Source organism: Hemiscyllium ocellatum, chromosome 31 (genome assembly GCF_020745735.1).
Source record: "Hemiscyllium ocellatum isolate sHemOce1 chromosome 31, sHemOce1.pat.X.cur, whole genome shotgun sequence".
NCBI classification, from domain to species: Eukaryota; Metazoa; Chordata; class Chondrichthyes; order Orectolobiformes; family Hemiscylliidae; genus Hemiscyllium; species Hemiscyllium ocellatum.
Window position 1 is genome coordinate 18,906,333 of NC_083431.1, and position 144,179 is coordinate 19,050,511.

The window sequence follows — 144,179 nt, forward strand, 5'->3', positions numbered from 1 at the left end:
AGTGCAATATAGTTTTGTTGGAGTTCGAGCGGAATTTATTACCGTTTGAAACGAGAATTTAATTCCAGATAACCGTGTGCTTCTCATTGGCAGACCTGGTAGGTAGCAGCCAGAACTGCAGCCAACACAAAGCTGTAATCCGATACAGTATTTCCTTCTGATATCAAAGATGGGATTGATTTTGATGCACTAGAGTTAAATTTGCACTAAACTGTCTGTGTATTGTACTAAGTCCCGCTGAATTTGCAGTTAACTTTGCACGTACCATTCAGCTTTGAGAGTGGATGTGGGAGCGGGCAGATAGTCAGGCGGGTGCTGGATTTCCAGCTTAGCCTGGACATGTAGTTTCAGCGTAGTGCAAACTGGTGTCAGTGCCAGTGTGATTCTCAAATGACCAAGTGAGTCTTCCTTCTCCTTGATGTTCCTCTATTTTACCCGCCATTATTCCTTCATACCTCTTTTTGGCTCTAGAATCCTAGAGATGTACAGCAACAGACCCTTTGGTGCAATTCGTCCGTGCGGACCATATATCCTAAAATAATCTAGTCCAATTTGTCAGCATTTGGCCCATATCCCTCTAAACTCTTCCTATTCAGATACCCATCCAGATGCCTTTTACTGTTGTAATTGTACCAGCCTCCACCACTTCCTCTGGCAGCTTATTCTGGACAGCACCACTCTCTGTGTGAAAAAGTTGCACCTTAGGTCCCTTCTAAATCTTTCCCCTCTCACCCTAAACCTATGCCCTCTAGTTTTGGACTCCCCCACCCCAGGGAAAAGACCTTGTTGCTATCCATCCCCCTCATGATTTTATTAATCTCTACAAGGTCACCCCCCCTCAGCCTCCACCAGGGAAAACAGCCCCAGCCTGTTCAGCCTATCCCCATAGCTCAAATCCTCCAACCCTTTAAAGTTGCTCCTTGCACATTCTGTACTCCAGTAAGACTTCTGCTGTTTTGAGATTTTGGTACTTTCTCCTTATTCAGTTCGGTGAATCATTTCATATCGAAGGATTTGGTTGGTCCCACCCTTTGTCTTTATTGGAGCATGTTGCTTGCATGTGGGCGGCACGGTGGCACAGTGGTTAGCACTGCTGCCTCACAGCGCCTGTAGACCCGGGTTCAATTCCCGACTCAGGCGACTGACTGTGTGGAGTTTGCACGTTCTCCCCGTGTCTGCGTGGGTTTCCTCCGGGTGCTCCGGTTTCCTCCCACAGTCACAAAGATGTGCGGGTCAGGTGAATTGGCCATGCTAAATTGCCCATAGTGTTAGGTAAGGGGTAAATGTAGGGGTATGGGTGGGTTGCCCTTCGGCGGGTCGGTGTGGACTTGTTGGGCCGAAGGGCCTGTTTCCACACTGTAAGTCTAATCTACCTACTCTCCTTCCTTAGCCAAGGGTACATCCCCTACAACATGACTGCTCCTTTCTGTCTTTTACCTTCTAGCTGTATGGCTTCACTTGAGGAGCCTTCTAAGATGTCATCCCTTTTTACTCATGTAATTGATGCCCTATTCAATATTGTGATAACTCCCGTACTCTTTTACCTGCTTCCATGTCTCACCTGAATACCCAATATCCCGGAATATTGAGCTGCCAATCCCCCACCATCCCCACTCTCCACTATCTCTCAGTGATAACAATGTGGTCATTTTAATTTGTGCCCTCAACTCATCTGCCTTGTTTGTCAGACTCCTTGCATTAAAATAAATACCTTCCAACATTAATCAACTCCCTTTGCCCTAACTGGCTGATAATTTCTATGCCTTCTTGACTTCTTTGCCGTCTCTTACAATTTGGGGTATTCCTGTCCCCTGCTGAACCTTCTCCCTAGATCCCATCTGTCAAAGGCATTTCCAATATCTTGAGAGGAAAGAAGCAATAAATGCAACGCTTGATAAATTGGAAATCCAATTGCATATTTTAAAGTTCAAAGTTTAGGATTTCTACAGTTCTACCTCTCCATGTCAGTACACTCTAAAGAAATTATTGGGAAGTGCTTTGGAGCTCTGACAAGCTACATTGAGGGAAGTGTCTTACTGCTACCATATTGGGGAAGCTCCCTCAGTTGCGTTATGACACAGCCATCGAATAGGATCCTGAGTGAAAATGTATCTGTGAGATAAAAGGGCTACATTGTAATTAGAGTCGTCAATGCAGTTTGAATTCATGCCTGAAATTAATATAGAAACTACTGGAGAAACTCAGCATCTGTGGATAGAGAAACAGAGTTAATGTTTCGAGTCCAGTATGGCTCTTCTTCAGAACAGTACCTGATATGTCACCTCAGCCAAGTGGAGTGGGTCTCTGGGGTGGGGGGAATACAATGACACTTTTTTTCAGGCTTGTTCGTTAAACAATATCAATTACAGTGTCAGTTCAAAGTGCTTCTCACTTTCTCCATGCTTTTTGTTTGACTGCACTGCAACGTTTCTCTTCACGGACATTTCCTGAGCTTTGGTAGAATGCCATGCTTTTTGAAGGGCAGGTCGTACCTCACAAACCTTATTGAGTTCTTTGAAAAGGTAACCAAGGAAGTGGACGAGGGTAAAGCAGTAGATGTGGTGTATATGGATTTTAGCCAAGGCGTTCGATAAGGTACCCCATGGTAGGCTAATGAAAAAACTATGGAGATATGGCATTGAAGGTGCATTAGAGGTTTGGATTAGGAATTGGCTGGCTGGAAGAAGACAGAGGGTAGTAGTTGATGGTATAGGTTCATCTTGGAGTGCAGTTACTAGCGGTGTTCCACAAGGATCTGTTTTGGGACCATTGCTGTTTGTCATTTTTATAAATGACCTAGAGTAGGGGCTTGAAAGCTGGGTGAGCAAGTTTGCGGATGACACGAAAGTCGGTGGAGTTGTGGACAGCGAAGAAAGATGTGGCAGGTTACAGCGGGATATAGATAAGTTGCAGAGCTGGGCAGAAAGGTGGCAAATGGAGTTCAATGTAGCTAAGTGTGAAGTGATTCACTTTGGTAGGAGTAACAAGAAGATGGATTACTGGGCTAATGGTAGGCTACTTGGTAGTGTGGATGAGCAGAGGGATCTTGGTGTCCATGTACACAGATCTCTGAAAGTTGCCACCCAGATAAATAGTGCTGTGAAGAAGGCATATGGTGTACTGGGCTTTATTGGTAGAAGAATTGAGTTCCGGAGTCCTGAGGTCATGTTGCAGTTGTATAAGATTCTGGTGCGGCCTCATCTGGAGTATTGTGTGCAGTTTTGGTCGCCATACTGTAGGAAGGACGTGGAGGCATTGGAACGAGTGCAGAGGAGGTTTACCAGGATGTTGCCTGGCATGGTAGGAAGATCGTATGAGGAAAGGCTGAGGCACTTGGGGCTGTTCTCATTGGAGAAAAGAAGGTTTAGGGGAGATTTGATAGAGGTGTACAAGATGATTAGGGGTTTAGATAGGGTTGACAGTGAGAACTTTTTTCCGCTAATGGAGTCAGCTGTTACTAGGGGACACAGCTTTAAATTAAGGGGTGGTAGGTATAGGACAGATGTTAGGGGTAGATTCTTTACTCAGCGCGTTGTGAGTTCATGGAATGCCCTGCCAGTAGCAGTGGTGAACTCTCCCTCTTTATGGTCATTTAAGCGGGCATTGGATAAGCATATGGAGGTTATTGGGCTAGTGTAGGTTAGGTAGGCTTTGGTTGGCGCAACATTGAGGGCCGAAGGGCCTGTACTGCGTTGTATTTTTCTATGTTCTATGTTCTATGAAACCAATCTAAGGCAGGAAAGGTATACCGGTGACATTTGAAAGTAGTTCCTCTTTCTCAAATCACTTGTGTTACTCCTCATCTTTAATCAACCACCTCTAAGTGACTTGTGCTTCCAATTAATCAATTTACCCATAGAGCCTGATATGTGCAATGTATTGACACTAAAAATGTTAATATTGAAAGCAGTTCACTCATGTTTATCTCCATTATCCACATGTGGCTTCTACTGACTTATTACCAAGTTTGAATAGATTAAGGCACTGAAACACAGTCAACTGATGAAGTCGCTCAAAGTATTCAGTCTTGTTAGGGTATAGCCCTTTCTTGTCCTGTGTGTTGATTTGCTGTGAGAATCTGAGGTAAAGGTCATCGTTTTTTGTTGCCATAAAAATCAGTTTTAATGAAGTAGATAACTCAAATTTGGATGCTAAAAATGTAGAGGCAGTCTGAAGACTATTCAACAGTTAGAATAGGATTGTGACAAAATACTGTGGATGCTGAAGATTTGAAGCAAACAAATCAGGAGTGTGAGAGAATATTCATAACTTGTCTGGATGGGTGGATCTCCAACAACACACAAGAAGCTTGACAATATCCAAGACAAAGCAGCCCACTTGATTAGCACTACTTCCAGAAACATCCATTCCCTCTGCCACCGATGCTGAGCAGTAGTAGTGTGTACAATCCATAAGGTGCACTGCAGAAATTCACCATGACTCCTTGGAGTGTATCTACCAAACTCATGACCACTATAACCTAGAAGGACAAGAGATTAGATAGATGGGGGCACCACCACCCTTCCAAGCCACTCACCATCCTGGACTTGGAAATATGCTGCTATACGTTAGGTAGTGTTGGGTTGAAATCCTGGAATCTCTCCCTAATAACATTGTGGGTCAACCTACAGCAAATGGACTGCAACACTTCAAGAAGGCAGCTCACCACCACCGTCTCAAGGACAGTTAGGGTGTGTGCTAAATGTTGGCCCAGCCAGCAAAGGCCAAATCCCATGGTTGAATTTTAAAAGAAGAGCTATCTTCATATGGCACACATTTGCCATGGAGGTCAATTCTTGACACGTATGGTCTGCAACAAGTGCTGTTTATTAAACGAGTATTTCTTATTCTCTCTTGGGCTGTGGACATTGTCGACAAGACCAATATTTCTTGTCCACCCCTACTTGATCTTTGAACTGAGTAGCTTGGCCATTTCAGAGGGCAGATAACAGTCAACGGACGTTGTTGCCGGTCTGGAGTCACATACGAACTAGGTCAGGTAAGGAGGCCAATTTCCTCCCTTGAAGGACATTTCTTATAAAGGCCATTAGCATTGGTTGTTATCATGGGCTTTTCTTTTGGTGTTGGTCAAGTTTTTGCAGCAACTGTTCATCCTGGTGCTACACAGCATTTGCTGCCATCAGTTCGTGACTCCCAGGTTCAGTAAAGGACGTTTGACACCTTCATGTCACAGTTATGAACACCTTTGACATGGAGCTTTGGGTATCCCATTGAAGAGCTGTTGCCCCACAGAAGGAGCTTTTGGGAGTGGGCAGCCTGTGCACCTGAATAGGAAGTAATGATTTGTACTAAAACTCAATAAATAGCCTTGGCTATCCAGGGTGGTGCGAATGCAATCTTGTGTTGACTTCATTGCTTTGGGTAAATTCCAAGGATAGGAACTCTGACTGAATTTTGTTTCTCCCCATTGCTCTTTTAAGAGTGTTATGAGTGAATTTAACTGTTGAGAGAGTGTATTGTTCCTGTCTGTGCTATACAAATATTTGCATTTAACCCAGGAAGAACTCTTGATACATACATATTAATATTTATACACAAGGCATTTTCTTGACTAGGAGGGTGGCAGTTGGATTCTGGCAATATATTCTGGCTGCTGCACAACTGTGAAAACTTAAGCAGATGCTTAGTTCAATAACAACTGCCAGGCATGGATCTTGGTGATTGTTTAAGCTTCAGTTGATAGGGAGCAAACAGGCTAGATTGACATCCAACAAGTAACATATTTCCCATAGTCTAACCCTCATTCCCACAACCCATAGCTCAACAAATAATAGTGTAGTTAACAACCAAAAATGTTCAGAGTTTTGACAGGCATCCAAGAAGCAACAACGGGAAACTGTTCTGCAGTGGGAGGAATGCTGTATAAAGCTTCCTACCAATATTCCAAGGAAAATTCAGACCGAACATTTGAGGTGTTCCTGCTGTATCCTTGAGAAAAATGCCAAGTAGTGTTTTAAACACTAGAATTGTTTCTGCCACAGGAAAATCTTGTCACACTTGCTTTAGTGTGGGATGTAAATTGTTCAGGTTCACATAGAACTGTCGAACAATCGATCAGACGAAGATGCCTTTACTGACTCTGAGTGCAAATCCAGCTAACCCCCTTATAGCTCTGAAATTTTCTCCCTTCAAATAGCTTTCCTGTTCTCTTTTCAATGTTACTACCAAATTTTCTTCCAGTGCCCTTTCCTGCACTTATGAGCTTATATTTCCATTTAACTATTAGTAGGTATAAAATCTTTATAGATTGTGTTCATTTTCTGTAGATTCTTACATATTTCGCTTTTTTGTAAACTCGTATTTTCAAAATTCTGATCTTTTTATTGGTGTTGAATGCATTGCTTTTAATTTGTAATGGCATCCACATACTGTCTTATTATTACAAGCTAATTAAAGCAGAGATACAAATTATCCTCCTGGCTCCTCACTAATAAACATGACAACACAACTCGTGTTTTTGAATTATTTCATTGAACCCACATCTTTTACTCATGTAACCTTGTAGAGACTGTCTCTGCTATTTTAAGGTAAAGAGTCCAAGTTACTTTGTGATCCAGAACAACAGCTGAGCACAAACTTTCCTGCTGTCGCCATCTGTGTCCTTGGAAGGGTTTTAAAATGGGCACCCAGCCCGTTTATCTGAATGAAGACACTCTCCTCAGTTGTAAAATCCTGCAGCGAGTATTTGAACCTAGAGCTGTTGGTTCAGAAACAGGGTTCGGTACCCAGTGCACTAGGAGACAGCCGAGGACACAGCTCCCACAACCCAAAAATACAGAGACCCTGCGTTTCCCAATCAGCTCGATTCTCCTGGTGGCCAAATTTACCGTAGCTTTATTTTTAAACCATAAAATTCCAATATCTTCCAGAATTAACTCTGAAATGGGAATGCTCATTGCAGATACACGGTTTATAAATCTCAACTTCCCTAGAGCCATGCTGCACCATTCTTTTTACCAGACTGCATATGTTTGTTATTGGTCAAGATTTGCATACACGTGCCTTGGATGGAGTTGATCATAAATTGTATATGAAGCGTGTACCTGCTTTGTTTTATTTAGGGGCGGCGGGAGCGGAACTAGGGTAAAGCCCGACCTGAACTGTTGGGGAAGGCGAAAGAGTGAATTTCAGAATTAATTGTATCTCTTTCATCACAGATTTCTCAAATCTAGGGTGGAGATCACCTGTTAGCCTGAATGGACCTGGTTTAGTAGACATGGATCACAGAGGATAAATCGGTACTTTATGAAGGATTTTTTCCCCCAGACCTGTATGTTATTAGCGCTTTACTCAATCTCCGGGATTGAGATAAACCACCCCCTGTCCAAATTTCACTGAGAAAATAGTCACTTCAGAAAAAGTGAAAAGTTTGCCCCGCAGACATCACTTATACAAAATTGCTGCTAAATCAGCTTTCTTGTTTGATTAAGCTTTTGGTATTATTGGTTAATTTCCCGCCTTTTGCACCATCAAAATTCAGTTGGATTTATCTTCCAATTCTAACTGGGAATCTTCCCGATTGTTTCACATTTAGCTGGAGTGGTTTGCTGCTGTAGTGCATGGTTCATATTCAACCTCAAAACGTTAACGACACAGGCCGTCGTTAGAACAGTGGAAATAAGGTTCTGTGTGTTTGAACTGGTGAAGGGTTGAGTTACTGTAGAGTCATACAGCAGAGAAACAGGCCTTTCAGCGCAACATTCCCACATCGGCCAACAAACACCAGAGTTCTGAGGCAAGGTCACTGGACCCGAAACGTTAAATCTCTCCTTCTCTCACCAATCTTGGAAAGGTGGGCACCCAGCCCGTTTATCTTAATGAAGACACCTTCACAGATGCTGCCAGACCTGCTGAGCTTTTCCAGCAATTTCTCTTTGTGTTTCTGATTCACAGCATCCACAGTTCTTTCGGTTTTATACATCTACTCTGATCCCATTTAACCTGCACTTGGACCACAGCCTCTTCATTATAATTTAAGTCACGGGATTTTTTTCAAAAAATGATTTGTGGCAAAAAGAACAGTTTCTGAAAGACAATCACATTCGCTCAATTTGCTTCGGCCCTTAAATTCTCTGCACGTTGACCGAGCCAGCTGCAAGAAGCTGAACTTTACAAAAGCCTGAGAGATGTTCTGAGAGGGCATTGTGCAAATACCAGTGGTTCCCAACCCGGCCATTAAAAAAAATGAAAATAGCATTGATTTTTTTTTTAAAAGTAAAATATTGGAACCCATTACCTTAGGGTTAAACTGTCCAGAGAATGCAAAAGGACCGCAACTTCCTATTCTTTATCATTACTCACAGTTTGAATACATTTAGTTAAAAATCACACTCCTAAAGCTAGTGCTTCCAATTAAACCTGTTGGACTCTAACCTGGTGTTGTGTGTTTTTTAACTTTGTACACCCCAGTCCCACACCGGTACCTCCAAATTTTGAATATTTTATACTGGTATTATTAAATATTCCAATACCCACATTTACTGAAGAGTAGTTATTATATACAGTAGTCCAAATAATATAACCCATTTATATTTGACAAATTCTCGCTTTATCTAATCAGTTCTGGTTTGACAGTGTATTAAACCTTTTTATCTGATTATCTGAAACATAGATTTCTCCTTCAGTGCAATTAGCAACAGCCTATTTGACCATTACTCCAACCCTTCCTAACTCCTTTGAACTCTGTTCATTGACGGTAGAAGACACCAATAAATCACAGTGAGGCGCCCCCGAGCCACGGAAGGTAGTGGACAGCACTTCAAAGGTTAGAAAAACTCGCCAGCCAAACAAAAAATTACAATTAGCACCTGCGATAGCTGTTGACTTGAGCCGTCACTCTTGAATTACATTGAGGGGTTGTCCCTTGTCTTTAAACGGAACCGTTCATCCAAATTAATAGATCAGGAACGCGGGAAAATAAAAGACAAGTTTGAGGTGATTTACTGTAATGTGGATTCCTGGGAAAAGGTACCACTTATCTATTTATGAGCTATCATTTTGTTTTTGACGCTGGCAATTTTTCTCTGTTTCAGATTTTGTTCTCTCTTCCACTGTATGTATAATTTACACAGTGATTATCTACAACTGAGCAGCAAGACTGCAGGTTCAGTTAACTCTTTGTAGAAACCCTGGCAACAGTCTACTGTTGTAAAACAAGGCAAGTGTGCACAGAGGTAATCAGCCAGGCACGGAGAGTGAACCAAACTGACACTTCATATGAAGAATGTCTACCAATGCTTTGGTGATTGAGATTTCTTGCCCTAGATTTACTGACTGATGGTATTCTAGCATGAACAGACAGGGAATAGATAAATGTGCAGGCAGATGGAGTGAGTTTAGAATGGCACCGTGGTGAATGTATACATGGTGGGGAGAAGGGCCTGTTCCTGTATTGTGCAGTTCTATGTTCTATCAAATCACACTTTTCCTTAAATAGAAGCAAAAACAGCTGCTACCCACATTATAGAAACATGGCTTAAAAATTATTGTAATTGCTAAAAGGAAATAAAAGGGGGAAAAGTACTCCAAACAGATACCAATGAAATTATCCAGAATTTTTAACATCAGGCAAGCAATAAGTTCTAGTGACTTCCAGTAAAGCATTTAACTATTGCTCACAAGACAATGAAGGACAGTTAATTGGGCACATAATTGCAGGTAGCTCTTCTAATTGAAAACAAGTTTTCTACACTCTTTCTTGGTGCACAGTTTAGTACCTATATTTGAGTCTTGTCCTACACCACCACCCCCCCCCCACCCCCCCAAGGTCAAACAGCTTGAAGAGATGTGAAAAGGAAGGGAGTTAAGGCATCTGATTTCTATTTTACTTATTTCTGTGCTGGACCAATACCGTCAAAAGTGTTTAAAGACTAATTCTTGAAGAATAAGAACATGTCAGTATCTATACACCTTTCCTGCAGTTCTGCCAAGGAGGAACGCTGCCTTTACCAATACTTCACATTTTTGTGGGAAGGAAGCGAGATCTGACAATTCCATGTACTCACATCCTCCCTGTCATTTTGTGGGTTAGTTCTTTGCTCCTCGTCTATGACTAATCATACATGTAAGGGAAATGGAAAAGATGTTTATCAAATAGAAGCATCAATATAAAAACACGTCTTGTGCTGAGTTAGCTAACTTAAAAAAATACTCAGGGGGTGTGGCTGTTGCTGGCTGGCTCATAGAGATGTACAGCATGGAAACAGACCCTTCAGTCCAACCCATCCAGATTTCCCAACCCAATCTAGTTCCACCTGCCAGCACCCAATCCATATCCCTCCAAACCCTTCCTATTCATATACCCATCCAGATGTCTTTTCAATATTGAAATTATACTAGCCTCCACCACTTAATAGGCCATTTGGCCTTCTGAAAAGTAAATCCCCCAGACCCATTTCCCTCTGACTAATGCATCTAACACTATTGGCAATTTAGCATGGCCAATTCACCTAACCAGCACATCTTTGGACTGTGGGAGGAAACTGGAGCATCCGGAAGAAACCCATACAGACACGGGGAGAATGTGCAAACTCCACGCAGACAGTCACCTGGGGCTGGAATCAAGCCCGGGTCCCTGGCACTGTGAGGCAGCAGTGCTAACCACTAACCCACCATACCATCCATGTTTAATACCTGTCCCTAGTTGTCCTTATAAAGGTGGTGGTGAGCTGCCTTCTTGAACTGCTGCAGTCCACTTGCTGTGGGTTGACCCACAATGCTGTTAGGAAGGGAGTTCCAGGATGTTGATGTAGCAAGAATGGAGGAATGGTGATATATTTCCAAGTCAGGATGATGAGTGACTTAGAGCGGATTTTGCTGGGGGAGGGTTTTTTCCACTTATCTACTGCCCACATCCTATGAGATGGAACTGGTCCTCGGTTTGGAAGGTGCTGTCTCTGGTTATTTGATGAATTTTGTTAGTGCATCTTGTAGATTGTACATGGTGCTGTTACTGAGCATCAGTTGTGAAGGGAATGGATATTTGTGGATGTGGTGCCAATTAAACAGGTTGCTGTGTCCTGGACAGTGTCAAGTTTCTTGAATGTTGTTGAAGCTGTATTCCAGCTTACCTGAGCTGGGCCTTCTGGATGGTGGGCAGGCTTTGGGAGTCAGGAAGTCAGTATTCACTGTATTATTCCTAGCCTCTGATTTGCTTTTGTAACCACTGTGTTTATATGATGAATCCACTTGAGTTTCTAGCCAGTGGTAACTCTAAGTGTGGGATTCAGTGATGGTAACAGTTATGAGGTTGAAGGTGTGTACTGTACCTTTAAGAGAGAGTGATTGCTGTTCTACACTGAGAGCTTACCAGAGCAGTCTCAAAGTGTACGGGAAAATTGAAAATATGTAACATTTGGCTGTGAAATGGATTCCTGAGTTGGTTGCTGTTATGACAACAAATCAAATTTAACCAGTTAGTTTAAACTATGCCCCAGGATACTAAAACCCAATTGAGTTTGAATTTATTGTTTTGCCAACATGGAACCAAAGAGACAATCCAATGCTGAGGATATTAAAAAATGCAGGCATTTTGAAAATCAGGCAGAGCCATCGACCCAGAGAGACCCAAGACATTGAAACACTCTCTATCAAAGGTACCTTTTCATATGAAACATCTTCACAGTAAAAAGAAATAAGATGACCTTGGGAGACCTTTAGCTGGAAGAAGAAAGACACAGAAGATGACAGCCACTGTATGGTTTTAAAATTAAGTTGATATGATTTTAGTAAGCATTTCATTGGAATAGAGTCGGAGGCAGGTAATAAGCAGTTAAGAGAAAGTGGGGCTTAGAGTTGTGATCATTGTTGTTTAATGTTCACTTTTAGAGATAAAGAATAAATTGATATTATTTTCCTTAAATAGTGGAATTTAGGGAGTTCCCTGTGTCACCCATATTTTAACAGATTACGAGGTGAGGTGAGCTTTTCTGGGTGCTTGGTTTAATTAATAGAGGGGTTCACTGCCATGTCATAACAGCAACACCATGGAATGTCAAGGTGGTTAGATTGTCTCTTGATGGAAATGGTCATTGCCTGGCAAATGTGTCACAAATATTGTTTACCACTTGTCAGACCAAGCCTAGATATTGTCCAAGTCTTGTTGCTGTTGAACATGGACTGCTTCAGCATCTGAGGAGTCATAAATGGTGCTGAACATTGTGCAATCATTGGTGAAAATCTCGACTTCTGACCTGATCGATGGAAGATCATTGCTGAGGCATCTGAAGATGATTGGGCCTTGAAATTACCACTGAGGAAATTCTGCAGAGACGTCCTGGAGCTAAGATTACTGACCACTAACAACCACAACCATCTTCCTATTTGCCATGTACAACTCCAATTGGCAGAGAGTTTACCCCAATATTCAATGATTCCAGATTTCCTAGGGCTCTTTGATACCACACTCAGTTGATGTGGCCTTGATATCAAGGGCTGTCACTCACACACCATCTCTGGATTCTGATTTGAGGTGGGTTTTGAGGCAGTAGCTCTTAGAATTCCTGGGAGGGGGAAGGAAGTGTTGCCAACTGCTTCTGGATTTGAGTCCCACTTTGTAGCTCCTACTGAAAGGTTTGCCCTTGAATGTCAAAATGTAATGTTTTGAAGAAGGGTCACTGAATATAAAATGCTGACTCTGCTTTCTCTCCACAGATGCTGCCAGACCTGCTGTGTTTTCCAATCGATTTCTGCTTGTGTTTCTGTTTTCTAGTACCCACAGTTATTTGGGTGCTTTTTAATGCAATGTTACAACTGGGTGAGGCGGGGTATCAGCTTACCCAGTTTTCAACTTTCCTGATTAATTGCAACAGAGTTTTATATTAGCACAAAGTTATACTTTTTGCACTGTCATTTCTATTGTGGCAGTCAGTGGCCAATTGCAAGTTTGGTTGAGCCAAAACGAGGGAATATTTTTATTGCAAAAGACAAGAAAAAATAATGAAGACATCATATCAAGCATGCATGCGCACATGAACAAAGTCTAAAAGGGATGGAATCCCTACAGTGCAGATAGCAACCATTCAGCCCATTGAGTCTTTTCTGATCCTCTGAAGAGCATCTCATCCTATCTGTAACCCTGCATTTCCCATGGCCTGCATACTATGGGCAATTTAGCATGACCAATCCACCAAACCTGCACATCTTTGGACTGTGAGACAAAGCCAGAGCATTCAGCAGAAACCCAAACAGATACAGGGGGAAACATACCAACTGCACACAGACAGTCACCCAATCCTGGAATCAAACCTGCATCCTGGTGATTTGAGGCAGAAGTGCTAACCATTGTGCCACTCCACCACCCTGCACGTGAGGACGTCCAGTTCAAAAATAACATGCAATTTAAAGCCCTTTGGCTGTTCTGGGGGCATAAAGCTTCCGCCTGAGACTGAGTTTGTCTATTTGATGTGTTAGACAATCAGCAGTCACAATTATTTCAGTTATTCTTTGAGTTCATGGTGTTTTGATGCTTCTTTCTCATCTACATTATCATGGGGCATTTTTTCTTCTTGAACGACAGAGAGAGAGAATTTTCTAGCTTTATGGTTTTTCATTTCTTCTCCCTCAATGACAAAAGCAGCTTCTTGAAATACAAGCTTGTTTGTGCATTTCTGTGTCTGAGTTCATTGTCTACAAGTTTGATAGTTGCAGGTGTTTTAATTTCCAATGTACAAATATACTTCTGTAAAAATAAGAGATAATGGTCTTTTAATGCACCTAACCTCTCTCTCTCCCCCTGTTAATTAAACCTGTTGGACTATAACCTGGTGTTGTATGATTTTTAACTTTGTACTGGCTGAGATCACTATAAAGGTCCTGCCTTTTCAACCTCTCCCCTTGCCTGAGGCTTGGTGATCCTCAGGTTAAACCACCACCAGTTGTCTCTCTGTAACATGAGAGTAGTACTCTGGGAATATGGCAACTTTATCTTTACTCTGTGGAAAGGAACTCACTTGCTGATTCTCCAAGGGCTTTCAACCATCTACAAGATATAAGTCAAGAGCCTCCTCTTGCCTGGATAAATTCAGCTCCAACAATACCCAGGGTGCATGACACATCTGGGGCAAAGCCACCTGCATGGATGGCACCATATCCACCACTTTAGACATTCATGTCCTGCACTACCAGCAGTTATGGACAGGCAGAATGCTAAATGGAAAGGTAAGTTGCTCTTTCTCCTTACCTCTCATGTCTGAAACAAGATGTATTTTGCAGAGAATGCTTGAAAACTTTGGAGTGTTGTATTTTTCACTAATAAACACAGAGTAGACCTTTGAGTGAGTTTCAATCAAAAAAAGAGGTGATATTTATTTACACAACTTCCCAGAATGTATATACACACACACACACACACACACACACAATGCAGGCTGGAATCTACGCAGCTCATGAATGACACGAGCATTGGCAAGAAAATTATAAAAATAGGGCGAACTCAACAGTAACGAAATTCTGAACATCAAGAGCAAAACATCTCATTTTCCAACCAAGAATCGAACAGCAAGATGAGAGTGTCACTCATGAGCAGTGCACAAACTGCCTGCAAGAACCTTCATTCACCAACATCTCATTGTTACCTAATGTCACTTAATTGATACCTTCCCATCTACCTAATAGAAACTAGACAGTTCCCTCCAGGAAAGTCAAAGTGGGTACCTGGTGAATCCAGCTCACCACTTGCTCCTCTAGCCCTCCACCCTGGATACCAGTCACCAACATCTTACGGTACACTTCATTGACACTGATTGCCCGCAATCCCCATCCAAGGATGTTGGCAACCAACACATACCAACCTCACTTCATCATTATGCATTTGGTCTGTTTGATGTATAGAATCAAACTCCAATGTTTGTTGCTTCTTAAGCTACTGTACAGAACCAAACTACTTCAGGGACTATGTATGTGTATAAAGATATTTTATGAATAAAGTATATTTTTGAAATTAAATAAAAGCATGGCATATCTCTGATTCATTTACAATACAGTTCTGCACTTCAGTACTGCAATTTAGAATTCACCCCTACCTATTACCTAAGGCACACATTGCCTTCCCACTACACACATGGTGAAGGATAACTCCAGGCGGGCAGCATTTGACTGGGTGAAGGGCTGGGTTTTAAACATGGTACTGACATCAGAGATCTTTGAGTATTCCAGAAATGGAAAGTACTTCTGAGAGTGAGGATACAATGATGGAGTATGACAGGGGTATAGGTAATGAAACGAAATTCAGAAAATAAGTTGTGAAATGTCACTCAGCCTCCCAGAGAGAAACCATCCATGAAATTCGCCTAAACTGACACTTAGCCAATGTCTGATAAATTTCAGGCCATCTGAAGGAAATTATGTGTTAAAATTTCAGACTTTTTCAGTACAGGCCTGGATGGGTTCTCTCTCGCTGTCCTTCAGATGAGTGGAAGTTGGAAGCCTCTGATTCTCAAAGTTGTGACCAAATCTTTGTTGAGGCAAAACTTTTCTCTGGAAAGACAAGCTAATTCCTTTCTTTCCCTTTCTCCCATTGTTGGTTACTCAGGTAGGGTTAATTCTTCTTGCTGAAGGAACAAATTTGTGACTGGCTCATACATGGAGTAATGAGGTTTGATTTCTGAAGCCAATTTTGATCATGTGATTACACAATCAGTACTTAGTGTCATAGAGTCATAGAGATGTATAGCACGGAAACAGATCCTTCAGTCCAACCCGCCCATGTGACCAGTTATCCTAACCTAATCTAGTCCCATTTTGCAGCACTTGGCCCATATCCCTCTAAACCCTTCCTATTCATATACCCATCCAGATGCCTTTTAAATGCTGTAATTGTACCAGCCTCCACCACTTCCTCTGGCAGCCCATTCCATACCACCCTCTGCATGAAAACGTTGTCTCTTAGGTCCCTTTTATATCTTTCCCTCTCACCCTAAAACTATGCTCTCTAGTTCTGGACACCCCCACCCCAGGGAAAAGACCTTGTCTATTTAGCCTTTCCATGCCCCTCATGACTTTGTAAACCTCTATAATGTCAACCTCTATAATGTCACTCCTCAGCCTATGATGCTCCAGGGAAAACAGCCCCAGCCTTTTCAGCCTCTCCCTATAGCTCAAATCCTCCAACCCTGGCAAGATTCTTGTAAATCTTTTCTCAACCCTTTTAAGTTTCACAACATCTTTTCAACAAGAAGGAGACCGAAATTGCACACAATATTCCAAAAGTGGCCGAACCAATGTCCTGTGCAGTCACAACATGACCTCCCAACTCTTATGTTCAATGTTCTGGTCAATTAAGGAAAGCGTACAAATGCCGCCTTCACTATCCTGTCTACCTGAGACTCCACTTTCAAGGAAATATGAACCTGCACTCCAAGGTCTCTTTGCTCAGCAATTCTCCCTAGGACTTTGCCATCAAAGATCGTGCACTGATTTGCTTCTCCAAAATGCAGCACCTCATATTCTATTATCTACACAAATGGTTCAAACTGCGAAGTCATTCCTACACAGCGGACGATGAATGGTGACTATTCACACCTGCTTGTGGCAAACTGGTTTCTCTGTACAAAGTTAAAAATCACACAACACCAGGTTATAGTCCAACAGGTTTAATTGGTTTCTCTGTAGATCACCTTGTTAAATGTTCTGCTCCAAAACCAGGTCTCCCAGGAGGCTGCTGATTTTGAGTTCTGGTAAAAAAAAACTATAGTAATTGTAAATGAACATGTGATTTTGCATTTTGAATATACTTTCAAGCAAGAGGGCTTTTACCCTTTTGTATGTTCAGATGTAATTTAACCTTTCATCAGAAGTCACAGATCACCCAGCCTTGGGTCAACTATCTTTGCTGCACATTGTGCACTTTCCAAAGTCAAGTTTTAAGGAGTCCACATTGAATAGAATCTCTATATTGACAGTTCAGAATATGATACCTTTATTGGGCATGACACAACATGCAATGACAGCAGTGTGTATGATCCGCAGGATGTACTGCAGGAATTCACCAAGACAGCAACCTTCCAATCCTGCAGTGTCTAGCACCTATTTCTCCCATCATGACCCAGTTATAGTGCTCTAGATCTGTGAGAGTTGGGGCAGGAATGCCTGAAAACATTGGGGAGGGGCTGTGTATGCAAGGAGGGGTTGGAATGCTAGTGGGAGGAGGGGAAATGGGAATGCTAGTGGGAGGAGGGGAAATGGGAATGCCTGTGAAAATTTGGGAGCTGGGATTCCCTGTGGGAGGAGGGTGCAATGCCTGTAGAACAGCAAAGGCTTTTCATTGAGGAGGTGAGAGACCTGTAACAGCAGTAGGGGAAAGCTGTTTAATTTACTCTGTTTCTACGTGAAAAGTGCCCACCTTCCCAATACTCATGTGGTCAACAGGATTGGACAGTTGGTCCCACCCACTAGTAAAAAAGAACTTCTATTTTAAAAAAGCTGTAATATTTAAAGGGGCCTCGCGGCTGTTAGCATTTCTACGGCAACCGTTGCTCCATCAAGGTTTGTGACTCCAAACCTTTGGTTGGTGACCACAGTGGAGGGTTGTGACTCACTTCTTCCAAAGCCATGACTTAAAAGATCAAGGACAGCAAGTGTCCAGGTACACCACCAGCTATAAGTAATCTCCAACTTATACCCCATTCTGACTTGGAAGCATATTGTCATTCCATGAATCATTGTTGAGTCAAGCTCCTGGAAATCCCTCTTTAACAGTTCTGTGTAACTACTTTAGAACCAAGGACTGTAGATATTCAAGGAGATGGCACAATATCATCTCTTCATGGGTATTTATAGGTTGGCAATACATGTTGGCCTAGTTAGCTTTTCCCAAACCTCATGAGAAAGAAGAAAATATGGATATTGGAGGAAACTGTAACTCCTATTCAATAAGTTGCTTTGCTGATTTGTTCAAGTTTAGCAATTGCAATGGAGAAAATCAACCCAGTCTCTAATTACATGGATCAGATATCCAGTTCAGAAAAAGGAAACCAACATTAATGGTTAAATAGATTTAATGTACTGCAAACTAGTAACATCCTGGAGGTTACCATTGATCAGAAACTGAACTGGATTGCCAATATCAATGCTATGGGTACAACAGCAGGTGAGAGGCTAGGAATCCTGCAGTGAGGAACTCATCTCTTGGCTCCCTAAAACCTGCCCATTAGTTGCAAGGCACAAGTGAGGAGACCAATGGAATACAGCTCACTTGCCTGAATTGGTGCAGCACCAACAACAGTGTGGGTGGGCCCATTATGTTTTTGGGAAGGAAAACCCAGGATTAGTATCCACTGATGCTGAAGAAATTTTGATTTGCTTCCAAATCAATACAGTGCATAGCTTGGCGAGGAACTTGTTGGTGGTAATTCTCCCATGTAGCTGCACTGTTGTCCTTCTAGATGGTGGTGCTTGGAAGATGCTTCCATGGTGAATTTCTGCAGTGCTTTATGTAGATGGTACACAATGCTGCTACTGAGTGTTGGTAGTGAAGGGAGTGATTACTTGTGGAAGAGGTGCTAATCAAGTGTGTTGCTTCATCCTGGATGGTGTCAAACTTCTCAAGCATTGTTGGTGCTGACCTGCTGGCAATCTTAGACCAGGCTGGCAGGGTCTGGTGTTGTGGCCTCATCTAGTGATGCTGGGGAAACAGGATGCCCCTCTAGTCCACCACCCTACTTACAAAGACTTCCAGGTGATTGGCTGCAAAGCCATGTGTGGGGCAAGTGTCAAGAACAATATAGGTAGCTGCAGACTGGCAGTGTTTAACCAGGTACTTTTAAATGGCCTTTTACCGATGACACCATGAACAGTGTGTTCCGGGATATCTAAGCAGCAGTGACTTCTCCTGGCAATGGCACGTGGTAGAATCAAACAAGCATCAGACAAGAGTTACAGAGAAGTAGTAGGTAATTAATGAGGCTGGTGGGGGACAATAACATGAGAAAATTTCCTAGGGCTCATGAAAGAAATATTCCATGAAACTGAAACAAATTTACAAAAAAAAACAAAGCAAAGGTTCAGCCCTAATTGTAATATCCTTTTTCCTTCTGTTTTCCATTTACTCAAAAGATTAATATCGGGGGATTCAAGATGGCGGCGACTCAGCAAGTCTGAGTCTACAGTGCTCCTCCCAAGACTTGGGCAAAGTGAATCACCCACCCCCACCACACTCACCAAATCATCTAAAACAGCGTTTATTTAATATAATTAGTTGTTTGGTAGTGTTAGTATTAAATGTAAATAATCTAATCTCTTAGGAAAAATGACTAAAGGGAGGAGAGCCCACAGCTCTCAGCAAGCAGGAACCCCTCCCCCACCCTCTCCAGCTGCAACTGAGGCGTCCATAGCCGCCCCGGGGGACTTACCGACAATAACAAGCCTTGTGGAGATGATCACAAAGCTGGACGCGAAAATCGACGCATTTATCGAGGAGTCCCGAAATCGCTGGGGATCACTCTTGGCCGAGCTGCAGAAGCACGACCGAGACATCCAGGAACTCGAGCACCAAGTCGGAGGGGCGGAGTTAAAGGCCGCGACCTCCGAAACTGCAGCTCAATCGGCCGCGGATCAGGTCCGGACTCTCGAGCAGCGAGTCCGGACCTTAGAGAATTACATCGACGACCTCGATAATCGAGGTCGCCGAAAAAATATTCGTTTGCTGGGCCTTCCCGAATGGGAAGAGAAAGGCCAGCTCACAGCATTCCTGGAACAGTGGTTGCCACAATTTTTGGATCTGGAGGCTGGATCAGGCCAGGTGTGGCTAGAATGGGCCTACCGGGACGCAATAAGCGGGCCTGGCTCGAACCAGCGCCCACGCCCGGTCATGTTCCAGCTGCAGAGCTATAGGGAGAGGCAAATACTCCTAGATGCCTCTAGAAATCTTGGAAAAGATCCTAAAGCCATGATCTATAAAGGATCCAAGATCATGTTATTTCAGGACTTCTCCCCGGCTCTGGCTCGAAGGAGGTGAAGAAGTGTTTAAGGGACTTAAATATTCAATACTCCTTACGCTACCCAGCGACGCTATGTTTTAACCACGAAGGATCCGGGTATAATTTCAGATCTCCAGAAAAGGCTAAGGAATTTTTGGACTCTCTTAAATAAATCGTAAGAGACAATGTATGTTGGCTTGCCTTTTCCCCACTCCGATTTATATCCCTCCCCCCTTTTTCTTTTCCTTATCTTACTGTTTATTATTATCTTGGGGGGGAGAGGGAATTATTTATTTGCTCTCCATTTAACGATTTTCTTCCCCCCCTTAGGGTTCTTTTATTTTATTATTATATGTATGCATGTATGTATGTATGTACATATATGTGTGTATGCATGTATGTGTATATATGTATATATATAAGCCGGGGGGTTTAGTTAATGTTGGTGGGGAGAGGTGGTTACCTTATTCTATTTTACTTTTGTCTCTAGGAGCGGGGTTATTTTCCCTTGCTATTTTATATTATTATATTTAATTATAATTTGTTGAAGTTGTAATTTTATAGTTATATATGTTTATACATGGTATTAATACCACCAAATATACTCAGGTGTGGGTGGGGGGGGGGTGGGTAGGGTGCTCACTGTTAACTCTAGCTCTGTATTATATCTGAATTCTCCTCATCCTATTAAGGAGTGCCTGGGTCAAGGGTGGGGCACTGGTTGGGAGAGGATATGATGGACCGTTGGAAAAGAAGTGATACCCCCTGGGAACAAGGGGGATAATCTCCATTCAAATATGTTTTTTTTATTATTATTTAGAAATAGTTTCCTTTTTATTATACTATTATGAGTGTGTTAGGGAATCTTTATTTTTGTAAATTCTATATGCTCTATGCTCGAGATGTTTTAGATAGGGTTTCCCCTCCCGAGGGGTCTCGGATTTACCCGGATGATTATGGTTGATCAGTCGGTTAAGTGGTGCACCTGGAATGTCAAATAGGAAGAGATTATTTTCTGTTCTCTCTTTCCATATAAGGAAAAATATTTTGGTAAACTGGGTGGCTGAAGGTTCCCCTGGATTTTTAAATTGGCACAGATTAATTATGGAACGTATTCCCCTTGACTTCCTTATAAATATGGTGCACCGGAAGACAGAATTATTTTATAAAATATGGCAGCCCTTTTACATAGATATTTTGGCTATCCTAACAAGGGCTTCTATTTAATTGAGATTACAAACATGGCTGGTCCGGGGCCCCTTGGGAGAGAAATCCCGCACGAATACGGGTTTTGTTATATATGATATTAACACATTCCGAGCAAGTATTTCAATATCCAACTTCTATGTTAATCGTTGGGTTTTTTTTTTCTCCCCCACTTCTTTTTTTTTCTCTCATTTTCTCTTATTTGAAAGATGTAAGCGACTCAATTATACACTCTGGCTAATTGTAGGTTAGATTAGTAGTTAATTGAGTTTTGTTTTTTCTCTCTCGGTATTTTTCTTTTGTTAAATTTTGATTATTGTATATTTAAGATTTATTTCTATATCAATGTTTGTACTTGAGAGTTTTGTTTATTTTTGTAAATTTGTTAAAATGTTAAATTTCTAATAAAAATATCTATAAAAAAAAGATTAAGGAAAGCTATTATCAATTATTAAGCTAATCATAAAAGTTGAGCGAAAGATAATGAAACTTTTCCAAGGCTACTGGGCCTATCAGTTTTCTGTGATGTTTAACTACCAGCTGCCCAATGAGACTTAGTTTCAACATAAAATGACCTTTATAGTGTTTTCTAGCTAGCATCCTTAATAGAATGTGCCTGAGGACAAACTCTATCCTAGCTAAGCAAGATTGTTGTCAGTCTCCACAACAAAATATAATTTCCACACATGAGGAGAAATTCTTAATGTCGTCTTTCTTTCAATCTAAATTTCTAATGGCAATGCCAATTCGATCAGATACTGATGGAGCTGTGCCCAAGGGTAGTTTTTCTCACTCACCTTCATATCTTTAGAAAGAACATAGTGCCTCTTATGACCTCAGGATATTTCAAACTTTTTTCTTATATAGAATTCCTACAGTGTGGAAACAGGCCATTTGGCCCAAAAAGTCTACACCAACCCTCTGAACAGCATCCCACCCAGATCCATCCCCCTACTCTATCCCTGTAACTCTGCATTTCTCATGGCTAATGCAGCAAACCTGCACATCTCTGGATACTATGGACAATTTAAGCATGGCCAATCCACCTATCTTTGGCCTGTGGGAGGAAACTGGAACACCCAGCAGAAACCCACACAGACATGGGGAGAATGGGCAAACTCCACACAGACAGTCGCCCAAAGGTGAAATCGAACCCAGGTGAATCCATGTAGTACTTTGGAAATGCAGCCACTGCTGTGATACAGGAATCATTGGAAACAATATGTGCACCGACAAGTCCAACAAACAGCAATTTAATAATGGCCAGGTAATCTGCTTGTGGGTGGCATTTGAGGCATACCAGGAGAAGTCCCCTGCTCTACGACAGAATAATGCCCAGGATACTTATTGAGAAGGTAAATTCATCCTTATTTAACATCTCGTTGGAAAGATGGCACTCCCTCAGTTACTTCACTGGAGTGTTTATTGAGATTATGCACTGAAATCTCTGGGCTAGTTTTAACAGCACAATTTCTGGCATATCATTAACTTGATATCTTGTTAACATTTTCCAAAATGGAGCAATGAGAACAATGGAAATATTTTTTGTATTTGGTGTTTGGTTCTGTTTAATGATCTTAAAGGTATACCATTTTGCTCAGAAGATATTTCTCCGGTAAACCATTAGCAGACATGACTTATTATGTAGGCTATTCATTATCTGTTTCCACCTGTCTGTTTTTATATCCTGTGTCCATATATGTCAGTGTTTTTGGCTCTGAGTCACAAGGTTGCAAGTTCAAACCCCATCCAAGATGTCATCTACGGTGTATTATTCCAGTTGCTAAAAGTGCTACACTATTGATGGTGCTATCCATAATTTAAACATTAGTATCGGTCCTGATTATCCTCTCAGCATGGTTTGAAAGATCCCATGGCACTATTCGAAGAAAAACAGTAGAATTCTTTCAATTGTCCTGGCCTTCAATTATCCAGCACCATTAAAAACAGATTATCGGGTCATTTATCTCATTGCAGCATTCAAACAGCTCTGTGTTTCCACATATACAACAGTGACTACACTTCAAAAGTACTTCAGTGATCGTGAAACACTGAGGGATGTCCCAAGGTAATATAAGGTGCAATATAAGGACAAGTGCAGAAATAAGAATTATGCACTGTTGCCTTGAAGGTATCACAGGGCTGTGTGTTTTATTCCCTTTCTCTTATTCATTCACGGAATGTGGGTTTGCGCCAACATTTATTGTTCATCCCTATTTTGCCTTGAGGAGATGGTGGTGAGCTGCCTTCTTGAATCATTGCAGCCTATTTGGTGTGTGTAGTCCCACAATGCAGGTAGTGAGGGAGTTCCAACATTTTGACCCAGCAACATATTTCCAAGTCAGGATGGTCAGTGGCTTGGAGGGAAACTTATGTGTGGGTGGCACCCCCATGTATCTGCTGCCCTTGTCCTTCTAAATGGCAGTGGTTATGAGTTTGAAAGGTGTTATTGAAGGAGTCTTGGTGAATCTCTGAACATATTTATCTAAATCAATTAGGTTTTCAAACGTAGCACTATCTGGACGTAGATGTTCATTATCATTGGAAACCTAATGTAAGGCCATTAAATATGGATCAGAAATACATTTTCAAATAGACTTCCTGATATCTTTGTAGTATTAAAATATACAGAAATTAATGGGAGCGGGAACTTACTAACAGGCTACTCCTGTGTTTTTGTATTGATCACACTCTCTGAAATAGATCTGCCTCTATTTCAACAATCTACATTCTTCATTGTAAGTGAGCAAACTAATTCCTCCAATTGTCGTTAAATCTGAAATATATGAGGGACACAAATTACGTGACAATAGAATGTGATGGGGCAGGGAGCAATCAGCCCAGCAGATCTAGATTGGACCAGTGTCGATAAGCCAGGCAGCAATAATCACAATAATTGCAAGACTTTTTATATGTTTCTTGACCTGCAGCTATATGGCTGATCTTGTTTCCTGAGTAGACTTGTTTTATTTAATTGTATAGTGCATCTTGCACTATAATTAAAGCAGTTAAGTGACTGTGGAATGAAGGGAGTCTAGAGTAATGGAAATATAGAGGTTAGCTTTTTCTCTGGTATTGTGGGTGGGGCATGTGGCTGGAGGTTAGACGTTGATAGTAAAAGAATGTGTCCCTCTCAGTACTTCTACAGGAATATGTCAATTCCAATTTGTCGTGAATTTACCATAATTCAAAATGAGAATGTGTTTATTACAAATGTCTGCCAACATATGTCATTTTACACTGAATACAAATCGCTTTGAATCAGAGATCCTCTTTCTATTTTAGCTACATCTTCACACTATAGTATTAATGTATGCTGTTAACAATTTGTTGTAACAGTGGCTTTGAGTAATTGCTATTATTTGTCGATTGATGAGTCAATGAGATGAAGAGGAATTTCTTTTATCAGGGTAATAAATCTTTGGAATTCATTACTGCAGAGCACTGTGGAGACTGGGTTATTAAATATGTTCAATGCTGAGATAGATTTTTAATCAGTAAAGGAAACGCAGGTTACGGGGCAAAGGCAGAAAAATGGAGTCAACGATTATTGGATCAACCATAATCTCAATGAATGGTGGAGCAGATTCAATGGACTGAATGCTCCACATCTGCTCCTATGTCCTTTGTCTTATGGTACACAAAGATATTGGGCCCCTAACTTCCTTTCTCAAAAAAATGGTTGTGATCATTTATCATAAATAGAGATGTAAATAAGATGACAGTGTGTATTTTGAGAATGTGTGCTCCTGAGATGCAATACAATTTGCAACATTAAAAATTAACTTAATAAAGTAGTTGTCACATTGATACTTTGCAATCAATCCATGAACAATGTAAGTACTACAAACACTGTATTCTTTAATTCACCAATGGAGTGTGGAAACCTTTTGGTGCATGTTCATTTGAAGTTGCCATCTCTTCTACTTCTACAGTGGTGTTAACCTCGAAACCAGCCTGCAATTCTGTTAAACATCACAGAATAGATCAACACGCTGCGTCAAATGAGAAAAGAATTGATTTTGTCCACAATGCTATGTGTGCAATCAGCCTCATAACCATGCTCATTGACATTCCTTGTCAAGCTGGTTTGAAGTACACTAGAGAGAAAGTTGCTCATTTATGACACTGCCAAAAAGGTTCTTCTCAGTGTGAGTGCATTTGTGATCCCTTAGATCAAAGGGGTTGAGGGGGATTTTCTACTCCCAGGGCATGTATCTGGTAAATACATGCTGCCATGTGATGTTTTCTGATCAATTAATTTAGATGGACAGAATGATTGACAATCCACCTGCAAATTGCCAGTGGGTCATGAACATTGTTGCAGGAGGTGGCACATTAAGCCTGTTTTACTATTCACTACAATTGTGACTGATCATCCACTTCAATGCTTTTTGTTTCTCATGGAGTGTCAGAGATTGATGGGGGGACATTATAGAGATTTATAAAATCATGAGGGGCATGGATAGGGTAAATATAAAAGGTCTTTTCCCCAGGGTAGGGGAGTCCAAAACTACAGGGCATAGGTTTAAGATGGGAGGGACAGGATTTAAAAAGGAGCAAACAGGCATTTTTTCATTCAGAGGATGGTGCTGTATGGAATGAGCTGCCAGAAGAGATGGCAGAAGTTGGTGTAATTACAACATTTAAAAGGCATCTGGATGGGAATATGAATAGGAAGGGTTTAGAGGGATATGGGCCAAATGCTGGCAAATGGGACTAGATTAATTTTAGATACCTGGTCAACATGGACAAGTTGGACTGAAGGGTCTGTTTCCATGCACTACAGCTGTATGACTCTATGACTATGACTGAGTGTTCACAGTCCTATTTCTATGCGTAAAAGAAAACCTCTCCTCATTTCAGACCTAACTATCTTCCACCTTATTTTAAAATTGTATCCTCTTGGGGCTAGACTCTCCAACCAAGGAAAATAATTATTAGAAATTACCCTGTTTATCTCCTTCATGCATTTTGTAGGATATAATGCAATCACGTTACAGTATGCTAGAGAATACAGGCCCAGTTTTACTAACCTCCCTTCACAGGACAGTCATGCCATCCAAGTAAAGTGAACCTCCCTTTAGCATAATAATATCAGTCCTAAGGTGGGGGATCAAAATTGTAACACGGTAACCAGGTGTAGTCTAACCAACGTTCTACATAATTGAAGCAAGCCTTCTCTACTCCTGCACTTAAACCCTCTTATGATAATGATCAACAGACCATTAGCCTTCCTAATAGCTTGCAGCACCTGCATGTTAGCTGTTAGTGAGTTATTGACAAGAAACACTCTGTACATCAATTCCTCCCAACAAAGTGAATAACCTCATATTCTTCTACATTATATTCTATCTGCCATGACCATACCCACTCACTGTGTCCATTCATAGAGTCATCGAATCATTGAGATATACAGCATAGAACCAGACCCTTCCCTCCAACTCATCCATGCAAACCTTCTTGAAGCCATTTCCTCACAACATACACTCCCACTTAAGTCAGTATCATCCACAAAATTAGAAATATTACATTTAGTCTCCACATTCAAATCATTGAGATATGTCGTGAACAGTTGGGATACAAGAACTGATCTTTGGCTATCTCACTATTCACAGCCTGTCAATGTGAGAATGATACACTTAACAATTAATTTGTATCCATTTACCTGTGGTTGTGCCTTTAAGTCATTGACCTTGTTGCGAATGTTGTAGCATCCAGGTAGAGAACCCTTAACTTTGTATTTTTTACTATTATTCCACATTTGAAGCTGAGTTGAATATGATCTTCATTTACCTGCCTTCTAATCTGACTTGCCACTTTTCGAATTCATGTTACCACTTTGCTTCCTTCCAGTTTCAGCTACCCCTCCCAGCTGTTGCAAAAGATCACAGAGCTGAAATATAAACTCTGTTTCTTTTTCTGCCCAAATACTACTTGACCAGTAGAGTATTTCCAACCTTTCTGTTTTCATTTCAGATTACCTGCAAATCCAGTGCTCTACTTTCAAACCCTGTTGACAAGCACTACCAGCTGAGGATGGCAGTCATGTTTACCTCATACTGTGCTCCCCCGGAAGGTAGGACAATGTTGTAGTATATCTTACCGCTAGGTAAATAGGGCAATGCCCCCCAACCTCCTCCAATATATTTCCCTACCACTGACTCTGAATATACCAGGAGTTAGGGGGTGGAGGGAAGAGAGAGGGTGGGAGACACATTTATATTACTACATGTCGGCTGGCATGAGGGTAGAAGATGTTATCCTACATTTTGTGGATACTACTAATTTTCTATGACAAATAGCATTAAAAATATGAATAAGTATTAAAGTCTTCTTCCAAGCTTTCAGGTACTGCTCTAATTTCATCACTATTAATCATTTGGATGTAGGTTTGCTTGCAGAGCTGGAGGGTTCGTTTTCAGATGTTTTGTCACCATACAGGTAACATCATCAGTGAGCCTCCGGATAAAGCTTCATCTGGAAGCTCACTCAAGATGTTACCTAGTATGGTGACGAAACATTTGAAAATGAACTTTGCAGCTCAGTGAGCAAACCTACATCCAGAACCTCAGGCTGAGCTATAAGTCTTCTCAAAACTCACTATTAATCTTCATTGGACCAAGGTAGATGGTGCTTAATGCAAAGAGGTAATGCACTTTGGTAGGAAGAACATTGAAAGGCAATACAAAATAAGGGTGTAGTGATTGGAACCATTTGACCATAAGATCCTTACTTGTGTTTTTTTTTAAAACCTAGTGTTTTAATCTGGGCTGACAGATATAAGCAAGGGATTCCAAGACTGACTCCAAGTGGACTGGCCATAGCCATGTACTGTGCAGACATAAATAAAGGGTGACTTGGTGACAGTAAACCAACCTCTGAGCAGTTATTTTGAAGGGCTACAATTATAAAGTGGTTGCAGTAGAGTGTCCTGGGTGTAAATGTGTACAGATTGTTGAAGGTGGCAGGAAAAGTGTAGAGAGCAATTGTAAAAAATACAGTCTTCTCAGCTTTATTAAAAGGGGCTTGGAGTACAAGAGCAAGGAGATGTGTTGAACCTGTATCTGACACATGTCCGAGTCAGCTGGAGTATTGTGTACAGTTCTGGGTGTCACATTATAGGAAAGATGTGGATTCATCGGAGAGATTGCAAAAGGAATTGAAGAGAATAGTTCTAGGAATGAGAAATTTCAGCTATGAGGATAAGTTGACGAAGGTCTCCTTGGAAAGAAGAAAGCTAAGAGGAGATTGATAGTTTTCAAAATCATGATAGAGAAGATAGGCAGTAGCTGTTCCCACTTGTAAAAGGAACAAGAGAGGACAAAGATGTTTCTATTCACTCATGGAATGAAGGCATCCCTGGCTAGGCCAGCATTTATTGCCCATCCCTAATTGCCCAGAGGACAGTTAAGAATCAACCACATTGCTGTGGGTCTGGAGTCACATGCAGGCCATTCCAAGTAAGGATGGCAGTTTCCTTTCCTAAAGGACATTAGTGAACCAGATGGGGTTTCTTTTCCCCCTAACAATCAACGATGGACTCATGGCCATCCTTCAGCCCTTTATTCCAGATTCATTATGGAACTCAAATTCTACCATCTACTTTTGCAGGATTTGAACTGAGGCCCCCCGGAGCATGAGCAGATTTTCTGGATTAACACTTCAGTGATAACACCCCTAGGCCATCGCTTCCCCTGGTGTACAAAAGAAACAAGGGGGGATGTGAGTTAAAAACCTTTTCATTTAGTGAGTAGTCAGGGTATGGAACACACTGCTTGGAAATTTAGTTCAATTGAAGCATTCAAGAGGAGACTGGATAAGTCTTCAGATAGAAATACCGTACTAGGGTATGAGGAGGAAGCAGGAGATTGAAACTAAGAAATGAAGCTCATTCGAAGCTGGAAAATCTCAGCAGGTCTGGCAGTATCTGTAAGGAGAGGAAAGAGCTAATGTTTCAAGTCTAACTGTTCCATTGTTAAAGCTTTGACAAAGGGTCAGTTAGACTCGAAGCATCAGCTCTTTCCTCTCCTTACAGATGCTGCCAGACCTGCTGAGATTTTCCAGCATGTTCTCTTTTGGCTTCAGATTCCAGCATCCGCAGTAATTTGCTTTTATTAAGCTCATTCAAAGAGCTGGTAATGGCATAATCAGCTGAATGGCATCCTTCTGACTCCCAAAGATTCTGTGTTAAAATAATCCTTAACCTTAGCTCCTGTTAAGAATTAACACTCCCATCCCTGCCCTGAGGGAAAAGCATCACATCTCTTCACTGTCTATGTGAAATTCCACTCCTTCCACGCAAGTGAGAGATGACCAATCATGATCAAGAGATGATGCAGTGCTCTTGGGACAGCACTGGTGCTGGCAGGTTGGGGTGCCAGGGCAGAGAGCTCAAAACATCCAAAAAGAGGAGGCCCAGAGGAAAAATCCTGTAAGGATACAATGTAACTTGGAAGTTGGCATTTTTAGGCTTGTACTCTCGAGAATTTGGAAGAATAAGAGGAGGTCTAATTGAGGAATACAAGATGTTAATAGAGCTTTACAAAATAGATGCATGTGGGGCAATCCAGAATGAGAATTCGTAGTTTAAGATCAGGGGTAGCAGGATTAAAACAGGGATGAGGAGGAGTTACTTCTCTCAAAGGATCTGTGGAATTCACTGCCCCAGAGCATGTCCGGACATTGAGTAAGTTTAAGGAGGAGATGGAGAGGTTTTTAATTTGTAATGAGTTAACGGGTTATAGGGAGTGGGCAGGAAAGTGTAGTTGAGGCTGCATTAAGATCGGCCATGATCGTGTTAAATGGGGAAGCAAGCCTGAGGGGCCAAATTGCCTAATCCAAATCCTAGCTCTTACATTCGAAATAATGTTCCAGTCTTACTGAACCTCCGTTTTGAAGTATGCCGGATGAGTAGGTTCCTTGGGGTGGGGGGGGACTGGGGGGATGGGGTGCAGATTAGGGTCAGGGGTGGGGGGATGGGAGTGAAGATTACGAGTCTGGGGTGGGGGACGGGGGTGCAGATTAGGAGTCGGGGGTGGGGATGGGGGTGCAGATTCGGGTCTGGGGTTGGGGGATGAGATACAGATTAGGGTCTGGGATGGGGGGGTAGGAGTAAAGATTAGGAAGCGGGGGTGGGATGGGGGTGCAGATTAGGGTCTGGGGTTGCAGGATGGGGATGCAGATTGGGATCTGGGATGAGGGGGATGGGGGTGCAGATTAGGATCTGGGGTGAGGGGGATGAAGGTGCAGATTAGGGTCTGGGGTGAGGGGATGAGGGTGCAGATTAGGATCTGGGGTGGGGTGATGGGGGTGAAGATTGGGGTGTGAAATGGGGGAATGGGAGTAAAGATTAGGAATCGTGGGGTGGGGATTGGGGTGCAGATTAGTGTGCAGATTAGGGTCTGGGGTGGGGTGATGGGGGTGCAGATTCGGGTCTGGGGTGAGGAGATGGGGATCAGATTAGGATAATTTTGCCCAAACTTGCCCTCTGTCTCAGCCTATCTGCTGCTAGAACTCTGATCGATACCATTATTACCTCTACACTGGACTATTCCAAAGCTCTCCCTCTGATTTACCAGCTTCTATCCTCAATAAACTGGAGCTGATCCAGAGCACTGCTCTGGACCAAATACTAAGACCAAATACTTAGCTACACCAGCAACCATTCCAACACACACAAACAAAGCTGTATCAGAACACTATTCCAATGAGCCACCACACACTGCAGCACAGACAAACTTTGAAAAAAAAGGAGAACCACCTATACAACGTATTCAAGAAGAACGGATACTCAAAAAATGCAGTCTGTAGATTCCTCAGGAACAAACCACGACAAGCAGACCTAACACAGCCAGAAACCCTAACCACCTTACCGTACATCAAAGAAGTTTCAGAAATGACAGCCAGACTACTAAGACCCCTCAGAATCCTAGTAGCACACAAACCCACCAACACTCTCACACAAAAACTAACGAACTTAAAAGACCCAGTACAACCCATGGACAAAACCAACGTCATCTACAAAACTCCATGCAAGGACTGCCACAAACACTACATAGGACAAACAGGAAGAAAGTTAGCCACCAGGATACATGAACACCAGCTAGCCGCAAAAAGACACGACCCTCTCTCCTTCGTAGCCCTACACACAGAGGAAAGAAAACCCACCATTTTGACTGGGACAACACATCTATCCTGGGACAGGCTAAGCAAAGACATGCCAGAGAATTCCTAGAGGCCTGGCACTCCAACCACAATGCCATAAACAAACACATAGATCTAGATACCATCTATCAATCCCTCAGAAAACAAACAGGAAGTGACATCACCACAAACCCCAGGAACCCCTTCCAGGAGAAAGATATAAATAGAAAGCAGGAGACAACAGCTTCCCTTCACTTGGAGGTCACCACTGATGATGTTACCTAGCCAGGTAATGAAACGTCTGAATATCAAACCTACTCCCTAAACCTCAACCTGAGCTACAAACCTTCACAAACCTTGCAGCACTGCTGTCCATATACTTATCCTGTTAACTGTTTCCTCCTTTTCTCAACTAACTATTGTCTCCCAGTCCAGCCATAACCCAGTTGTAAACTTCCCATCTTTGTTTCTGTAACTCTCTATGGCCTCACCTGTCTCTGTGAGCTCCTTGAGTCCGGCAACCCCGTAAAACCTCTGCACACTTCCATTTCTGGCCTCAAGCACATCCCTATTTCAGTCACCTCAGTCATAAACTCTGGAATGTCTTCCCTATAATTTATTTTAAAATGCTCCTTAAAATGTACCTCTTTGGCACATTGTTTCTACGCATCTGTGTGAATATTTCCTTCTGTGACTTGGTGTCAATCTTAGTTTGATTACAATCCTGCAAAGTTCTTTGGGATATTTTAATATGTTAACCGTGTTATGTGAATGCAATGTTGTTCTACTTACCTTCCAACTGTCATTCAGTCCTCTCTAGTCCATTTAATAACTTTGTTTTCGGAACTGAAATGGGTTTTTCAAGGAGAACAGTATAACTGCTAGATCCACATTATGTAAGGGGTTGGTTCCTAATCACAATGGAGCCAACATATCTTTCTAATTACTTTTATAGCCCTTCTTTAAATTCCAGCAAAATTGCAAAAGTTATTTTAAAAATGCTGAGGACAACGATATCTTTTTCATTACACTCAAGAGGTAAGCCTTCATAATTCACAACATTTGATATGAAAATTTAACAGAGAGATATCATGCTCTGTAAACATGTTCCTGTCACTTATATAATCAGGATACAGTCTTTACATTCCTACATTTTGAGTGTGTGACATTGGAAGCAAATGACAAAATGTTAAAGAAGAAGCACAAGATGCTTAATTGGAATGTGAAGCTATCTATTTGTGAGCCTCTTCTGTCAGTAATGATTCAGTTTGTGTAATCCTGCTGTGGGTATATTATTGTGAAAAAGTTGTCACCCAACAACTTATGTTTATGAAAGGGTGAAGGTGATAACAGATTGCACCCAGACCACTGTTATTGATATGAAATAGAATGCAAAATAAATATTGTATTTAGCAAACTATAGCACTGCATTTAGTGTTGAAGCAACTATCCATAGACCATTGGGTGGTATTTCCACTTTGGATAGTCAACACACCGGGCACAAATTGTTCTTGCTGTCAAAAGTGCTGTTGTTTATTTGTGTTTCTGCTCAGGCTCATATCAGATCGATGAACACAAAGCTTTCCAGGAACCAGTGCAATCAGGCAGTGTCTTCAAACAGCCTTTGCTGCATATCCTCAATATATTCAAGAGTAGTTACCAGGCATAGTGTTACTAAAGTAAAAGAAAATAAACATTTTGAAACAGTGTGACCTGCAGTCCACTCTCTTTGATTAATTTCATTTTTAATAACTGAAAATGACATGGAACTATTTTCAATTTTATTGCTGTACTGTTTCTTGGTAAGCATAAGAGCTTTTCCAAGAGACCTAAAGATCTGTTCACCTCCAAAAATATAAAGCCTAATTTTAAAGCCACCTGTGCACTCAATAAAATGAAGCAGACAATTGTGACAATAATCATTTCATCCTGGAAACATGGCTCCGGTTATCAACAGCGCCTGACGTAACGTGAGACTGTCCTTCATGTAATATATAAACTCAGGCTTCAAGTGTAATTAGGGATGGACAATAAAGTCTGACCTTGCCAGAGAGGCTCACATTCTGTGAATGAATTTGAAAAATAAACTGTTAGTTCAATTGAATATTAATTGAGGAGCAATTTTCAGAAGAACTTGGAGTTCCGCACTGTCTGAGCCAACATTTCACCCTAAGCCACGAACGCTAATAGCTAATGAATGGGTCAGCTGTTTATTGCTGTTTGTGGGGCTATGTGTTTACAGAGTGACTATGACATTTACCCACATGGTATTTGTGGTCGCATTTTTTAAACAATGTGATTTATTACACATGAGATTGAGCCAATATCCTGGATTCTTGCAACACAATGAAATGGGTTGGATTTCTGAAGGACTCCAGAGGCCAGGGCAATGCAGAATATGTGACAGTTTCCTTCTACTGTTTGCCGTGTGTGTGCTTCCTTGCATTTTTATGCCTCTAGTCACTTTTACACAGGCTGGGTCAAGGGGTTAGGGGGTGATGATGTGGGAGCAGCAGTGGCAACATAAGGGTTTACTAAGGTGTTCAGTGATGAATCATTGGCACAACGAAGTAAAATGACACTAATTCCTGGACTGAAGAAATAAGCTTTTAGAATCATCGAGTCATAGACATATACAGGAAGGAAAACAGACCCTTCGGTCCAACCTGTCCATGCCTACCAGATATCCCAACCCAATCTAGTCTCACCTGCCAGCACCTGGCCCAAATTCATATACCCATCCAACTGTCTCTTAAATGTTGCATTTGTACCAGCCTCCACCACATCCTCTGGCAGCTCATTCCATACACATACTACCCTCTGCGTGAAAAAATTGCCCCTTAGGTCTCTTTTATATCTTTCCCCTCTCACCCTAAACCTATGCCCTCTAGTTCTGGACTCCCCGACCCTAGGGAAAAGACTTTTTCTATTTATCCTATCCATGCCCCTCATAATTTTGTAAACCTCTGTAAGGTCACCCCTCAGCCTCCGACGCTCCAAGGAAAACAGTCCCTGCCCATTCATCCTCTCCCTATAGCTCAAATCCTCCAACCCTAGCAACACCCTTGGAAATCTTTTCTGAATCCTTTCAAGTTTCACAACATCTTTCAGATAGGAAGGAGACCAAAATTGCACGCAATATTCCAACAGTGGCCTAACCAATGTCCTGTACAGCCGCAACATGACCTCCCAACTCCTGTACTCAATACTCTGACCAATAAAGAAAAGCATACCAAATACCTTCTTCACTATCCTATCCACCTGTGACTCCTTTCTTTTGTTAAATTCAAATCTCACCTTGCTGAGATTCCAACCTAGATCTCCAGGATATTATCGAGGTCTGTGGATTGTCACCAGACTATCATCTTCCCCTAACCTAATTACATCATGGTTGCTGACAGTATACAATGTCAGGAATATGCCCCTTTTAAGAGATTTTTAATTGCATTCAACTCAGCTATGGCATGTCCTAGCATCAGGAAAAGGCATTGGTGGGTCATTGGGAAGTAAATGATTGGTATACCTCTGCCCAACATTTTAATGTCATATTTTAATAAATATTCCGACAGGAGTGTGACCTAAGAACCTTGAAATTGAGTGACTTCAATTCTAATACAAGATTGCACTCACAGGAACATTTATCATTGGGTGTGGGAAGCATCCCAATTAAAGCTAATTATTTTAGAGCTAATCTATATTTTGGTGTATTGAACATTATTTCATTATTTAAATATTTGGGGTAGATTTTAACATTACTGCATTTATGTCTGTTAGATGAATGAATTAGCTTTATTATCACATGTACTAAAATGAGTACAGTGAACGGTTTACAAGTTGCCACTTACAGCACTATATTAGGTATGACATACCTAGATACAGATTCTTCAGTAGAAGTTCTCAGTATAAATGATTCAGTTAAGAGATGCCTTTGATTTGTTTTGAACAGAGTCAACCTCCAATGTTTGTTTGTTTTCTTGGTATGCTATTGTCCAGAACCAAACTGTGTTTGTGACAATAGGGAGATATATATATAAGATAGAAAATTTTTTTTAATGAATAAAGTAACTTTGAAATTTTAAAAAGTTCTTAGGAGACAAAAAAATTAAATAAAAAGAAATTCCAATGTTCAGCACTACAGATCACAGGAATAAATGAGAAAATAGAGAAATAAAATGTTTGGAACAATGGTCCTTCCAATCCAGTCCACGCTGGTACCTAGCCTCCAGTCATCACCAGACCATAGCAGACTTCACCTCAAGGCTGCTAAACTGCTCAGAATCACCTCAAGGCCAGAAGTCCATGTCAATCTTGCAGAACTCTACAACTATATGGAGCTGCCTTTAACAGTAAGTGTATGTTTGTACTCTGGTTTTAGTGTGGGGTGTCACATTTTCTGATGATTTGGTTTAGAAATGAAATAATTTTCAATTTCAGATCTGTTGTACCACTGTTCACTTTCCCAGGTTTGCCAGGCTCAATTATATTTTTGAGTTTGCATGGTCCCGTATCAATTTATCCTTGGCTTTTGGCATAATGTTTGTCCCAAAATTGGTAATCTCATTCCAAGATGCCATACAGATGTGGGAATGAGGTTATATTTATACATAAGAGGCCCAGCAAGAAACATATGCTTTAATCTCCCAGCTTTCTAAACTCAAAGATATTTGCAGCACAGATGTTTACAGCACAGATGATCAGACTGTACTAATTCAATTTTCCAGTTTTTGGAGGCTATAACAATGCAAGATACTGCTTAGATTTCGTGAACGTTTCTGACTCGACCTCCCTTTCAGGCAGTGAGTTCCAGGTTCCGAACATCATCTGGGTGAAAATATTTTCATCAACTTGTATCATTGCTTTCTAAGCACTTACCTTAAATCTACTCTTACTTCTGGTGATTGACTCTGTCACTAATGGAAAATAGTGTCTTCCTAGCCACCCAACAATGCCCGCTGTAAGCTTGTATGTCTCTATCAGGTCCTCTTTGCCACTCGAAGGAAAAAGGTCGCAGCCCATCCACTCTTTCCTGACAGCTCCGACTCTTCAGCTTAAACAGTAAATCATCTCTACATCGTCTATATTGTAATGACAGCCTTCTGTAGTGTTCTGACCAGAATTCCATGCAGTGCTCCAGTGTAGCGTGACCAGCATTTTGTACTGTTCCACCATAACCTCTCTGCGCTTGCATTCTGTGCCTCAGCTAATGAAGACAAATTAGCTTCTTCATGACCTTTATCTACCTGTCTTGCTACCTTCAGGGATCTATGGATATACATGGTAAAATCCCAATGATCTTCAGTATTTTCCAAGGGTCTACCAATCATTGTGTAATACTGTGCATTGTTAGCCCTCCCCACGTGCATTACCTCACATATTTTGAAGTTGAATTCCATTTTCCACTACTGTGTCCACCCTATCAATCAGTTGATACCTTCCTGCAGTTTATACTATTCATCCTCTTCTCGATTTACCACCCTATCAATTTTCATGTCATCTGCAAACTTCCTGATGATACCACGTAGAGTTAAGTTAAATGATTAATGTGCACTACAAATGTCCAGGGCCCCAGCTCTGAGCCCTGAAGAACCCTACTGAAAACAGACTTCTGGTTACAGAAACATCCCTCTATCATCTACTTCCTGCCTCTGAGCCGATTTTAGATCCTATGTATCATTCCCAGTTTGGCGAACATACCCACAGTTACGACATTCTCAAATTAATTAAATTTCTGAAATACAACCTTCCCTTAACAAATCTATGCTGACTACATCTGATTAATTCATGACTTGCCAAGTATAGATGTACTCTGTCCCTCAGAATTTCTTCTAATAACTTGCCCACCACTAACCTTAGACTGACTCGCCTGACATTTTCTGGTCTCTCCCTTGCTCCATTTTTCTCATAATAGAACAATATTAGCAGTCATCCAGTCCCCTGGAACCTCACCTGTGGCCAGAGAGGTTCTGATCTGAAATTTATTGGCACAGCCCCTTATGTCTCTTTCCTTGCCTCCCACACAAACTTGGGATATGTCTCAGCCAGGCCTATAGATTTAAGATTGCTAAATCCATTAATACCTCCACTTCTTCTATGTTAATTTCTTCTAATATTTCATAATTGCCAACCCTGTCCATATCTGCATTATCCTTTTCCATTGAGATGATTATTGCAAAGTATTCATTGAGAACTGTGTCCAAATCTTTCAGGGCCACACACAGATTACCCCTGTGGTTCTTACTGGGCTCTATTCCCAAGTTTCCTTATTCTACCTGCAATGATTTGTCATGGACTCTCTTTGCTTTCCCAATTTTCCTTTTAAGTTCACCCACCCTGTACTATTTACATTCCTGTAGGGTCTCTGCTGAACTCAGTCCCCAGTATCTGCCTAAAGTTTTATATCTAGCCAATATCCCTTTGTCATTCAGTTAAAAATCATACAACACCAGGTTATAGTCCAACAGGTGTATTTGGAAACACTAGCTTTTGAAGCGCTGCTCCATCACCAGGTGGTTTGTCATCCAGAGTTCTGTGGTCTTCTCCTACTCTTTGTTTTTGCTCTGCTATTTGCTCCTTGAATATCTTCCACTGATAAAGATTATTCTGCAAATAATTGCTCCCAATCCAGTTTGGAATGCCTCAGATCATTTCATATCCTTTGAGGTACTTCTGAAATGTAGTTCCTTCTAATGTGGAAAATGTGCAGCCAACTTTCCCACAAATATCAATAAGATAATTACTTCTGTGATTAGAGTCAATAGCATTATTGGAGCAGTATGGAGAAAGCTACACTCGAAAGGTTTGCACAGACCCTTGTGGAGTTAAGGGAGCCTTAGGTTCTGGATAAAAAGCTGGTGTGATCCCTGTGGGATGTCTGTTTGGGAAGCCTTGTCACATCATGTCACGTCTAATTCCTGATGAAAGGCTTTTGCCCAAAACATTGATTTTCCTGCTCCTCAGATACTGCCTGACCTGCTGTGCTTTTCCAGCACCACTCTAATCTTGTCACATCGTGTGCCAATCAAGCACTTGACAGACCAATGGTGAGCCTGCCCCTCGATGGCTTCAATTGAGGAGGGACTCAATCAATGGATGAATGATTGGGAGAGGGGATGTGTGGATATTCAATCAATGAGATTCTGAGAGAGGAGTATGAGCAACAAATCCAAGAGCCCCACTTTCCCAATACCAGATGACTGACCTCCACCTCAGGCGTCTACGTTTGTTTACTTTATTTATTAATATACAGGGCGTGGGCATTGATGACTGGACCAGCTTTTATCATCGTCCCTAGTTGCCCTTGAAGGTGGCAGTGAACTGCTGCAATCCATTTGGTGACCCCCCACCCCAACCCGTACTGAGGGACAGATTTCCAGGATTTTGACAGCAATGTATTTCCAGATGGGGATGATGAATGGATAGCTAAAATGAGGAACAGCAAGCTTTACAAATTGCCTGTGTTCATTGTCTATATGTGTTTACCGATATCGATCTTGGCTCAGTAGGAGCACGTTCATATCTAGTTGAAGTACCTTATCAGAGACATGAGCATGAACTCTGCTGTTTCTTGAGCATATTATTGAGGGACTGTTGTCAAATTGTGTGAGATTGACCTCTCTCTGACGTAGGTACAAAATTTCTCATGGTATTACTCAAAAAAGAGAATGTGCAACCTTCTAGTTTCCATGACAATATTCGTCCCTCAACCACTTTGCTATGGGAAGATTCACCACTGTTTTGCTCTATTGCAATTACTCCATTCTGTTCAATAGAAGTATTTCCTAGGTGTGGCATGTCCTCTCCTGATGTTATATCTTGGGATATCCTGTAGTCACAACCCTTGCAATAGAAAGGCAAATCCTTCATTTACTGCATTGTACTTTTAAAATATATTTTTCCCATCCCTAATTGTTATCTTTAAATTGAGTGCATTGTGAGGCAGTTTCAGAGGACAGCAAATAGGCATTGCTCTGGAATTAAAGTCATATATTGGCCAGCTCAGGGTAAGGATGACAGATTTCTCTCCCTAAAGGCCATTAGGAAACTAGCTCGGTTTTCACAACAATCAAAGATACTCACTAACTCAAACTTTCATTCTATATTTTAATCATTGGAATTAAATTCTATTAGCTGTTGTGGTGGGATTTCAACCTATGCCCATAGACCATTAGCTTGGGATTTTTGGGTTAGTCATCCACTGACATTGCTGCCATATCACCATGTTGCCCACTGAGTTTTCAAGCACTTGAAATGTATTTAAACGGCTTAGTAATAAAGTATAAAAAGACTCAAGGAGTTTGAGAAGCAGTTTTAAATTATTCACCTGTCAATGTTTCTGCCATGAATAGCTTATCATTTATGTCTTCGCATTTAACTTTGTTCAAAGTTTATTTGATGTAAGGAAATAGTTGTGACACAAACAGCTCTTGTTTCCATCTCCTTGACTTGTATTCGGCTTCTAATTGCAGGCCTCACAACAGAATTTACTGGCGTGGGAACATAAATTTGAACACTATCATTTTAAAAATGGTTGCTAACAAAGCTTGAAAATATAACCTCTTTCAGGAAAAAAAACCCGATGTGAGCCTGAGGGAGAGGGTTCTCTTTTATGATGCTGTCAATCAATAAGTGTGAAAATCTGCAACATCCATAATCAGACGTCACCCTGAACAGAAAGCCCTGGAGGTAGAGGCTTGTAAGTGCAGATTGTAACATACTATTAGAGCAGCAGACTTTAATTTTAATAATTGTAATCATTTATCTTCCGCTGTTCATTCCTCTGCTGCATTTTTACAACCACTGTGTAATAAGCATTGTACAACGAGGCAAATTTGAACCACAGTCTTTTGTAAGTATTTTATTGGATTCTTTGCCCATTTGAGAATGGTGTTCTAGTCTGTCTGCAAGGTTTAGTTCTCAATCAGCTACATACACACTGAAATTGTAATCACCTATTGTTTCACTGTAGTAACTTTAATCAACTAGTTCAAACATGGAATATCACATGTCCTGGGCAGAGTGGGACTTGAACCTTGACCTTCTGGGGATACTGATGAAGGGCTTTTGCCTGAAACGTCGATTTTCCTGCTCCTCGGATGCTGCCTGACCTGCTGTGCTTTTCTGATCTAAACACTGGTTTCCAGCATCTGCAGTCCTCATTTTTGCCTTCTGGGGATACTATCACTGTAGTACATGACTGCACAATGTTCTGTCATTTACATTAACTTGTACACTTACCGTATCCATGCCACCTTAATAGGTGAGCGATAATTTCTCAACTGGAATTAAATTTTAAATGTATTTGTTCATTGCTGGCTAGGCCAACTCTTATCGCCCATCTCTGATTGCCCTTACAGTGCCTGTGAGCTGCCTTCTTGAATCATTGCAGTCCATTTGGGGAAGTACATTCATAGTGCCATTAGGAAAGACAAGAGAAGGGATTCACAAAAATAAGGAAAATTGAAAACTTGAATCAATATAACCAATGAGATTGGAGAATCTCCCAAAGGTATTTCTGGTGTTCTAATTGTCCTTAAGTTTGTTACCTTTTAGGCCAGCAACTAGAGGAGCCTGCAGTCTGCTTGAGGCATCATATTGACTGTGAGGCTTCATGTGAGGATGGGGTACAAGTACCTTCCTTGCACTGCAGTGTGATTTGCTGCCTCTTGGCCTTGAAAGTTAAGGCTGACCACAGTGCTAGCCCCTTCTCCCCCAGCCCAGAACTCCCAGGAGAATGAGGAGTGGAGGTTGGATGAATTGGATGAATGCCATCAGACTCAGCTCTGACATGAGTAGTTTGTTTTGCTTGAATCTGATTAAAGCTATCTCCATGGTTTGGGAAAAAGACAAGTGAAAAGAGTGAGGGTCAGGCACGGTGTGGCAAAGTGTATGTACTTTGACAAACAAATTGAGATATCTTGGCTTTGTATGGTTTAAAATGATTAACACTCAGCTTCTTGTTAAACTCAAGGAGAAAGAAAATTTCACACATGGTTACATTTGACAGCAGAGTTCAGATAAAGCTATTGGTAGAAATGTCAAATAATAATGCACAGGGCTGGAGGCAAATTACATTTCGTAAATACTTCATCATCCTGCACTTGCCTGCTTTTGTCTTTCAATCTCTGACTATGTGTCTCACACATCTGTCTCTCTGTGTCTCTTTTCTAGTATCTTATGATGTTGCAAATTACAGGCTTGCAATAGTTCAAGAATTTGCAGTCTCAGAACAGAGGAATATTCTCAATCTTTTTGTTATATCTTTTCAATGTTCCTTGTTGTTAGCTTCTGACAACCAATGATCAAGGAGCTAGTAAAATATGGTTGTGTGAGGCTGTGCTGATCAATTGAGAAGCTGGTAATGATTTTCAGTGGAGGGATTTACTGTAGAAACATGATTTTACACAATGAGCCTGAGCTCCGACTGCCTCTCCTATTGGCTCAGCTGAACATGAAAGATCCTGTGAAATAATGTGAAGATGAGGGGGAGTTTTCTCCTATCTATGCCAACACTCTTCCCTCAATCAACTATACAATTACTTATTCACCCCTTGTGAAATCCACTGTTCACAAAATAACTGCTTTTACAGCAACACCATTTGTATTTTTGTTATTCATTGGGTGTGGATGTCTTTGAATTATGTGATCAGATACAATATCAATTACTTATTTTCTTTTACCCAAAAAATAATTCTTTAGGATGCAAATGTAGTGGATCGTTTTAACCCAGACTGTCTGGTGTAACGCATTGGATGCAGCCGGGGTGGAAATTAATTGAAAGTCAATTTGAGTGTCACGTTTTCTCTATTATTCATAAGACCTGGGTTCAAGTCCCAGCTGCTCCATGGGTGTGTAATAACAATACCAAGTAGGTTTATAAGAAAAGATGTTGATGCTTTGATGAGAACACCTCTCACACATCCTCCTTTCAGGCTCAAATATCCAAGTTTCTCAGGCTCGGAATTATGCAGCATTAGCTAACCTCTGGTGCCTCCAAAGCCTGTCTACCATCTGTAATGTGTGAGTCAGGAATGTGGTGGAACATTCCGTACCACCTGAATGAGTGCATCTCCAACAAAAAGGGTGATATCATCGAGGGGTAAAGCACCCTGCTTGACTTGTACTCCATCCATCATCTTCAACAGTCACCCACTTCCAGTACAAAATTGCAACTTTGAACCTTCTGCAAGATTCACTACAGCAATTCACTAAGTCTCCAACTACTGTAATGTCTGCCTGCAACCTCTGCATGTATAAGGGCAAAAACAGTCAGTGTGTGGTAACACCAGTTCCCCTCCAAGCTCTACACCATCCTGACTCGGAAAAATGTCAGCATTCCTTCACTGCTGGGTCAAAACCTTGGAACTTCCTTCCTAGCAGCTTTGTCGATGTACCTATTGCCCCATGGATTCAGCAATTTAAGACAGCTCACTGCCACTTCCTCCTGTGCAATTAGGGAGGGAAATAAATGCCGGCCAAGTCAATGATGCCCACATTCATGTCATTAAATATCGGTATTGTTCCTTGATGATCAGACATGGACATAATGCAGAATGCATGGGTTGATCTGTGAAGAGTACACTTCTGTTGTGACTTGTTTTACTTTGCTGTTTTGGATTACGAAAAGGAAACTTAATAACAACAGTTACCAAACTGCTGCTGGGTCATCAACACTAAAGGAAAATACAGCAGAATGCAAGTAAAAAAAGAGGATTGATGAGGGCAGAGTGGTGGACGTGATCTACATGGACTTCAGTAAGGCGTCCCATAGGGGACTGGTGAGCAAGGATAGATTTCATGGAATACAGGGAGAACTAGTCATTTGGATACAGAACTGGCTCAAAGATAAAAGACAGAGGGTGGTGGTGAAGGGTTGTTTTTCAGACTGGAGGCCTGTGACCAGTGGAGCACCACAAGGATCAGTGCTGGGTCCACTACTTTTCGTCATTTATATAAATGATTTGGATGTGAATATAGACATTAGGAATTTCACAGATGACACCAAAATTGAAGGTTGTAGTGGACAGCAAAGAAGGTTACTTCAGATTACAACGGGATCTTGATCCGATGGGCCAATGGGCTGAGAAGTGGCAGATGGAGTTTAATTTAGATAAATGTGGAATGCTGTATTTTGGGAAAGCAAATTTTAGCAGGACTTCTACACTTAATGATAAGATCCTAGACAGTGTTGCTGAACAAAGAGACCTTGGAGTGCAGGTCCGCAGCTCCTTGAAAGTGGAGTCGCAGGTAGATAGGATAGTGAAGAAGGTGTTTGGTATGCTTTCCTTTATTGGTCAGAGTATTGAGTACAGGAGTTGGGGAGGTCATGTTGTAGCTGTACAGGATATTGGTTCGGCCACTGATGGAATATTGCATGCAATTCTGGTCTCCTTCCTATCGGAAATATGTTGCGAAACTTGAAAGGGTTAGAAAAGATTTACAAGGATGTTCCCAGGGTTGGAGGATTTGAGCTATAGGGAGGGGTTGAATAGGCTGGGGATGTTTTCTCTGGAGCATCAGAAGCTGAGGGGTGATCTCATAGAGATTTATAAAATCATGAGGGACATGGATACGATAAATAGACAAGGTCTTTTCCCTGGGGTGGGGGAGTCCTGAAGTAGAGGCCATAAGCTTAGGGGGGAAAAATACAAAATAGACTTAACGGGCAACTTTTTCACGCAGAGGGTGGTACGTGTATGGAATGAGCTGCCAGAGGAAGTAGTGGGGGCTGGTACAATTGCAACATTTAAAGGGCATTTGGATGGGTATATGAATAGGAAGGGTTTGGTGGGATATGGGCCTGGTGCTGGCAAGTGGGACTAGATTGGTTAGGATATCTGGTCAGCATGGACAAGTTGGAACGAAGGGTCTGTTTCCATGCTGTACATCCCTATGACTCTATAATACCACAAGAAGACACTGCAGTTACCGTGGCTTAGAGACAAATTAACTGGATAAGACTGAGGAGGTGCATTTTGGTGGGAAAAACAAAACCTGCATATTAGCAACATAAGGAACTCAATGTGGTAAAAGAATGAAAATTTGTGGGAAGACAGGTGAACAAATATTTAACCCTTCATGTTCACTAATGTCTTTCAGGGAAAGAAATCTGCCAACCTGACCTGGTCTGGCCTATGTGACTCCAGACCCACAACAATGTGGTTGACTCTCAACTGCTGCTGAAATGGCTCAGCAAGCCACTCAGTTGTGTTGATCACTACAAAGTCTCAACAAAGAAATGAAACTGGATGGACTAGTTGGCATTGACTTAAGCACCAGAAGCCACAACAGCTGGAACAGCCCTGTCGACTTGCAAAATCCTCCTTACTAACATCTGCAGGCTAATGGCAATTTAGGAGAGCTGTCTCACAGACTAGTCAAGCGACAGCCTGACCAAGTCATATTCATGGAATCATACCTGACGGACAATCTCCCAGACACCACCATCATCATCTGTGGAAATATCCTGGCACACCGGCAAGTCCCAGCAGAGATGGCCGCACAGTGGGATACATTCAGGAGAGAGTTGCCCTGAGAGTCCTCAGCATTGACTTTAGACCTCATGAAGTCTCATGGCTTCAGGTTAAACATGGGCGAGGAAACCTCCTGCTGATTACCACGTACTGTCCTCCCTCAGCTGATGAACCAGTGTTCCTCCACATCGAATAACATTTGGAGAAAGTACTGAGGGTAGCAAGGGAGCAAAAGGTTATCTGGGTGAGGGATTTCAATGTCAGCAACAGTATTATTGATCAAGCTGGTCAGGTTCTAAAGGAGATAGCTGCTAGATTGGGTGAGGGAACCAACATGAGGGAACAACATGCTCGATCTCTTCCTTATTAATGTCCATGACAGTATCAGGAAGAGAGACCACTGTGCAGTCCTTGCGGAGACAAAGTCCCACCTTCACATTGAGAATAACCTGTGTGCACAATCACTGTGCTAAATGGGACAGACTTCAAATAGTTCCAGCAACTCAAAACTGGGCACCCATGAGTTGCTGTGAGACATTAACAGCAGCAGAATTGTACTCCAGCACAACATATCCCCTGCTCAACTATTACCATCAAGCCAGGGGATCAAACAAAAACAGAAACTACTGACAAAGCTCAGCAGGTCTGGTAGCATCTGTGGGAAGAAAGTAGAGTTAACATTTTGAATCCAGTGACTCTTCTTCAGAACTATGGTTCTTTGTTTTATTTAAGTCGGGGAACAACCCTGGTTCAATAGACAATGCAGGAGGATCTGCCAGAAGCAACAACATGCATATACCTTAAATGAGGTGTCAACCTCAAAGGTAGAAGAGAGGGTGGTGGTTGAGGATTGTTTTTCAGACTGGAGGCCTGTGACCAGTGGAGTGCCACAAGGATTGGTGCTGGGCCCTCTACTTTTTGTCATTTACATAAATGATTTGGATGCGAGCATAAGAGGTACAGTTAGTAAGTTTGCAGATGACACCAAAATTGGAGGTGTAGTGGACAGCAAAGAGTGTTACCTCAGATTACAACAGGATCTCGATCAGATGGGCCAATGGGCTGAGAAATGGCAGATGGAGTTTAATTCGGATAAATGGAAGGTGCTGCATTTTGGGAAAGCAAATCTTAGCAGGATTTATACATTAATGGTAAGGTTCTAGGGAGTGTTGCTGAATAAAGAGACCTTGGAGTGCAGGTTCATAGTTCCTTGAAAGTGGAGTCGCAGGTAGATAGGATAGTGAAGAAGGCGTTAGGAATGCTTTCCTTTATTGGTCAGAGTATTGAGTACAGGAGTTGGAGGTCATGTTGTAAATGTACAGGACAGTGGTTAGGTCACTGTTGGGATATTGCATGTAATTCTGGTCTCCTTCCTATCGGAAAGATGTTGTGAAACTTGAAAGGGTTCAGAAAAGATTTACAAAGATGTTGCCAGGGTTGGAGGATCTCAGCTACAGGGAGAGGCTGAACAGGCTGGGGCTGTTTTCCCTGGAGTGTCGGAGGCTGAAGGGTGACCTTATGGAGGTTTACAAAATTATGAGGAGTATGGATAGGATAAATAGACAAAGTCTGTTCCTGGGATCGGGGAGTCCAGAACTAGAGGGCATAGGTTTAGGGTGAGAGGGGAAAGATATAAAAGAGACCTAAGGGACAACTGTTTCACGCAGAGGGTGGTACATGTATGGAATGAGCTGCCAGAGGATGTGGTGGAGGCTGGTACAATTGCAACATTTAAGAGGCATTTGGATGGGTATATCAATAGGAAGGGTTTGGAAGGATATGGGCCGGGTGCTAGCAGGTGGGACTAGATTGGGTTGGGATATCTGGTTGGCATGGACGGGTTGGACCGAAGGGTCTGTTTCCATGCTGTACATCTCTATGACTCTATGACTCTATAACCTGGTGAAGCTACCAAACAGGACTACTTACATGCCAAATGGATAAGCAGCAAGTGATAGACAGGGCCAAGTGATTCCACAGCCAATGGATCAGATCTAAGCTCTGCAGTCCTGCCACATCCAGTTGTGAATGTTGGTGGGCAATTAAACAACTCACTGAAGGAGGAGGTTCTACAAATATGCATCTCACTGATCATTATGAAGAAGTCCATTGATGTCTTCATAATGATCGGTGATGGTTTATTATGTTGGTGGAGAGTGTGTTGAAAGCCTGACCACGGGAGAAAGCAATGGGCTCAGGTTTTGTAGTTTTATACAAAAGAATAATATTCATCATTGGTTCCACTTCGAACCATCTACAGACATTTTTCAGGTTGGGAATGACAAATTAGAGACCTTTATTCAGCCCGGCAACCTCAGCTGTTTGTTTGCAAGGTAAACATTTGAGGCAGAAGAATCCTCGTTGATACAGGCAGAGTATAAGAAATCTTTAATCTTTTCCATTCCAGGATATGACTCCAACCAGTGGCGTTTTTCCCGATCCAAAATAACTTCAGTTTTGCTGGGGTTCCTTAATGTCACACACGATCAAATGCTGCCTAGGTGTCAAAGGATAGTCCCCCTCACTCCCTTTCTGAAATTAAACTCTTTTGTCCATGTTTGAACTGAGACTAGTGAGGTTAGAATTAAAAACTGAAAGAACTGCAGATGTTGTAAATCAGAAACAAAAACATGAATTGCTGGAAAAGCTCAGCAGGTCTGGCAGCATCTTTGAAGAGAATTCAGGGTTAATAATTCAGGTCCCATTCTGAGGATGGGTCACTTGACCCAAAATGTTAACTCTGATTTTTACTCACAGATGCTGCCAGGACCTGCCGAGCTTTTCCAGCAATTTGTGCTTTTGTGTGTGAGGTTAAAATTGATTGGAACCAAGCTGAATGCCAGTGAGGTGGTCATTGTTGAGTAAGTGCAGTTAAATAGCATTGTGCTCCATGCACATTGAAGTGCTGTGGCAGGTGTAGTAGGGAGGGTCTAGGGGACCCTCTTTGCTTCTGTGTCTGAATTTACCTCACTGAAACGTACAGGGGAACACGCTTTTTAATATTCTCACTTCTTGTGAGAGGAAGAACATTCTGATGTGTTGGGTGTCTGAGAACCCCATGGGTCCGTTGGGCTGGCGTAAGTTAATCTTGGAACACATTCCTTTAGACTTTCTTACAAATATGGTGCACCAGAAAATGGACAACTTTTACAAGACGTGGCAGCCCTTTTTGAATTATTTGGAAGCAGATCTGTCCACCATTTTGATGAGGGCTTTTCTCCAGCCATGATGGTTTGGTCTGATAACCCTAAGGCCATGAGAGGAAGAATTTTGAAAAATGTGCGTTTAATAATTGATGCTCTCGAAGTCTAGTCCTTTGCACAGATACACAGTGCTGCCCCGTCATTTAGGGTGGAAATACGCAGTTCCTCCTTCAATGATATATCTAACTGCCTACCACTGTTCATGACTGGATGTGGCAGGACTGTTTAGATCTCATCTGTTATTGGTGGGATCCCTTAATTCTATCTATCACTTGCTGCTTATACTTTTTGGCAAGGTAGGAAAGTCCTGTTTTGTAGTTCTACCAGGTTGGCACCTCATTTTTAGGCATGCCTGGTACTGCTCCTAGCTTCTCTCCCTCATTGAACCAGGGTTGATCCCCTTGCTTAGTGGAAATATTAGAGTATATGCAGACTGAGGTTACAGATTGTGGTGCAGTATAATTCTGCTGCTGCTGATGGCCCACAGTGCCTCATGGATGCCCAGGTTTGAATTGCTCAGTCTGCTTGAAACCTATCCAATTCACCATGTTACTCTTGGTGTTATTCTTAACATGAATCAAGGCCATTCTGCCTGAAGTGAAAAAAGGATATTTTAATTTTACTCAGCTTATGGTCAAACCAAATCACAGATGAATTGCGACAAAAGTGCTGAGCTGGAACTCTGAATAGTGTTTTAGATATTTCCGTTCAGGAGCTATATAATTTCTCATGGTACAAATAAACTTAGAATATTATTCTAAAATACGTCAAGTTAAGTTACAATAGTGAAGAAACTATTTATCTTGGAGAGCTATTTTATTTAATAAAATTTGGAATCTTCTCCAGGAAAGCAGGTAGAGATAATAACAGAAGACTTAGGTAGGAAGTGAGGCTATGTATGAAGAAGGGCTTATGCCCGAAACGTCGAATCTCCTGCTCCTTGGATGCTGCCTGACCTGCTGCGCTTTTCCAGCAACATATTTTCAGCTATGTATGATAAGGATAGGTTTTGATGGATCTTTGATAGTTTTTATGCTATTACAAATTTTAAATGCTTTAAGAACATAATTTCTGCAATTTTTTCCTATAGTATTACAAGAAAAGGCCTTTTGTTTTTTTTAGTAGCAAAGTGGCTTTGGGTGAGATATGTAAGAACTAGGAGCTGGAGTAGGCCGTCTGACCCTTCAAACCTGCTCCACCACTCAATAAGATCATGGCTAATTTTTTCATCAACTCAGCTCCACTTACACGTGTGAAAATGCCGGAATATGGAGATAGCTTAGTAAAAGTACTTGACAATCAAGTAGCATTTTGCATTAAATCATTGGACAGAAGTTCTCTATTAAAAAGGTAATTTGGGGCTGAACATTACATACTTTTGGCAAAGTGCCAGTTGTGTCTTGCTTCTCCCCATTATAATTTGCTCTGTTTCTGATTGGAAAGAGTCTACATTTATCTTCATTAATCTTTTTCTCTTCCCACACCTATTAAAGCTTTTACAATTATTTTATATTTTCCCCCAGGCTTACCCTTATACTTTATTTATTCCCTCTTAATCAATCCCTTTCTCCTTCTTTCCGTGGACAATTTGTATACCCTCTGCTTGGATCTAATACATTCCTAATTTCCCCTGTTAGCCATGGTTGGGCCACATTTCCCATTTTGTTTTTCTGCCAGGCAGATGTGAACAATTGTTTCAGTTGCACCATATATTCGTTAAATGCATGTTATTGCCTATCCACTGTTACTCCTTTCAGTAATGCTCCCAGTTTATCACAGCCAGCTGGCACCTTACGCCATCTTAGCTTCCTCTATTTAGACTCAGGATGCTAGTCTCAGAATCAAGGATGTCACTCTCCATCTTAATGAAGAATTCCATCATATTATGGTCACGCTTCCCCATGGGGCCTTGAACAGCCAGATTGTCAATTATTCCTTCTCGTTACAATTTATTGATCCAGAAAACTATCTTATACACATTCCAGGAATTCCTCCTTGACAGTAAAGTTACTGATTTGATTTGCCCAATCTACATACACATTATGGTCACTCATAATTACAGATGTATCCTTCCTGCTTACTTCTCTAATCTCCTGCATGATGTTTTTCCCAACATTACCACTAAAGTTTGGAGGTCTATTGTTTTCTGTCCCTTGGTATGTCTATGCTCTACCCATACAGATTATATTTCACCAAAGCTAATGTACCTTTCTTATTATTGCATTAATTCTCTTTATCCAGCAATGTTACCTTTCCTCCTTTTCCTCTTGGTCTGTCATTCACAAAAACTGCAAACCCTTAGACATTCAGTTCCTGTCCTTGGTCACCTTGCAGCCACATTGCCAAAAGCCCAACTATGTCCTATCTGTTTATATCTGTTTGTGCAACTTATACATCTGCTTTATTGTGAATGTGTCATGCATTAAGACACAAGGCCATAAATCATATCTGCTTAACCTTTTTAGTTCTGTTCACATTATTTTGCACAATGGGTTTGAATTCTCTGCCTATCACTTTTCTTAAATTCCAATTTTGTATTTTGTTTCATTTTTGTTTCATTCCCTAGATTGTCTCCCTGTGTAAGCTTCCATTCTCCTGCCATCTTAGTTTTAACCCTCCCCAACCGCACTAGCAAATACTTTGCAGGAAATCAGTTCCTGTCCAGCTTGCACTGATCCCACCTGCCACAGAACAGGTACCAATGCATCTGAAGGTCTCCTCCTTACACTATCTCTCCAGTCACATATTCATCTGCTATTTCTACTCTGACAAGTACATGGCATTGGTAGCATTACAGAGAACGCTACATTGAGGTCATACTTTTTAACTTGCATCCTGATTCCTTATATTCTGCTTTTAAGACTTCATCTCTTTTCCCATTGGTACTGTGTACCATGACCACTAGGTGTTCACTCCCCTATTCCAGAATGTCCTATGACTGCTCTGAGACATTCTTGACCTGAGATACAACATAGAACTAGGATTCCCATCTGTCAATCACCTCTGGCCTGGATCCTACATCATTCCAAGGCTCCCAGCAGCTACATTCCAGGCAGTAGCTGCTCCTGATGGTACTGGTGTACACAGGGGAAGGGGGGGGGGGGGGGGGGGCTGTGTTGCCAGCCTCTGGTTGGCTGGCTGGCTGGCAGCCTTTGAGGAGGGATCTCCAGCCCCAGGGTCCATAGCCCAGGAAGTCCTTAAGCTGATCTCATAAATTGCCCAGTATACCCCAAAGTGTTTTACAGATCAATAAAAACTTTTACAATGTAATCACTATCATAATGAAGGAAATGCAGCAGTCAATTTGCAGATATATTTAACTTACATTTCCTTAATGAGAAAAAGTCTAAATAGCCTGTTCCCTGCTCTCCATTAAATAATGTCAAATGATGTTTTAAGTAATCCTGAGAGGGCAGGTTATGGTTTAATGTGTTATCAGAAACATAATAACTGTCAGTTCTGCATTCCATCAGTACTGCATTGCAGTATCGGCTTAGATTTTGTCCTGCAGTCTCTATAATGCAACATGAGCTTGTCCATTTCTGACCCAGAGGTGAGGGAGTTGACAAGATATTGGGTATTTAAATGAATAATTGATTGATTAATTAATCATTCTTAATTTGCTGATGTCAGCACAGAGAATACTGATCAGGGCAATAGGAAATATCCTCGCTCTTCCTTGTGTAATCCGCCTTAATTATACACCTGAACTGTTAGAATAGGCAGATGAGACCCCACCTGAAGGATAGCATCACCTACCTTGCAGTGCTCACTCAACAGCGATCATATGTCAACTAAGATAGTGTTCAAACCAGTTTTTGTCCAGATAGAAAAATGTCTTAATTGATTGAAGCTTAATGTTACATTATTTGCTGGATTAACAATATTACACACACTTCTGTTACTATATTTACAACACAGAAGCAGATCATTCATCTCAAACAATTCAGGCCAGTGTTTATATCTGAAGTGAGTGTACTTCGACCTTTCTTTAAGGACATTTTATTTCTTTCTCCTTCATAGGTGGCACAGTGGTTAGCACTGCTGCCTCACAGCGCCAGAGACCTGGGTTCAATTCCCAACTCAGGCGACTGACTTTATAAATGATCTAGAGGAGGGGTTTGAAAGCTGGGTGAGCAAGTTTGCGGATGACACGAAAGTCAGTGGAGTTGTGGACAGCGAAGAAGGATGTGGCAGGTTACAGCGGGATATAGATAAGTTGCAGAGCTGGCAGAAAGGTGGCAAATGGAGTTCAATGTAGCTAAGTGTGAAGTCATTCACTTTGGTAGGAGTAACAAGAAGATGGATTACTGGGCTAAAGGTAGGCTACTTGGTAGTGTGGATGAGCAGAGGGATCTTGGTGTCCATGTACACAGATCTCTGAAAGTTGCCACCCAGGTAAATAGTGTTGTGAAGAAGGCATATGGTGTACTGGGCTTTATTGGTAGAGGAATTGAGTTCCAGAGTCCTGAGGTCATGTTGCAGTTGTATAAGACTCTGGTGTGGCCTCATCTGGAGTATTGTGTGCAGTTTTGGTCGCCATACTATAGGAAGGATGTGGAGGCATTGGAACGAGTGCAGAGGAGGTTTACCAGGATGTTGCCTGGCATGGTAGGAAGATCGTATGAGGAAAGGCTGAGGCACTTGGGGCTGTTCTGATTGGAGAAAAGAAGGTTTAGGGGAGATTTGATAGAGGTGTACAAGATGATTAGGGGTTTTCTGTTAATGGAGTCAGCTGTTACTAAGGGACACAGCTTTAAATTAAGGGGTGGTAGGTATAGGACAGATGTTAGGGGTAGATTCTTTACTCAGCGGGTTGTGAGTTCATGGAATGTCCTGCCAGTAGCAGTGGTAACTCTCCCTCTTTATGGTCATTTAAGCGGGCATTGGATAAGCATATGGAGGTTATTGGGCTAGTGTAGGTTAGGTAGACTTTGGTCGACGCAACATCGAGGGCCGAAGGGCCTGTACTGCGCTGTATTTTTCTATGTTCTATGTTCTATGTTCTATGACTGTGTGGAGTTTGCACATTCTCCCCGTGTCTGCGTGGGTTTCCTCCGGGTACTCTGTTTTCCTCCCACTGTCCAAAGATGTGCAGGTCAGGTTAATTGGCCATACTAAATTGCCCATAGTGTTAGATAAAGGGTAAATGTAGGGGTATGGGTGGGTTGCGCTTCAGTGGGTCAGTGTGGACTTGTTGGGCCGAAGGGCCTATTTCCACACTGTAAGTAATCTAATCTAAAATAGGTGTACCTAATTTGCTTTTGAATGATTCTATGCTAATCACATCAACAGTTGCTTCTGGTTGTGTGTAACGCATTCTGCCCACTCTCTGGGAAAAGAGATTTCCGCTGAACTATCTACTGGATGTATTAATGGCTCATCTTATATATCTGTCCCTTAGTTCTGGTCACCCTTATAAGTGGAAACTTCTTTTTTATTTCTCCCTTTTTGAACTTATTTTAAACATCTCTGTCATAATCTAATATGTTGACAGAGTCTTTACAGAAGTTTAGGTGACTTGTGATGATGGGTTTGAAACTAAATCACAAGCCCAAATGTTGGGGATGACAGACAAATATGTAATATTACCTTTGATTCTTGCTCCATTCACTATGGCAATGTACAATGGTTTATATAGTATTTTATCCAAATTAAATGTTGTCAAGTTCGACAGTAATTATCCTATGGGTTCCATCCTGCACTGAAGATTTCATAATTAGCACTGGAACGAAAGATCTTGGACATCAGTCAGCCATGACCCTTCATCTCCTACACAAACATGTCAAATTAATATTTGGATCTTAATTAATACTTTGATAAATAACAGAGACAAACCATTGGATGCAAGTCATTCCAATTGTCTAAGAGTATGGATAATAGTGTAGCAGTTTGTTGTCTGAAGTTTGAAGCAGATGTCTTTTCTTGTTCATTTTATGCACTACAAATCAAGTTATCCAATAATTCGAATTAAGCTGCTTAAATAAGTATGGGAATTTCCTGCCAAATGATGGAATACTCAGATTAAGCAATTTTTATTTACGAAAGTTTAATCATATCCAACCATTATTCTCAATCTAATTCTTTCTAATATGTGTATCTGAGAAAGTTAATTAGGTTCTGATGGGAACAATTGAGCTCTCTTTTAAACTGGTATTCTGTGCAATCGCTCGTTTGGTGTTAGCCACATGTGCGGAACACTTTGTTCCCTTCAGTCAGAAGATTGTGCATTCTAGTCCATGGTCTTCAGTGCAAAAAGTTACCATCCAGTCTAGTAGTGATAGAAAGATGAACTGGTAGGAATATTATGTCTCGGATGAGATATTAAACCAAAGTCCAATTTGATCTCCAAATTGGACACTAAATATTCCACGATCAGCACCACCACAACTGGTTATCTGGTCATTATCACATTGCTCTTCATAGGAGCTTGCTGTACCCAAATCATGCACCATTTTGCTATGTTACAATAGCGATGAATCTTATGAAATACTTCAATGATAGTAAAGCACATTGGGTGTTCTAAAACTGTGAAAAATGTTATATACAAAGAGCTTTATTATTTCTTTTCCTCTTTAAAGATGGCTTATTAGTGCCATTCTTAATTAGTAACTCTCCTAAATTGTGTCAAATTGCATGACGAATATCTGAAACGTTTGTGTATTTTGGATAACCATCTGCTTGCTGACTGAGTGAAATGAACTGGAATAGTTTTTTTTGCAGAACAGAAGAATTTCATACATTGACTCCCAATCTTAGGATGGAATTGCAGATTGTGGTGTACCAGGTAGGACCTGCTATTTGTTCCCAGCACATCATTCAGCTCTCTGTCATGCCTAATTCAGTGGGAAAAAATGTGTCAGTTGGTATCAACTATGTTTTTAAAAAACCTTTATATCCTTTTTTTGGGAAATGCAATAATGAGTATACTTAAGGAAACAAGAAGAAAAACAAATGAACTAGAATAAAAGATGATTCTGCACGTGAACCACTGGCAAATCTGCATTTGAGAGAAAAAGAGAAGTTAACACCGTTGACGCATTTGAGTTTGAATGGACGATTCGTACAACAACATTAACCTTCATTCAGGTAACGGATGTCTTTTACTTTAATATGTAAGGAAAATGCCATATTTGTTTTGCTGACAGGGTGAAAGAACATTGTGAGTGGCCAGACGGTAGAAATTTTAGTTTGTTCACAAAGTTTACGTGAGCTCCTGCTTCTTTAGGTTGTTGACATATAGTCATTTTAAAATGTTCTACTTGGACTAAGGTAATTTTCCAAAGTTGATTTAGCCAGCAATTTGTAATGCCAGCTCAGAGTCTTTTGCCAAACCTTCAGCTATGACTATTATTCAATTCTGATTCTGATCGGATATATAAATAAATCACAAGGGTAGGCTTTGGCAGTGCACCTATAATTATTACATTTATAGTTGGCGTGGATACTTCCTTTATTAATTTGCAAAATAGGCTTCCAGTGTTACAGCCATACCACAAACTTGAGTAATGCGGCCCTTGCTCACAGACAGTCTTTACTGAAGTATTTGATTTATGACTGTTTATGACAGATTTATTGCTTCAGAAGGAAATCTAAAAGTGTGTCTTTGGAAGCTCCTGTATACTTCTTTGACAGATAATTCAAAAGTGGTAATTATCAGTCGCCACAAATAAATCAATCGTTTGATTGTGAAACCTTTCTGAAATAATTTTACCAAAACAAAGCTCAGTGGCTACAATATTTTTAAACTTGAAACATTCCCCTTTTTAATAACTAGGTTGCTGGACATTATTAAAGGTCTGTGTAATATTTTATAGGTCCAAGTCTTCCTGGGTGTAGTTAAACTAATAGTTAAGTATCAGTTGCTGATGTGCACCATCACTGAGTGTTGGTATGGTAATGACCAGTCACTACAACATTTTTCTAACTTGCTAAGGGCAAAACCTCAGCTTCAATAGCTGTGCTTTCTTCTCATTCTCTTCTTTCACTCTTGTTTGCATTTCTTAAAATGTTTTAGTTTCAGAACAAGTCTGGGAGAATGTTGCCCTAACAAGTATTTTCCAGTGAGATCTCTTTTAATTGCTTCTGCAGTGTGTAACTACAGTGAGATGCGATGAAGCCTCATCTTGCTGCTTCTAATTTCTCTAGTTTCCTACCTTTACCCTTGAAGAAAATATCTCCTTTTAGGTTATGATTCTTTGGTCACCAGCTGCTGCCCTCCCATATCTTACCAGGTGGCCATTTTCCACCTGAATCTAGAAATGGTGTGGTGTGCCACTAGATAGGCACTACACCATCGCCCTTAATCAACTTCTCCTTTGATCATGACTCAGAGCAGTTACTTTTTCTTGTTAAATGACACAAAATGGGAATTTAGCAGATCAATGATGGAGTTGGTGATCGTGTTCAAGGTATGAAGGGTAAGTGATACTGTCAATATAAAGAGATTATTTCTATTGGTAAGAGTGCAGAATGAGGGTACACAACCTAGATATTAGAACCAAGCCTTTTTCAGGAGTGACATTAAGATACAGCAGTAAAAGGTGGTAGACACTTGGAACACTCTTTTGTAAATGAGAGTCGATGATGGGTCAATTGTTATTTTGACATCTGAGGTCAATAGTTTTCTGTTATATGCATAAAAGAATGTACATAAAACTAGGCACAGATCAGTGGTGATCTTGTTGAATTGAAGAAGAGGTTAAGGTGAAGAGGTTCAATGGCTTCCTACAGCTCCCATGCTGCCATGATCCATTGACCTGAAAACTGTCATAGTCTCCTGGCTGACCCATTAACCCTGGCAAAATCTTTGGATTTCATGATAGGGGCCTACCTGCCTGTCCTTGGCAGTAAACAGTCTAAGTGGAGGCAGTGGCTTTATTGTAATGTCATTAGGCTGGTAATCCAAAGCCCGAGGCTAAGGTGACATCGGTTTGAATCCCACCATGTCAGATGGTGAAATTTGAATACAGTAAAATCAGGAATTTACAAAAAGTCATTCTAATGGTGACCATATTAACCATTGCTAATTGTCATAAAAACCTAACTGGTTCGCTAATATTCTTTAATGAGGGAAATCTGCTGTCCTTACCTGGTCTGGCCTACGAGTGACTTCAGACTCACAAATATGTGATTGATTCTGTAATGACCGAGGAAACCAATCCATTTAAGGTCAATAATGGATGGGTAAGGGTTTTGACCCTGCCGGTATGTAAGAATAAAAAAACCACAAATTTGTTCTATACATCATGCCCACTCGAACAGTTCTGAAGATGATGGAGTGAGAAAGATAAATTTGGAATACTTTGTGGGTGAGCCAGGAAGGTTTGAAGTGTTAATGTATGGCTATACATGCATGGTGGGATATAAAGATGAGAGCTGGGACCTTATACCTAAGAAGATAAGTCAACAATCGCAAGTAGGTAAATAGAAATTAGCACAATAAACCACGAGAGCTTCAGAATTTTAGACAGCTTGGTTTTTATGGAGGTCTGAAAGAACAACATTGGAGTAGTTAATTCTAAAGGTATTTTCCAGACACATTAAATCTTTGGAAAGGCATTATCCTGTACAAAGTAGGGTTTCTGAACATTTTATAGCAAATCTCTAGGTTTAGAGAATTTTTTACTCATGTTAGAATGATGAATTGCAGAATTGGAACTGACAGAAAACAAATTGCTATATATCAAAATTTTACATAATACAGTTTCTTATTATATCCCTCTGGTTGTCCATTTAAATATAATATATTTTCAACTTGACTGGTAATATACATAAGCACTCTAATTTCTTTAAACTTTAGGGATTTAGATGACCCGAGTGGTGCAATAATGGATCTTAAATTTTTCTTGTGGAAAATTATGGGAGATTGGTTGAATTCTAAATGTTGCAGTTGCTGGGGAACCTAGAAAGGAATCTGATTGAAGGTGGGGACTGTTCAGGGTGCAGGGAAATGGGGTGAAGTGGCTGTTGCCAAGTGTTATGCAGAAAAATGAAGAATTGTGTTCAACCATGCTCTCAATGATACCTTCTCTCTGTTGAATGTACGTTCCAGTGGTTGATTGGATGAGTTCAGCCACCTCTACCTGTTGGATGTTGGCCTGTGCATTCCTTTTCCCATTCAGCGAGAATTTCCAACCTTATTCCCATTTCTTCCACCATGACCATTTGAGGCTAGTTTCCAACTCATTCTGACAAGCACTACATTGTATGAGTTTAACATCACAATCTCTGAGAAGGGAATGCAGCCTCCCAATTAGAGGTATGTTCACACTTGAATGAAGCCAGTGGAAGCCCACTATAAAACACATACTGCAACTGGACAAGCTGCCATTACCTACTCAATAGGGCAGGTAGCCCACTGAGCATACATAAATGAGGCTGGTAGTTAGAATGAACCCAATGTTACTCTGATGATAGTAGTGTGTCTCTTACATCACTTTTTGTGGTCTCTCACCGATTTATAGTTGTTTCTCCAACAGAAAATGCAAACAAATAGAGGATACAGTGTCCAGACTTTTCATATTTGTGACTGGGAGTCCCTTTCGCACTGCAAATCCCAGGTCATCTCCTCTGTCCTGAAGCTCTTCAACTATGTCCTGAAACTCTATGCTACTTTCTCCCCACCCCCACCCTCCTCTCATTTATCTCTCCACCCTTCAGGCACTCTGACTGTATCCCTGATGAAAGGCTTTTGCCCGAAATGTCAATTTTCCTGCTCCTTGGCTGCTGCCTGAACTGCTGTGCTTTTCCAGCACCACTAATCCAGAATCTGGTTCCAGCATCTGCAGTCATTGTTTTTACCTATCAATCCAACCTGCAGTACATATACTTCAGTCACCATGCATGAAGGCTCATCTTGTTACAGCATATAGAAAAATTATATACAACTGTGACTGACAAAATGCATCACCACAATGACACAGGGCTTTGAAATTTATTCCTACATTGGCGAAGAATTTTGAAACTGATTTACATTATTTTGTGACTTTATTATAAAGTTACACAGCTTCAGATATTGCAGATTACAGATAAAGTTCAGAACTTAATTGACAAAAAAAAATGTTCAATCTCAATGATAGTTAAATTAAGTAAAAGCACTTCTCCACTTAACAGCTGAGTTATTATCCCTTTATCTGGATAAATGCTTCTGGGCTGTCTGGCATTGATGGAAAGTAAGCTGCAAGTTATTGGAATTAGCACCAGATTTATTAATGTGTGTGTGTGAGTTGAATGAAGACAGAATGATTCAGTGAGGAACATGTCTATACAAATAGTGTTGCAGCTAAGCTATTATACTGATTTCGGTTAGAATTTTTCTTCTAAAATTGCCATAAAAGAAAGGTCATATAATTTCTAGTTATAAGGACTGAATATAGTTTTTTTTTAAAAAACTTAATGTCAGCAAAGGGCACCAGTAAATTGAAACCTTTTAACATAACTGTCATTTACCAGTCTATATTGCCAATGCTGCAAATCTTAAGCTATGCTGCAGTCAACTGTCTCTCATATTGCATGTGAACAGTTGTTGGAGTGCCAAGGCTTGTACTTACTTTGAACGTCATGTCTAACTACTCACCACAAACAAGAGGCCACTTGTACAGATGGTAGCAGCCATTCCTCCACAATATGTGGTCTGACGCCCTGAGATATTGGAAGTAAATGTTTCTAAAGACTTTTATTTCACTGTTCGAGCAAGAGACAAAAGTCACAGTCATCCTGACTTTCCAGTGTTCTGTGAGAGCTGCAGGGTGTTGGCAATCCAGCCACCAGATCGAGGCCAGGATAGTTTGTGGAGCCTAGTTTAAATGCTCCTCTACACACATTCAAGTATATTTTGTCCCACTTCAATCCCATCACATGGTGCACCTTGTTCATCTTTTACTATCAATGCAGCAATAATTTTTAGATTAGATTACCTACAGTGTGGAAACAGGCCCTTCGACCCGACAAGTCCACACCGACCCACCGAAGCGCAACCCACCCATACCCCTACATATACCCCTTACCTAACACTACGGGCAATTTAGCATGGCCAATTCACCTGACCCACACATCTTTGGACTGTGGGAGGAAACCAGAGCACCCAGAGGAAACCCACGCAGACACGGGGAGAACGTGCAAACTCCACACAGTCAGTCGCCTGAGGTGGGAATTGAACCCAGGTCCCTGGTGCTGTGAGGCAGCAGTGCTAACCACTGTGCCACCGTGCAATTTAAAAAACTTATTCAAATATATTTGCCATCTGATTATTTTTCAAACGTAAAATCAGGCCATATAATGATGCAATGCTAATAAGACTATCCTGTTTGAAAATCATGGTTTAAGCTGGAAGTTTGGTCCTAATTGCTGATTACCATAATTTGAATTTGCCGGGGGTATAGACAGGCTTGTGCTGGTTTAGTATTCAGTGCTAGTTCAATGCAACTTTTGAGGAGGAGTAGAGGTGGGCTTCTTGTGGAGTGGGGCTTGCATGCTGACTTTTATTTTATTCATCATTGGATATGAGCATTGTTAACTAAGCCAGCGTTTATTGCCCATCCCTCATTGCTTCCAAAGGGCAGTTCAGAGTCCACTATATTGCTGTCAGGTCTGGAGTCATATATAAGTCAGGTAAGGATGATAGATTTCCTTCTCTAAAGGGCATTAGTAAACAGATGAGTTTTCACAACAATCAACAATGGTTACACCACCAATCACCATTGGGCTAGCTTATTTTTGAAACCAAATTTCACATTCTGCCATGGTGGGATTTGAACCCATGCCCCCAGAACATTAAGCTGGGGTTCTGGATTACTCATCCAGTGAGACAATCACTACGCACCACCTCCTCATATGGGAATATTGCAGAATACCTCAGGGACTGAAGGCAAGGGGGCTTGACTTACCAGATATAGAACTGGAGTCCCTGGTGAAGAGATCCAAAGAAAGAGGAATGCCCTATAGCTCACAATGGGACCTGAGCCCACGTCCCTGTCCAGTTCCCTACCCCTTGTTTCATATGATTGTAACTCCAAATCCAAAACCGGGGTTCTCCTAACCAGAATCCCACAAGCCAGCCCTCTCTCTCTCCTGGTGATTCCAGTTCAGTGTTCAATAAAATCCAGTAGCATGGCGTTTTATTTATCAAAGTCATCAGAGAATTGCCAAAAGAAATATTGCCTGAATGTTGGTGAAGTCTTGATAAAGTGCAGTAAAAAGTGTCCCCAGGTCCAGTCTCGTAAAAATTATTTTAAGAAAAGCATATGTTTTCTTTAAGACAGTTGCTCACTGTTGCAGAGGGTGTTAGTAGAAGTGGTTGCCATCAACAAAAGCCATGTAGTCTCTTTCTCAGATATTAATAGGCATTTTAATTGGTAGTCAGTATTTCAGCTGTGGTCTGACCGCTGCCTTATATAGTTTTAGCAAAAATCTCACTATTTTTATACTATATTCCTTTTGAAATAAGGGCCAACATACCATTTGCCTACCCTATGAAACCAAACTTGGATGTTAGCCTTTTGTGATTCATGCACCAGGACCTCCAAATCCCTCTGAACTCTTGTTTTTTGCAGTCTTTATTCAAATGCTATCCAGCTTTTCTAATCTTCCTGCCAAAGTGCATAATCTCATGCTTTCCCACTTTGTATTACACCTGCCAAGTGTTTGCCCACTCTCTCATCTTATATCTATCTATCTCTCAGTGAGTCTGTGTTATCCTCACTTGCATAACCATCCATTTTCTATGTTATCTGCAAGTTTGGTTTGTAAAATAATATTTACTTCCATCATACAAATCATTTTTATTATTATCAACAACTGGGTCCCTAGCATTGATCCTAATGCACACTATCAATTGATGATTACCATTCTAAAAATGTCCCCTTTATCCCAACTTTCTGTCTTTTACTAGTTAATCAATCCTCTCTCCAAACTAATACGCTACCGCTAATACCAAAGGCTCTTATCTTATTAAGTAGCCTTACATCAGTATCTTATTGAATACCTTTTGGAAATCCAAATATATTACATCAATTGGTTGTCTTTATCTACCCAGCTTGTTAACTTCTAAATCACTTTGTCAGGCATGATTTCCTCTTCATGAATCCATGCTGACTCTGCTTGATTAGATTATGTTTTTGTAAATGACCCTGCTATTACATCCTTTATAATGTACCTCTAACATGTTCCTCATGGCAGATATTAAGCAAACTGGCCGATAGTTACCTGTTATTAGTCTCCCTCCCTCCCTTTCCAACACATAACAATGAGTGGGGAGTTGTTCTGGAACATGGTAAAATGCGGTTTGGAATCCAACATGAGGGAAGTTAAAAGGGTTGGGGAAAGTGCTAAATGAGGCAAGTCTGTTTAGATACAGCAAGTAAACTCTCTCGGCCTCACAGCAAGGTTCCCTCTAAAACAAATTGGTGCAACTTGGATCTAACAAAAAAAAAGCAAGATCCGGCCCAGAGTGATTACACAGGTGCTGGTAGTTTGTGTCCAGGAAATAGCAGTTTTGTCACAGCTCTAGAGATCTTGTTTAGTTAGTGCCGTGAGACAATCATATGTTTTTTTATATAATGAACCTGTTCAGAGACGTGATTGGATACCTCTGGAGTAGGTGAAACTTTAAAGCTAGGCTTCCAGGCTCCGAGTTAAGGACCTTACCATTTTGCCACAAAAACCGTCCCAGTAGTTTTGTGCACTGTGTGATCCCCGGATGGATAAATGGATATTTTGTATACAGGGTATTGTCAGTAATTTGGAAAGGCTTAATTTCTATTCAAAAGTCAAAAGCAAATGAATCAGCATGTGTTTTCAGAGTTGGACTGAGACCAATGTAAATATTGTATTGTTCTTTAATATTCTTGCATCTAATTGATAAAAGTGTTAGCTAATAATGTGACTCAGTTTACTTAAAAGCAACATTTAAGACAATCAATACTTGAACACAGTATATAGAATTACTCCTTTTATTGTTGTTGTTAATCTTTAATAGGATCTGAGTGTCATTAGCAAGGCCATTATTTGTTGAAGATCCCTATTTGCTCTTGATCTGAGTGGTTTGCCAGGCAATTGCACAGGACAGTTAAGAGGCAACCATAATGCTGTGAGTTTAGATTCACAAGTAGGCCAGACAAGGTAAAGATGACAGATTACTTCCCTAAAGGGTGTTAGTGAAGAAGACTCTTTTTTTGCAACAAATGAAGTTTCACGGCATCACCATTAAGGAAACTAGCTTTCAATTCTATATTTTAATAATTGAATTTGAATTGCAACACTGTTGTGGTGACCTTTGGACCCATGTTCCCAGAACTTTGGCCTGAGTCAGCTGGATAATTAGATCAGTGACCTTAAACCTATGTTAGACACATAAAAGTTAAGAAACAACATTTTGAAAACCTTGTTTGAGAATTTTAATCCACTTCTCTTTTAAAGGTTACTCTGGATTCCACCTCCACCACTGTTTCAAGTGGGGCATTCCTTGTCAATCATCCTTTCCATAACAACATATTACTTAACCTCTCCCTTCACTCTTATTATCTGCACCTTAAATGTCTTCCTACAGTTACTGTCTCACTGAAGAGTGAAAACAGTTCTTCAAATTTGCGAGTGAGTGCCTTTCTGCTCCCTGGGACTGTAAGGTGTAACTTGGAGGGTTCAAACGAAAGGGAAATGGTGTGGGGCTCAAGAACGGCTGAGCTCTTAGAGTAAACATCAGAAAATATAATCCTATCATTTTCAATTATTTCAGAATATCTTGAAATGGGAAAAGAAACATCTTACCACGTTAATTTCTGACTCTGGACCAGAATCTTGCTGTCTCTAATCTTACAAAACTGGACTAAGAAAATGTGTAATGGTTTATGGTGGTTCATCGCAGACCAGGTTTTTCAAACAAAGCCCATTTTGAGTGCTAATAAACACAAAATGCATGACTTACTACATCCCAACCTTTTATTATATTGGAATTATCCTATTGTGAGATGTGATTGTTTCATTACTGTATTACTTTGAAGACATGTATTGTTAGCAATAGAATCGGTCTATACTGCCTCATGCTTGGGAAAAAAAAATGAAAGTGCAGAGGTTAACATTTTAAATACAGTATGAGCCTTAAGAATGCATAGATCCCCCTGGTATTTTGCAAAGCTGGAAGCAGGCTTTTAGTTCCTGTCATCTGTATTGATAACAGTTCGATACAATCAAGACAATTAATACAATGAATACAAAGCCAAAACAAGACTGCATTTAGCAAATATCCTTCCTATACGTCTTTGTGGACTTGACTGGAAATACAGGGTATACATTCTATTTAGTATGCACCAATGACTGCAGAATGTTTTGTAATAAAATTAGCCCACTTGCCACAATTGCATTGTTCGACCAAAACACCTTTCTGCCTCCCACTGCTTCAGCTTTCTCTATTCTTCTCCCAAAGACAATAATCTTGAAACATTTCTGTCTCTAACAGTGCTGTTGGGAGGGAGTTCCAGGCTTGTGACTGGTCGACACTGAAGGAACAATGAGCAATACAATTCTATGAGGCTTGGGCGGGAACTCGTTTATGGAACCCTTTTCCTTCCAGGTGGTAGAGGTCATGAATTTGGCAGATGCTGTTAGATAGATTTTGCTGGTTGTTGTAGTGCATTTTGTAATTGGTACGTATCACTGACAGTGTGTCATAGTGGGAGACTGAATGAATTTTTAAGCTACTGGATGAAGTGCTGATCAAGAGTGTTGTTTTTCTTCTGTGTCAAGCTTCTTTAATGTTTAAACTGCACACATCCAGGCAATTCCATCACACTGCTGACTGTCTTGTAGGCTTTGGACAGGCTTTGGGGAGTCAGGAGATCAATTGCTTGCTGCAGAATTCCCAGCCTCTGACCTATTCTTGTGACGATTGTGCTTAAGTAGATAGTCCAATTAGGTGATGGTGATGATACTAAATGTCAGGAGGAGATGATTAGATTATTATTACATGAAGACAACATTGACTGACACTTTATGGTCTAATGTGACTTTTATCCTTATGTCTCAGAGTAAGGAGTTTACGCATTTAAGACAGAGATGAGAAGGATTTCTTTCACTCAGAGACTGGTGAACCTTTGGAGTCACAGAGGCTGTTGAGGCTGAGTCAATAAGTATATTCAAGACTACAATAGACAGATTCCTAATCATTAAGGGAATCAAGGATTATGGTGGTTAAAGCAGGAAAGTGGAGTTGAGGATGATCACATCAGCCACGAACTCATTGAATCGTGGAGTGGAGTCAATGAGTCAAGTGGCTAGATTAGAGTGGTGCTGGAAAAGCACAGCAGGTCAAGCAGCATCCGAGGAGCAGGAAAATCGACATTTCGGGCAAAAGCCGATTTTCCTGCTCCTCGGATGCTGTCTGACCCGCTGTGCTTTTCCAGCACCACTCTAATCTATACTCTGGTTTCCAGCATCTGCAGTCCTTGTTTTTACCTCAATGAGTCAAGTGGCCTATTTCTGCTATAACGTCTTATGGCCTTATATTGATAATATTTATATTATCCACATATACCCACATTGCATTTGTAGTTTCTAGATTTTGTTTTTCCTTGATCTTATCTGAGGATGTCAATGTCATGAGTTGCAATTGAGGAAAGTTGATGTAGCAAAGCTTGAATAGTTGAACCATTGACCACTTGATCATTTGCTCAATTCTATATTGTGTGCATATTAAACAAAAAATATAGAAGGATAACTGCTGTGCATAAAATTGACAAGCCAAGGTTTTGCAATCCTGATTGCAAAATACCGCCATAAATTTACCTAACACTGTGCTCCAAACTTATTTTTGCTTTAAAGTTCACTTTAGAATAACTTAAAGGACAATCATCACAAGATTTCCAGTTGCAAGCATTCCAATTAACTTGTTTCAATCATTCCATCCATTGTATAACAATTACAGAAAGCCCAGAAATAAAAAGGAATTTAAAGTGGCAAATGATTGATCACAGGCTTCGCAAAAATCCAGTCTTACTTAAACATTTTATTCAACAAAATATGTTAAGATAGAGCCTTTCAGACAAGTACAGTTGTCCACTGTATCTTCATGAAATAGAAAATCAGTATTGTTTTATATTAGTATTCTGCAATGTACCAGAAGGACATATTTTTCATAACTGTGCGAGGTTGCGTGCACATCATGGAGAATCATAGCGGCCCCTACAGTGGGGAAGCAAGGCATTTGGCCCATTGAATCCATACGGGCCCTCCAAAGAACATCCCATCCAGACAACCCTAACCCTTCATTTCCCATGGCTAATCCACTGAGCCTGCACAGCCCTAGACATTATGGGCAATTTAGCATGGCCAAGCCACCTAACCTGCACATGTTTGGACTGTGGGAGGAAGCTACAGCAACTAGAGGAAATCCACACAGACATGGGGAGAATGTGCAAAATCTACACAGACCATTGCCCTAGGGTGGAATCGAACCTGGGCTTCTGGCAGTATGAAGTGAGTGCCACTAAGCTACCAGACCATCCTTAAGAGGGGGAGAGAGACTTATGCTCTTAAAACATAACATTTTGAAATAAATTGCCATCATGTTTGGGAACTTAGCAAATTGCCTGGTAATTAGTTGCTGCTGCCTGCTGATCAAAGAATGTTCCTTTCACTTATGCTCTTTGTCCCTAACCTTTAACCAGTTTCTAAGGGCTGCCATAATATTACATTCAAATCCACAAGTCACAATATGAAATATTATACTGTGCAATAAAATTGACTTTCATACATGTGAATGGCTGCATTTGGGACTTGTTTTAAACATTTCAAATCCTAGGGAGGTTTCCTAAAGTAGGATATTATAAATGTATTAATAAAACCCAAAATTGTCTGTGTTGTGACCTCTTCAGTTTGTTCTTGGCCTCAACCTGAATTGCTATGAAAGATTGCAAAAATGAATCTAACAGTTTTCTTTGTAACATCATTGCTTTTTTCCATCGTAAGATAATTGATTTGAATTCGATCACAGCTTTCCTTGCTTTCCAATGCTGTAGTACTTGATGTTGGACATTTGTTTTGTTGTGTCGTTGGAAGAGTAAATTTTGTCCCCATGAAAAACATGGAAAGATGAGGACATCTTTCTAGCAAGAGGGCAGTCACTAGTCCAGCTATATGCTGGAGCTGGACTCAACGTAACGGCCTCTTTGTTCATAAGCAGAACAGCGATAGATTGAAATCACTCAGATTTGACATCAAGTATCATCTTGTGTGTGTGTAAATTTGTGTTCATCTCCCTAATTATCAGTAGAACAACTCCTGATAGTTACACTCTTGCCAGGTTACAACGACAGTAAAAGCCCAATCAGAAAAATCCAAGCACATTGTATAAAAACAAAGGAAATGTGTAACCACTCATTAAAATATGGCAGATCTGTTTGTTTGAGGCTTTGGGTGCGCCTTTAATTCATTGAAATACAAAGCTTCTCCATGTCCTGCAGCCACACTGTTGGAATGTGATTTTATTTTTTGGTTTCCTCCTATACAGCTCAAGGCATGTTCCTTCCGGACACTGTCAGCATTGTAACAAGAGGCAGTGGAAATGGGGACAAGGTTTATGACTGTCTGCAAAAGCTGACATTTATCCCCGTAATGGTGGGTTTCTTTCAACATTCCTCCTTTCAGTTGTTTGAGTATTTTCTTTTTTATGGCAGAATTGTTCACAAGTTATCAAAAAGAGGGAGTGAAAGAAAATCAGATTATTATGCATGCTTTAGTACTTGTGTTTTGGGATTGTGACTTTATAATTAATATTTAAGTTATTTGCCACAAGCAATCTTCAAAACAAATAATGACTTATGATGTTTGGAGCCAAAATATTTATTAATACTGTGCAAGTACATAATGCAAACATATTGTGTATAAGTGTGTATTGTTAATGGAGATATTTTGCAGATGTGTACACTTATAATCAATACATGTTTACACAGTGGACTTCAACAATTTTTTAAAAAAATTGCTGATCCCTTTTGTTTAATCTTAGAGAGGATTTCATCTTGAGATATATTTCTGTATGTGTTAATAATGGCATGGTATTTAAAGGGACCATAATTATGCAGAGCACAGCAAGGTTATTCCTATCTCCATAATTTGGTTTTAGTTATGCATGCATTTGCTTAAATCTTTTATTTAGCAGAAACACTTAAGCCGACAAATTGCTGTTACAACATTAACGTACAAACTCTTAATGAGTTGATGGGGTAATGCATTTGATGCAGTTTACAGGGATTTTAGAAAGACTTCTGAGAAGGTCCCTTAAGGCAGACTGGTCAAGAAAATATGAGCCCATGAAACACAAGGTAAAGTGGCATGTTGGATTCAAAATTGGCTGAAATACAGCAAGCAGACAGACCGTAAGATACAGGAGCAGAATTAGGCCACTCAGCCCATCGAGACTTCTCCACCATTCGATCATGGCTGATATGTTTCACAACCCCATTTTCCTGCCTTCTCCCTGTAGCCCTTGATCCCCTTACTAATCAAGGACAAAACCATCTCTGTCTTAAATAAACCCAATGACTTGGCTTCCGCAGTGTTCTGCAGCAATGAATTACACAGATTTCCCAACCTTGGCTCAAGAAATTCATTCCTGAAGAAGGGCTTATGCCCGAAACGTCGAATCTCCTGTTCCTTGGATGCTGCCTGACCTGCTGCGTTTTTCCAGCAACACATTTTCAGCTCAAGAAATTCATCCTCATCTCAGTTCTAAAGGGTTGTACCTTTGCTGTGAGGCTGTGCCCTTGGGTCCTAGTCTCTCCTACTAGTGGAAACATCTTCTCCATGTCCACATTATCCAGGCTTCTCAACATTCTGTAAGTTTCAATCAGATCCCCCTCAACCTTTTAAAGTTCACTGAATACAGACCCAGAGTCATTAACTGCCCTTCATCCCAGGATCACCCTCCTCAGAATCCCTTCCAGCCAAAAGCTGCTCACAATATTCCAAAGGTAGTCTAATCAGAGTCTTATACAGCATCAGCAGTACATCTCTGCTCTTGTATTCTAGCTGTCTTGAAATGAATCCTAACATTGCATGTGCCCTTCTAACCGTCAGTTGAACCTGCATGTTAACCTTAAGAGCATCCTGAGCTAAGACTCCTAACTCCATTTGTGCTTCAGGTTTCCAAAGCCTTTCCCCATTTAGAAAAGTATTGCCTCTATTGGGCTGAGACGTAGAGTACAGAAACAAAGTGGTTATGTTGGAACTATATACAATACTGGTTAGACCACAACTGGAGCATTGTGTGGAATTCTGTTAACCACACTGTGGAAGAATGTGATTGCATTAGAGAGGGTGCAGAGGAGATTTATCAGGATGCTACCTCGGCTGGTGGGTATGAACTGAGAGGAAAGATTGGATAGTCTGGGGTTGTTTGCACCGGAACACCAAAGGTTAAGAGGGGACTTAGTAGAGTTATATAAGAGCGTAAGGGACATAAAGTATGTGGATAAGAAGACACTTAGTACAGGAGCCAATAACCAGGCAGCATAAATTTGAGGTATAAGGCTAACAGTGGAATTGAAGAGAAACCTTTTCACTCAGAAGATGATGAGAATTTGGTGGGAATCTCTGCCTGAAAAGGTGATTGAATCAGAAACTCTCAAAATATTTGTTGTGGTTCTGTTCGCAGAGCTGGGAATTTGTGTTGCAGACGTTTCGTTCCCTGTCTAGGTGACATCCTCAGTGCTTGGGAGCCTCCTGTGAAGCGCTTCTGTGTTGTTTCCTCTGGCATTTATGGTGGTTTGTCTCTGCCGCTTCCGGTTGTCAGTTCCATTCGTACGTGGCGCTTAGGTGGTTGGCACAGGATTCCCATTTCCTGGCTTGTCTTAGCATCTCTCGCTCGTAGGTGTTCAAAGTTTGTGAGAAGATTTGTAGCTCGGGTGCTCGTTGTTGTAGTTCTGTTCCCTGAGCTGGGAATTTGTGTTTCAGACGTTTCGTCCCCTGTCTAGGTGACAAAAGCCAGGAAATGGGAATCCTGTGCCAACCGCCTAAGGGCCACATACGAATGGAACTGACAACCGGAAGCAGCAGAGACAAACCACTATAAATGCTGGAGAAAATAACACAGAAGCACTTCACAGGAGGCTCCCAACCACGGAGGATGTCACCTAGACAGGGGACAAAACGTCTGCAACACAAATTCACAGCTCGGCGAACAGAATCCCAACAACAAGCACCCGAGCTACAAATCTTCTCACAGACTTTGAATCTCAAAATATTTGTGCAGTATTTAGATATAGATGTTTATTTAATATTATATGATATTTAGATATTCACTTGTATTACCATAGCCTCCAGGGCTATGGGTCAAGAGCTTGAAATTGGGATTAGAGCAGTCAGGTCTTTGTTGACCGTGGACGATATGATGGGCTGAATGATCTCGATCTCTGTTGTAAATGTCTGAGTCTATTAGTTTCTATGGAATTCCTGCATTCACTATTTCAATTTGTGCCTTAAAAGTTTGAGTATAGACAGATTTTTTGAAAGGCAATGGGCATTGTTTGACCGAGCTGTCTTGAGAGGGGAATGATGGGCTTGTCTCCTGAATGTATCCATTTGTTGATGGTGCAGCCAGAATGGTTGCAGGATATTGAGTCAGCGCAGTATAAGATTGGAAAGATGTACCTAAGTCAATATGGTGGGGGAAGTTGGAAATAATGATATTTCTGATAGTGTTGCTCTTGCGTATCAGCGTATTAAGGGTCAGGGGGAAGTGTGAGCACAGTGAGAATATATGTGGTAATGTGTACATATTGCTACCACAGTGCACTAATGGACAGAATGGATGTTGTAATTTGTAATATTGGACCTGAATCTCAATAAAATCAGAGGCATATAAATCATTGAACTGACCAACAGTCACAATGGGCTGGATATTATGTGGCCCCAATGGTATGTTTTCAGTGGGGGTGGCATGTGAAATCAGATGCCTAATCCACCAGATTTCACCTCAGTCACACTGAGGACAGGTAGATTCCAAAACTAGCAGCCCAGCTACCACGAGTAAGTAAATAAATAAGGCTCAACTGAGATTGTTAAAAACCTGATTGACCTCAATATTGTCCTGCCTGTGTTATAATAAGCCTGATACGGGGTGTGTTAACAGTCGTCTTTAAAAACTCTTCCTAAATTGTGGAAAGGAAGGGCCACTATTTTGGGGATGCCCTTTATCTATTGTGGTGCACCTCTCTCAATAAGATATTAGTTCCCTTCCTTATTACCTTGAAGGGTATCCTTCAAAACCCACCACCCACCCATAACCTTTGAGGTGGGAAAACCCTCCTGGCCTGATATTTCATGCTGAAACAAAAGCAGTCATTGCTGGAGAAGCTCAGCAGGTCTGGCAGCATCCATGGAGAAACTGCAGAGCCATCATTTTGGGTCTAGTGACCCTTCTTCAGAATCTCAGGCTAACTCACCTCTCTCTGGGATCCATGTCTGTCTTCCTCATCGGTCTGCCTGCATTACCAGCAGTGACCACCCCAGGCTCTGGCGCTGTTGGGACTGTTGGAGCTGCAGTGAGGGGCAAAGGTCCCACTGCCGACCTGGTATTGCCAACCTACAGCAAGTTATTGCCTCTTCAGGGCAGACTTGTTCTTTGTTGTTTGGTCTCTGACTGTTTAGACAAGGTAATGGAGGGGGGAGAAGCTAGCCCTCCCACTATTACAATTTTCAGCCCAATGATTCTGATATCAATCCAGAAACAGTGACTGCTAGGAAATTTCATTTCATCACTGCAAAGGCAGGATTTTTATCATTGCAACACTCACACACATATATACAACACATGCACCTCTGCTCCTGCCTTCCCTGTCGAACGATATTTTATATTGTCTTTCAATGTTTTTTCCTATCAAACTGCATCATCTCATACTGCTCTGAATTGAAACTGATCTACCACCTTTCCATCAACTTGTCAAAGTCCTTTTGGGGTTCCACACTGTTTGCAATTATTCTTCTGTATCATTTGCAAACTTTGAAATTACCTCCTGAACACCAAGATCTATATCATTGATCTCTGTCAGGAAAAAGCAAGGGTCCCAACAAAAGGTCAAACAGCTGCGTGGAAAATACACATGGGTAACCGCAAATAAACTTGAGAAGGCCTGCTGGTGGGAAGAGCAGATCAGCTGGTGGACAGTGATTCGCCCGTGAATGAGTCACTGGTCTTCACTCTGATTGGTCAGGTAGATTCAATCCCAACACCATCCAGGCATAAAAAGGTTTCAATGTTTGGAATAGATTGATTTATTGCCCAACCCTAATTACCCAGAGGGCAGTTAAGAGTCAATCACATTGCTGTGGGTCTGGAGTCACCTGTAGGCCAGACTAGGTAAGGGTGGCAGTTTTCTTCCCTAAAGAACATTAGTGAACCAGGTGGTTTTTCCCAACAATCAATGATGGATTCTTGGTGATCATTAGACTCTTACTTCCAGCTTTTTTTTCCCCTGGATTCAATCTCCACCATCTGCTATGGCTGGATTTCAGCCCAGGGCCCCAGAACATTACCTAGGTCAATAGAACTGGGCCTCATCTTTCACATTGGGACCCTGCAACCACACAAGATCAGTGTCGATTTCACCAGTTTCCTGATCTCCCCCACTTTATCCCAGATCCAACCCTTCAACTTGGCGCTGCCCTCTTGAAATGTCCTACTTGTCCTTCCCACCAATCCGCTCCACCCTCCACTCTGACTTATCATCATCACACCCCACCTTCATCTACTTATTGCACTCCCAGCCACCTTGCCACAGCCCTACCCCCTCCCATTTATTTCTCAACCCCCGTGGGGCCCATGCCCCCACCCTCCCCCATTCCTGATGAAGAGCTTACGCCCGAAACATCGACTCTCCTGCTCCTTAGATGCTGCCTGATCGACTGCTTTACCAGCACCACACTTTTGCCTCTAGATTAGCAGTCCAGTTATTTTACCACTAGGCTATCACTTCTCTCTCACACACTTTATTACATCGGTTTTGGGTCTACAGTTAGCTGTAGGAGCTATTCAATATGACGGTACTTTAGAGATGTCATGGCTTGGCTGAACTCAAAACCAGGCACAATTGAGCTGACATCAGTCGCTGTGAGGAGAATGGATAACAGATGAAGGTAGCCTATGCTGCAGCAGCTCACTGCCTTTGTTTTTCTCTTCCTATTTCCCCCGCGCCCACCCCCTGGCTGGCTGTGTGTACAGAGAAAAGTGCTTCTTCCCCAGGATTTCGACATTCATCTGCTCGGAGTGTGAACTTGAATTGTGCTTAAATTACCAAAATGCTTTTGTAGCTTTGCCTTGCCTCTAACCAAGTCATTATTTTGGAATCTGATAAATAGATGAGTAATTTTGAGTTTTATTAAGCTCTTCTGAAGGAATATAATGAGTCTTTGTATTTACAAGCTGGTGATATCGTTTAGGGTGGCATTGATGTGGAATTCAATGACTTGTTCAGGTGTGGTCCCAATTGGAGATTGTGCCAGATATTTCTTGCCAAACAACCTGATTGCAAGATCCCAGGTTTAAATCTGCTCTGTGCTGTACTACCGGATTTGTTGACTGGGTAGTGGTGGCACAGTAACTAAAATGATGTTGGTTTGAGGAGGGGTGGAGGTTTGCGGTGGATGCAGGCACTTGGGGGTTGGGTAATTGGGTTTAGTTTCAATCTTGGGTCAGTTGTTGCACTTCCTGGTCAGCTAATTGCAAACTCGCTTCTCACTCCAGAAAATTAAGCACGAAGTCTGGACTGACACTCCTATTGCAGTACTGAGGGAGTGCCATACACTCAGAAGTGCTATCCTTTGGAGGCAAATTTAAATTATCATCCCTCACTGGTGAATTAAAAGGATACTATTCTGAAGAAGAGTAGGGGTGATTCGCTTGATACACTTAGTAATTAATTAGCCGTAAGTAATTAATTAGCCCTAAACCAATTGAACAAAAGTAGATTATCTGGTCACTGTCACATGCTCTTGGTAAGAGCTTGCTTTGTCCAAATTGGCTATTGTTTTCCTACATTATATCAGTGATTAAACTTCAAAAAGTAAATGTTAGCTAAGAAGTGTTTAGGACATCCCAGTGTTGTGAAAGATGTAATTTTGAACTCTTTCATTCATTACTTCTGCTGAGCTTGAACCCTCTGACTAGCTGCTAGAAAGCATGCATGTCACCCTGCGTGGGAACATGATCAGGGCTTAACTCAGTCAAATAATACCCACCCCAATCTCTTTGGACTAGTTATCAGAGAGCACCCAATTCGTGTAGAGTCATACCTCAGTCAAAATTAGTGTCCTTAGAAAAGGTGTGATAAATCAATTGATCGTGGAGAGGTGAAACTAAACTGCAACTTTAACAGCCTGTTCATCCTGGCAAGACCCCACGGTGCTGATGTCTGGGAAAGGCTGCGATGAAGCTCGATGTCTGTGCCTTTCTCATTACAAGTTGTTGGTAGAAGATTCACAGGTACATTCACTGTTCCTATTTGGTGAGACCTCAGATAGAGTTGCAAAGTAATTATGCAACATAACAGACCATTCGTTGGATGCTGCCTGAACTGCTGTGCTCTTCCAGCACCACTGATCCAGAATCTGGTTTCCAGCATCTGCAGTCATTGTTTTTACCTCATACGAGACCATTCAGTCCATTGACTCCATGTTGCGTTTTGTTATGTAATTGTGTGCATCTCTATAGATTTCCCTCCAACGTTTTTTGCTCAAAAGAGAACACCTGCTTATTCAATCTAACCACAACCTCTCAAAGAAAAGACATACTGGACCTGTTATCAAGTATGCTTCTCTCTCCACTGATGCTGCCAAACCTGCGGAGTTTCTACAAATCTTTCTGGTTTTATTTCAAATTCCCAGCATCTGCAGTATTTTGTTACAATGCTGATAAATTCATAGCCACCATAAACAATTCTGTTTCTCAAAATGTAGTTTCATAACCTCTCCTGGTACTGGCAGGAACCAGATTAAAAACTCAACATAGATGTTTGTCAGTTGACTGTATTTCTTTGATCTGATTGAAGTGCTTAAAGTGTAAAACAATTTCCTTGAGAGATACAGAGAAGCAGTTTTGTTTAGGGTAGAAACTAAGAGCTTTGAGGCATAATAAAATTTAAAGCTGAGCTCTCCAGGATCAAAGTAAGGAACCACTTTTCTGTAGAATGGGAGACAGACATCTAGAATGCTGCCCTCTACAGGCTTCGGATGCCCGGACAATGAAAGCTTTCAAGTTTGAGATAGCTGGATAAAGTTAAAAATCACACAACACCAGGTTATAGTTTATTTGGAAGCACTGACTTTCGGAGTGCTGCTCATTAAGCTGGTGTTGTGTGATTTTTAATTTTGTCCATCCCTGTCCAACACCGGCACCTCCGAGAGATAGATGGAAGTTTTGTTCGGGAAAATTATCAAGAGACATAAAGGAAAGGGAGGTAATTGGATTTGAGGCACCGATTAGTCATAGATTAATAGCAGAGTGGGTGAGGACTAAGGTTCTGAATAAATTGTTGTGTTCCTTTGTTCATATCAGGGTTATCAATCATAACAAAACTGTGTTTTTGCAATCATCATACGGGATTTGTACTTTATTAAATGCTCCTCCCAGTGGATTCTTTCCAAATTACATTCACAGCTAAATCAGCCAAATAGTAAGCAGAAAGGACAATGCAATAAACATGCATTTGTACACCAAGAATGATTACAACCTGAGTTGAGGTGTTATCAAGAAAGCAAAACTATTTATCTTTACAATTTCAATGTCATAGAATCATAGAATCCCTACAGTGTGGAAGCAGGCCATTTGGCCCATTGAGTCCATACCAATCCTCCAAAAAGCATCCCTCCCAACCCACTCTAGTACTCTATCCCAGTAACCCTGCATTTCTCAGACTAACCTACATAGCCTGCACTTCCCTGAACCCAATAGGCAATTAGTATGGCCAATCCACCTAACCTGAACATCTTTGGACTGTGGGAGGAAACCAGAGCAGCTGAAGGAAATCTACGCAGACACTGGGAAAATATGCAAGTTCAACACACAGTCACCAACTCTCCGTGTGTGTGTTTGTGTGTGTGTCTGTTTGTGCATATGTGAGCCTGTGTTTATTTCTGTGTGTTTGTGTGCTTCGCTGTATGTGTTTGTGTGCATGTGTGTGTTTGCGAGTGTCTGTGTATGTGTGTCTATGTCTGTACGTGTGTGTGTGCGTGTCTGTGTGCTCCATGTGTGTCTCTCTCTGAGTGTACTTCTGTGTGCGCGTGTGCGTGTTTTTGGGGGTGGGAGCAGGTGGAGAAGGGGTTGCTCACATGTTAACAGCTGAAGCAACCTGATGGGAAGGAACCTCCTGAGAACTCTGGACATGGAGTGGAGACAGTGGGAGAACGGTCCCAGTTTCAGCAGAGTGTTGCACTGACTGGGACCAGCAGCTATGCTCATAACAAACCAGGAGCAGTGGGTCAGTGACTGATGGCAGAATAGGCAGCATGGAGTCCAGCCAGCTGCTGCTTATGAAATGGACCTTTTGTCATGAGGATCAGCAGCTGGCAGGCAGGTTCAACCCAGCATTATTAGCAGATCATAGAGCATTGAGTCAAGAGATATGCAGCATGGAAACACATCCATGCTGATCAGATATCCCAGCCTTAATCTACTCCCATTTGCTAGCACTGGCCCATAGCCCTCTAAACTCTTCCTATTCATATACCCATCCAGATGCCTTTTAAATGTTGTAATTGTACCAGCCTCCACCACTTCCTCTGGCAGCTCATTCCATACATGCACCACCCTCTGCATGAAAATGTTGCCCTTTAGGTCCCTTTTATATCTTTCCCCTATCACCTAAAACTTATGTCCCTAATTTTGGTCTCTCCCACCCCGGGGAGAAGACCTTGCCTATTTGCCCTGTCCATAGCCCTCAAAGACATTTCAGTAAATCATTCTCCTCCTGTCTGAGTGGGTGGCATGGCGCAGTGGTTAGCAGTGCTGCCTCACAGCACCATGGACCCTGGTTCAATTCCAGTCTTGGGTGATTGTCTGCGTGCAGGTTAGGTGAATTGGCCATGCTAAATTGCCCATAGTGTTAGGTGCATTAGTCAAGGGTAAATGTAGGGGAATGGGTCTGGGTGGGTTACTCTTCAGAGGGTTGGTGGGCCAAATGGCCTGTTTCCACACTGTAGGGAATCTAATTTAAAATCCTGGAGCTCCCTTCCATCAGCACTGGCCTGCAGTGATTCAAGAATACGGCCCACCGCCAGCTGCTCAAGGGCAATTAGGAATAAGCAGAAAATGCTGATTGAGCCAGCGAAGACCAATTGCCATAACCATAAATATTCAAAATATTGTTCCCACTGGGGAAGATTCGGAAGCCACTGCTGAAAGCAAGACTCTTCTGATTTCCATTGTGTAGCCAACATGTCTACAGTGCTGTTGATCCAAAATAAGGAATTGAACTCTGAGTGGTCCATTTGGATTCTGGGTGTTGAGTAACAGTTGTCCACTGTAAGAAGTTTGTTTCTTTAGGATCATTTTCTTCCCTGTGTGCGGTTACGTTTGGTGCCAACAAAACAAAGGACCAATAAATTGGAACCTTTTTGTGTCAGTGAGTTTTTTTTTCCCCAGTGTTATACTGAATATTCAAGTAAAAATGCTGATTAGCTACTCTTGGACACAACTCTTCTTTTTTAATCTTGGAATTAAATAGATGGTTTAAAGCATAACTGTTTACAATGTGACATTCTCAACAGCTTCCTGTATTGTCGGAGACATTAACTTCTGTAAATACAAATGCTATTGCCAGTGGTGCAAATGGGAACATCTTATACATTTCTTCCAACTTAGACCTCTCTTTACTCATAAACAGCCCCATCATCCTGTTGTTGGGCAGATTTCAGCACAAGCCCCCTTCATTTTACTCTAAACTAAAGACAGGCCTAAATATAATAGCCTCCACAACCTTCATATTTGTAATAACTGCACTGCTGACTTCATTAACCTGAATAATTTTGATGGTATGAAAAAAAAGACAAGCCTTTTCATGTTACTGGCAACTTGTTTCATGAGACCTCATTTTTCTTACTATTAAAGCCTTGGAGAGTTCACGCGCGTATGCGTCCCATTGTTAATTTTAAGTTTGCACCGATGTCACAAAATCTGGTCATGAGAAATGAAAACAATGATCGAGTTTACAATAGAAAGAGAATGAACGCTTGCAAATTTATATGGCATATTTCACGGCCACCAGATGTCTCGAAGTGCTTTACAGACCGGGACACTTTGAAGCACACTCACTGTTGTAATATAGGAAATGTGGCACTCAGTATATGCACAGCAAAGTGATAATGATCAGATAATCTGGGCGAAGTCATCCTGATTGAGAGATAAATATTAGCCAGGAAACCGGAAGGAGCTTTCCTGGTCATCTTCAAAATAGGGCCGTGGGGATTTTTTTATATTCACCCAAGAGGACTGAAATGACCTTGATTTAACATTTCTCACTGTGCAGTATTTCCTCAGTAGCACATTGTTAGCTTGGAATTTTGTGTTCGTTCTGACTCAAAGGCAAACTATTCCAAAACTTAGGCTTAAGAAGCTGCAGTTGGTCACTGTGCCAGTGAAGCGGTTTGAAAACTCTTACTTGCTGAAGGCATTCAATCCTTGTGGTGTGTTTCCAGGTGTAATAGCTGACCTCAAGTAACTTGTGCAAATGACCATTATTCATGCATTAAATCTTAATGATATATTCTGTCCTTGCCCAACTTCCATACACTACAAGCTGTGATTGCCGCATGGTAACCAGGCAGACAGATTGTGACCAAGCAATCCTTTGCTGGCTCAGTAATTCTGATGTCAATTAGAGAACAGCTAATGAACACAGTTTAGTACTGAGATTGCAGATGTATTAGATCATGGGATTTAGCTGTTGACTAAATAAAAGTTAGTGATTTTTGAGAAGATTTGTACCTTAGGTTAATAAGTCTGTAAGGAGAAAGTGAGGACTGCAGATGCTGGAGATCAGAGCTGAAAATGTGTTGCTGGAAAAGCGCAGCAGGTCAGGCAGCATCCAAGGAGCAGGAGAATCGACGTTTCGGGCATGAGCCCTTCTTCAGGAAGGGCTCATGCCCGAAACGTCGATTCTCCTGCTCCTTGGATGCTGCCTGACCTGCTGTGCTTTTCCAGCAACATATTTTCAGTTCTAAAAAGTCTGTAAGCTAGCTTGTTGAGCTGGAAGGTTTGTTTTCAGACGTTTCATCACCATGATGAAGTAACATCATCAGTGAGATTCTCCGGTATGTCCCACCACTCTCTTTGTAGCTCTTGGTTTCTAAAGGTGAATGATGTCAGTTTCAAGGGAAAGTAGATGGGGTCTAAATTGATGTATTTATTGTCACATTCTGGTTAGAATGCCATGCCTCTAAGAATTCTCGTGCATGTCTTTGTTTCGCCTGTTCTAGGATGTGTGTATTGTCCTAGTCAAAGTAGCGTAATTCTTTGTTTGTATGTATAGAAACTAGTGATATTGGGTCATGTCTTCTGGTGGCTACTTGGTGTTCATGTATCCTAGTGGCATGTTGCCTGCTTATTTGTCCAATGTAGTGTTTTTTTACAGTTCTTGTATGGTATCTTGTAGATGATGTTAGTTTTTCTGGTAGTACCTTATGGACCCTTTAGGTTCATTAGTCGTTGTTGAACTGTGTTGGTAGGTTCGTGGGCTACCATGATGCCAAGGGGTCTGAGTACTCTGGAAAGTCATTTCTAGTTATGTCCTTGATGTAAGGTAATGTGGCTGTCATTTTTGGTTGCGTTGTGTCTGCTTGTTTGGGCTTTTTCTGAAGAATCAGTGAATTGTGTTTATTAGGTACTCGTTTTTCTTGAAACATTGTATAGATACTTTTCTTCTGCTATTTGTAGTTCTTGGGTGCTTTCATGTGATGTACGTCATTGAAGTAATGTCTTGATGCAGTTCTATTTGTGGGCATTGGGATGATTTCCTCTGAAGTTAAGTATTATTTGTTTTTCTGTAGATGCTGGTTTGAAGCTCTTTGTTAACTGTACGTTCAACTGTCACGTCTAGGAATGGGAGTCTGTTGTTGTTTTCCTCCACTTTTGTGAATTTTATGTCTGTCAGGATATTGTTGATAGTGTTGCATGTTTCCTCTAATTTATTCCATTTTGTAATGACGAAGGTGTCATCCATGTAGTGGACCCAAAGTTTGGGTTGGATAGATGGGAGGGCAGCTTGTTCAAGTCTCTGCATTCCTGCTTCCGCTATGAGCCCTGATATTGGTGATCCTATAGGTGTTCCATTGACTTGTTTGTAGGCTTTGTTATTGAATGAGAAGTGTGTGGTGATGCACAGGTCCACTAGCTTGAGAATGGTGTATTTGCTGATGAAGTTGGTGCTGTCTGGTGTTTGTGGTGCTGGGCTTCCTAGTGGTTTCTTTGGCCAGGTGAGCGTTAATTGATGTGAAAAGGGCTGTAACGCCAAAGGAGACCATTCTCTCATCCTCTTCTATCTTAGTTTCTTTGGTGTTCTGGAATTCTTGGGTGGAGTGATTGGATAAAGGTGCTGAGCCACCAAAGTAGCTGACTAAGCAACACAGCATAAAATGCAGAATGCTCTATTGATTTGGCTCAATCATTTTAAAATTTAACATAAAGATAGAAATCCAACTGTGTGCTGGAGGGATACAGCAGAAGGCACAGAAGTGTCTTAAAGTCATGAATTGGTCCTGAAGCACAGATCAGAGGAATAAATTCAAAGTTCCTCAAATGAATCTATGGGGCATCACCGCGATGTGCTTTCCAAGAATGGACCCAGGTTTAATCCTTGCTTCATGGTTGATCTCAGGACAGAGCCCTCCAATTGGTCTCACAGACTTTGAATCAGAAAAAATAAATTACCCAGGGTTCCCGTGCTGTTGGGGATGGCACCAGCACCAACTTTTGCTGCCCACCTCTGGTCAAATAATTTGTTGGTGCTCACTTCCAAAGCATGGTTCTATAAGGTATTGGAGAGAAGTTAATTCTCCTGAAACAGATGAAAACTGGGACTGAGCTGACAAAGAAATTGGAATAACTTGGTGAAGTGAAAAGAAAATAAAGGACAGGCAAAAATGGAATCGATGAAGCCATGTCTTTTAGAGACTAGCCCTCACTGAGCTTAGGTTGCAGTAACACAGAGCTGAATGTGACCAGAAATGGTTTAATTATCAGTTTTGGTGAGATTCATTTCTGTCTGAGCCCTCATAATATTTCTGACAGTATTCTCTGAAACCCTACCACATTAGCTTTGCACCATGCCTCCGGGGTGCCCTGCTCAGCCCACCTTCCTTCTTGCTAGAGGTGGCAGTAATCACCACCGGCAGGACTCCCTGGGATTCACCGTATTGGTGCCAGCTGTGCACCCGCTCAAATGCTGCCAGCCATGGGTTTCCCTTTACTGTGCACTCAGTGGGAGCAGAGCCCAAAGGAATCACTTCTGAGGGCACATTGTTGGCAAGGTTACAAGTGCCCATTCCTAACTGCATTGCTATTTATGATTCCAGCTGCGCAGGTTACCTGTCCCTAGTGTCATCCGTGTTAGAATCCTGTCTAAGGGTTATCTTTCCAACACTGCTTAGTCTACCTTAACAGCTTGTCATTGTTCCATGTGGGACCAACATCTAATGGAAAGCATGGAATTGGTTGAAAACCTTCACTTTGTTCAGCAACAACAAAAGTGAACACACAAAAAAAACAACCATTTGCTTCTGGGAAAAGAAACAACTTTTGAGCAGCAAAATATTTACATCAATGAATGCTCACAGCAGCCAGCTGACATCTGTTGGAACTGAGTGTCAATCAGGTCCTGTCTGGTATTTTCCACCCAGTGCTCTATCATACTGAAGGTGATGTTCCTGTTGTTCAATGTCCTCACGTTCCTCCTCAGAAGACCGCTAATGCTTTCCCAGCTCTCCGCTTCCATCACACCCTCTCTTTGTCTGTTCCAGTTGTACAGGGCACAGCGAAACAGGATTATGTGGCACACACTGGATTAAATTGAAAGGTCCTCCAGACAAGTATCAGAACCTCATTTTCAGAGAACCAATTGTCACTTTCACTATGGCTCCGGTCGCAGAATGGGCTGCATTGTATCTCTGCTCAGCCTCAGTCAGGGGTTTGTGTAATGGAGTCTTCAGTTGCGAAGGGTAGCCCTTGTCACCTAGTAATTGTCCCAGTAAGGCATCTGGCCCATGAAACAATGCAGGAACATGGTAATTCTGAAGGATATAGGTATCACAGCATTCCCAGGGTACCCGGTGCAAAGTTCAAAGATGATCACAGATGACTTGTACATTGGTAGAATGGAAACCTTCTCTGTAGGTGAGGCCTGCTGCTTTAAGATGTAGCCCTCTCACTGTAATTTGTAACGCCCTGCGATAGGGAAACCAGCGATGTTGCCAAAGCAGCTGCAGGCAAATGAAATGAAGTGGTGTGATCTGGCACAAATTGCAAAGGTAGCAGCCTCAACACATTTATGCCCAGTGGATCCCCAGTGGATCCCAGAAAGCAGCCAGAGTTTATCACAGCAGCCACCATGATGACCAGCAGGTTAAGATGGTGACCCACTCCTTCAGCTTGCTGATCCTCCTCCTGCAGTTGGCATTGCTCTTGGGACCTCCTCAGTCTGAGGTGGTAATGCACCCTGCTCACCTGGAGGATGTGACATTGAGACTGATAGACTCCATGCCTCATACCTCCACCACAGTCTCAGGTGTTACAACATGGCAGTGAACCCTTCTGCTAATTAACCAAACACAAAGAAAAGCAAATCTCGCCTTGTAATCTGTTAAAGTAGGAGTGACTGAGAACTCCCTAAATTCCACTATTTAAATTAAAAAAATCTTTATTCTTTAAATCCAAAAGTGAACATTAAGCAACAACTATTTATGACTCTAAGCCTCCTTTGTCTTAAAAATTTGTTAACTACCTCCCTTTCTATGATAATATATTGGTCCAATAAAGCCCCTATTAAATGTACATCAAATCAATTTTAAAAATCAGACAGCAGCTGTCGTCTTCAGGTGTCAATTCTCCTCTGTTTGTAGATCTCCCTGGGTCGTCTTCAGTCTTCTGCTGTAAAGATGTTTCACATGGAAAAGGTACCTTTTCAGAGAGTATTTTGAACAGCAGTCTGTTGATGGCTGACAGTGCTCTTTCTCTGGCTAACTGTCCAAAATGCCAGCTTTTTATATCCCAAAACATGGGATTGTCTCATTGGTTCAATATTGTCAAAACAATACAATTCAAATTCAATTGGGTTTTAGCATCTTGGGGTATAATTTAAACTGGTTAAATTTGAACTGCTGTGAAAGCAACAAGGTATCTAGGTTACCACAATATGTTACATCTTTCAGTTTTTTCAGCACACTCTGTGATTGCTATTAGTCACATGACAGGTGCCTGTATTCACTCTCTCTTAAAGATACAGTACACACTTTCAGCTTCATAACACAGGGAGCGCTCAGCTGTGATGGTGCTGTGGAGGTGTTCAGCAGCTGTTGAAGGTGGCTGCTGATATTGGCCTTGTGGTGCAGTGGTCCTTCTCTATTATAGCTTTGTTGCACCACAGCCAGAGAGGAGAAGGCTCTCGGGCTTGGAGGGCTGAAGGGTCTGTTCCTGGGCTGTAAATTTTATTTGTGCTTTGTATAACCCTCACCGAGGCTGGATCCATTGGTCATGCTCCCAATGAACCTGTGTGGGGGAATATAAGAAACAGAACTGGTCCTTGGTAATGTGAAGTAAATGATGGTTGAGCGCATTCCCTTATACAGTGGAACCAGGAGGAATCCAACAAACATACCTGTAATGGACCTTTGATATAGGGACCTTATTCCAATGCATGCAGCACACAAATACAACAGGAGATTGCGTGTGTCATAAAGCAATATGTCCACCTCCTTAACTGATCACTGCTGACAACCATAAACCAATGAAATGCAGATGCTGGAGATCCGAAACAAACCAAAACAGAACTTACTGGAGAAACTCAGCTGGTCTGGCAGCATCTGTGGACAGAAAACAGAATTCAGATTTCAGGTCCAGTGTCCCTTCTCCATGGCAAACTGACGGGCTTTGTGTCTGCGCTAAAAGACAACTCACAACAGAAGGACCATGAGTCTGTAAGCTCTGGCAAGCTCTGACCATCCTAGTAGAAGTAAAGCAAGTGAATGCCATGAGAGCATGTGAGCAGCTCTGAGACGCAGCCTGGTTCAATCCATGAGCTGGATGCCTGTGTGCAAAGGATCCTGGCAGCAGCATTACAATGAGAGGTGCTGGAACACTCCAAAGTGTAGCATTGAAGCACAGAAATGTACTGTCAGTGGTTTGGAGATATGTCATGAGGATGTGCTCAAGCTGGTACAGTGAGGATGCCAATGAATGTGACCTGGTATGATGGTGCCTGGTGTCCAAGATGGAAGTCTGAAGAGGGAAGCAGTGAGCTGGAGTCACTAGGTGCCAACACTGACTTTTGTGTCAGGAGTTGTCACCATCTGGCAGGTGGGAGAATGGAAACCTGCATATTAATGAGGTGAGATGATGTAATAATGATATGTTAATATATGCTCATGTATGTAACTGCATGTCTCACTACCTGTAGTCCAACACTTGATTGGAAAATGGAACATTTATCTCTCAATGTAAATGCTCCCCTGCTGACCACCTTAGACAATTTTCCCAGCCTTCTTGCCATGGCCCACCTCATTCATGGACTGAGAAGATTATGTCCCCCTCACCCCCACCCCACCCCCACCTCCCCCGTTCCTGATGCTGCCAGACCTGCTGAGTTTCTCCAGCACTTTCAGATTTAATCTCAGATTGCCAGCAACTGCATGACTCTGTGTATGTTTTGCTGAAATATTAAGAGGTGGTCTCCGGCGATCCAAGAGATGAACAAAAAGTCAGGAGGAGGCATTAGAAGATGATTAAAATACAGCAACTAATTTCTGCAGCTCTGGAGATGGTCCCAAATTGTACTCCTAATAAAGATTCAGAGGAATGAACAGTTAATTCAATACAGGCTTTTGTTAGAATTAGGAGCAATGATAATCCCTTTGTCCTTTTGAAATGTCATGCAATTTTTCAAATACTTGCCATTTCAGTTTGTGCTGAGATTTATGTAAGGATCTGTAAATTCTCAATCCAATTATCTCTGTTAGAGTTATTATTAGAATTAACCTGCAGCCCCCCTTTTGAAAGGGCACTTGGCTTAAAGTCTATTCCCCACCCTCAGTATCTCTTCCAGTTCAAAGAGTCTGACATGACAGTGTTTCAAAGTGGCCTGGGCAAGCTTAAACACCACATTATAGTAGGGGAATTTGGAATTCTAATTGAATAAACCATTGCATTTTTAGACTTTTTCAAACAACACAATCTTAAATATGTGCAGCATGTACAGAAAATGAAGTGGTCCAGTTAACTGATCCTCGGTATTGCCTTATCTGATACAGACTAAGGGAGCATGCATGTTGTTACAGAAGAGACATTGTTTCGGTTTTAACTCGAGCAACCGTGCAGAACAAATAGTTAAATGTTATTATTTTAAATATAAAAATGAAGAAAATGATCATACTCTTCAATTCTGTGGAGCAAAATGGAAGGACATTCCAAAATAAAAAGAAATACACTTCCCAACATATATTGCCTTCCCATACATTAACAATAGGAGAAAGCTAGGACTGCAGATGGTAGAGATCAGAGTCAAAAAGTGTGGTGCTGGGAATGCTCAGCAGGTCAGGCAGCATCCAAGGAGCCAGGAGAGATGGCATTTTGGGTATATATCTGATGATGGGCTTATGCCCGAAACTTCAACTCTCCTGCTCCTTGGATGCTGCCTGACCTGCTGTGCTTTTCCAGCGCTATACATTAACACAGTCTGTGTTATCTTATTAATATGATAAAAAGACCAAAGGTGCTTCTGATTGTAATTGGAAACAAGAAATCGGACTCTAATTAAATTAGGATAGGTGACAAAGTTTTTATCAAAACATTCGACAAGAGATTTTCGGAATCATGCTCATTCATAGCCACCAATGATGGGGTGAAAGAAATTGAGGTATGCAAAAAGGCAAAATTGGAGGAGCTGTGGGGCTGCATGAAAATATTGAGATAGGAAAGCCCTTCAGAATTATCCCAAAGCCCCTTTCACACAATAGCAATGAGAGACCAGCAACCATCCCCACCCCCAACCAGGTAAGGGCTCCTTGCCATTTCTGTCTGCAAGGCTCCAGCACCTTACCCAGAATCATAGCACTGTTATGGTGCAGAAGGAAGCCATTCAGCCCAATGTGACCGTACCAGCTCTCCAAGTGTTTTGGCTTAGTGCTGTTCTCTTGTCTTTTCCCTCTAATCTTGTATGTCGTTTCAGTTTAAATAATCGTTTCATGACTTTTTACAACTCACTGTGCGGAAAAGTTTTTTTACACCTTCCATGTGCTTCTTTTGAAAAACATTTTAAGTCTGTATTAAATCTTGGTCTCAATCCTCCTATAAGCAGAAATAGTTTCACCCCAATCATTCTGTCCACGTCCCTCCTAATTTTGAAAACTCTATTAGATCACCATTTAGTTTTCTTTTCTCCAAGGGAAACAATTCCAATCTCTCCAATCTGTCCTCTTAATTGAACTTTTTCATCCATGGAAACATTCTTGCAAATCTCTCCTGAACTCTTTCCAACATGTTCATAACTTTCCAATAGTATGGTGCCCAGACTATACACAATTCCCAAGCCTACGTCTAACTAGTGTGACCTCCCTACTTTTGTACTCCATGCTCCTACTAACACAACATAGAACATTATATGTACTGTCTGCTCTATCTGTCCTGTCACATTTATTAACTTTTGCACTTTACATCCAGGTCTCTCAGCTTTGGCCGCCTTTAGAATAGTACTCTTTAGTCCATGTGGTCTCTCCCTATTTGTCTTCTTAAAATACATCTCCTCACAACTCTCTATATTGAATTTCAATTGCCATCTATCTGCTTACTTCACCATCTCATTGATGTCCCTTAGAGGTTCTACACTGTCCTCCACAAGTTTGGAGCATCAACAAACTTTAGAATTGTCCCCAGCACACCAAAATCTATATGATATTTATTATAGATGTGTTTTTGTCAGGAAATGAAGGGGTCCCAATGTAGACCCCTGGCCAGTGTTGGATCCTCCATACAAGCAAGGCCCCTGGATGGTGGAAGACCTGCCCTCAAGAGTGGTGACTGATATTGGTAATGCTCTGAGGTCTTCATCAGTGATTATTACCGGATCTTTGGAGGTAAGTGAGTGGAGCAGGGTGAGGCACATGTGGGGGGGTGTGGAGGGGAGGGCATGATAATTGGCATGAGGGAAAGGGGTATTGGAGACAACTGTCGATGGATGACCTTCGATGCCCAACCATACTTCACAATGCGAGGCCCACAGATTGAACACTTGATTGAATCCTCAATAGCGCTCTGGAGCCACTGAAGGTCTGTGTCTCACTAAATCCCAGAGTTTAATTAATTAATTTTATGAGGATCATTAATGAGCCTAAATGACATCTTGCTGTCAGTGAGTGGGATTCCCATGTTGGCCCCTACTACCCCTGCACTGAATTAGTAACAGCATTCTCAATGCTGCGAATCTGAATTGAATATTCACACACTACTCTCCCAGCACCCTTGCCCACTCTGACAGGTTTTGTTAAACCTTGCCCGAGTCACCTTAAAATACGGTCACAGCTGCTGCTTGAAAGCCATTTGGCAGCCAGGAAGATGCCATGAATTGTAATGAGGTAGATGCTTCCACTAATTGGTTTAGCTTTTGGTGATAGACAAAGGAAGAATGTCAGTTAACAGGACTCCCTGAACTACTTCAACTAGTTCCATGGGGACCTTGACAAGTTCAAAAGAAAGTTTAGGCTGCCTCCCCACTCCCTGTGCTGGAAATGTTTTGTGACACGCTCAACATTCTGAAGGAATGCATAACATATTAGAAATGTAAAACAAAAAGCAGTAAAGAATGCAGACAATATTACGACAATGTAAATGTGAATGAAGACTCATTGTCACCTGGAAGCTCGGTCTGGCAAAAGGTCTTTTAGCTTATTAGGACAGCCAAAAGGAAAGTCTGTCACAAGTCACCTAGAACGATTTTCCACTTTTCAATTTATTTAATAAATTGACTGGGGAATTGTTCACAAACAACCTTAACAGTTGCAAATTATCATATTCACAATGTGTCTGAATGTTATGTAATTTGTGAATTTGCCAGAAGAGGGCTTAAAATGAAGGAAATTGAAGAAGATAAATGTGCATTTTTCCCCCTTGCACAGGGATATTAAATAAACACGATTAGCCACACTTACTGAAACACTTATAGTTAACAAAATACTCACAAATTGACTAAACCTTTCAAGGCTCTGTTAAAATAGCTCCCATATTCCAGAATTTGTTTGACATACCCTCAGTACTTTTGGAAGAAGTACCAGGAGCTTTCCTACTATTCTGGCTAGACAGTTCCTCAGTCAATGACACCAAAGGAAATCCAGATTCGTAAGTTATTTGTCTTATTACAGAAATAAATGACAGCTGGCTGTTCAGGCCACTGCAATTCAACTACTTTTCACAGTTGCTTGGAAATATGTTGCTGGTACTGATGCAAGTCTTTCTTATTATAATTATTTCTTAGTCTGGCCTCCCAGACTAATTGTTACTATAAGTGTAAACATCAGCTGGAACCTATATACTGAATATTATGAGATGCTTGTTCCTTCAATGACATGTGGTTAATTTCTGGTCTTGATTTATTTTCTATTCATTCTCGAGATATGTGTAACACTGGCTGGGCCAGCACCTATTATCCATCCCAAATTGCCCAGAGAGCAGTTAAGAGTCAATTCCATTGCTGTGGGCCTGGACATAGTTACATGTTAATCAGACCAGATACGAATAACAGGTTTCCTTCCTGAAAGGAGATTAGGGGACTGGATGGGATCTTACTGAGTATCAACAATGGTACATGGTCATCATCAGGCTAACTTTTTTTTCAGGACTAATTTAGTTTTGTTTGTTGCTCCCGTGTGCCAAGGCAATGTTACTTCAAAATTAAAGGTGATGGTGAATGATCAGGCTAGATAATCAACTGTCTTTTCCTTTCTTTAATGCGGCATTACAGATTCCACAAATGTTCTGCTGATAAATTGTGATCCTGGTGATTTAGACAGGCCTTTGGTGGACACTGAAAGAGAAAATAAGGTTTTCATTTATGCAATAAATATGATTGCTAAACACCTCATAACATTTTACAGATAGGGTGAATAGCTAAGGTCTTTTCTCCAGAGTAAGGGAGTCTAAAACTAGAGGGCATAGGTTTATGGTGAGATGGGAAAGTTTTAAAAGGGATCTAAGGGGCAAACTGTTTCATTCATAGGGTGGTGCATTTACTTTAGCTGCCAGAGGTGGTGGTTGAAGCTAGTACAATTTATAACATTTAAAAGACATCTGGATGGGTATATGAATAGGAAGGGTTTAGAGGAATATAAACTAACTGCTGGCAAATGGGACTAGGTTAATTTAGGATATCTGGTTGGCATGAACAAATTGGGCCAAAGTATCTGTTTTCATGTTGTACAATTCTATGACTTTAAATGTCATCACTGCTGTAGTGTGGGAACTGTGGCAGGCAATTTATGCACAAGCAGCAATGAGCAGATAATCTGTTTTGAGGTAGTTTAACTGATGGCTAGATATTGGCCAGGACCAGGATTTAATGTCCTTATTCTCCTTCAAATTACACCTTATGGAATCTTTATCTGAGTGGGCAGATAGGGTCTCAGCTACATCTCATCTGAACATTATCTCAAAATACCTTCTTAAGTGTTATGCCTTCGCTAAAGATCAAGTTATTGTGGAAGTTTAATGACAAAAGTCTACGGAGCATATTTTGCTAAATCCAATTATTTAAATGGCCTGCATTTATGTAGAAATTTTCCACGGAACCAATGCCAAATATTTGATTTCAAACAGGAGGGCAGGATACGTATAGGATGAAATATGCAACAACAATAGGAAGTGTCACTCGATAAACATTTGTTTTTAATAATGTAACAATGCAAACAGAGGAGAAAATCATTCAACTTCACCATTGAAGAAAGTCATGGCCGATCTCTGATATTAGCTGCACCTTCCCAAATGATCCCATTACACCTTGTCTCCCTTCGTATCTAAAAGTAATCGTCTAAAATTACTATCAGGATCACTTAAAAATAATTGAGAAATAATAATGTAAAGGGAACATTGTTTTAAATTACATTCTTAAAAATCAAACATGAAAATTGACTGGAAAATTTCACAACTGGTTGAAGACTGAAAATGAATATTTAATTTGCCATATAGAAACATATTACATGTAATTTTACTAACGTTGAGATGGATATTCTCTTGAATGTACTTCAAAATAAAAAAAATCTTCATGTGCTATTTCACAATTGGAGATTGTAAATTATATACTCAATATATTTAAGAAATAAATGTATAAGTTATTGATTTAAATTTGAGTAGAGGGATAAAATAAGAGGTAGATGGAAGTGTGAGGCATGGACTTGTACAAGGATTTGGTTGACGGGGTTAGTTTGGATGGATAAATGCTCTTTCTTTGTTTTTACTTTCAGTTTTTCTAATAAACTATAGCCAACTTTGTTGTTGGAATTTCACCATGGATCTGAAAGACAGAAGAGTACAGTGTCACGAGCCTTTGTTCATCCTCCAGAATCTGATTAACCTGCCCTGTGTTGTCAGCATTTCACACTTCACATTTCTGATTCCTGGCATTTGTGATTTTCTTTCACCTCTATTGATGGACATGTATATTTAATGGTTTCACGTGCTTGGGCACCAGTCACTTCCCCTTATCTCTGCAGACCATGTGCATCGTGGGAGCGATTGAATAAGCATTGCTTTTCTTGTCACTGGCATTTTACAATGGACATGTTTTGACTGTTTAGTCGAATCAAATAGATGAAAAGACCAGCCATAGAATATGAGGACCTGGTTTCAAGCAAAAGAGTGTAAATGCTGATGTGAGAGAGAGCAATGAGAGGTGCTTCCTAAGTGTGTGTCTATCATTTGTAACATTTGCTTTGGCCTGCACAGTAGACTGGTGAGGACTGCAGCCCTGATTGGCGGCTTGCATTTTCAGGACAGGATTTACGTATTTACACGGCATCATTAACCTGGCTATGATACATGGTGAAGTGGGGAAAAAGTTTTCTGCTCGTTGAGTAGTTGGAGTATAGAATGCACTGCCTGGAAATGTGTTGGAGGCAGGTTCAATGGAGGCATTCAAGAGGGCATTGGGTGGTTATTCGCATAAAAATGAATTGCAAAGGTGTGGAGAAAAGGCAAGAGGTTGGTGGGAGGTAATAAGGCTTGTTTAATGGCCTCCTTCTGTCCCAAAACACTTAACTGATTCTGGGACAGGAGGCACCTGTCTGCTTTAGGGAGACAATGCATCCAAACAGTTTCATCCTGAAATATGCATCACTATGCTTTTCAGATACAGGCCAACACACATACAGTGCGAAAGGATTGAAAACCCCAACAATTGGCAATGACAGGGCCTAGACATTGGAACTTTCAGCACACACAATTTATAGTTGATACAAAAAGCAAAAATTTCTGGAGAAACTCTGGCAGCATTTGTGGAGAAAATGCAGAGCTAACGTTTTGGGTTCCCGTGACCCTTTCGTCAGAACTAGAATTCACTGGACTCAAATGTAACTAGATCTGCCGAGTTTTCCAGCATTCTCTATGTTTATTTCAGATTTCCAGGATCCGCAAGATTTTGATTTTATTCAAGTGGTTTTAATGTTACCAGGAGAAGAATATTTTGTGTATACTCCGATTCAGTGAAATATAGTAACAGGAACTTTCAACAATTTCCATTTTGATCTTAGTATTTTAAGTGAATTGAGATCCTTGAGGTGCATTTGCCTTACAGCTTCAAGCCTATATTAAGAAGCTGTGGGCTAATTCTGTATTCTCCACCCAGTCTGACTTCAGAGTGAAGGTCCCTCTTCCACAGAATTTTATTCTGGGGTTTCTCACTGAAGACAACTCCTGCATAGAGTCAGAGATGTACAGCACAGAAGTAGACCCATCCAAATGCCTTTTCAATGTGCAATTGTACCAGCCTCCACCACTTCCTCTGGCAGCTCATTCCATACATGCACCACCCTCTGAGTGAAAAGGTTGCCCCATAAGTCTCTTTTATATCTTTCCCCTCTCACCCTAAACCTATGCCCTCTAGTTCTGGACTCCCCCACCCCAAGGAAAAGACTTTGTCTATTTATCCTATCCATGCCCCTCATGATTTTATAAGCCTTGAAAAGGTCACCCCTCAGCCTTTGACACTCCAGGGAAAACAGCCCTAGCCTGTTCAACCTCTCCCTACAGCTCAAATCCTCCAACCCTGGCAATATCCTTGTAAATCTTTTCTGAACCCTTTCAAGTTTCACAACATAGGAAGGAGAACAGAATTGCATGCAATATTCCAAATGTGGCCTAACCAATGTCCTGTACAGTGGCAACATGACCTCCCAACTCCTGTACTCAAGACTCTGACCAATAGAGGAAAGAAACCAAAGGCCTTCCTCACTATCCTATCTACCTGCGATTCCACTTTCAAGGTGCTATGAACCTGCACTCCAAGGTCTCTTTGTTCAGCACCACTCTCTAGGACCTTACCATTAAGTGCATAAGTCCTGCTAAGATTTGCTTTCCCGAAATGCAGCACCTCACATTTATCTAAATGAAACTCCATCTGACACTTCTGAGCCCATTGGCCCATCTGATCAAGATCCTGTTGTAATCTGAAGTAACCTTATTCTTTGTCAACTACACCTCCAGTTTTGGTGTCTTCTGTACCTCTTACTAACTGTACCTCTTATGCTCACATCCAAATCATTTATATAAATGATGAAAAGTAGCAGAAACAGCAATGATCCTTGTGGCACTCCACTGGTCACAGGCCTCCAGTCTGAAAAGCAGCCCTCCACAACCATCCTCTGTCTTCTACCTTTGAGCCAGTCCTGTATCCAAATGGCTAGTTCTCCCTGTATTCCATGAGATCTAGCCTTGCTAATCATCTCCCATGGGAAACCTTGTCGAACGCCTTACTGAAGACCAGATAAATCACATCTACCAGTCTGCCCTCATCAATTCTCTTTACTACTTCTGCAAAAAACTCAATCATTTTTGTATGTAATGACTTCCCACACTCAAAGCCATGTTGACTATCCCTAATCAGTCCTTCCCTTTCCAAATATACATACATTCTGTCCCTGAGGACTCCCTCCAACAACTTGTCCACCACTAGACATCAGGCTCACAGGTCTATAGTTCTCTGGCTTATCCTTACCACCTTTCTTAAATAGTGGCACCATGTTAGCCAACCTCCAGTCTTCTGGCACCTCACCTATGACTATCGATTATACAAATATCTCAGCAAGAGGCCCAGCAATCACTTACCTAGAGTTCTAGGGTACACCTGATCAGATTCTGGAGATTTATCCTCTTTTATGCATTTCAAGGCATCCAACACTTCCTCCTCTGTAATATGCAATATTGATGAAATGCAAAACTGTTTCACATTAATACTGCTGTTGCAGTGTAAATACAGAATAAATTATTTTGATTTTTAACTGTGGCTCTGCACCTATCTAAAAGATATAGGCAGAGAAGTCAGACATCAATTAATTTCGCAGCCATTTATTTTGAGAAGTCAATATCGAAAAATAAAGTTTTGAAGATTGGTTTTAAGGTTGTATCCCAGGGATTTTGTTCTGAGTAAGGAAACCAAATCCAGAGTAAAGAATAGCACAGTTTTTTGTTGCACGATTCTAATGAAAAATTCATTCTCTTTCTCACTCTATGGATGCCACCAGACTTGCTGATTGTTTCCAGAACTTTCTAGTTCCAGTGGGGGAATAGGTGGTGAACCAGCAAATAAATTAGGAATAAACATCTTCTCATTGGCAAGGTTAGATTCAGACTCGTGCACAATCTTTCAAATGAATTTCTAATTTAGTTAATTCTGGAGACTGGCTAAATAGGTTTGGGAACTGAGGTGAGCAGACTCCAGATGGCATATTAGTTCCTTGTCACAGTCCCAATTTCTAGCCATTTTCTTGGAGACCCAGTGTGATGTGGAACAGTAACTTTCTCATAAGCAGCAGGTAGCTTCGCAATTGAACTCAGAGGATAATTTAAGGCCATTGATCATTGATTGACAGTAATTATTCAGTTGGCCTGCAGGAGGAGCACTATAGCTATCTAGAAATGGCCCCTCAGCAGCAAACAGGGAACTCAATACTCCAGCAGAGGTTCATTGGAAAAAAGCACAATGACAATCAGTCTCGGCTCTCCCCTTCCTCTTTATGGCCATTTCTATTGCATCTATTTCATTCTGATATATATCGGTACTTGGTGACACATGACAACAGCCCTCAAACATGTTTCTCAATTCAAGTGCAAAAAGTAAGAGACAGACATAATTATCTCATCCGTTGCAAAAATGCGCCGGACAAAAATGTTCACTGCATATCTCTAATGAAAAGAAATGTAAAACTCTTTTTGGATTACTGGGCAGTGTAGCTAATCTAACATTTATGCACCATCCAGGGTCACTGGATACCAATGAGGGCATATAAGCTCGAACACATCTTCTTCCACTTAGCACAAAGGCATGAGGCCAACCTCAGCCTGGAACCTTCTGTTTTATTTCATGGTTCAGTTCCATACCACACAATGTGTTTACCCAACAAGCCAAGAGATTGAGAAAAGTGGTTGGAGGGGTTGGTGAGATGGATGAAACCAGCAGATTTGCTTGAAGGAACTCAAATATTCAAGGGATACTCTTCAAAGGAAATTCTATCCCTTTCCAAAAATTGTACATTTTTCTGTTTTGCTCAAGAATAAAATCCTTTGCCAATGCATTTTCTTATTATTCAGGCAAGCCCAGCAGCCAAAATACACACCAAGAGGTCCCACAAACAGCAGAGAGATTTGAATAACCAATTAGTTGTTTGTGAGTGAAATGTTGGCTAAGTTGCTGAAAAATGCTCTGGGATCTTGAACGTTCAACTAGACCATAGGAAAAGGCAGCCGGGCCTTTGTAAATGTTCCATCTGAAAGGCGGAAGGTGGTTCTGGCAATTTTCAAGTTCAAACATTGTGTTCAGTTTGGTTGATAAGATGCATTTTCCTTTTTGCAATGCTTCTTGGGAAGGTCAACATCACTTTGGCAACTCAGCTTGCATTTAGTAGCTTGGCTAATGTATTTTGCACGGCATTTTTGGCTCTTGCTCACAACAAATATAAATGAGTCATAGTTCTATAGGGACAGATATCTATTTATACCCAATTTCTGTGGGACTGTCTTTAAGGTTACAACATCAATCAAAGAATTCACATTTTCTAAAGCACATTTCTGAGTAAATTGAATATTGCTGAATTTAGAAAAAAAACAAGCTAATTGGAATAAATCCAGACTACTTTTTGTCTCTAAAGCTTGTTTCGAATGGACATTGCTACATCTCAGGCAGAAAGTTCAGGAAGTAAACCATAAGCCAGGATGTGTTGGAACAGCTCAAATTTCAAGTATTATTCCAAGACTAATATGAACGTTAAAGTGGGATTCTTCCCTTAAGTGCTTTTCAATTTTGCTGGAGGTGAAAGTCTATTTGTTCATTCAAAATGGATTTACTACTGCAGCAATCCGTTTTCCACCTGGAAGCCATTTCCGATTTTTCTTTTGCCAGAATTTGCCCAGATGCAGCCACTGATGGATGATAGTCTGTGGTGATCTCTCTTTCCTCTGGTTTCCATGAGGGATTTACTGTTCAATAAAGAATCAGGACTTGAAATATTGAGCAGTAATACATTGCTTTAGATTAGGGAAATACCATGTGGTAAAGAAATATGCAAAGTGAGACAAGACTAATGATGTCTGTTGTCCTTCTTTATAAGATGGAGTGCTGTGTTCCATGTGGTTCCCTAGTTTAACGCCTAAGGAATGTAGGCAATGTCTCAACTGGGAAGGTGATTCTGTTGAGCGGACAGGGATGTGTATAATTTATGATTCCCAGACTCACTCACCAACTCAAATAAAAGAGGAAACTATTCATCTATGATATTTTTCTTAAATTAAATAATCCAATCTTATCCTGTCCTTACCTGAAGTCGAGTAACTCAATTCAATTACCCCTTACCTGCGATTCACTTTAAATTAAATGCTTTCTTCCACAAGGTATAAATTGGAATCATTACTAAGGCTTCAGTGTGTCAATTTGGATTGAATAAATAAATAGTGTTGTCTCCAGCTGTTCAGTAATAAAGCACATGTCCCTCAAACAAATCTATTCCACAAAAATGGGTTCAGTCATTTTACAATGCGAGAGAAATTGAATAAATTTTGATTTTTTTATTTGCATAATTGCTAGTCACACCTATCAGAAAATTTTGCTAAATGTTTATACTGACTGATAGCCATAATTCCAGCATTGGGAGACAGTGAGGTCTGCAGATGCCGGAGATCAGAGTTGAGAGTATGTTGCTGGAAAAGCACAGCATCTGAGGAACAGGAAAATTGATACTTCGGTCTGGAGCACTTCATCAGGATGAAGGGTTCTGGCCCGAAACATCGATTTTTCCTGCTCCTTGAATGCTGCCTGACATGCTGTGCTTTTCCAGCAACACACTCTCAACCATAATTCCAATATTCTCAATCCAGAAAGATAATGTAAGTTGTTTCATTTAAAAGGACACGGGAATTACAGAACAATGCAAGAATCTGACTGAAAGCACTACGGCAATGCACAAACTGAGGTCATCCTGGTACACTACCAATGAAATATTTCTTGAACCTTTGTTTTAGTTAAATGCCAGTGGCATCAGATCAGACAGAGTTTTATTGGCACTGCCAAAACTGGTCTCTTACTCTTGATAACCAGTGCTTCATTTTTAGACTACAATCTGGCTCCATTTGGAACAATTCTAAACTGATAAACCAAACGAGATTAAAAGATTGAGTGCAGAAAGAATACATCCAACTTGGATCGACTCCAAATCCTAAAATGCATTTTGTTCTGATGTTGGCTTCATTCAGGTTTGTGCATCTGGCAGCACGTGACAAGATGATGGAAACAGCGTATGGAACATGAAGAAGTGTACTTTAGAATCTCTTCCAACATCCTACATCAGCTCTGGCCTGTTCAACTATTTAACTGATGATGAATTGTAACAAAGTGTTCATCATTGCACCAAATCATAGCAGCAGGGTCGTGATCTACTGAACTCATGAGGACTGACTGGGAAAAACTTGCTAAAAGTTTAAACTGGCGATGAGTTGGCCATTTCTGTATGCTTTTACTGGTAATATGAAGCTGTGATGCATGGAAGCCATCTCTAATTGTCATGGAAACCAGAGAACCATGTGATGTTGATGTGATATTTTACAAGGATGAAACTTTACAGTTTGATTCTGCTTCATTCCTGACCCGTTTAATTGGAGAGAAATTGATTGGTACTCAAAAAGCATGACCTATCTTTACCTTCTATCCGCTGCTATTTTTAAAAATCCAGCAAACTAGATGGATTTGCTTTAACACACCTACAATGAGAAATCAGCCGAGCCAGGTTCAGATTAGATATGACACATGTCTGGGGCAAGGTGGCCTTGAACCCAAGCCTTCTGACCCAGACATAAGGACACTGTCACTGCCCCACAGGAGCTCTTCAAATTTGGCTTGTGCTGAAGCATCTTGCTAAGAATGCCATTCCACTGTTTATCGAGAAAGATTATATTAGATTCCCTACAGTATGGAAACAGGTCTTTCGGCCCAACAAGTCCACACTGACCCTCCAAAGAGTAACCTACCCCCATTCCCCTACCCTATATTTACTCCTGACACTATGGACAATTTAACACAGCCAATTCACCTGGCCTGCACATCCTTGGATTGTGGGAGGAAACTGGAGCACCCAGAGGAAACCCATGCAGACACTGGGAGAATGTGCAAACTCCACACAGACTGTCACCCGAGGGGTCCCTGGCACTGTGAGGCAGCAGTGCTAACCACTGAGCTACCATGCCACCCTTAGAAAGATATTTTCTAATCAACCTGTTCACACGCACCTTTGGGGCAGGTCGGATTTGAACCTGGAACTCCTGGTCAAAGTGGTAGGGACACGATCACAGTGGCACAACAGTTCAATTATTCAGGTATTTATTCATTTGTTTTTGATTGCCAGCACCAAATTCAATCCCGCATTTATGCTAATTTATTTAATTGACTTCAATCCACTGTTAGGTGTCCCTTAATGATGGAGGATACGGACACTGGAGGAGTGGGACCCAGGGTTCCCATCTGATATTAATGAACAGTAAATCCAATGTAACAGGAAAGTATCTTTCACTTCTGAGCACCATCTGTCAGCCAGATGGCAAAGTGGCAACTAAGAGAAATGTAAAATTCTGCATGTTTTTATAAAATCACTCAGAACAGGCCAATGACACTCTGGTGAGTAATAAGATTTTAAGTAAACCAACATTATACAGTTTAGCAATCAAAATTGTTCCTTACTGCATTTATTATTAACAAATGGAAATACCATAAGAAATTAAAATGCTGTAACCAAACATCATGATTGCTGGGCCTCTTACTGGGATATTTGTATCATTGATAGTCACAGGTGAGGTTGGCTAACGTGGAGCCACTGATTAAGAAGGGTGGTAAGGACAAGCCAGGGAACTATAGACCAGTGAGCCTGACATCAGTGGTGGACAAGTTGTTGGAGGGAATCCTGAGGGAGAGGATGCACATGCATTTGGAAAGGCAAGGGCTGATTAGGGGTTGTCCTCATGACTTTATGTGTGGGAAATTATGTTTCACAAACTTGATTGAATTTTTTGAAGAAGTACCAAAGAGGATTGACGAGGGCAGACCGGGTAGACGTGATCTATATGGACTTCAGTAAGGCATTCGACAAGGTTCTCCATGGGAGACTGGTGAGCAAGGTTAGACCTCTTGGAATACAGGGGGAACTTGCCATTTGGATACAGAACTGGCTCAAAGCTGGAAGACTAGAGGCCTGTAACCAGAGGAGTGCCACAAGGATCAGTGCTGGGTCCAATACTTTTCATCATTTATATAAATGATTTGGATGTGAGCATAAGAGGTGTAGTTAGTAAGTTTGCAGATGACACTAAAATTGGAGGTGTAGTGGAGAGAGAAGAATGTTACCTCAGATTTCAAAGGGATCTTGACCAGATGGGCCAATGGACTGAGAAGTGGCAGATGGAGTTTCATTTAGATAAATGCGAGGTGCTGCATTTTAGGAAAGCAAATCTTAGCAGGACTTATACACTTAATGGTAAGGTCCTAGAGAGTGTTGATGAACAAAGAGACCTTGGAGTGCAGGTTCATAGCTCTTTGAAAGTGGAGTCGCAGGTAGGTAGGATAGTGAAGGAGGCATTTGGTTTCTTTCCTGTATTGGACAGAGTATTGAGTACAGGAGTTGGGAAGTCATGTTGCCACTGTACAGGACATTGGTTAGGCCACTGTTGGAATATTGCATGCAATTCTGGTCTCCTCCCTATCAGAAAGATGTTGTGAAACTTGAAAGGGTTCAGAAAAGATTTCCAAGGATGTTGCTTGGGTTGGATGATTTGAGCTATAGGGAGAGGCTGAACAGGCTGGGGCTGTTTTCCTTGGAGCATCGGAGGCTGAGGAGTGACCTTATAGAGGTTTACAAAATTATGAGGGGCATGGATAGGATAAATAGACAAAGTCTTTTCCCTGGGGTTGGGGAGTCCAGAACGAGAGGGCATAGGTTTAGGGTGAGAGGGGAAAGATATAAAAGAGACCTAAGGGGCAACTTTTTCACGCAGAGGGTGGTATGTGTATGGAATGAGCTGCCAGAGGAAGTGGTGGAGGCTGGTACAATTGCAACATTTAAAAGGCAACTGGATGGGTATCTGAATAGGAAGAGTTTGGAGGGATATGGGCCAGATGTAGGCAGGTGGGACTAGATTGGGTTGGGATATCTGTTCGGCATGGACGAGTTGGACCGAAGGCTCTGTTTCCATGCTGTACATCTCTATGACTCTATGAGTTGGATCACCCCAACCTGGAAAATAGATAACAAATACACAGAGAATGCTGGAGAAACTCAGCAGGTCTAGTAGCATCCGTGGAGAGAGAAGCAGAGTTAACATTTCAGGTCCAATATGATTTTCCTTTGGAACTGGAAGACTTTTTCCATGCCACTCACATTTTTCTGCCATAAAATTGTAAAACCTTTATACGGCTTTAACGTTCAAGAAAATAACTCACAAAGGCAGACACCAAAATGTATTATGGACTTGGTAGTTATCAAAAGGCATTCGGGCATAAATTCCAACTAGTTATGCTAGAGATATGGATGTGCTACATTTTGCCTGTATAAAACACAATCTCTCCACCGCCCCCCTTAAACTGACTCAATTCCTTGCTTTGGAAGGTTTCCACGCAGATCCCCAACAGGATTCTTACTGACCAGAATGATACTATTGATTTGATCAGTTAGAACAACAGGTAAAAAGTAGGTGAACCCAAAGAGACATTTCAGTCATAATTTCTGATACTTTTCATCTGCAACCTGAAACCCATTGAAACTGAATGCACAGAAAATATAATTGAATAACTTTTATTGTGTTTTACTTTTCATTGTTTACAGCTTTCTTTATGGAAATTCACTTGCTGAAATGATTTTACGCCATGTGTTTTAATGCTCCCATTTCTTTGGTTAGGTCTCGATCTCAAAGCTTGGACAGTGAATGTCCTTATGGGAATCCATCTGTAACTTCTATTTCCTGGTGAAGGCAAGGGAAATACCACAAAGGGATACCAGAGAGGACTAGTTGCATCAGTGGCAGATCACATTCATTTGCTGTGATCTACCCAATAATAAAGGTGGAACAACAATTGCTTGAATGAATTTGAATTATACAAATCCAAATATGTTCTGTATAACTAATTACTGAGGTAGACAAATAGGACGCTGGAAGAACACAGCAATCCCTGCGCTCCCCAACCACTCCCCCCCCCCCACCCTGGCACCCCACCCCACCCCCCCACCCCCACCCGAGCCCCCCGGGTACCTTTCCTTGCAGCCGGAAAAGATGCAAAGCCTGCTGTAACACCACCCCCTCATCTCCATCCATGGCCCCAAATAGTCCTTCCTGGTGAGACAGAGGTTCACCTGCCCCTTGTCCAACCAAGTTTACTATATCCAGTGTTCCTGATGTGGTCTTCTCTACATCGGGGAGACCAAACATAAGCTAAAGGAACGTTTCACTGAACATCGCAGCCTCACCTCCCAGTCACCACCCATTTTAATTCCCCTTCCTACTCTCTTTCTGACATGACCATCCTTGGCCTCCTCCATTGCCACAATGAACCAAACCGCAAATTGGAGGAACAATATCTTCTCTTCCACCTGGGTAGCCTACAGCCCGGAGGATTCAACATGGAGTTCTCCAATTTCAAATAACCTTCCTTCGCATCACCCAATTCCCTTCTCAGCTCCTCTCCCTCCTTTTCATTCCTCTCATCGACCCTTTTTGCTAACCACCAACCGGATCCATTCCTCCCATTGACCAACCAGATAATATCATCTACCTGTCTTCACCTATCCCCACTTCACCACCCTGAACCCCCCCACCCCTTTTATCTGTAGCTCCCCCTACACCCACCCCCAGTCCTGAACAAGGTTTACACCCAAAATACCGACGTCTCCACCTCCTGATGCTCCTGGCTTGCTGTGTTCTTCCAACCTCTTGCTTGTCTACCTTGAAATCCAGCATCTGCAGTATTCTTTTGTCTCCAACTAATTGTGGGTGGCCCGTTGGCTCAGTGATTAGCACTGCTTCCTCACAGCACCAGGGACCCGGATTCGATTCTGGCCTCGGGCAACTGTCTGTGTGGAGTTTGCACGTTTTCCACGTGTCTGCATGGGTTTTCTCCCACAGTCCAAGGCTGTGCAGGTTAGGTGTATTGGCCATGCTAAATGCCCATAGTGTGCTCAGGGACATATAGGTTAGGTGCATGTGTCAGAGGTAAATATAGGGGATACTCTTCGGAGGGTTGGTGTGGACTTGTTGGTCCGAAGGGCCTGTTTCCACATAGTAGGGATTCTAATTCTAATTAGTGAACCAGTGACATGCTGCAGGCTGTAACTCTACCTGAGACTTATACTATAGATAGCAATGCCAACGGCTGTAAAGATTGACAACCACCTGATGAAGGAGCGGCACTGCAAAAGCCAGTGCTTCCAATTAAACCTGTTGGACTATAACCTGGTATTGTGTGATTTTACCTTTACCTCATCTTTGCTTCAGGAATTGGTATCCTATAGGGGACAATACAATAGAATGACAAACAGAACAAAGCTCCTAACTTTGATGCCCCAAGCAACACAACATGCTATTCACCAACCATGCTGAAGGCTTTATCACTCACTGATTGCCTCTTCAGTTTGTCTTCAGTTTCCCACTGCCTTCCTTTTCCCCTGCAATATCAGAAAAGGATGATGTGGGATTGAGTCAAGAAATTTAGTCCTACCACATTTTCACGTTTCTCCAAAGAGCCCCTGCAATCTAAAAGCCCAAAGGTGGACAAATGATTACAAAATATTGTGCAGATCAGCAGACCACTGGAAGTGACCTATGAGCAACTCGCTGCGCTCACGGTCTTCATCCACAATAGCACCTATCATGCATTATGTGAACATCATGCAGATCTGAGAATCAAGCCAGTGATCTCAAGAAGTTTTTATTATTTTACAATGTGCCTGTGAGTCACTCAGCTGCCCTCAGCTAACAGTGATTGGGTCCAGAAATTGCTCTGTTGTGAATAAATTGAACAGCTTGGATTTGCTTTTTGGAGATAATTTCAACGCTTTCCTATCACATTTACACCACAGCTGATCCTGCAAGGAAGTCCCCTCTATATTGCTTGTAATTATGTGGATTCGAATATTGAAGTGCCTGAGTCAGCATTTCTGATTCAGAACCCCCTGACTAAGCTGGAAACTGAGGCACATTAATTCAATAATGGGTCATTAATGATTCTTTCACCTCCTCTTGTGCAGATAAAGATCTTGAGATTATTGCCTGTCTGTCACATTTCAAAGTGCTTCCAATGCAAAACACTCTTTAGGAGTGTATTTAAATAAAAGTAATGAAAGCCCAGAATTTCCTGATGACTTGTTTGTGATTTAGCCTCACCTCAGAGCTGGAACCTAATATTTACAATATGTTACTGAATGACAAAAACATCTCTCAGCAGTTTAGACTCTAACCTCAGGAACGCTCATTTAGACCACTTCCTCACAGGGAGTACCTGAACTATGGCCTTAAAGAGACTGGTCCTGTTCACACTTCCATATGAGCAGTTAAACAACACAGCTGCATTCAGGAATACTTATGAGCAATGTCATGGTTGATCAACTGGCTTTAACCTAAAAGCCAAGACAGCATGTTGTAAATGCTATGACTGCAATTGCTCAACTGTGCTGATGAGGGTGAAACTTGTCATAAACAAGTTGTTTTCTTTCCCCTTGTCTCCCTTGTTCACGTAATGCATCAGGGGCCGTTCCTGTTTCATTATGGCCATGCAAAGCTTGTAAAATCAGGTATGTGAGCTCTCTGTCCCTCTGGGTGTTGAACTGCATGATTTAGATGAGGTCAATTTTATGAGGCAGCAGCCTCATCTTCATATTCATTGGGGTACCGTGGACCTGGGTAATTTTTTTACAGGAAGCATTTGGCTTAAAATGGCTCACCCTTGTTTGCTATGTTGGGAAAGAAACACCCATTTGCTGCAAGACAAGCAGCAGTTTAAACATTTCTCATTACCAGCTGATGGGGCGCTGTTGCCTGATGTTCCTGAGTCAATTATCCTACAGAGGGCAATAGTTATAATGGGAAGGATGAGCTAGCTTCACAAAATTCAGCAAGAACAGCTCTCATCGTAAGTATGAATTCCTATACTTCAAAGAAAAAATAGCCCTGATTGTTCTTCTCTTCCAAAACTGGTGCTCCTGACTCTACAGGTCTCAAGGAAGCTCCCTAAGTGGAGCTCCTGCCTGTAATGTGAGTTTAGTCAGTGTCACCAACATGTGTTAATGGTATCACCATGGCACCCATCACTTCCTAAAATGGTAAAAAGGAAATCCACACACATTACCAGAGGGCTTCCTACAGAAGGGGTTCTGGACCCAGGTGGCATTGTGAGCAGAAACGTTGTGGTGGTGAGTTGTACAGTAGCAATGACCACCTCTGAGCTTTAACCCATTATAACAGGCTCTTCTCCCACTCTAACAGTCACTCAGGCACCCTCATCACCTAGTTAGAACATAGAACAGTAGAGCACAGTACAGGCCTTTCAGCCCACAATGTTGTGCCGAGAATTTATTTTAATCTAAGATCAGCCTAACCTACACACCCCTTAATTTATGGCCGTTCATGTGCCATCCAGCAGTCGCTTAAATGTCCCCCATAGAGTTCTCCCACACCCCCTCCCTCCAACCCCAGCCACCCAAAATCCCAAATAACTCTCACAGGTCTTTCCCCCACTCCGCCCCACATCAGTGAGAGTCTGAGGGGTTTGTGGCAATTTTCCAGCCTGAACATGGGATCATAGTGATTAAACATTTGGGAAGGACAGCGCTACTAATCAGGAGTGTGCTGACTACCAAATTGTGTAAAGATAAACACGAATCTTTACCTCTGCTTGAAACAGGCTTATGCCCTTTCCATATGCAAATATAAAAACTGGTAACGTCTGCTTACGGTCCTGCTTCCACACCAGTTTGCACTGAGAAAGTCAACACCATCAGAGTACAAACTCAATGAAAACAGCCCAGCAGAACGCCTGCCAACTATAGTTCATGACCTAAATGTGGAGATGGGAGAAGCAGGCACCACACTGTTGACTCCACAAGTGATTTGGGAGTCTAGAAAGAATTGGTTTGAAAACTTTATCATTTTAGATATATAATCAAATAATCAAAACTTTTGATACAAATCTTGAGCTAGTGGAACTTGAACCCAGGCTTCTTAGCAAGAGGTACAGGCAGCACCATGCCATAACAGGTCCACATAATTTAAGATCCAATTCCTGATCCTCTAACCTCTCCCACTGAAGGCATCCAGTCTCTCAAACGTGATGCGCAATACTCCTCAGTTGCAGACTCCCCAGTCTGTAATTGTGCACCCCTAATACAAATCCATGCCCCATCATGTCATCCCACAGCGTCACCCCTTTCAATTCCCAGACCCACCTCCTCACAACCATTACTCCACTGCAGTAATATTAGGCACCATTTGTTTATTTTTAAGGCTCACATATTTGCAGAGATCATTAGACTCAAATTGGAAAAGGCTTTTTATCTTTCCCAGACCACATTTCTCCATTACATCACATTTGGCTGCATCACAACATGATTCATGTGTGATTCATGCGATACTATTTGACTAGACTTTGTGCTTTTCTGCATGTATTTAGGCTTTTTAGCTGGCTAAGCAAAGTAAATAAGGTTCAGCACTTGGGCTATGTTTTCTTTTCATGGCAGACATAGTTTTTTGTTTTAATTAAACACTACGTTAAGAATGTGATTCGGATTTTTACTGAACCATTTGACCTTGGTCTTAAAGTACAGGAAATATTTCTTTGTAATTCTCTCTCTGGAGCGACTTTATTAGTTTTTTCTATTCCTTCATAGGATGCGAGTGTCTGACCACGCCAGTGTTTATTGCCCATCTCCAATTGCCAGAGGGCAGTTAAGAGTCAATCACATTGTTGCGGGTCTGGAGTCACATGTCAACCAGATTGGATAAGGACAGCAGTTTCCATTCTCAAAAGACATTAATGAACAATATAGGTTTTTCCAACAATTGCATGGTCAACATTAATTCCTTAATTCCAGACTTTTATTAGATTCAATTTCCTCAATCTGCCAGAATGGGATTTGAATGCAGGTCCCCAGAACATGACCTGGGTCTCTGGATTTATACTTTAATGAGAATACTAGACCACCACCTCCCCAGCTCGCAACATATAGATGCTTAGTGTTCCTTCACCAAGCAAAGAAAGATGTGAATAGAACTGGTCCTTTTCATAATCGCTGGTCATCTCAAAGCAGCTTTCTTTTGTGGCTGTCACTCACAAGGCCAATGTTTTTTGTCCATCATTTTGAAGAAGATTTAAAGTCATAGAGTCATAGAGATATACAGCACAGAAACAGATCCTTTTGGTAAAACTCATCCATGCTGACCAGATATCCAAGCCTAATCTAATTCCATTTGGCAGCACTTGGCCCACATCCCTCGAAGGAGAAAGTGAGGTCTGCAGATGCTGGAGACCAGAGTCAAGAGTGTGTTGCTGGAAAATCACAGCAGGTCAGGCAGCATCCGAGGAGCAGGAGAATCGATGTTTTGGGCCAAGATTCCTGATAGAGTTATAGAGATTTACAGCATAGAAACAAACCCTTCAGTCCAACCTGTCCATGCTGATCAGATATCCCAACCCAATTTGGTCCCACCTGCTAGCAACCGGCCCATATCCCTCCAAACCCTTCCTATTCATATACCCAGCCAAATGACTTTTAAATGTTGCAATTGTTCTAGCCTCCACCACTTCCTCTGGCAGCTCATTCCATACACGCACACCCTCTGCGTGAAAACGTTGCCCCTTAGGTCTCTTTTATATCTTTCCCCTCTCACCCTAAACATATGCCCTCTAGTTCTGGACACCCCCACCCCCAGGGAAAATGCTTTGTCTATTTATCCTATCCATGCCCCTCATGATTTTATATCCTCAATAAGGTCACCACTCAGCCTCCGACGCTCCAGGGAAAACAGCCCCAGCCTGTTCAGCTTCTCCCTCTAGCTCAAATCCTCCAACCCTGGCAACATCCTTGCAAATCTTTTCTGAACTCTTTCAAGTTTCACAACATCTTTCCAATAGGAAGGAGACCAGAATTACATGCAGTATTCCAACAGTGGCCTAACCAATGTCCTGTACAGCCACAACATGACCTCCCAACACTGGTACTCAATACTCTGACCAATAAAGGAAAGCATACCAAACGCCTTCTTCGTTATCCTATCTACCTGCAACTCCACTTTCAAGGAGCTATGCACTTGCACTCCAAGATCTCTTTGTTCAGCAACACTCCCTAAGACCTTACAATTAAGTGTATAAGTCCTGCTAAGATTTGCTTTCCCAAAATGCAGCACCGTGCATTTGTCTGAATTAAACTCCATCTGCCACTTCTCAGCCCATTGGCCCATCTAGTCAAGCTCCCATTGCAATATGAGGTAACCCTCTTCACTGTGTACTACACCTCCAATTTTGGTGTCATCTGCAAACTTACTAACTGTACCTCTTATGCTCATATCCAAGTCATTTGTATAAGTGATGAAAAGCAGTGGACCCAGTACTGATCCTTGTGGCACTCCACTGGTCACAGGCCTCCAGTCTGAAAAACAACTCTTCACCACCACCCTCTGTCTTCTATCTTTGAGCCAGTTCTGATTCCAAATGGCTAGTTCTCCCTTTATTCCATGAGATCTAACCTTGCTCACCAGTCTCCTTTGGGGAACCTTGTTGAATGCCTTAGATTAGATTAGATTACTTACAGTGTGGAAACAGGCCCATCGGCCCAACAAGTCCACACCAACCCGCCGAAGCGCAACCCACCCATACCCCTACATTAACCCCTTACCTAGCACTACGGGCAATTTAGCATGGCCAATTCACCTGACCCGCACATCTTTGGACTGTGGGAGGAAACCGGAGCACCCGGAGGAAACCCACGCAGACACGGGGAGAATGTGCAAACTCCACACAGTCAGTCGCCTGAGTCGGGAATTGAACCCGGGTCTCAGGCATTGTGAGACAGCAGTGCTAACCACTGTGCCACCGTGCCGCTTACTGAAGTCCATATCAATCACGTCCACTACCTTGCCCTCATCAATCCTCTTTGTTACTTTTCTTTCCCACATGGGTTTCCCATGCACAAAGATATGTTGACTATCCCTAATCAGTCCTTGCCTTTCCAAATACGTGAAACCTGAGCCATACCTCCTCCTCTTTTCTGGTCAAAGCTTCAATATCTCTTGTCATCCATGATTCCTTATTCCTGTCAACCTTGCCTTTCACCCTCACAAGAATATATAGACCTTGATTCTTGCTATCTTGCTTTTAAAGTCCTCCCACTTGCCGGAGGTCCCTTTCCCTGCGACCAAAGTACTCCAATCAACCCCTGCAAGCTCCTGTCTAATTCCATCAAAATTTGCCTTGCCCCAATTTAGAACTTAAACCAGTTTTGTCCCTCTCCTTAAACCTATTTCCTAGTATCACTAAGATATGCCATTGAAAACAATGTAGCTGGAAATATGAAATTTCAAAAACATATTGAACGATTAAGTAAATAGTCAAAATTGTGGCAAATGGAGTTCAATTTGTTGAATGTGATGTCAACAACGCTAACCAAAACAGATCGATCACGATACTCACTAAATGCTAGAAGGTTAGGACCGTGGGGACTAAGTAAGATAGTAAGATCTCATGAGCCAATACAGAAAATAATACTGAAGTCTAATGAAATGCTGGCCTCAGAATGCTTAAATACAAGAGGCAGAAGTCATGCTTCAAGGACACAAAACCACCGTTAGACCACACCTGTGAGAGTAGCAAGAGCAATTCTGCACAGTACACCTTTAAAAAGACTGGCCTTGAACCAAGTGTTTTATAACTTGTTTTTACTTATTCTTTTCTGGAACATTCTCTCCAACTCTTATTGCCTTTTGCCTTCCAAATGTCTGGAGGATCAATTGAAGACTGCAGATGCCGGGTGTGGAGAGTGGGTTGGTGGAGGGGCATGGACCTAACAAGGGAGTCATGGGATGAATGGTCTCTGCGGAACATAGATTGGGGTGGGAGGGAAATATATCTCTGGTGGTAGGGTCTGATTGCAGGTAGCAGAAATGGTTGAGGATAATGCACTGTACCTTGAGATTAGTGAGATGAAAGTTCAGGACCAGGGAAGTTCTATCTTTGTTGCAGTTGAAGGGATAGAGGTTCAAGAGTAGAGGTTTGGGAAATGGAGGAGATGCTCTCGAGGGCATTGTTGATCATGTGGAGGGGGGAATTATGGTCCTTAAAATAGGACACCACCTGGGATGTCCTGGATTGGAATTGCTCCTTTTGGGAGCAGACACGGCAGAGGCGGAGAAATTGGGAGTAAGGGGTCATATTTTATGGGGGTGGGAGTTGGTAGCGGTGGGAGAAGGTGTAGTCCTGGTAGCTGCGGGAGTCGGTGAATTTGAAATAGATGTCCATGTAAAAGTCTAGAAGTCTGATTCTGCTACTTTCAATAACCAACACCCAACCCTCTACAGTTCTTTTTTCTGGAGGAGGGTTCCAGAATTCTATGACCATTTGCGTAAAGAAGCATTTTGTGACATCGCCCCTAAATATCCCTACTCTAATGTTAAGGCTATGCTCCCTAGTTCTGAACCCCACCCAAAGAAGGAACAGTATGTCTCTATCATATCAAATATTTTAGTCACCTTAATCACCTCAATTACATTACATAATTCAAGGACAAGCTCATTAAATGAATTTCTTATTTTAGATTTAATATCTTGGCACCAGACGTTATGTTTTGTTGAAAGTTTGGTCATTTGTAAACATTCAAAATGCAAGGAGTAATCTCTCGGTTGTTTTCAGTAAAATTTTGAAATGATATATGTTTGAGATATAAACTGCAAATGTTAACAGCTGTCAACAAGATGAAAGTTGGGTGTAAAGACTTGAGCAGAACTCAGCTCTTCTCATTTCTTGTATTCAGAGCTGCCTAGGTATCAGAAATAAGCTAGAAAAGTTTAGTTTGCTAAATATGACATTATGCATGTTGGTTTTTGAATGAAACATCAAAAGTGCTGCCTACTGTAACACTAACCTTTTTTACCTCTGTGGGTACTCGAAGACCCTCTCTGGTACTGGGTGAGCTAAGGGGAGTACTGTAGCATGCTGAAAGTGGGAATCAGGTACCTGTTCAAGCTGTGGGCATTTGGATTCTAATGATTCATGATCAGGCTGTCCAGCCACTCTATGGTATGACTGCTCATAGCCACTCCTCCTTTCTGGAGGCCTGTCAAGCTTTTGTCATATCACAAAAAAATTTGTGGGGTGGCACGGTGGCACAGTGGTTAGCACTGTTGCCTCACAGCGCCAGAGACCCGGGTTCAATTCCTGTCTCAGGCGACTGACTATGTGGAGTTTGCACATTCTCCCCATGTCTGCGTGGGCTTCCTCCGGGTGTTCTGGTTTCCTCCCACAGTCCAAAGTGCGCAGGTTAGGTGAATTGGGCATGCTAAATTGCCCAAAGTGTTAGGTAAAAGGGGTATGGGTGGGTTGCGGGTCGGTGTGGACTTGTTGGGCCAAAGGGCCTGTTTCCACACTGTAAGTAATCTAATCCACAAAAAAGGGTCAGTGGATAGGACTATTTTTTTCTTATTCCTTCATGGGATGCAGACATTGCTGGCTGGGCCAGCATTTATTGCCCAGGTTTCACTGCTCTACAAAAGGTGGTGGGGAGATATTGTAATCCATGTGGTGTAGTTATGACCATCGTACCGTTAAGGAGGGACTTACAGAGTTCACAGTGAATATGAAGGAACAGTGATATATTTTTAAATCAGGATAGTGTCTGGCTTGTAGGGGAACTTGCAGGTGATGGTGTTCCTTGATATATCTGTGTGCATAAAGGTAATATATCTGCTGCCCTTGTCCTTTGGGGTGGTAGAGGTCAGAGGTTTGGAATATGCTATCAAAAGATCCTCAGTCAGTTGCTGCTGAGCTTCTTGTAGATGGTTCACTGTGCATCCACGGTGTATAAGTGGTGGAGACAGGGAATGCTGAAGGTGATGGATGGTGTCACAGCCAAACAAGCTGCTTTGTCTAGAGGTGTTGAGCAGATGTATTGAATTAAGACAAATTTCAAAATACTAGGCTCATTTGTAGTCGTGTCTCCTTCATATTGGAAGTCAGACTGTATTTATTCCCTCGGGCTAAGAGGGGGAAAAATCAGCCAGGTTTCCAGTCCTGTTTATCATAAATCATAAGCTTATAAATGTTTGCAGCTCAGGGGAAGACCATTCAGCCTGTCAAGTCAGAGCCAATTCTCGACACGAATAATTCAGTTCATCCAACAACCTGCTCCTTCCCTGTAACCCTCGGCAGATTTATCTTTAGATGCTTGTCCAGTTTCCTCTCGAAGGCCACAACTGAATCTGCTTCTAGTACCCTCTTACTTTTCAGATCATTGCCACTCACTGTCTAAAAACATCTTTTCTCACATTATCCTTGATGTTTTGCGCATCTGTGCCCTCTGGTATTGAGGAGAAAGTGAGGACTGCAGATGCTGGAGATCGGAGCTGAAAAATGTGTTGCTGGAAAAGCGCAGCAGGTCAGGCAGCATCCAAGGAGCAGGAGAATCGACGTTTCGGGCATAAGCCCTTCTTATGCCCGAAACATCGATTCTCCTGCTCCTTGGATGCTGCCTGACCTCCCTCTGGTATTGACCCTGCCAGCAAAGGAAACAATTTCTCTTTATTGTCCATGAGTAGATCCCAATTGATTGTGAACATTCTCTCATATTTCATCTCAAACCTCTTTGTGAAAACAAACCCACATTCTCCAATCTAAGCTCGTTCCTTGTACCATTATCATAAATCTTTAATTCACCCTGTCTAAAGCTTACTAGAGTTTGATATCCAAAGTTGGATTTGACTTATTCCTCTTGTCGCATGTACCTAAGTACAGTGAAAAGTTTTGTTTTGTGTGTACAGGCAGGTCATACCATACGAAGATCATAGGGTGATTGAAGAGAGCGAGAAATACAAGGTTACAGCTGCAAAGAAGGTGCACAAAAACAGGATCAACGTTGAATTTGACATTTGAGACGTCCATTCTGAAGTTGACTAACAGCGGGGAAGAAGCTGTTCTTGAACTTGTTGATACATGTGTTTAAGCTTTTGTGTCTTCTGTTTGATGGAAGAGATTATAACCGGGATGGGAGGGGTCTTTGATGAGGTTGGCTGCCTTTCCAAGGCAAGGAGAAGTGTAGTTGGAGTCAATGGATGGAAGATAGAGTGTTGTTTGAGGGTGAAGTATGGCTATACATTGTGGAACCGTGCCCTCATTTGTACATGAAGGTTGAAGGCTATGTATACAAGGTACTGGAGGGGCCATGCATCAGTGAGTCCTCACCTTGACATGTGAAACAAGAAATTTGAAACAACTGATAAACCATTAGCTGTCAGTTTTTCCAAGAAAGCCTGCAGGCAAGCTTTAAATATAAATATCTGCCAAAATCTGAAGAAAGAGATTAATTGATATGTTACAAACCTGCAGCCAGCTCTCCATACTTGGAAGCCATGTCCCAGAACCTGCCATAGTAAAGCAAGAGGATTTGGAATGAGGTTCACAACTTTGCAATTCAATAAACTCCCTGCCCTTCCCACACCCTCTCACTAGTCATGATGGTAGAGGGAGAAGGAGTTGGAAGTTAATATTGCCCACATTGTTTTTCACCTTTCACAATATATATCAGCCCTTTAAATTTCATTTAAGAATGTAACATATTTAATTCAACTTGTAAAACTGCTTGTTATTTGCAGGCAAGCAGGAAGCTGGAAGAACACAGCAAGCCAGGCAGCATCAGGAAGTGGAGAAGCCAACGTTTCGGGTGTAACCCTTCTTCAGGACTGGGGGTGGGTGTAGGAGAAGCTACAGATAAAGGGGGTGGCAGGAGCAGGGTGGTTAAGTGGGATAGGTGAAGACACGTAGAGGGTATGACCTGGTTGGTCAATGGGAGGGATAAATCCAGTGGGCGATTGGGAAGAGTAGAAGGGAGGAGGAGGAGCTGCGAAGGCAGTCAGGAGATGGAAAGGGAATTTGAAATTGGAGAATTCAATGTTGAGTCCTTCGGGCTGTGGGCTGCCCAGGCGGAAGATGAGGTGTTGTTCCTCCAATTTGAAGTTTGATTCTTTGTGGCAATTCACAGACGGCAACACCCAATGACTTTTACTTTTAACATTTTATTGGGGCTAAAAGTCCCCTTCTTCAGCAGCAGGTTCCTAGCAGGATGGCAGCAAATCCAGCAGAGATTAGGATTTCTGCTCGGATAATATCTTCTTCTCAGTTTAGCCAGGGATCTGGGCTTGGTGGAACCTCCATCTATCTCTGACATGGTTACTGATGCCAGGGTCCAGGCTGAGTTGAAAGATTTCCTATACCAATCCTTTTGCTCTGCTCTCACCACCCTGCCATTCAGAGATCTGAAAACAGAGTGAATATGACATAGCCACTTTTGCAATGTAAATGGCACTACTAAGTTTAGTTGGTAGAGGGAGTGGATGCCTGTGGATGTGATACATTGACTCAAAATCCTTTCAGCTATCAAGAGAGCTGACCAGTCAGAGTATTGAAGTAACTGCCAGATCAGCATAGAGGGCTTTGGCTTAACATTTCACCTCCAATGGTCTGGTGCTCCTTCAGTGTTTCAGCAGGAAGTCAGCCTTGACTCTATAACCCTCACGTTCTGAACTTGTAAGCTTCTGACATAAAAGCGAATATGTTACCAAATGAAGAACGGACATACTGGACTTGGAATGTTAACTCTGTTTCTCTCCCCTCAGATGCTGCCAGACCTGCTGAGATTCTCCAGCAATTTTCTGCTTTTATTTCAGATTTCCAGCAACCACAGAATTTTGCTTTCATATTACCCAACGGAGCCAGATTAAATGTAACTTTAAAAGTTCGAAAAGGTTGTGAAGAAACATCCCACTTGATTTCACAGAAGTGATTCAGTATTTCTCTCGGGACAGAGAGAATGTGGTTGACTTGGTTTCAAATGGCAAATTTGAGGAGTTAATTATTTTACAATATTGTGAGATAGCTGGTAAAAATTCTGGGATTTTTCAGGGATGCAAAATTGCCTTATGCAATGTAGGCAGCATGGTGATGCAGTGGTCAGCACTGCTGCCTCACAGCACCAGGGGCCTGCGTTCAATTCCAGCCCCAGGTGACTGTCAGTGTGGAGTTTGCACATTCTCCCTGTGTCTGCCTGGGTTTCCTCCCACAATCTAAAGATGTGTAGGTTAGGAGCATTAGTCAGGGGTAAATACAGAATAATGGGTTTGGGTGGGAGACTCTTCAGAGGGTTGATGTGGACTCATTGAGCCAAAGGGCCTGCTTCCACACTGTAGGGGTTCGAAGATTCAATGGGAAAACAGATATACAAATATCAAAGAGGGATCATTGTTTTGGACAGTTTTTGTAATTCTGTGTTGTTTTAATCCCCAAAAACATTTTGGGTTTTGTATTTCATCCTGACAGTAAGATGTCTGTAAATGACTAAAAATGTGGCATTTTGTGATCGAAGTTGCACAAGATGCCATGGAGATCGGTCAGTGCCACATTATATCTACAGAGATTGGCACAACATGCTGCCAATTACCGAGGCAACTGTCTCAACTTACTTTGGGTTAACAGAGCAGTTCATCACCATCTGCAGAAAAGGCACCTGTGGCCAGCTTGTAACATAAGGAGAGCAATGCCCATGGTTGGCTGCTTTTCCACTATCCCTTAAGCGTGACGTCTATGACTCATTCCTGGCTAGCATTGAAGTATCACGTAACAAGCTGACCATACATGCAAAAGGCGAATACAGCCTTCTCCCTTTCCTTGAATAGGTTGCTCTATGTTACAGCCCTCCTGCTTTTGTTACAATAATGTAGTTTGTGAAACCTTTGGAAGTTGTAAATGTGCCAAGGTGTTGGTTTTCTGATTGCACCTTGTATAGGGAGATGCTGAATAGGCTGGGGCTGTTTTCCCTGGTGCCGAGGAGTGGTCTTAGAAGGATTTATAAATCATGAGGGGCACGGACAGAATAAATAGCCAAGGTCTTTTTCCTAGAGTGGGGAATCCAAAACTAAAGGGCAAAGTTTAAGGTGAGGGGGGAAAGATTTAAAAGCACCTAAGGGGCAACTTTTCCACATAAAGGGTGGTGTGTGTATGAAATAAGCAACCAGAGGAAGTGGCCGGGGCTGGTACAATTACAACATTTAAAAGGCATCTGGATAGGTTTATGAGGAGGAAGGGATATGAGCCAAGTGCTGTCAAATGGGACAAGGTCAAATTGGGATATCTGATCGGTGCAATCGAGTTGGACTGAAGGGTCTCCTTTCGTGCTGTATGACTCTATGTGACCTCTCATGTAGTTGCTTTGCTGTTTGGAGCAGGTTTGCTGAACAGATAGCCTGTGGGCCATAACGCAGACCATGGATGGGTCCTTTGTATAAGCAGACTATTTCCAAGGAGCTAGTATTTCTACTCAGTGTATGCTGCTGATGAGTTCAATGTTGACCAGTTTCATTTCCCCAAACACCTTTAGCATTGCAGAGCTTATCACTGGCCTGATTTTTATTTTCATTTGCAAAAAAATGCTTTTGCATAAAATACTTAAAATTATATTTTTAAACATTTCAAATTGAACATTAGGAAAATGCATGAAATGGCAACTTTTGTCATGTTGCACTATAAGATGCCTCAATCTGATTGCAATGGGATATTTACTACATGTATTCAGCAGCAAACATACAGCTTGACAGGTCCATAAGTGACCACCTCCTCTGCACACTATAATGAAAGGGCTTAGATAGTCTCTTCCCACTACACATCTGTAGTGGCTGTTCCAAACTTTACTGCATCACAAGGCGTGATGACCAGGACCTTGAAATGCTCCAATCCATAACGCTCAGTTGAGGACAAAACCATGCACTGGAAGAACAGCAAATTTTGAGCAGAGTATCTTTCACCTAGTTGATTGTCCTCTGGGAATTTCTCTGTGTGTGTCATCAGGAACAGGTCATAAAGCACTGGGTCCCAATCACAGAGCTGCTCAGGATAAACCTCAGCAAAAATCCCAGACTCTCTACCAATGATTCATTCCAGAATGTGATGGTCTGCCCAAAGCACCTCTAATTAGTCATTGCTCAGAACACTGTGATTGGATATTCAGAGATCTCAGGATCCGTTCATAGCCACCAGGATCAGTCTTCAATATTAATCAGCAACATCTCCGCAAACGGCTGAAGGAGTGAATGAGTGTAAGTACGCGACGTGTAGGTGACTGCTGTGAGTGAGTGATGGGTGAGTGACTTATGGGCGTTGGGTGGGATTGAGCGTGACACACACCCACTACATTCCTCCTCCTTCTCCTCATCCTCATCCTTACCTTGCATCCACAGAAAACAACCTATCCCAAAGGCAGACTGGAAAATAATTAAAACCCAGGCTGAGATACAAGACCCACTTTTGAATCCAAGACCAACTTAAAGTGTGTGACACCAGTGAAGAACCAACATTGCTGCTGGTGAAACTCAAATTCTGAACTCAGCTCCAGACCACACCTGATTGCCTGGTGGAGAAAGTGAGGTCTGCAGATGCTGGAGATCAGAGCTGAAAATGTGTTGCTGGAAAAGTGCAGCAGGTCAGGCAGCATCCAAGGAACAGGAGATTCGACGTTTCGGGCATAAGCCTGAAGAAGGGCTTGTGCCCGAAACGTCGAATCTCCTGTTCCTTGGATGCTGCCTGACCTGCTGCGCTTTTCCAGCAACACATTTTCAGCTCATTGCCTGGTGGTCAAGATGTGAGGCCTAGACATTGTTAATCTCTCCCTCAATTTCTAAACTGAAAAGGGAAACAAAAGGTTTTATTATCTAGCTCTGGGGCTGACACTTGCGTAGTCATTTCTTTGAGTTATTTTTTTAAATGATCAGTTTATTACTTTGGATTTTTTACGTTGCTGAAATACATGTTTACTCGTGTCTTTCTGAATTTGTTCACTGGTCCCCCAGGTGACCTTGAAATGTGGCCCATCATATGAACAGGTTGCACTACTCTAGTTCAGGGGCAAGAGAACAGAAACTGTTAAACAGGGACAGAATCTTCCCAGCCCTCTCGGCATGGCGTGGGCTCGGGTGAGAAATTGAACAAAACTGAGTAAGATATTGAGACAGGCCTTTCTAAATATTGAGGTGAAAAGGGTGCATTTCCCAACCAGGTTCGCGAGGTCAAGAAAGGATTCTCACTAGTGAAAGGCTTATTAACATTGATTATCATCGCCACCTTCATTACTACCTCGTCACGTCTGATTAATATGCACTGTCCCATTCTCCCACCCACCAGATCGAAAGCGGATGCTAAAGATTCCCGAAACAAAAGGCAGAGCAGGCACCTAGCAACTCCAGCTCACCACTTGCTCCTGCAGTCCTCCACCCGGCTCCAACCTAGCAGGCTACACTCCATGGCCAGTGGCACAACACAACTCTCATCCATGGTTGTTGGCATCTGACCTGTGCCAGCCTCCCCCCACCATTGTGGCGAATCTTTGGTCCACTTACTGTATAGTTCTGCGTGCCGTTGCTGCACTTTGGAGGACACTGCCAGCTACGTGGGGGTGGTCGCACTCAACACTATCTCCTTGTTAAGAGTGAGGAACTGAATGACAGGCATCCCTCCACCTGCCTTGGTTAGTTATGCCTCTGAGGTGGGCTGCTTTGTCCTGGATTCAGACATAGGGAGGGACTGAGTGTGATGAAAGTGAGTGGCTCAACTGTTCATGCTGGGTGCAAGTGGGTGGAAAGGTGCTGAGAGTCAGGAGGAAACACAAAAGCCATGTCGGGTTAGTAGGTTGGGTGGGCGGTGAGAGTGAGTCGGTGAAGATGTTGCAGACAACAATGAGAGTAGTCTGAGCATGAGTGAGGTGGGTGCAGTAGCAGAGATAGAATGAGTGAGAAGATGGTTAAAACTCACACAACACCAGGTTATAGTCCAACAGATTTATTTGGAAGCACTAGCTTTTGGAGCGATACTTCTTCATCAATCTCCACAACCACCTGATGAAGGAGCGGTGCTACGAAAGCTAGTGCTTCCAAATAAACCTGTTGGACTATAACCTGGTGTTGTGTGATTTTTACCTTTGTACACCCCAGTCCAACACCAGCATCTCCAAATCATGAGAAGATGGTGCATAGGAGAAGCTCACTGACTGTCTTGCTGGGCATTTCTCCAGACAATGACACCTGGGCAGCAAACTCAGAGCAGGCTGTCAGTGTCTAGCGTCATGCGTCTCCTCTGCCAGAGCCCTAGGAGACAGCACTGCTCCCCATCCATCCATCAAGACATCCAGGTCCCTGCCCACAAAGCAGGGCACCAATATCCCCTTGTCTGCCATGTCTGGGGCAAATGTCTCCAGTGTAACAGCACTTAATGGGGTTCCCAATGGCCTTTTAAAGAACATACTATTGTCAGGTATCCTGGGATATATTGGCATTGGCAAGTATTGGCAAGACCCGGGTTCATTTCCCGACTCAGGTGACTGACTGTGTGGAGTTTGCACGTTCTCCCCGTGTCTGCGTGGGTTTCCTCCGGGTTTCCGGTTTCCTCCCACAGTCCAAAGACGTGCGGGTCAGGTGAATTGGCCATGCTAAATTGCCCATGGTGTTAGGTAAGGGGTAAATGTAGGGGTATGGGTGGGTTGCGCTTCGGCGGGTCGGTGTGGACTTGTTGGGCCGAAGGGCCTGTTTCCACACTGTAAGTAATCTAATCTAATCTAATCTTATAGCGGTGGAAGAATTCGACCACCATAGGGCTATAGGAATCTACTTCATTTTTCTTCATTCACTTGTGAGACATGAGTGTCTCTGGCTGTGCCAGCATTTATTGCTCGTGTCTAGTTGCCCTTGAGAAGATGGTGGTGACCTGTCAAATTGAACCACTGCAATCTACATGGTAGGTTCCCAACATAGAGTGAGGAAACTCAGTGGCTTGGCAGATCCATGAAACTTGAAGGAAATTACACTTTTGCCAATTTGAGCAAAGATTTCTGCAAATATTCAAAGTGTCAGAAATGTTCAGCTGAAGTTATATGGAGTTTGACAGCAGTAAGAAAGTCAACCGTTGTAAGTAACAGCAAAGAATACAGAGGAAACTCGATTATCCAAACAAGATGGGCTGGTACTATTTCATTTGGATAATTGATTATTTGGATAATCGACTTTACCTGAAACAAGGGAAGTCATACTGATCGAATGCTGTGCTCTATTGGAGAATTTGTTTAAATCTATAATTTTAATTATAATTTAAACAAACTAACCTTTGTATTCTGCAAATTACAAGGTAACTGAGACAGACTTACCATCACATAAATGCTGTATATGAAATCCCAGCATTAAAGAAGGTTCCCAAACAGCTTCTACAATTGCAAGAGCATTTGTCAGTTTCCGGGAGCTCCGTGTCACGATAGAAAGACAGAAGCATTGCCTCGTGCATGCGTTTACATTCTCGGCTATTCTTTTTCATGAGTGGACGGTGAATACTGTAAAACACTTACTTTTGCAAAGGGCTGTGTAACTAACCCTTACCTAAAAAGTGTCCAGTCAGTAATGCTTGAGGTTCTTGCGTCCCTTTGTTTTTGCCAGGGCTTTCATATGTTCTTCAGTATGGGTAAATTGAATACACTTACCTCTTTGATGTAATGTTTTTGTAGAACCTTGAAATCTTCTTTGGAAAAACCGAAATTTGAATAATTGATATTCGGATAATCAAGGTTCCTCTGTATTTACCATTTCAGTCTACATCTCAGTACTGCTAGGTGAGTCAATGTAGCTTTGAATTTTCCAATGCTTCCTGTAAAGATGAGACCATATTACTTTGAGACCGATTTGACACATGCGTGTGGAGTCAATGTGGCACCTCTTCAGAACTGAAAACAGAGATGGAAAGATGATGGGTTTCATACGATAGAAATTATGGGAAAGAGTGAGTGGAACAGAAGAAAAGGTTAGGGAAAGTTTAGAGGGTGAGCAATTAAAAATACAAATTCAAAAGTGAAAATAGGAAGTGCTGATGAAGTTCAGCAGGTCTAGCAGTTCTGAGGAAGCGTCATTGAACTTTGAGTATTCACTTTGTGTTTTTCCCTCTCTCTCACTCTCTCCAGAGATGCTGCAGAGTTGCTGAGTTTTTCCAGCACTTTCTGTTTTTAGTTCAGATAGTGAGGAAGATGAGAGATCACTGGTGTCACAACACAAATGGCAAAAAGAGAGAGTTAACGGATGTAGAGAAGGGAAATAGAATCAGAGGAGGTGGTAATAGTTTGTGCTTGTAGCAAAATAGAGGTCTGCTGTACTGAAAGCAATAACAAGAATTCCAGAGAAGGGGTTGGGGGTGGGATTAAGAGAGGGTGAGTGAAACAAAATGGAGGCTAGAGTTCATGTCTGAAATTGTTGAACTCAACATTAATTCCTGATGCCTGTGATGTACCTAAATAGAAGAAGAGGTGCTGTTCCTGCCATTTGCATAGAGCTTCAGTAGAACACTGCAGTTGACTTCAGACAGAAATGTGAGCATCAAAGTAAGATCGTGTGTTCAAATGGCAAGGGACCAGAAGTAAGGAACAAAAATTGCTGCTGAAACTCAGCAGGTCTGGCAACATCAGAAAACAGAGTTAACATTTTGGGTGCAGTGACCCATCTTCAAATATAGTGGACTCAAATGAAAGAAATCCTGCTTCATCTGGAAGGAATGTTTGGGCTTGGAGCTGTAAGGACAGAGAGTGGGCGGGGGATGTAAAAAGCATGTGTTACACCTCCTGTGATTGCGTTGAAAGATGCCATGGAAAGGGAATGAGGTGTTAGAGATGATAGAAGAGTATGGACAAGAGTGTCACAGATGGGATGGTCCCCTCATTTACCAGGGAAGTTCTTGCCTAACTTCATTTTCAATGGTGCTGGGCACAGAAAAAAATTCAAATTTCAATTGCATTAAACAACTCATGACAATAACACCAGTGCTGAGGTACTACAACATTATCAATGGAGTCATCATATAATGTGATGTCAACAAGCCAGGACTTTGATCAATCCTCTTGCAGCATGGACCAGTGCATCACACTTACATCCAGAGTGATAACGCAAACTACAATACATTTTCTGGAGATGGAATATCACTCTTGGGACAAATAGACATCAGATGAACAATTAACAACAACTTGGCCTTGGACCATTAGAATACTCGAATGCTTAAAGATGATTTGCAGAATGTTTCGGAGAACACCTCCAGGACACACGCACTAAAGCAATGCCACGCTTTGTGGCTGAATACTTCAACTTTGCCTCCCACTCCACCAAGGATGTGCAAGTCCTAGACCTCCTCCACCACCAAATCCAAGCCACCCGATGCCTGGAGGAAGAACACCTCACCTTCCACCTTGGGATCTTCCAACCACACAGCATCAATGTCAATTTCACCAGTTTCCTTATCTCTCCTCCCCCCACCTTATCCCAGATCCAACCCTCCAACTTGGCACCGCCCTCTTGAATTGTCCTACCTTGTCCATCTTCCTTCCCATCTATCTGCTCCACCCTCCACTCCGACCTATCACCATTACCTCCACTTTCATCTACCTTTCACACTCCCAGCTACCTTCCCCCCCAGCCACAACACCCCTCCCATTTATCTCTCAGCCCTCTTGGACTCACCTCACATTCCTGATGAAGGGCTTATGTCTGCGATGTTGACTCTCCTACTCCTTGAATGCTGCCTGACCAGCTGTGCTTTTCCAGCAGTTCACTTTTTGACTGCTTAAAGGTTATGTCTGCACTGTGTGCACATGGACAGATGACAGTGGCATTGCCCAGAATAAACAGTTTTTGTTCATGAGTTATAATTTTCTTTTTTTAAGTCAGGTGCATGCCATTGTTTTTAATTTGGAAAGGAGCATGCTTGGGACTGTATGGAGGGCTTGGAGGAGATCCAGGCTGACAGGCAATGGGAACTTTGAACCACCAAGTAAGCAACAAGATAGCATTGTTTCATCCTACCTTGCTGAGTTTCTTAAAGTGAAAGATTTTTCTCCTGGATTTGTTCCCACAGTTCATCTGCTGGAATCTCCATCTCCACCAAACCCGCAACCCCACCTCCCCTCAACCCCCACCTCCTTTCTCTTGCTCCCCTCAACCCCTATGCAAATGCTGCAGTCTGGAAACATTCTTTGGAGCTTTAATAACATTTAAAACTTTACTTTAGCCACGACCCATCAATGTTTTATGCATTTGTTTTGTGCAGGATGCCTCTGGAGTTTGCACTCTGCCAATATACGAACGGTTCCCTGTGTTATTGTCTCTGCGTTTTTATCCGTGTGGCTTGAACTAAAGCTGCACTGTGTGCAGGAAGCATGAAGAGGAATGATGTAGTTTCTGGGATGGAAATCTTAAGTTTGGTAGGGACTTAAGCTTTCTCTAAACCTGTTCTGTATGGGGCACCTAGTGAAGGGCTGAACTCATTCTGTTCCGAGGATTCTTTCTAACTCCATGACATTGACTATGCCATCCTTTCCTCAGCTGCTGCTGAAAACGTCATCCATGTCTTTGATGATGGGTTTGATTTGGCTATTCCACCACATTGCTGGTTGGTGTCCAGTTATCTCCAATCTGTACACTTCAGCAGATCCATTGTGGCCAATGTCCTAGTTCACACCAAGCCCTGATTACCTACCATGCCTGTACTTACCAGCCAGTACGCAACTCCCCATACCACCTCATTAAGCAAGACTTGGATTTTATTGATTTACAATCCCTCTCCATAGCAATCCTTTTCCCTATCTCTAAACTCCCGAAACCCACAAGCCTCCAAGATACTCCACTGTAACATTAAACAGTTTTTCCACCACTTCATCCTCAGTGATTACTTCTCTGGGCAGGAATCCACACCCCACCCATATTTCGCTGATCCCTTCACCCTATCTCCAACATTCACCCTCCACTGGGACTCCTTCCCCTGGCCTCCCACCTGCCCTCAATCACTCCGTTGTGACATCAGCCTCTGCTCCTCTCACCCACTCGAACCCAATCCCTTCTGAAGTTGCTGCACTTTGCTCTCTTGGGTTCAACTCTAACTTTGTTATCAAACCCGCTGACAAAGGTGGTGCCTCTGTAAGCTGGTGCATTAATCTTTACCTTGTGGAGGCTCAATGCCAGCTCTCGCATACTGCTTCATACTAGCCCTGGCCTGTGACCCCACATCCAAACATCCAGCCATTGTTGCCAGGACTGTCACTGACCTCATTATTTCTGGAGATCTTCCCCCCAACTGCTTCCAACTTTATAGACTCGCAGCCCTGGACAGTCCGTTTCCAACTCCTTCCCAAAATCCATAAATCAGACTGCCCTGGTAGGCCCTTCATGTCGGCCTGTTCCTGCCCCACTGAGCTCATTTCCTCCTACCTGGACTCCATCCTCTCTCCCCCTGTCCAGACCATGTCCACCTATCTGTGTGTCCTCTGATCCCCTCCACTATATTGACACTTTCTAGTTCCCTGGTCCTAACTTTCTCTGTTCACCATGGATGTCCAGTCCCTCTATACCTCCATTCCCCACCAGGATGGTCTGAGAGCTCTCGGCTTCTTCCTTGACCATTGCTCTCCTCCGCTTGGCTGAAGTTGTTCTCTCACTGAACAATTTCTCCTTTAACTTACCTCACTTCTGCCATGTCAAAGGAGTGGCTATGGGCACCCACATGGATCCCAGTTATGCCTGCCTCTTTATGGAGTATGTGGAACAGTCCTTATTGCAGTCCTACTCTGGCCCCATCCCACAATTCCCTGTTCGGTACATCGACGACTGCTTTGGTGCCACTTCATGCTCCCGTGTGGACCTTGAAAAATTTGTTCATTTTGCCTCCAACTTCCACCCTTCTATAACTTTCACATTGTCCATTTCCCACACTTGCCTTCCTTTCCTTGACCTCTCTGTCTCCTTTTCAGGGAATAAACCATCCACTACAAAGCACCAATTCCCACAGTTACCTTCACTACAGCTTGACACACCCCATGTCCTGCAAGGACTCCATCCCAATCTCCCAGTTCCTTCACCTGTGTCACACCTATTTGGATGATGCCACTTTCCAAGACAGTGCTGCTGCCATGGCTTGCTTCCTCCATAACCATGGCTTCCCACCCACTGTGGTTGACAGGGCCCTCGATCGTATCTGACCTATCACCGTGCCCCATCCCATCACTCACAACAGCGTGATCAGGTTCTCACTTTTCATTCAACGAGCCTTCACATTCAAAGGATCATTCTCCACCTTTTCAAACAACTCCAGCAGAATGCCACCAGCAAACACATCTTCCCCTCACTCCCCTTGTCTGCACTTTGCAGGGATTGTTCCCTCTGGGACACCCTAGTCCATTCCTTAATCACCAACACCACATCTCCTTCCCACGGCACTTCCCAAGTAAACACAGAAGGTGCAACACGAGCCCCTTCCCCTCCTCTCAGCTCACCATCCAAGGGTCTAAATAGTCTTTCCAGGTGGTGAAGCAGCATTTTGCCTGGACCTCCTCCAATTTGGTGTCTTGTATTCACTGCACCCAATGCGGCCTTCTCTACATTGGAGAATCCAAATGCAACTGGGTGACCATTTTGCAGGCACCTCCAGTCTGTGCAAGCATGACCCTTCACATAGCTGGTCATTTTAACACAGTATCCTGCTCAGATACCCACATCTGTCCTCAGCATGCCGCAGTGCCCCAGTGAATCACAGTGCGAACTAGAGGAACAACATCTCATCTTCAAACGAGACATTTTGCATCCTTCTAGACCGAATATTGAGTTCAATACCTTTAAATTGTGAACCAGTTCCCTTTCCTTTCCCTCCTTCTAGTTTTACTTGTTACGTTCTCTGCCACCTCTCTCTCCTCCCCTCACTCCAGTGGGACTACATTCTTTTAAGTCTGGAAGTTAGACACACTATTGTTCTGCCATTCTTACATTTCAATCACTTAAGCTAACAACCTATTTGAACTATCAACCAATCTTTTCTGCCCTAGCATTCCACCCTCTCCCACCTTCCCCTCCCCCTCCTGCAGCATAAATGCTGTCCCTTCCACACTTCACATCAACTCAACTGGCGGCCATGTCTTAAGTTGCCAAAGTACTAATGTCTGGAATTCCCTCCATTTGTATTTCTTGAGAGGGGTTAAGGGGCTTGTGGAACAGTGGTAATGTCCCCACCTTTGAGCCAGGAGACACAGATTCAAGTTCCAAACCTCTAGAAGTGTGTGATATCATCTCTGCACAGCTTGAAAATAGCTTATCTACACGTCTTTCTCTATCTCGATCTCTGTGTTTGTTCCTCCTTTAACAATGCCTTAAAACTGACCTCTTTGACAAAGCTTTCAATTTTCTACTCTCATTTGTCCTTATGTGGCTTGGTATTCAATTTTGCTTTATAATTTTCTTGTGAAGCACAATGGGAAATGCTACAACATCAAAGACACTCTGGAAAATACAAATTGTAATTGCTGACTGGGAATACTGGAATGCAAAAATTCCTTCCAATCACTGCAGCCATAAATATATTGAAATTATTTTCTTTTGAAATGCACAAAAATCTTTCAAACTGTCCTATCCACAATGTGTCCGCTCTCTAATTAGTTTGGAGCAGAATTACTCTATTTAGGTTAGATTCCCTACAGCATAGAAACAGGCCCTTCTGCCCAACAAGTCCACACTGACCCTCCGAAGAGTAACCCCTACATTTACTCCTGACTAATATACCTAACACTATGAGCAATTTAGCATGGCCAATCCACCTAACCTACGCATCTTTGGATTGTGGGAGGAAACCAGAGCACCCAGAGGAAACCCACGCAGACACAGGGAGAACGTGCAAATTCCACACAGAAAGTCACTGGACGTGAGACTCGAACCCAGGTCCCTGGTGCTGTGAGGCAGCAGTGCTAAACACAGAGCCACTGTGCCACCCTTTTTATTTAATAAAACGCAACAGTCAAGTCTGCATACCTCAATGGGTCCCTCAGGACAAAAGGATCAGGCTCTAGGAGTATTTATACTTGCAAACCTACGTTATTTGACGAAAATAATTAACTTCCCCTCGTTAAGATTGAACCCTGGGGAAAACCCAGTCCACAAGCAAAAAGGTTAATTCATTGTACTTGCACATTTCTAACACCAGGGGGAGGCCTCTACTCCATTTCTCGCAGATGACATGAGGTGAGGCAACTTCTGTTGTTCCCAACTTTTCTCTATGATTTACTTTTTGTCTTTGACATACCGTATTAAAGGAATTATTTTACCTTTGGTTTCCCAAATACAATATCAAAACAACAGGGTAGTTCTCCCAGATCTACTGAAACTGTTGTACAATAGGATTCCAACGGATTTACAAGAATGTTTTGTATTTGACTGAAATGTCTACCCCCACAATATTAACACACACCATCGTAAAGTTAGTTTTAATTTTTTTGGCTGGGTGACAATTTTTTTTTCAGTCTAGTCACAGTGCATCTGCATTTTTTTAAAAATGGATTGAGTTCAGATGCCCTAAAGATTATTTGAATTGTATGGTATCTCACCATTACCTATACAGAGCTGCATTTGTTATCTGTTTGCCTATCCTCCAAAATGCCTACCCTTTGATGTTGGATATGACATTCTTCCTCACAATTTATTCACCATATTCAAATTATTTATGTGCATGGAGAACGAGGTATGTTCTAATTTGCATGCTTGTGGCATGTTATTAATTACTCTTGCTAAATTGAGGAACAGTTAAGCGTGTCAATGCCATGCTTCCTATCCTACGGTCAACACTCTTATCCATGTCATCACTTCACCTGTGTTACCAGTGGCCTTGCTGTGAGCAGGAATGTCCACAAGTACTAAATACACTTCGTACTCATTCTCTATTCAATTAAACTAACCAGGAAATGCCAGCATAATTTATTAATCATTTTTTGTAAGGACGAAATGCAAAAAACTTGAACTTACTACAGAATGAGTGTTTATTTTCCAAACAGATACATTTACAGTTAGAGTAAAATGAACATATTATTTGTCTACATAGATATTATTTCAGAAGTCCTGTTTGCTTGTTATATTATTGTAGGTTTGTACTGATAGTATCAGTCACTTAAGCCAAGCATTAACTGAATGGAGGATCCTAACTATTAATGACAACTTTACTTTACTCATTCAACAGTTAGAAACAAATTAATGACAGGTCAGATGTGGCATTTTATCTATTATCATCAAGGTCGGTGGAGATTTAAAATAAACTGACTCATGACGTCAGTGCATATTCTTGGTATTTGCTTTTTAGCTTTCTTCATTTTTTTCTTCTGCTCAGCCCTTCTTAAATATGTTCACTGCCTGACTGCAGTATGGTTCCCTGGGTGGCAGCTCACTACAATTACCTCACTCAGTTGTCCAGCACTAATATATGAGCCCAAATGTTGAGTATCAGCAAACTGTTCAACTGTGAAGAACATGGATGAGGCAAATCTTATCCTTATTGGTTCAGACTTCTAGCTGATCTGCTGATAATAATCAGGAACAAGGTGCCTGATAAATTTTCTCTTTTCTTTCGGAGAAAGTGAGGACCGCAGCTGCCGGAGATCAGAGTCAAAAGGTGTGCCGCTGGAAAAGCATAGACAGTCAGGCAGCATCCGAGGAGCAGGAGCATCGACATTTCAGGCATAAGCCATTCATCAGGAACGTGATGAAGGGCTTATGCCTGAAATGTCAATTCTCTTTTTTTGTTTAGTCCAACAGTTTCAATATGGATATGAAAGAAGTGAAAGACAAATCATATTACTTCCTCTAATCTCAGATAATGATGATTTTGAAAGATAGGTTCCTGTAACACATAGATTTAATAGAAAATCATAAAGTTAAACATTTCAAACTTGAATTCTTTATGTTCCATGCATACTGAATCTGCCTGTGGTTTTTTTTTGCTTCTTTTTAATAGTAGATTTAATCTCTCATAGACCATAACAGCACTGCAGATGATTCAAATGTCAAGGCAAAATTCATTTCCTAAACGTTGGTTACTTTGATCTTGAGTGAAACCTTTAGCATGTTGTTAAAATGTCAAGAGAATAAGAGCTGCACTAGACCTTTGTTGGGAGATACTATTGCATTTCTCCATACCATGTGGCTGACTTGAAGTTTTGTCAATGGCAATGGAAATCCACACTGGGTTTATATAACAACAGGGCTTCCTTCAGTTTGTTCAGTGTTACAAGAATGCATGAAAGAGGATCAGGAAACCAATCAAAAATGATCGAGTTATTGATTAATTCCAAATGACATTTTATCAAAGTTTCAGAATTTTAATTTAATCTTGAATTTGTTTACAGCCTGAAATTGTGACACAAGCTTTGTTTGGAAGCTAGATATCAGTAAAAGACTTATATTTAATGTCAGGATGTACAACAATTTTCACGTTGATATTTTTTGGTGTATTTTCTATTGTGACTATGAATGGAAAACTGTTGTACATTGAGCAAAGAATCTGAATTTTAATGTAAGGAGTTTAAAACATAGGAAGCAAATTGCTTTCCAGAGACCTAACTGTTCCCAAATGTGTAAAATTGTCAACAAGCCAAGCATTCAAGTAGTATGAAAATTTCTTTTGTCCCAGAAACATCTACTAAAGGCTTTCCTGCTCTTGGTGTTTCCTCACTGCCAAATCAAATGCTAAATAAAGTACCAACTCCAAGCACAGTATGCAAAAAAGAAGCCACTAGGAGAAAGTGAGGACTGCAGATGCTGGAGATCAGAGTCGAGAGTGTAGGCCTGGAAAAGCATAGCAGGTCAGGCAGCATCCAGGGAATAGGAGTGTCGACATTTTGAGCTCTTCATTTGGAATGAGGCTTGTGGGCCACAGGGGCTGAGAGATGAATGGGATGGGGGTGGGGAGGGGAGGATCAATGTGGACTTCATCAGTTTTCTCATTACCCCCCTACTCCACCTTATTCTAGTTCCAACCTTTCAACTTGGCCCTGCCCTTTTGACCTGTCCTACCTGTCCATCTTCCTTTCCACCTATCAGCTCCATCCTCTCTCCGACCTATCACCTTCAGCCCCACCTTCATCTACCTGTCGCACTCACAGTTACCTTCTCCCCAGCCCCACACCCCTCCCATTTATCTGTCAGCCCCCTTGGCCCGCAAGCCTCATTCCTGATGAAGGGCTTATGCTCGAAACATCGATTCTCTTGCTCCTCGGATGCTGCCTGACTGTCTGTGCTTTTCCAGTATCTCGCTCTCGACAAAAAGCATTAGCAGTTAAATAATGGCTACTCAACTCAGTTAAGTTACATCTGTAGTGTATGTAAGACCATATACTACAGATTCTTAAACAACATTAGTTCAATTCAAGAGTGTGCAATACATTGCAGATAATCTGTAACTGTGGAAAACCAATTTCACTGTTTGATACTATTTCAGAGTGCCTATGGTGAAGTGATTAGATTAGATTAGATTAGATTACTTATAGTGTGGAAACAGGCCCTTCGGCCCAACAAGTCCACACCAACCCGCCGAAGCGCAACCCACCCATACCCCTACATTTACCCCTAACCTAACACTATGGGCAATTTAGCATGGCCAATTCACCTGACCTGCACATCTTTGGACTGTGGAAGGAAACCGGAGCACCCGGAGGAAACCCACGCAGACACGGGGAGAACGTGCAAACCCCACACAGTCTGTCGCCTGGGTTGGGAATTGAACCCGGGTCTCAGGCGCTGTGAGGCAGCAGTGCTAACAGTGATACATGAGGACTATCCAGCAATTACCAAATTGCTGCCCCACCTTCACCATTTGTGTTTGGCTTAAAAACAGAAGTTTCAAGGGTTTTGGATGGGCAGAAGTAGAATTATGTTTTCCTGTCTGCACTGCCATCCTGTGACTTGATGAACATCTTAATGCATCAAGTCATTGAAACAAAAATTCACAAAGTAACAATGCACAACTATCACTTAAATCATTCAAGGCTCAATCAATTAACAGAATTTCTGAAAGGACTTTTTGATCATCCATACTTTACATTTCATCAAGGTAACTGTTAACATTTAATTTAGGATTCAAAGCTGTGTTAACTCATGTGTCAAACTGCAGCAAGTAGTATTGCTATTACTTAATCACTCCATTACTTACACAAATTTCTTGATAACAGGTATCTAAGACACAAAGAATGAATTCTGCTGAATGAGTTCATACTACGTAATGTCCACCAATTCAGTTTATGTCACAAACGGTCTTTGGGTGGATTTCAACATTAGCCTTAATAGGGAGCACATGTATTTTGTAAAGCTTCTGAGAGTCCGAGTAATCATTCCTGACTAATAATGCAGTTGTCTTGCTCGCTATCCTACAATAAGCCATCTTGCTAAACAAGACAGACGTCTCCTCTGTAAAAATGCAACAGTGATATATCCTCTACTACTAATAGTTAGACATGAACAGTACTTTGCCTAGGGTCTGTCTAATGTTCAGAGAAAGGAAGATTGTTGACAGGGAATTACGTCAAACAACCTTTAGTCTGAACACATATGTGTGGAGGTGGCAGATTGCACAAGGTACTTGTGGTTGCAAACAACATATTTCCATGAAACGTTCAGGTCCAGACTAGACTGAGCCTGGAGTCAGGATGTGATTTAATTCATAACTTATGGTCACCTTTGCCTGCATTATGTTCTGAACAGGAACGCCGAACTTCCACCTTCATGCCCTGTCACCAAGTGAAGTTGTCAAAAGCCTCACTTCATCTGGGGTGTTATTTCAGCTCCAGGTGGGATGAGAAACAGAAAGAGTTGGCCCTACTCAACAGGTTAACCAATGAGAGTAGACTGTTGGGAGAGCATGTGGGGAGCATTTCATCATCTGCAATTAATCTGGGAACGAGGAAGTGATTGGACTGAGAACAGCGTGTGACGACTAGTGTAGCGCAGGTCAGGCAGCATCTGAGGAGCGGGAGAATCAATGTTTCATCCTGAGAAGGGCTTACGCCCGAATTGTCAATTCTCCTCCTTGGATGCTGCCTGACCTGCTGTGCTTTTCCAGCACTACATTCTCAACTCTGCAGTCCTCACTGTTTCCTAGCGTGTGGCGACTTAACTAACATCCTTCCCCTGCTTCCATCACCTCAGAACCCTGCTTCCTACAAGGTCTCCATCTACAGCACAACATCCCCACGGGCAGCCCTTTGCCCTGGCCGTCTTGAACAAATACCCCACTTGAAGCCATTGTCTCTGTGTGCTGCTGCTGACTTCTCTCAGTGGCTGTCAGCTCTAGACAGCTGGTACTTCCCTCTCCGGAGTCATAATTCCAGTGGAAAACATGTCAACAGCCAATCAGCTTCCTGATTGCTGGAAGATCCTGAGGTCTGCCTCACCTTCGTGGCCTGATAGTTTGTCTCTTGTTAACTCTCCTAATTTTGGACTGAATCTGAAAATGCAAAGATCCCAGCCAAAGACAATATCAGGGTTTGACAATTAGTAGATCATGTAACCAGAAGACAATTCAAGGAAAAGTAAAATCTCCAGTAATCTCCAATCTCTGTCCCCATCTCAGGATAAAATCTTTTTTTATATTGGTTTCTGAGAATTAGGCACTGCTGGTTAGACCTGCATGGTGGCACAGTGGTTAGCACTGCTACCTTACAGTGCCAGAGATCTGGGTTCAATTCCTGCCTCAGGCAGACTATCTGTGTGGAGTTTGCACATTCTCCCTGTGTCTGCATGGATTTGCTCTGGTTTCCTCCCACAGTCACAAAGATGTGCAGGTTAGGTGAATTGGCCATGCTAAAGTGCCTGTAGTGTTAGGGGTATGGGTCTGGGGGGGGGGGTTGTGCTTTGGAAGGTTGGTGTGGACTTGTTGGGCCTGTTTCCACACTGTCTGTAATTTTATTGCCCTAGAGAAGGTGGTCATGAGATATCTTCTTTAACAGCTGCAGGCCTTGGGCTATGAGAAGGAGGTCCTGGATTTTTGACCCAGTGACAGTAAAGGAACAGCGATGTACTTCAAAGTCAAGATGATGAGTGACTTGGAGGGGAATGTGAAGGTGGCAATGTTCCCATGCACCTGCTGTCCTTGTGACCTTTGCCACTTAGAAGAACAAGTTTGGTAAATGCTATTTAAGAAATCTTGGTAAATTATTGCTGTGCATCTTGCAGACAGTATATATTACTGCTGATGTTTATTGGTGGTGGACAGGGTGAGTGTTGAAGGGTGCCTGGGATGTTGATCAAGTGAATTGTTTTGTCCTGGATGGTGTCAAACTTAGAGTGTTGGAGCTACGCCATTTAGCCAATGGAAAGTATTCCATTACACTTCTTATTTGGACCTTGTAGATGGTGAACAGACACTGGGGAGTCAGGAGGTGAGTTAATCATCACAGAATTCCTAGCATCAGACCTACTCTTGTAGCCACATCATTTATATGGCTGGTCCAGTTCAGATTCTGGTCAATGGCCACACCCAGAATATTCGTTATGATGGATTGAATGATGTCATTTATAATTAAGGGAAGACAGTTAGATTGTCTCTTGTTGGAGATGGTCATTGATGAATTTGTGTATCGCAAACATTACTTATCAATTATCAGCCCAAACCCGGATATCGTCAAAGTCTTGCTGTATATAGATATTATTCAATTTCTGAGGAGGGAGATAGTGCTTGAACACTGTGTAATCATCAGTGAACATGCCCACTGCTAAAACTTCTTTTCTTTAGTCTTTTATGGGATGTGGATTTTATTGGGAAGATCATTTGTTGCCCATCCATAATTGCCCTTCAGCTGAATGGCTCGCTGGGTCTTTTCAGAGGGCAGTTAAGAGACAACCACAATGATGTGGGAGGGAAGACACATGTAGGGCAGACTAGATAAGGATGCATTCACTAAAGGACATTAACGAACAGATAGGTTTGCCAATCCAATGGTAGTTCTTGTGGTCATCGTTACTGAGACTAATTTGCAATTTTGATTTGTTTTTGACTAATTAGAGTTCATGTTCCACTGGGTTTTATGTCTCAGAACATTAGCTGGGGACCTCTGAAGTACCAGTCTGGTAGAATGTACCACTACCTCACGACCTTCCCTTGTCTAATTGACGAAATAGCTGACGATGGTTGGGTCTAAGACACTAGACTAAGGAATGCTTATCTCAAGAATGGGATAATTGATGACCAATAACCACAGTTTCCTTGGTGCCAAATGCATTCTAAGCTTCACACACACTCTCTCTCGCTCACTCACTGTAGTTTTGCAAGGGCTCATTGATGCCACACTTGGTGGAATGTAACCTCAATACCAAAGGCTGTCACTTTCACTTGACCTCTGGGATTCTGCTGTTTTGAACAAAGACTGTAATGAAGTCAGGAGCCAAGTGGCCCTGATGGAACCCAAACTGTCAGTGAATGATTTTTACTGAGCAGGTGCTGCTTGAAAGCACTATTGATGACTCCTTCCATCACTTTACTGCTGATTGAGAATTGACTGATGGGGCAGTAATTAGCTGGGTTGGATTTGGCTTTTATTCAAGACAGACTTGGGCAGTTTTCCCAATTGTGAGTAAATGTCAGTGTTGTAACTGAACTGGAACAGCTTGGCTAAACTATTTATCCATAAACTAACAACGAGTACTTCAAGAAATTCAGAAAAGAATTGCTTTTATCACCAATTTTTCCAGAGGTTGATTTCTCATTAAAAATGTGATTGCCTCATTTATAAAAAAAAATACATGAAAACAATTGATATAACATGGCTTCCTTTGTGGATGGTGAAACTGGATGGTGTTGGTTCATTCAGATTAGATAGGTTACTTTCAGAAAATAATATCTTGAGATACAGTATGTGAGTACTTTGATACATGCAGGAAGTGTGGTGTGCCCAGGGGGAACAGATGACATTGAATTTATGATATAAAGATGGAAAGTATTGGATAAACTCAGCAGCTCTGGCAACACCTTTGTAAAGAGAAACAGAATAAACGTTACAAGTCCAATATGACTCTTCTTCTGAATGTAGGTTAGTTATCCACAGATGCTGCCAGATGTGTTAAGTTTTTCCAGAACTTTCTGCTATAATTTCAGATCTCCAGCATCCATAGTACAGTACATTACTTTTCTCATGACTGTATTTATGATTCCTAAAGCTTGCTACCACTGAGAGACTTCTTCATCCTGGGTTTGGGTCTATCGTGCACTAAATGACAAAGATCAATTGATCAACTTAACAACATCTTTGAATCATGTGATTACCAGGTTACTAGGTGTGAACGAGGTGAACTATAATTGTAGGTTACTAGTGTTGCTGAACAAAGAGACCTTGGAGTGCAAGTTCATAGCTCTTTGAAAGTAGAGTCGCATGTAGGTAGGATAGTGAAGAAGGTATTTGGTATGCTTTCCTTTATTGGTCAGAGTATTGAGTACAGGAGTTGGGAGGTCATGTTGCAGCTGTACAGGACGTTGGTTAGGCTACTGTTGGAATATTGCGTGCAATTATGGTCTCTTTCCTATTGAAAGGATGTTGTGAAACTTAAAGGGTTGAGAAAAGATTTACAAGGAGGTTTGCCAGGGTTGAAAGATTTGAGCTATAGGGAGAGGCTGAACAAGCTGAGGCTGTTTTCCTTGGAGCATCGGAGGCTGGGGGATGACCTGAGAGATTTATAAAATCATGAGGGGCATGGATAGGATAAATAGACAAAGCCTTTTCCCTGGGGTGGGGGAGTCCAGAATGAGAGGGTAGAGGTTTAGGATGAGAGGAGAAAGACATAAAAGGGACCTAAGGGGCAACATTTTCACGTGGAGGGTGGTGCATGTATAGAATGAGCTGCCAGAGGAAGTGGTGGTGGCTAGTACAATTGCAACATTTAAAAGGCATCTGGATTAGTATATGAATAGGAAGGGTTTAGAAGAATATGGGCCAAGTGCTGGCATATGGGACTAGGTTAGGTTGGGATATCTGGTCAGCATGGATGAGTTGGACCAAAGGATCTGTTTCCATGTTGCATGTCTCTATGACTCTATAAATAGGTGATCTTGTTCCCTGGCTATTCCTATATTTTTATAACTATCTTGATGAGTTGATGAAAAGAGTGAGGATTAAGGTAGCAGCTCATCAGTGAGGTTGAAAGAAGTTATAACCCTCTAGATCTTTCAAAGGCATTTGTTCAAGGGATATGGACATCATTGGTTGGGGCGGCTTTTACTGTCCATACTGGTTATCTTGTAGAGGTGGTGATGAGTCAAAATCTTGCACTGCTGTAGCCCATGGGGGTAAAGTACCCATACAAGCTGTGAGGAGTATGCTCCAGGACTTGTTTCCCTGCAAACAGTAAAGGAATGGTGATATATTTTCAAGTCAGGATGTTGTGAGGCTGGGTGGGGAACTTGGTAACTGGTGATGTTCCTAAGCACTACAGCCCTTGACCTCTGTGTGTAGGAGGACATGAGTTTGGGAGGTGTGTAAGGCTGTTTGGTGATTTGCAACAATGCATCTTGTAGATGTTACATACAGCTGCAACCATGTGGATCAATGGCAAATGAGTAGAAGGTGGTGGATATGGTGCCAATTAAGTGGGCTACTGTGTCCTGGATGCTATCAAGCTTCTTGAGTGTTGATGTAGCTGTTCCCACCCTGGCAGGAGGGGGATATTCCATCACACTCCTGAATCATGCCTTATAGGTGGTGGACAGGCTTTGGGGAAACAGGAGGGGAGTTACTCACTGCAAGATTACTAGTCTCTGACCTACTGTTGTAGCCACGATATCTATATGGCTGATTCAGTTCCGTTTCAGGTCAATGGTAATCCCCAGGATGTTGATAGTGGTGGATTCAGCAATGGTAATATCATTGAATGTCAAGGATTAGATTTCTCCAGTTGGAAATGGTCCATGCTTGGCACTTATCAGCCCAAGTCTGAGGATTTGCAAATGGTGCTGAACATTTTGCAGCAAACTCCCCACTTCTGACCTTATGATGGAAGATTGGTGAGGAAGCAGCTGAAGGTCATTGGATGTGGGACAAATTTAAACTTTGCTGAAGAGTCAAGTTCTGGGATGTTTTTAGCGGTGAAAGGAAATTAGCAAGCCAAAGCTCTGCCACCAATACTGGAATGTAGGGAGAGGAGAAGTATGAGACAGGTTGAATTAGAAGACAGAAGGACAGACGCTGAGATGTGAGGCTAAAGGAGGTTGCAAATGCAAAGAGAATGAAAGCAATAAAGAAAGACAGTGATGAGGATGAGGATTCAAATCATGTGCAATCATTTTGCTGCAGATTCAATTATCTGACCAAACATTAACAATTGCACAAAATATATTTTATTTTATCTAGCTTGTTTAAATAAGACAAGCTTAATTTCTATTTTTAAGTGCTTAAAAAGCCAGAAAGTAGCAGTAGGTTATTTTTGCAATGCCAGAATGTATGCCTTCAAATAATTCCACTGCCTCAATCATTGTTAATGCACTAGCAGGATGCATTGATATAAATGTTTGTACTGCTGGCAAATGCAGTATGTTGGATGAAGCCAAAAGGAACCTGAGCCAGATTTAAGCTCTGGCTCAGACTCTTTTTCACATCTGTACTAATACAGGCAAGCAACACTTTGGAATACCAACACTCCCCCGCATGGTGAACTAATAATCACAGCCACACCATCATGGAGAGTTAGCCAGCAAGGCCAGTTATTTCCCTCCATGCAGAAAAGTCCTTGTGCAACGTCGAGATTTGGAGCAGATCGCCCACGCTTTTGCTCGTTAATTCGAGACCATAAGTAAAGACAAGGGAATCTGTAAAGAGCCAATGTGTCAAAGAACATGGGCAATAAATTGTAATTAACTCACTTTTCTTGGAAGTTGCAAGAGAGAATTATTTGAACAGGGAGTGGCAACATTAATGGAGAGACAGTGTGAAAGTAGCTGTAAAGACAAATTCAATGTAATTGCCTTTTCGGTTCCTATGTGCAATGCTGCAAAATTCTTAAACACAAACTATGTTGGCATGAAATTGTAGCAGCGTGAGATTGGTGACACTGAGGCAGCAATATAATGCATATGATGTGGGAGCAGCAGACCAATCCCAGTATTGCAAGTTTTATTGGACACAGGGCCATGGGGCTGATTTGTTTCATTTCTATAAATGCTTTATAGTGTTGGTAATTGCTGTTTGGGCCAATGAAATTTAAGTCCACTATTTTCAGTCAATATGAAGTCAAGTAATCAAAATGAAATTTGGAAGTTGATGAGAAAAAGAGAAAGATTTACAGGATGATATTGGAACTGAGGTGTTGTGTCCATTCAGTAAGTTTTTACTGGCTACGGCTTATTTCTCTATGGCTGGAATTCACAGAGCCTGGTGAAGACGTGGAGACAGACTGAAAGCTGCTGGCAAAGATCCTCCATCTCTGAACACTATTTGCAGTGGGATCTCTTGCAGGCTCACCAGCTAACATCTGGCAAACAGAGATTCAGGTGGCATGTTGGCATCTCAGAGGAAGTGCACGTTCAAGGGTCACAAGGACTAAAGCCATGCTTTAAACAATGAAGAAGGGTTACACTTGAAATGTCGACTTCTCCACCTCCTGATGCTGCCTGGCTTGCTGTGTTCTCCCAGCCTCATGCTTGTCTACCTTGGATTTTAGCATCTGCAGTGACCAGCAACTAAAACGTTAAAAATCGGATATACTCTGCAGGTCAGTGGAGAGAAAGAGCATGAAAGTTCCAGGTTGATGATAGCCCTTCAACAGGGAGCTGTAAGATGCCTACAGACAGCAGCTACTCCGAACAACATGTGGCCTACTACTATACCCAATCTAGGCCAAAGTGAAGACTGCAGATGCTGGAGATTAGAGTCAAGAATGTGGTGTTGAAAAAGCACCAACATATCAGGCAGCATCCGAGGAGCAGGAGAATTGACATTTTGGATAAAAGCTGATGAAGGGATTTTGCCTGAAACTTCTATTCTCCAGCTCCTTGGATGCTACCTGACCTGCTGTGCTTTTCCAGCACCACACTCTTGACCATATCCAATCTATCCAACAGAGCCACAGAGCAAACCCATTTCTGGGCATGGCAAAGGCAAGTTCGACACTGCTCAGCGATGGATAGTGGCATGTTCTCCAGATTACTCCAGCACGGCTGCAGCTCTCCCTCCCCAGGGACAGAAGGTGGTGACCTCCCTATGACCTTCATCAAGTAAGACTGGACCGAGGTTGTAAAAAGTGGGAGGGCTGCAGTTGCGATGTTGGTCAGAGAACCTCGCTGTCGTGCCATGGGTGGATCAAGGACCTCATCCACTCTGCCAAGGTCAAGCAACAAACATCAGGCAACTTAGAGGGATTGTAAATGTCTTGGTACGAATGTAGGACAGAGAGAGCCTATGATGCAGGTACCAATGGGGGTAAGCTGGGAAAGGAATGGCTACTGCTCTCTCAGGGCACATAACCCTGACACTGACAACATGGCAGTTTGGAGTATTCCAATGCCAGATGCATGCCATCCATCACAAACACTGCAGCATCCATACAAAATGATTAGGTACTGTATTTTCTCCAATGTGACTGCTAACAATATTCTCCCACCTTCCTGCAGGGAAACAGTCCCGGCTTAGCAGGGAGAGGGAACAGACAGGCCCTGAGTCATTGCCATGCTGACTCCAATGACCGAGGACTCTCTGCCACTGGCAGGATAACAGGTCAGCCATTCCATCGAGGAGGGTGAGGCTTGAATTCAGTCCAGCTGGAAGGTTAGCTGTCTCAGAAATGAGCAGAAAGGGATGTATCACCCAAGCATGATTGTGCCCGCTGGCGTATAGATACCCACCTGGCCTCTCAAATGGAGGGCTGAGAATCATTCTGTTCATTCTCCCAGCTCAATCAAAGAACAGGCACCTTCCAGGGACCTGAGAGAATACAACATCTGGCCATCTCCCCTCACACTCATAGGAACAGGACCCTGAATTTCTACATCTATGACTTAATCCAGGGTCCACTGAAGACATATGTGCCGTCTCCTAATCTCCTCACCTACTACATCACTTTAGTGAGAGACCCCCTCTTCAGGAGGACTACCCTGGTGCATCACGTTCCAAGAGCGTGGACAGTCAGACTGACAGAGTCTGAGGCTTCACTGTGATGGTTGGATTCCCATAGACTGTATACAGCTTTTCTCCCATTAGCCAGTCAATGGCCTGTCTTAACTGGAATGGAATACATTCTGTCAACGCCCAACTCAGCCTTGGCCATTGTCAGCAGATTCTGCTTCTCTCTACAGTCACCATGGTCATGTGCAGGTGCCTCAGTTGTTCATTCAGTCCATTCTGTGCATCTTTGAGGATGGGTATTTGCCAACAGGCACATCCAGTGCAGCAAAGGCTGATGGTGCCACTGGGGAAGCCAAGCGATGAGGCAGAATGCTTTACTACAAGTTGACCATTGAGCAAATGACTGGCCCCTTCAGAATGGGATTCAGGTTCTTAGATCTATAGGATGAGACTTTCCAACATAGGCAAGTGAAGCTGGTGGTCTGCCCCATGGTGCTATAGAAGGCTGGATATCCTGGCTGCTGGAAACAAAGTGGAGCACAAAGTATCTTCAGGAAAGAAGGATGATGAAGAAACTGATCAGGAGACAGATATGGACTTGGAAAGCAGCAAAATCTGGGAACAAGGTAGGCGCAGAAGCTATTTACCTTATTCATTTCTCCTGATCTTTACAACTTCATCCAAATACCATTCACTCTCCAGGACACACCACTACTCACCCCTGCTAGAAGCACACATCTCTCCACTAGTACCTATTGCTTCTGCAGTGTGCAAACAATGAGTACACAGGTTATGGTCAACCTCAGCTAGCCCCTTTATCACACTGCCAGAGACCCGCCAACACTGAATGGAAATGTTAATAAACCAAAAACAGGCGTTTTTTTACATTACTGATAACACACAGGTGGCAATTGATTACTTTGCTGAGCATTCTGAGGGCCAAGTACATCTGATGTGTTTTCTTCATTCTTTCACATGTGTCTCCCTGTGGTATTCTCCCCCTCTCAGACTGAACTGAGATAGAGGCTGACCTGGGCTGACCTTGCCAGCCATGTTATTGCTGCCTAACAACTTAGGGGCCCCTGATTGACTGCGAGGCTCCTTCACAGAAGCATCCCCTCCTTCCATCATCACTGCAATTTGAGGTGATTCTAGCAGAAAGCCTGTGCAGCCTGAGAGTAGGCTATAAATGCAGAAGACAGCAATTATTCTACCCTTGTAAGGTACACTCGTACCTCCCTGCTGACCTGGGATGAGGACAATCTGATGGAACTCCAGGCATCTCGACCCTCTCACCCATAATTGGTACCCCACCTTGTACTCTTGTGTATCTTCACATCTGTGTCTCTGCGCTTCTCTGACATTCACTGATTGGTCTGAGGTTCTCCATGAAGGACAATAATCTCTCAATGGAGCAGGTCACACATGTAAACAAGAGGGAAATCACAGTGCTCATGGCCTGGGTGGACTCTTCCAATGTTCGAGCCAAAGCGTGGCTACCCTGTGGAATTTCCACAGTGAACATGTAGGAACTAGAAGCAGGCCATTCAGCCCTTTGATCCTTCTCTGCCATTCGTTATGACCATTCCTCATCATCCAAATCGAACTCCCTATTCTTGTTTTCTCCCCATGCTCTTTGATCCCTTCAGCCCGAAGAACCATGTCTAACTCCTCCTAGGAAATGTTCAATGGTTCAATAGCCTCAACCTCCGTCTGTGGCAGAGAATTCCTCATACTCAATCTTAAGATGAGTTGACCAATACTCCAGTCCTGGTTTCACAAGGCTTTGTAGAAGTGCTGCATGGCATGACATCCTGCTCCCTGACTCAAATCCTCTCACTATGAATACTCAACACATACCACTCACTTTCTTCAGCACCTGCTAAAACTCTAGATTCACATGTTAGACCTGGGGCATAGCACAGACTTGGCTTCTAACACTCTTCCAAGCGTCAGCTGACACAGGCTGCAACACCAGATCGGGTGCTTGAGCCACACATGTACCAGGTAGGGCTCCTGCAATGAGATTCTCTGAGCTCCTCCACAATGAACAGTGCTTGTATGTCACCTGGGCATCGCTGGTCCAAGAGGATCATCCTTCCATTAGGTGCTACAATGCTGCCCAGCCCAGCTGTCTCTCTGGTAAGCCTCCTGCTGGGAGGAATTACTCTTCAAGCAGGTTTCAACCCCAAAACAATGGCTGTCCAACTCATTTTTGGGAAGGAAAGTGGCACATCTCACTATCTGGCTATTGCCTACAGCAATGACAATAGCTGCCTCTCCACTACTATTTTTGAAAAGCTGGCTGCAAGTCTACCACGCATTCATCAAAGATTCAACGGGCCCTCCAAAATCAGGTCTATTTGGGTCTGTGTTAATTGCTTGTTGATAAAATAGGAGCGAAGTTTGTACATTGCTTGTAACATGTACTCAAATCTGTATCCCATCATAATGACGACCCGATGCCTTTTGACAAAACCTCCCCATCTCCACCTCTCTGGGTTTATCTGCTGTAAAATCCCAGCCCTCAAAGGAAGATGGTGAAGGGGTGAAGGAGTTTGATAAAGTACTTGTGGAGATGATGATTCTATTAAAGTAGGAGAGAATGCGAAGCACTCACAACCAAATCCACTAAAGAATTTCAGGAGTGCATTCTTTACCCAGAGAGTGATTGGAATATGGAAGTAGAACATTAGAGCAGCAAAAGAGGAAGAAGGGCATGGAAAGAAAGTTTGATGAGGTTATGTGAAGTAGATAGAGTGGGGAGGGAGGCTCATGTGAAACAAAAACACCAGAAAATGGAACATAGAACAGTGCAGCACAATAACAGGCCCTTTGGCCCACCATGTCTGTGCTGACCACAATGTCGTTCTAAACTCATCCCATCTGCTTGGACGTAGTCCGTGTCTCTCTGTTCCCTGCCTGTCCATGTGTCTGTCTAAATGCATCCTAAATATTGCTATCATATCTGCTTCTATCATCTCCCCAACAGCATGTTCCAGGCACGGACCACCCTCTGTGTAAAAACAAATTGCAGTATACATCTCCTTTAAACTTTCCTCTTCTCACCTTAAGCTAATGTTTCTGAGTATTTGACATTTCCACTTTGGGTAAAAGCCTCTCACTATCCACCTTATCCATTCCTTTCATAATTTTAGATACTTCCACCACGTCACCCCTCAGCCTCTGATGATCTCGTGAAAAGTAATCCAAATTTGGCCAATCTCTCGGCAGCATGGTGGGTCAGTTGTTAGCACTGTGGCCTCACAGCACCAAGGACCTAGGTTTGATTCCAGCCGGCAATTGTCTGTGCGGAGTTTGCACATTCTCCCTGTGTCTGTGTGGGTTTCCTCTGGGTGCTCTGGTTTCCTCCCACAATCCAAAGATTTGCAGGTTAGGTGATTTAGCCATGCTAAATTGCCCATAGTGTTCAGGGATGTGTTGGTCAGATGCATTGGTCAGGGGTAAATACAGGGTGGGGGAATGGGTCTGGGTAGGTTACTCTTCAGAGAGTCAGTGTGGACTTGTTGGGCTGAAGGGCTTATTTCCATACGTAGGGATTCTAATTCTCTCTATTTTGCTAATAGACCAATCCGGGCATCATCCTGGTAAACGTCTTTTGTAATATCTCCAAAGACTTTACATCCTTCCTATCGTGTGATGACCAGAAATGCACACAGTACTCTAAATGTGGTCTAACTAAAGTTTTATCCAGCTGCGACATGACTTGCCAACTTTCATACTCAATGCCTTGATCAATGAAGGCAAGCATGCCGTATGCCTTCTTTACCACCTTACCTACTTGTGTTGCTACTTTTGGGGAGCTATGGACTTGAACCCTAAGATCCCTCCTCATATCCATGTTCCTAAGGGTCCTGCCATTTACTGTATACCTTCCTCTTGCATTTGACTTCCAAAAATGCATCACATCATATTTGTCTAGATAAACTCCATCTGCCAGTTCTCTGCCTAACTTTCTAACTGATCTATGTTCTGCTTTGACAACTTTCCTCAATAACCACAGCTCCTCCAATTTTTCTATCTTCTGCAAACATACTAATCAGACAATCTATATTTTCATCCAAATCATTTATATATATATATTACAAACAACAGAGGTCCAGCACTGATCCTTGTAGAACACCACTGGTCACAGACTTCCAGTCAGAAAAACACAACTACCCTTTGCCTTCTATGACCAAACCAACTTAGCAACTCACTGTAGACCCTATATGACCTTGTCAAATGCTTTAGACCCTATATGACCTTGTCAAATACTTTACTAAAGCATTTGACAAGGTCATATAGGGTCTACAGTGAGTAGACAACATCCACTGCCCTACCCTCAGCAATCAAACACCTGTTTGACCAAATGGCCTATTTTGATGCTGTAAATGCTATTTAATTTCATCCAAGAATAAAGAACGTCAGAACTAGATGATAAAATGGATATTTGTTACAGCATTGAAAGTTGAGTTAACTCGTTTGGGAAGATAACTTTTAATTTATGTCTGTTCGTGTTTTGGCTTAGAAAGCCAAGACAGATGCTTGGCTTAGCTTGGTCTGAAAAGCTTTTGGCTCATTCACCTCTAACACATAATATTCCATCACCCAAACGAACAGTGACATTGGTTAGTCTATGGATGCTGCACATTTCTGGAACGAATAACATTCAAAATTTTCACTTCATTTTTCCTTTCTCTGTCCTACCCCCCCCCCACCCCCCCCCCCCCCTTTATTTCTGGAGCAGGACAAGAGAGTTGATGTTGAAGAATGAAGTGGAAGGTTTTAGTCAGTCTAATGTTAAGGTACGCTGATTTTTAACCAATTTTTAATCATAAAAAGCTGCTGTAAATTTGGAGAAAATCCACCTTCAGAGCTGAAATACAAATGAAATTGAGTTGCATCATCACAGAATCTTAACAAGTCACTTTATACTGAACTTTATAAAAGAAAAATTCAACCAGTGTGTAAGCTTACTGTGTATCTCAACGCTCAATTCCAGACCATACACCCAGAGCAGTCAATGACTAATAGAAACATAGAAAGATAGAAAATACAATATACCATCAACCCCTGCGCACAACCAAATTATTCTAAAATCCAATGAA